The 140,167-nt window shown below is 41.5% G+C and overlaps 5 protein-coding genes, 1 long non-coding RNA gene and 1 pseudogene across 9 annotated transcripts; 4 read left to right on the top strand and 3 right to left on the bottom strand.

The window, feature by feature from the left end:
* Window positions 1-9,598: 9,598 nt before the first annotated feature.
* LOC106005090 lies at window positions 9,599-13,110 on the top strand. The gene is made up of 4 exons (XR_001178245.2): window positions 9,599-9,912; window positions 10,270-11,356; window positions 11,990-12,122; window positions 12,571-13,110. It is a non-coding gene; the product is annotated as an uncharacterized LOC106005090 (long non-coding RNA).
* Window positions 13,111-24,223: 11,113 nt separating this feature from the next.
* WNT8A (Wnt family member 8A) lies at window positions 24,224-29,539 on the top strand. The gene is made up of 6 exons (XM_045075461.1): window positions 24,224-24,330; window positions 24,431-24,464; window positions 24,692-24,830; window positions 25,991-26,116; window positions 26,817-26,959; window positions 28,081-29,539. The coding sequence occupies exons 1-6, from the start codon at window positions 24,263-24,265 to the stop codon at window positions 28,624-28,626; spliced, it is 1,056 nt and encodes a 351-aa protein (XP_044931396.1). The 5' UTR covers window positions 24,224-24,262; the 3' UTR covers window positions 28,627-29,539.
* Window positions 29,540-46,142: 16,603 nt separating this feature from the next.
* LOC123390819 lies at window positions 46,143-49,349 on the top strand (annotated as a pseudogene).
* NME5 (NME/NM23 family member 5) lies at window positions 48,633-73,216 on the bottom strand. Of its 2 annotated transcripts, none has more exons than XM_004744878.3 (6): window positions 72,892-73,216; window positions 71,674-71,848; window positions 63,729-63,934; window positions 62,953-63,053; window positions 54,660-54,778; window positions 48,633-50,168 (listed from the first exon to the last, which is right to left on the bottom strand). In XM_004744878.3, exons 2-6 carry the CDS (start codon window positions 71,800-71,802, stop codon window positions 50,088-50,090), a joined length of 636 nt encoding a protein of 211 aa, XP_004744935.1. In that variant the 5' UTR covers window positions 71,803-71,848; window positions 72,892-73,216; the 3' UTR covers window positions 48,633-50,087. The 2 variants fall into 2 exon arrangements, with proteins under 2 accessions (XP_004744935.1, XP_004744934.1); XM_004744877.3 differs by lacking the exon at window positions 72,892-73,216 and adding an exon at window positions 72,797-72,887 and having other exon boundaries at window positions 48,634-50,168.
* A 516-nt stretch (window positions 73,217-73,732) lies between these two features.
* Window positions 73,733-108,655, bottom strand: BRD8 (bromodomain containing 8). Of its 2 annotated transcripts, XM_045075459.1 has the most exons (28): window positions 108,327-108,654; window positions 107,280-107,376; window positions 98,214-98,283; window positions 96,901-96,950; window positions 96,569-96,691; window positions 96,367-96,447; window positions 95,748-95,812; window positions 94,915-95,051; window positions 94,166-94,384; window positions 93,629-93,773; window positions 92,528-92,737; window positions 91,828-92,108; window positions 91,027-91,479; window positions 90,404-90,497; window positions 90,156-90,202; window positions 89,179-89,393; window positions 88,875-88,967; window positions 88,621-88,689; window positions 88,050-88,227; window positions 86,959-87,063; window positions 86,439-86,483; window positions 82,004-82,282; window positions 80,743-81,006; window positions 79,990-80,141; window positions 76,789-76,878; window positions 76,623-76,691; window positions 74,861-75,038; window positions 73,733-74,116 (listed from the first exon to the last, which is right to left on the bottom strand). In XM_045075459.1, exons 1-28 carry the CDS (start codon window positions 108,343-108,345, stop codon window positions 74,066-74,068), a joined length of 3,879 nt encoding a protein of 1,292 aa, XP_044931394.1. In that variant the 5' UTR covers window positions 108,346-108,654; the 3' UTR covers window positions 73,733-74,065. The 2 variants fall into 2 exon arrangements, with proteins under 2 accessions (XP_044931394.1, XP_012907914.2); XM_013052460.2 differs by lacking the exon at window positions 94,166-94,384 and having other exon boundaries at window positions 108,327-108,655.
* Window positions 108,656-108,767: 112 nt separating this feature from the next.
* Window positions 108,768-118,960, top strand: KIF20A (kinesin family member 20A). Of its 2 annotated transcripts, XM_004744887.3 has the most exons (19): window positions 108,768-108,914; window positions 109,371-109,556; window positions 110,682-110,771; window positions 110,875-110,994; window positions 111,606-111,744; window positions 112,051-112,238; window positions 112,324-112,450; window positions 112,633-112,827; window positions 112,933-113,044; window positions 113,154-113,222; window positions 113,671-113,814; window positions 113,962-114,127; window positions 114,234-114,398; window positions 114,527-114,666; window positions 115,986-116,088; window positions 116,594-116,789; window positions 117,046-117,137; window positions 117,377-117,514; window positions 118,410-118,960. In XM_004744887.3, the coding sequence occupies exons 2-19, from the start codon at window positions 109,392-109,394 to the stop codon at window positions 118,722-118,724; spliced, it is 2,664 nt and encodes an 887-aa protein (XP_004744944.1). In that variant the 5' UTR covers window positions 108,768-108,914; window positions 109,371-109,391; the 3' UTR covers window positions 118,725-118,960. The 2 variants fall into 2 exon arrangements, with proteins under 2 accessions (XP_004744944.1, XP_044931395.1); XM_045075460.1 differs by lacking the exon at window positions 109,371-109,556 and having other exon boundaries at window positions 108,774-108,914.
* Window positions 118,961-119,752: 792 nt separating this feature from the next.
* Window positions 119,753-139,774, bottom strand: CDC23 (cell division cycle 23). The gene is made up of 16 exons (XM_045075458.1): window positions 139,572-139,774; window positions 139,417-139,489; window positions 136,728-136,865; window positions 135,014-135,056; window positions 134,133-134,238; window positions 133,881-134,013; window positions 132,156-132,333; window positions 131,972-132,069; window positions 131,742-131,823; window positions 122,622-122,775; window positions 122,382-122,501; window positions 121,758-121,833; window positions 121,364-121,425; window positions 121,154-121,232; window positions 120,957-121,076; window positions 119,753-120,760 (listed from the first exon to the last, which is right to left on the bottom strand). The coding sequence occupies exons 1-16, from the start codon at window positions 139,730-139,732 to the stop codon at window positions 120,590-120,592; spliced, it is 1,794 nt and encodes a 597-aa protein (XP_044931393.1). The 5' UTR covers window positions 139,733-139,774; the 3' UTR covers window positions 119,753-120,589.
* Window positions 139,775-140,167: the final 393 nt, after the last annotated feature.

Here is a 140,167-nt window from a genome sequence, read left to right as displayed (position 1 = left end):
TAGAGCATATAAATGGGATCCCCAGGACGCCTGGGTGGCTCAGTTGGTTGAGCTGCTGCCTTCGGCTCAGGTCATGATCCCGGTGTCCTGGGATCGAGTCCCACATCAGGCTCCTTGCTCAGCAGGGAGCCTGCTTCTCCCTCTGCCTCTGCCTGCCATTCTGTCTGCCTGTGCTCGCTCTCTCCCCCCCTCTCTCTCTCTGATAAATAAATAAAATCTTTAAATAAATAAGTAAATAAATAAATGGGACCCCCCCCCAAGAACAGGGCTGCACTAGCCTGCAAGTGACCTCTATGGGAACTAGAAAAGGGACTGCCCTTTGGGCAGATGAATTAGAAAACGATAGCCCAGAGGACCTATAGCCTGGCCACAGGTGGAGCCTTTGTACCCAAGGAAAAGGCTCCATAGTCCAAGAGATGTCCCTCCCCTTGGCTAGGACCTTTGTGGAGTGCCCAACTTACACCATGGTGTTGGCAGTCCCACCAAGGGACTACAGGGTATCTATAATTTTTTTTAAGATTTTATTTATTTATTTGACAGAGAGAGACACAGCAAGAGAGGGAATACAAGCAGAAGGAATGGGAGAGGGAGAAGCAGGCTCCCCGCTGAGCAGGGAACCCGATGTGGAGCTTGATCCCAGGATTGGGATCATGACCCAAGCCAAAGGCAGAGGCTTAACAACTGAGCCGCCCAGGTGCCCCTAAAATATTCTTGAAAAAGCTAGGTAGAGGGTACATGGGGTTTGTTTTTCATCATAATTATCCTTCTAACCATATATATATATTTTTTTAATATATATAATATACTCTTCTATTGGTTCTAATCATAGTTTGGGGGGGTGTATTTTTTTCTTTTTTCTTTTTTTTTTAATTAACATATAATGTATTATTAGCCCCAGGGGTACAGGTCTGTGAATCGCCAGGTTTACCCAATTCACAGCACTCACCATAGCACAGACCTTCCCCAATGGTCATAACCCAACCACCCTCTCCCTACCCCCCTACCCCTAGCAACCCTCAGTTTGTTTTGTGAGATTAAGAGTCTCCCTCCCTGGGGCACCTGGGTGGCTCAGTGGATTAAAACCTCTGCCTTCAGCTCAGTTTATGATCCCAGGGTCCTGGGGTCCAGCCCTACATAGGGCTGTCTGCTCAGCAGGGAGCCTGCTCCCCACCCCCCACCCCGCTCTGCCTGCCTCTCTACCTACCTGTGATCTCTGTCAAATAAATAAATAAAATCGTAAATAAATAAATAAATAAATAAATGTGAAGCCATAGAGAAATTAGTGGGCACCTATAATCCAAGGACACTCCCTGAAGAGAAATTTCATTATTAGAGATCTAGTATGTCTGATAAAATCTAACATGCTGACCTGAGAGGAAGCAAGCAGACAGTTGAACTAAGAAGGTTCTATTCCAGCCTAGGACTCTTGGATTCTGAGATAATACGACTCTAGGATCACCTTGACTCTTTCAAAGAAGCCCAGAACCTTCACTTCGCTTTGCCTCACCTCGCCTTGCTCCTCTCCTCTCCCTTTCCCTTTCCTTTTCCCTTTCCCTTTCCTTTCCTTTCGTTCTTAACAGAGCACCTTGGAAAGCACAGCAGGCTTACTAAAACACCTCTCCTTTATTCCCATGCAGTCCTACTATTTTCAGAAGGGATCACTTGGGTTTACTGGTCCATTTGTCCAAGCCTCAAACCATGGAGAGGAAGCTTTGCTACTTAAATACAAGCTTTTTCCACACTTCCAGACCTAAAAAGGGCACGGCTTTACTCAGCTGTTATGTTGGATCTAGACAAATACTAAACTCACATGGTGGCTGAGAAATTTCTAATTTCACACTGCCACCCTTTTTTTTGTTTGTTTTTCTGGGCACATGGGTGGCTCAGTTAAGCATCTGCCTTTGGATCAGGTCATGATCTCAGGGACCAAACCCTGCCTCAGGCTCCCTGCTCTGCTGGAATTTATTCCTCCCTCTTTATGTGCCCCCCCCCCAACATACACTCTGGTGCTCTCTTGACTGTACTCTTTCAAATAAATAAAATCTTTAAAAATAAAAAATAAAAATTGGGGCACCTGGGTGGCTCAGTGGGTTAAGCCTCTGCCTTACACTCAAGTCATGATCTCAGTGTCCTGGGATGGAGCCCCATATCGGGTTCTCTGCTCATCAGGGAGCCTGCTTCCCCCCCTCTCTCTGCCTGTCTTTCTGCCTAACTGTGATCTCTCTCTCTGTCAAATAAATAAATAAAATCTTAAATAAATAAATAAATAAGTAACAAGCATAAGTGAAATTGTTTTTTTCAAATGTAAAATAATACATAATTACTGGGAAAACTCAAAATAAATTAGAAGAATCAAGAATAAAAAGTAAAATTCTCTCTTTACCCTCTAATCTTACTCCCCTCCCCACAAGTGAATTTTATGAAGTATCCTCCCAGACCTCTTTCCATACATTTATATAACACACACACTCACACAATTGCTTTTCTTTTTTTTTTTAATATTTTATTTATTTATTTGACAGAGAGAGATCACAAGTAGACAGGCAGGCAGAGAGAGAGGGAAGCAGGCTCCCCGCTGAGCAGAGAGCCCGATGCGGAACTCGATCCCAGGATCCTGAGATCATGACCTGAGCCGAAGGCAGCGGCTTAACCCACTGAGCCACCCAGGCACCCCCACAATTGTTTTCTTGACAAAAATGGGACCATACTATAATATTCTATAGTATTTTTATTATATATATATTTATTTATTTATCTATATTATTTATTATAATATTCTATAGCTTTTTACACACACTACTCCATAGAAATGTGTTCACTTTAGTAAAATTAAGTTGTTTCCAGTTTTCTTCATTAAAAACAATAGTGGAAAAAATTCTTTTACCAAAAAAAAAAAAAAAGTAGAATACAAGACCTACATAAGCCACACAATAAAATTCTTTTACAAAGGAAAAACAAAAGCAATGGTATAAATGTATATTCATGTATATATTTGTGTATAACAGATTCCTAGTAACAAAATTGTTGATTTGAAGAGTAACACATTCAAATTTGGTAGATACTACCAACTTCCTTCAGAAGATTTCTAGGAGATGCCTATTTGCTTAAACTTTCCCCAACAATGGATATTATGTGTATTTTTATTTTTTGCCAATTTGGTGAGCAAATACAGTGGTGCACATTATTTAAATTGCATTTCCCTAATTACAAGTAGAGTTAAAAATATGCTTCCTTGCCTGTTGTATTTCTTTTTTTTTTTTTTTTTTTTTTTTAAAGATTTTATTTATTTATTTGACAGAGAGAGATCACAAGTAGGCAGAGAGGCAGGCAGAGAGAGAGGAAGGGAAGCAGGCTCCCCGCTGAGCAGAAAGCCCGATGTGGGACTCGATCCCAAGACCCTGAGATCATGACCCGAGCCGAAGGCAGCGGCTTAACCCACTGAGCCACCCAGGCGACCCGCCTGTTGTATTTCTTATTCAGTGAATTATCCATCCAGCCCCATGGCCTATTTTTCTGCTTGCGACTTTCTCATTTTGATCACAAACATAGCTAATAAATTACAACCACTTGGCTGTGTGCCAGAGTGGTTAAATTGCATTAAATCTTGAAAATAAAGTTTGTCTTAAAACCACCCATGTTGCAGATGGGAAGTACGAGAAACATACAGAGATGCAATTCATAGCCTGGTCTTTTTTACTTTTGAGGCTGCCCCTGCTCTATTAAGTCACTTTATTAAGAAACCTCATTTTAGGGGCACCTGACTGGTTCATTCAGTAGAGTATGCAACTCTTGATCTCAGCAGTCTCACAAGAGTTCGAGCCCCACATTGGGTGGGGAGACTACTTTTAAAAAAAAAAGGGGGGGGTGCCTATGTGGCACAGTGGGTTAAGCCTCTGCCTTTGGCTCAGGTCATGATCTCAGGGTCCTGGGATCTCAGGGTCCTGGGTCAAGTCCCACATTGGGCTCTCTGCTCAGCAGGGAGCCTGCTTCCCCCCTCCCTCTCTCTGCCTGCCTCTCTGCCTACCTGTGATCTCTGTCAAATAAATAAATAAAATCTTTCAAAAAAAGAAGAAGGAAAGAAAGAAGGAAAGGCAGACCGGCCTCATTTTACCCAAATGTGGAAACCCAAAGGGAAATGACTCACCCAAACACAGCCTCATAACCAGATGCCCATCTCAATGTAGACCATCGGTGGGCTTTTCACCATCCTGGTCTTCCCAGAAAACAATGTTGAAAAATTCCAAAGGCAGTTTAGGCAAACATTTCAGATTTGCCTGACTATTATCTGTGTTCTTAGAAATAAAGAACCAGGACAAAGTACAAGGGTCAAAAATAAACAGAAACACCAAGAAACAGAGACCTTGGCCCATAACACCCATATCCCAGTCAAAGAAGAGGACTGATGGCCGTTACTTCCCAACACCTAATTGCCAAACTACAAGTTTTTTTTTATTTTTTTTTATTTTTTAAGACTTTATTTATTAAAGAGAGAGTGAGAGAGAGAGGCGGGAGGGCCAGAGGGAAAGAGAGAGATTCCCAAGCAGATACCATGCTGAGCACAGAGCCTGGTATGGGGCTTGATCCCTCGACCCTGGGATCATGACCTGAGCCAAAACCAAGAGTCCAATGCTCAACGAACAGTGCCACCCAGGCAGCCCTTCAGCTTCAGAGTTTTAAAAAAAAATTTGGAGGTGCCTAGGTGGTGCAGTGAGTTAAGTGTTCAACTCTTTGACTCAGGTCCTGATCTCAGGGTTGTGAGATGGAGTCCTGCATTGGAGGACTCTGCTCAGTGCAGAGTCTGCTCAAGTTTCTATCTCCCTCTTCCCCTACCCCTATCCATACACACACACACTCTCTCTCTCTCTCTCTCTCTCAATCTGTCCCTGTCTAAAATAAATAAATCTTTTTGAAAAAAACACAAGAAGTCTGAAACTGAATGAACTATTAATCACAGCAAATAGTTTGAGGTTCTGTTCTTTATAAAATCAAGATGTTTGTTTTATAGTTCTTTATTTAATAACCCAAAATTCCAAGGATTCCACCTTTTTTTTCCTCAAAAGTGATTAATCCAATGAGAAGTATACGAGGGACATCTGGATGGCTCAGTCTATTAAGAGTCTGCTTTTGATCTTGGCTCAGATCTTGATCTTAGGGTTGTTCATATATAGATAGATAGATAGATAGATATAGATATATATGAAATGTGATTTTCTGATATCATTGTTCATATTGATCATAATCTTTTTTTTTTAAGATTTCCTTTATTTATTTGATAGAGAGAGAGCCCAAGTAAGCAGAGAGGCAGGCAGAGGAAGAGGGAGAAGCAGGCTCCCCACTGAGCAGAGAACGAGGCAGAGCTCGATCCCAGGACCCTGGGAACATGACCTGAGCTGAAGGCAGATGCTTAATTGACTAAGCCACCAAGGCATCCCTGATCATAATCTTTTATAGAAAAGAAAGATGGGGTAAATTATTTCTAAGAAATTGCTAAACTCCCTTCCAAAAGCCTTAATTAAATGACTATAGAATGAGTTAATTACATTTTGAAGCTGAGTTCATGGAGGTGCATTAAAGTATTTTTTCTCCCTTCATATAATTAAAACTTTCCAATGATAAAAAGTTTAAAAAATAACGTCCTACATGCCAGACACTGGATTGGAGGTCCAGCGACAAATAGAACAGAGTTTCTACACTTTAGAGGAGCAATAATCCCTCTTGTTATCACGTTACCGTGTTACAAAGTTACAAAGCACTTTCAAATGTATTTTGAACGCCTATTATGACCCCAAATTCAACTTGGAAGCTACTTACTTTTTATTTTTCCCAGTCTTTGTTTTCTGGGATAAATCAAGATCTCTAATAGCATGGATTGTGGTTTCAGGTTGGAGTAGTGGTCTAGACCAGATGGGGAGAAGATCTTTCTTTCATCTATGAGTGGGACCCTGGTAGGAATTCATTTCAAGACACTTCAGACAGTATTATCAGAATCTTAAATGGCATCTCCACCCTTTATCTTTTTCTTTTTAAGATTTTATTTATTTATTTGACAGAGAGAGATCGCAAGTTGGCAGAGAGGCAGGTAGAGAGAAGGAGAACCAGGCTCCCTGCTGAGCAGAGAGCCCACATGATGCGGGGGAGCTCATCCCAACCAAAAGCAGAGGCTTAACCCACTGAGCCACCCAGTGCCCCACCCTTTTTCTTTCTTTAAAAATATCTCCACCCCTTTAAATACCTATAGTGAACCTTTCACTCACAAAATCCTTCTTTAAATTCAAGGTAATTCTCCTATTTCAAGACAGTTAAACTGGGTCACAAAAAAGAGCCACTTTCCCAGGATTAAATAGCAAAATGGAGTAAAATTTCATCACCTTCAAATCCTAGAGTCTCATTCCATGAAGCCCAATCATGAGGGGCAGAGCACTGATGCTTAGAACTAAATTATGTTTCAAATCAGATCACCTGCTCCACAGAACTGCCAGATTAACCCATCAACCTTTGGAATGCTGTCACGCTCAGGTCTCAGAGTCCACGAGAATATGTTCTGCTGCAATTCTCTTTTAGAAGTTTCTACCTACTGGGACACCTGGCCTACTCAAGTCAATAGAGCGTGTGACTCTTGATCTCTGAGTTGTAAGTCTGAGCCCCACTTTGGGTACAGAAATTACATAAAAATAAAATCTTTTGGAGGTGCCTGGGTGACTCGGTTAAGCATCTGACTCTTGATTTCGGCTCAGGTCATGATCTCAGGATTGTGGGGTTGAGCCTCATGTTGGGCTCCATGCTCAATAAGAAGTCTGCTGGAGGTTCTCCCCTCTCCCTTCCCCTGCTCTCCCTCTGTCTTCTCTCTCTCAGGTTAAAAAAAGAAAAAAATCTTACTGCATAAACAACAAAATCACTGTTTAACCGGATGGAATTGCTCTGGCTAAATAGGCCCTTATACTCACCTCCTTAGAGTTTAGCATCAGCCTCATTTCCCTCATGTTCTCATTGTTAAGAATCTTAGTCACTGACACAAAGATGGCAATAAAGGTCCAGACTACAAGACACCCCTAGAGCCCCAGGTAGAAGAGCTGGCTCAAGTCGAGGACATCTAATGCTCAAGAAGGGGAACCAGATTTTCTCCAGTGGCTTAAGCAACGTCTGTTTATCAGCAACTCCCTTCACCAGCCATGCTATGGAAGACTGAAGACTGAGTAGAGCCTTGAGAGTGGCCAGAGGGGGAAAAAACCTCTTAGTATCTCTAAAACAAGCCCACTTCACTTCCCAGCCTCTGGGAGAATAACACCAGGTAAGGAAGGGCAACCAATGAACCAGGGGCTGAAAGTATTACCCCATCAGGGTTAGCCCCCATTGGCTAAAAGGGGGCTAGGCTTTTCAGAGTAAATTAACCCTTGTCAGAAACAGATCCCAGAAGAGGACACATCTGCTCCCCTATTGCTCCTTATTTTCAAATTAAGGAGTGAGGTGGATGGAGATCAATAAATCTTTCCCTAATACTTTTCTTAAACATATATAGTTATACAGTGGTTATGAGAAGGTTCAGATCTCTTCTCCCCAAAATTTATTTTTCAGTAACTTTTGGACAGAAAAGGAGTTACCGGACACAGACTGATAATGGAAAATTGGAGAGGAGGAGACAGAGAGACTGAATTATCAGTCTTGTTCTAAACCTGCAGTGGACTGGTCAGAGAGACAAAGACCAAAAAGAATAACAAAATTCAAAATGCCTTGGGGCAGACTGATAAGAAACTGACCTTGTTTTTTGCAATTTTTTTTTTTTTAAGTAAAATCTACCAATGTGGGGTGGGAACTCACAACCCTGACATCAGGATTTGCATGGTCTCCAACTGAGCCAGCCAGATGCCCTGCAAGTCACTTTAAGCTACTTTTTAAAGTTATCTCTGTAGCTGCAGCCTCTATTTTTAGTGAAAACTGCCAAAATATGTCCTCTTTTTTAGAAAAGCAAGTATCAGCAGACAAACATTCTGTTAGACTTAAATCCATAAGGAATAAAGCTCTCAGTAAAACTGTCTTTCTGCTGTCAAAACCCAATTATTTGATAGAACCAAGAACAAAAGATTGTTTTATGCTCCAAAATGTTTGCATTTAGTGATTAAAGTCAAGGGAAAGGAAGGCACAACCCCTAAGACAGACTTGTTTCCATCAGGTAGAAGTTCATCCTCACCTAAGAGCTGATTGGCAAACAAGGCATGAAAACCACTCTAATTTCAAATATTGAGAGCTCAATATTTGAGAAGGGAGCCCTGTTTCCACACTGCAGGCAGAGGCTGCTTGGGAATAAAATTATACCTTTTATTCTACCCTGATTTAAAGTTAAAACTGACAATGCAGAGGGCTGGACTCTTGCATGTTGTTGTTTTCCTAAGGCCTTAAAAACAGCTGTTTTCTAGGGAAAGAGGCTAAACCAATGACTGGCTCACTTTGGTATAGTGTAACTCCCCACAAGACTCCTTCCACTCTGTGGCCAGTCCTATTTTGAACGCAGCCCAGACTGCACCTAAAAGCACCAAATGTCTCAGAATCTGTGTGGCAAACTCTTCAAAATGGAATTCTACAGAAGAGCAATTTTACCACATTGAAACAGGACTAAAGACCAAAATCCTCTGGAGAGAATGGATCGTATTTGGGGATGTTCTTGGGAAATACACTGGGCTAGTTATAGGATGTGAGGAAGAGACGAAGGGACCCTGAAAAAATTAAAAGTGGTGCATATAAATTTTACCTTTTACCTGTGACACAGTCACTCATTCAGGTGGCCTTTATGCAGCACCTCTATGTGCCTGGTACTATTATTATAAAGATGTGCCAAGTTCCACTTGATTCATGGTGGCTCCCACCACTATAAGAAATACGTTCTAAGAGATAGCTCTCTGTTCCCTCTTGCAAGCTTCCTTAATAATTTTTACCATTTGGAGAGCCTGCATAGCTCAGTCTGACTTCAGCTCAGGTCATGATCTCAGGGTCCTGGGGTTGAGCCCCAGGGTGGGCTCCCTGCTCAGTCTGAGTCTTCCTCTCCCACTGCCCCTCTCCCACACTTGTGTGAGCATGCTCTCTCTCTCAAATAAATAAAATCGTTAAAAAAATTTTTTTTTGAGCAATTCTTTGAACACCTACCATGTGCCAGGTACTTTCCATCTATCAGAAGTTCCCAAACTTTCTCTATTCACAGGAAAACTTAAGTTTGCCACCATTCCCCTGGGCCATTTATTAAATAATTAGATCCAAACAGATTAAGATGTGTTAATATACTAACACCATAGTAGTTGTTTGTGGGGAGGAAAGTGGTGCATATAAATTCAAAGAAAATATTTTTATTCTATTCTTAAATAACCACAAGTACTTGCTAATGGGATGTGTGCCACCACTATTGCACACTTCAACTTCTTAAACATATTGGAGACCACCACCCACCTCTTGTGTTCCACGTTGACTTTCTTTCTTTTTTTAAAAAAGATTTATTTATTTGACAGAGATAGAGAGTACAAGTAGGCAGAGGGGAAAGTCGAGGCAGGTGGAGAAGCAGGCTTCCCGCTGAGCAGGGACCACCCCCACCAACTACGTGGGGCTCAAGCCCAGGACCCCAGGATCATGACCTGAGCTGAGGGCAGACATCAAAGTGACTGAGCCATCCAGGCACTCCTCCCCACATTGATTTTCATGTGGTGCTTGCCTTTTATCACACTGAAAGTCCCGCTTCGTGACGATACAAGAACATAAGCCATCAAGTTGCAATGTTGCAACTATGAACTACCTCTGCATCTTTGTGTTTCCCTCAGAAACTTGAACAATTCCATGGTGGTCCTGCATGACTTCACTGCAGAACCTTAGAGTGCCTCAACATGCAGTTCAAGCAGCACTGTTTCACTTCCAACTTCAAAACAGATCTACCATGTAGGTACCACTATAAACTTACAGATCTGGGAACTGAGGCTGAGGACAGTTAAATAATTTACAAAGTTCACATCACTTCTAAGTGGTGGTGCTGGGATCTAAACCGAGTCAGCAGGACTCAGCACCCACATGCTCTTCCTGTTAGCTGTGTTACCTCTCACCAGCTTTGTAGGATATCAGAATCACAGGCTCTCGGGTCTGTGATTGATCAGGGATGTCAGGGATGATGTAGTCCCAATACTCAGAAAACTAATGCCCGAAAAGTGAAATGATCTGAACAAGGCGCACACTGCTTAAACACAGAGCCGGAGCCCAGGCTTCCAGGCTCCTAATCTAGAGCTCTCACCCTTCCAACAGCCTACCTCCCCCTTATCGTGAGTTCAAGAAGAATCCGCCCTGTAAGAACCCAGATGGAGGCTCATGTGGTCCTCAGAGGCAAAGAAGAACTGCCCTCCAAAGATCAGAGGCTGCTGTTGGGACACAGATGGTAACTTTACTTTCCTCCCTCTAGTATCTTCCATTTGGAACTAACCCTCAAGCTAACCACTGTTCTCACTACTCTTCTCAGCCATCTTTCACCCCCAGGGAAAGCCCCGCCTCCTGAGTCCCCTCTTCTCCTGACCTTCATCCAGCAGTTCAAGGCAGGAACTCTGAAATGCCTAGGAGAATGATGGTTCTTCTTCTCATTGGTGGTCTTTGCAATTCTGTTGCAACAAGGAAACATTTGTGCAAAAAATGTAACTGCAGTTTTAGAATCACTAAAACAAGCAAACAGCAAACAAGTTAGGTCACGCAAAGGCCTATCTGAAATTTCCGAAGGAATTTTCGGGTTACAAGTTTTTCTTGAGAACAATAGCTCCCAGAAAACATCTTCCTGGGCTCCAGGCTCCCACTGACCATTCATAAAAATCAGCTGCAGGTAAGAAAGGGCCCATAAAATAGCATATCTTCCCGTCCTACTGTCCACGTCACAGCTATAGAAGAAACGGGAAAAATAGAAAATCTCTTCCTTTTTTCTCAGCAGTAATATATTTTCTGAACAGGAGGATCTGGATTCAATTTTTTGTCTGTGCAAACATAAAACTATTTCCTGGCTGAGTATGAATCCTTTCCTGCTTTTGCACACTCGTCTGGAAGACATCCCACACCCTTCTTCTATAGAAGCCCAGAGCTGAAAGGGCATGTACAGGATGGCAGGGTCAGGCTGATGATGGTGATACTCAACTAACTCTGGACACATCGGGATGCCAGGCGCCCCCACCTCTGGGATCTTTATGTAGGATCTGGAGTTGGGGAACCATGCTGTGCTACACAGCCCAGATCCCCCTTCAGGAATGCAGGACTTATCTCCCCAGCTTCTGGGAATGCTGCCATGACCCTCGGCTGCCAGTCCTCTTTGGAGAATGCTTTGGCTGAAGAAAACCTCCAGGACAGCCTGTACTGGGTAAGTGACAACATGGGAGCATAAAAGGCCCAGCTCCCTCACCTCAGTTGGCAACGCTCTGAAGGCTCATCCCACTCTAGGGCTCCCTGTGGAAGACCAGCTGAGGTCATCCCTGGGCTTACAGTACAACCCACTTCCTCCTCTGTCCAGCCTTCTTCCACAAGTGCCGACCCCAAGAGCACACTCTCATAAACACACTGCTGCTACTCTCCATCTCAGAGTTTGCTTCCCAGACAACCCAACTTGAAAATACAACTTCCCTTGTTTTGGGTCTTTTTGCATTCATCATGTTGGACAATCAGTTGGCCCCATATTATTAGCTAATGTTTACCTTTACTGGGAATATGAAGGCATCGTGCCCATCTTATAAACTCACAAACTCAAGCTTTAGAAGCACAGAAACTGGTACACCGAAATCACACAGGTAGTAAGTAGTAGAAATGGGATTTGAAACCAGGTCTGCCTCAGTGCAAAATCAGTGCAGAGTTCATTTCTGGAGTGGCTGTGAGAGTTTGGGCTATGTACACAGGGTCCCATGCTTTCTGAGGAAGGAAAGAGGAGCAGGCCTCAGAATGAATGGAAACACAGAAGTCGAAGACACAGCATGAACACTGTTATCCTATCTTCTTTCAGAACAAGACATTTTGTTCCTGTGGGAGAACATGACTCTGCCTGCTACGATGGGTATTGTGCCATCAGAGATGAAGGCATCGATTCAGATGGAAACTGAGTTTCCACGTGAGAAGTTCCTATAAATATTGGACAGGTAAAAAAGAAACATAAAGTGGGGAAACAGAGGTTCCATCTAGTGCCTTTCTCTTCTGACAAAGATTTGGTATTTAATTTTATTGCCAGTCAAGTTCATGTGACATTGGAAAGATTCTTTCTGGACCTCAATTATGCGTTTGTAAAAATTAAAAGGTGAAGTGGCGCCTGGGTGGCTCAGTGGGTTAAGTGTCTGCCTTCAGCTCAGGTCATGATCTCAAGGTCCTGGAATTTAGTTCCACATCGGGCTCACTGATCAGTGGGGTGTTTGCTTCTCCCTCTCCCCCTGCTTGTGCACTCTCTCTCTCTCTTAAATAAATATATAGAATCTTTTTAAAAATGTATAAAATTAAAGAAAAATTAAAGGTTGAAAATAGATAAATCCCATGGGGTTTAAAAACCTCAAGAATAACCACATATTACCTTGAACATCTATTCCCAAATCTTAGACCTTCATTCAACAAATATTGACTGAATGCCTGCTATGAGCTGGCAACGTTCTAAGCACTGGAGATATGTAAATGAACAAGATAAATGAAAATCCCCATGCCGAAGAGCAAGCAGAGGTCTGAGCACTTCACACATGACAGCTTTGGGGTCCCTGGTTGGCTCGGTTGGTGGAGCATGAGACTCTTAATCTCAAGGTCATGAGTTCAAGCCCACGTTGGGTATGGAGCCAACAACAACAACAAAATTAATCTTCATGATGCCTCTATGAGGTAAGCACTGTTATCATCATCCCCATTTTACAGATAAAACAGAAGTACAGAAACATGAAGCGATACTTATCAGTTAGAGAGATGAGATGTGTAGCAGATTGTGAAATAATCTGACAACTGAGAATAATCTTCATTTCATTTTGTAGGTGACACCTAATAATTATAATACACTGTTGGCTGATACTGACTCATGTCACTCACAGAAGAGGGTTTTTTGGGGGGGCATCTGGGTGGTTCAGTGGGTTAAGCCTCTGCCTCTGGCTCAGGTCATGATCTCAGGGTTCTGGCCAAGTACCACTTGGGCCTTCTGCTCAGCGGGGAGGGAGCCTGCTTCCCCTTCTCTCTCTGCCTGACTCTCTGCCTACTTGTGATCTCTCTCTCTCTCTCTGTCAAATAAATAAAATAAAATCTAAAAAGAAGAAGAAAGAGGAAGATGAAGAAGAGGAGAAAGAAGGAAGAAGAAGGAAGAAGAAGAAGAAGAAAAAGAAGAAGGTCTTTTATTTAAGAACTTCCTGGTCCTGAGGTGCCTGGGTGGCTGAGTGGGTTAACCCTCTGCCTTTGGCTCATGTCATGATCCCAGGGTCCTGGAATTGAGCCCTGCATCAGGCTCTCTGCTTAGCAGGGAGCCTGCTTCCTCCTCTGTCTCTGCCTGCCTCTCTGCCTATTTGTTCTCTCTCTCTCTCTGTCAAATAAATAAATAAACCTTTAAAAAAAAAAAAAAAAAAAGAACTTCCTGGTCCTCTAATCCTTGAGTGCGCCCTCTGGTGGTGACATTGGTTTTGCCCAACCTCAGGGCAAGCTCCAGAGAAAGTGGGTATCAGAGCAACCTGGGCAAATTTCCAGACTGATTGTTCTATTAGTCGTGGAAGGGCTCTTTGCTATCACCTTGTCCAGGTATCATACTTTACCAAATGAAGGGAAAACTCGAGCTCAAGGGAAGGGAGGTAATGGCAGTTGGAGAGAGCGAGCCCAGGCCTCCTAATGGGATGATCAACTGTCTCAGTTTTCCCAGAATGTGGAACTTTAGGTGTCAAACTTGGGCAAGTTCCTGGAAAAACAGTATGAGCTGGTCGCTCTGCCTCCTGGTTCTGCTTGTCCAGTGCTTTTTATAAATATCTGCAGGAAGCGGCATCATTCTCTGCTGATCCAAGCTCAAGAAAAAATTTTCTCTGTTTCCTTTGACTTCCCTTTCAAGATTTACACAGAATTTTTGAGACTGTATGCTCCTACCTATTGCCCATTTCTCTTCAATTCCTTTCCCTTCATTTCTCTAGGAAGGTTAAGTCTGCAGGGCAAGCAAGGTGATGGTCATTTAGAAGTTAGGAGGGAATGATTTCATCTCTAGGAAACCAAGAAGTCCTACATCTGCTTCTCAACCATCAAAATGATGTCCTGAGGTAGGGAAAAAATGATGTCCAGAGAGTGAAGCAGTACCTGTCATATCACGTGGAAGATAAGAGCTGGCCTCTGAGTAGGTAGACAGCTCCTGAAAAGGTCTTATTTCAGAGCCAGGGATGATTATGGACTGCCCTCTCTCCAACAACTACCCCTTCTTCCTACTGACTCAAGCCAATAATTCCCCTATCAGAGTTTAATTCATGCCATTTAAGCCAAACAAAGCCCTTATTCTTATTAAATGCAAAATTCTCTTGCAAAGGTTAATGAATCACCTATCAATGTCTCCAAAGACTTTCTCGGAAATTCCAACCACTTCCCTGTCTTTCCAGTGCACCCATCCTAGTCTATGTGTGCACACTAGGCTCACACACTCATGCAAACTCTTTACCAGTCTGCATTTCCTCTGCCTACACTCTCTTCCATGTCCCCCACAGGCTAAGGAGATCCTTCCACCCAGCTCCCATTATAGGGTCACAGGAGAGCAGTGTCTCATAGTATGAAGTCTAAACTCCTCTGCTTGCTTATGAAGACCTATCTGACTTGCTAATGGGTATGCTCTGAAGTACAAGGCCTTGGTCTCTTGGTTCACAGATATATTCCCAGAACCTAACCTTGTGCATAGTACACAGGGGTGCTCAAAAAATGTACATGTAAGGGCACCTGGGTGGCTCAGTTGGTTAAGCGATTGCCTTCTGCTCAGGTCATGATCTCAGGGTCCTGGGATCAAGCCCTGCATTGGGCTCTCTGCTCAGCAGGGGGCCTGCTTCTATCTCACTCTCTGCCTGCTTCTCTGACTACTTGGGATCTCTGTCTGTCAAATAAATAAATAAACTCTTTTTTAAAAAAATAAAATAAAAGTACCTTTTAAAATAAATAAATAAATAAATAAGAAAGTTTATCAAAACAAAAACACATATGTTTACAGACTGAAAGAATCCATGAGTACTAAACACAAGAGATGAAAAAGTTGTAAACTAAAACCACATAATTGTGGGATTTCAGTACTCTGAGGATAAAGAAAAGCTTCTACAAGCTTCCAAGGGTGGTAGTGGGAAGAAGCACAAGTAACCTACAGAAGACTAGCATTCAAAATGGCCTAAGTTTCTTAATAGCAATACTGGAAACCAGAAGATACTGGAACAATGGCCTCAACATTCTGTGGGAAAATTATTTCCAACCTTTAACTCTATACCCTACCAAAACATTAAGCTAAGAAAAAATTTTAAATATCAACAAGGTGAGAGTAGAACAAAGATTTTCAGACATGTAGGTCTTTAAAAATGTGCTTCCCATGCATCCATTTTCAGGTAGCCACTGAAATATGTTACCCACCAAAATGAGGGGAGCAAACAGAGATAAAAAGACATAATATTTAAGAAATAGGATGTACAACAAAATGGAGAAGTAAAGTGAACCCTTATCCTGATGGTGAAAAAGATGCTACAATGATAGCTGTATCATTTTATTTGTATGCAGATATATCATTCTCTGTGTGCAGAGAAGTAGCTTGGCCAGACTAGAGTGAATCTGAGAGCTAAATGTCTTGAGAGGTATTTTAGATGAGTGGCACAGTTAGGGTTTGAAGTGGTAATAACTACATAGAAAAGAAGCAAACAACAAAAGAAAAGAAAATTATTCATCCCAGGAAAAACAGAGACTTATAGGGAAAGTAAAGTAAAGTTGGCTTGTCTCATGACTCCCCTTTAAATAGTTACAGGGGCACCTGGGTGTCTCAATGGGTTAAACCTCTGCCTTTGACTCAGGCCCCGATCTCAGGATCCTGGGATCAAGCCCCACATCAGGCTCTCTGCTCAGTGGGAGCCTGCTTCCCCCTCCCTCTCTGCCTACTTGTGATCACTCTCTGTCAAATAAATAAATAAAATCTTTAAAAGTAAATAAATAATAAATAGTATTTATATGAACATAGTATAAACACTGAACCCTGTCCTAAGTAAAATTATAATTTAACCATCTTGGGAGATAAGAGGATGAGAGAGATGGATTTGGATTTGGTAGGTGAGGAGAGAAAAGAGAGGTGAATTCTCATCCTCCATGGTGGGAAGTAAACAGATAATACCTAAAATTGAAAACTTAATACATAGGATTCAAATGGGCTTTTCTTTTCTTTTATTTTTTTTTAAAGAAATACAGAAGTAGGGGCACCTGGCTGGCTCAGTCTGTGGAATGTGTGACTCTTGATCTTGGGGTTGGGAGTTCAAGCGCTACAGTGGATGTAGGGAAAACTTCAAAACAAAATATTAGGGCTGCCGGGGTGGCTCAGTGGGTTAAAGCCTCTGTTTTCAGCTTGAGCTGTGATCCCAGGGTCCTGGGATCGTGCCCCGCATTGGGCTCTCTGCTCAACAGAGACCCTGCTTGCCTTCCTCTCTGCCTACTTGTGATCTCTGTCTGCCAAATAAATAAATAAATAATCTTTTTTAAAAAATCTTAAAAAATAAATAAAATAAAATCCTTTTAAAAAGAAATATGGAAGCACTAGTAATAGCATCAAATAAAAAAACTACTGAAAGTTGTTGCTTCTTGAGAGGAAAAAGGCTGTATAGTTGAAGAAGGCTGCAGCTTTTCTAAACAAATCCTATCCAATGTTTAACTTTTAGGAGCATGTTTTTGATTTAATATAAAAATTAAGAAAAAACAAGGTAGATTGTTTTGTAGTGTCACAGAAAGGGGTCTCTGAGGCAGAAATTTAAAAGCCAAGTTGAGGAAAAAACAAAACAAACAAACAAAATAAAACCACGTTGAAGAATAACAACACAGTTCTGGGGCACCCGAGTGGCTTATTTGTTAAGCATCTGCCTTCAGCTCAGGTCATGATCCCAGGGTCCTGAGATTTGAATCCTGCATCAGGCTCCCTGCTTGGTGGGAAGCCTGCTTCTTCCTCTCCCACTTCCCCTGCTTGTGTTCCCTCTCTTGCTGTCTCTCTCTCTCTCTCTGTCAAATAAGTAAATAAAATCTAAAAACAACAACAAAAACAAAACCACAGTTTTATTTTTTTTAATTACATATGTATAAGGACACCTGATTGGCTCAGTTGGTAGAGCATGTGACTCTTGGTCTCAGGTTTGTGAGATCAAGCCCCACGCTGGGCATGGAGCCTACTTAAAAAAATTGAATTAAATTAAATTAAAATAACATGTATAGGGGTGCCTGGGTGGCTCAGTCAGTTAAGCTTCTGCTTTTGGCTCAGATCATGAACCCAGGTCCCTGGGCTCAAGCCCCACGCTGGGCTCCCTGCTCAACAGGGATTTTGTCTCTCTCTCTGCCCCTCACCTGGCTCATGCTCTCTCTCGCTTAAATAAATAAATAAAATATTTAAATATATATATGTATATATGTGTGTGTGTGTGTGTCTGTGTGTGTCTGTGCATATATATATATATATATTTGAAATGAAGTCTACTGACTCTTAAAAAAAAAAAAGAGGGGCTCATGGATGGCTCAGTGGGTTAAGCCTCTGCCTTTGGCTCAGGTCACGATCTCAGGGTCCTGGAATCGAGTTCCACATCTGACTCTCTCTGCTCAGCGGGGATCCTGCCTCCCCCTCTCTCTCTGCCTGCCTCTTTGCCTACTTGTGATCTCTGTCAAATAAATGAATAAAATATTAAAAAAAAAAAAAAGAAGAAGAAGAAGTTTTATATGCCCCCCCCCCCATTGCCAATCAATGGGCTGCTGGCTGGCTACCCATTAGGCAGGTGCTCATACAGGCTGGAATTGCAATTAGTGAAGCTTCCATCAGTCAACAAGGAGCCTGTTGTACCATCTACCGCCACCAGATGGCAGCTCTCTCTCAGAAGTCCCATTTCTATGGATTTTTTATCCCCCTCTTTACTCTTATTTCCAGCTTCAACAGAGTACTTTATCTCATTGTATTGTTATAAATTTACATTACTCTTTCAGACCAGACTGAGAGCATGTCCAGGATAAATACATCAACTAAGGATAATTCATATTAGACTCGTAAGCGTTGAGTACTGGCCTGAAACAGTAGATAAATATTTTTAGAATGGATAAATGGAGAGATGGATGAATATTTCTCTGAAAACTAATAAATCCCACAATCATCTCCATACTTTCTTCCCCAGCGATCAATCGAGAAACATTAATTGGGAATTTCTGTGTCCTATCCAGGGTCTAGAGATGGGAGTTTAGAACAGTGAGAGAATAGAAAACAGAATGCAGGGGTTTTAACCCTCTGAAATCTCTCCTCGGAGGAGCCCCTCCAACTCCAAACCTTCCTAGGCTAGGAGTGAAGACGTAGCTTCTGCTATCTGGGCACTTCAATCCAGTGGGAGAAAGATGCCGCTTTCCTGGGAGAGGTCCCCCTGTGGCTGGGATTGAGAGGGCCTACCCCTAAGGAGCTTCCAGAATAATGAAGCATCTTCAAACATGAAACAAATCTAGTTATGGCTTGCAGATTCATCCCCTGTAATGTACGCCAGCCCTGCCACCCACGTGTTTAACAGACAACCAACTGTTCCCATTTTCCACACAGGAGGGCCTCTTTTTTTCTTCCACCTGCCCCTCTGGATCTGAAAGGGAGATCTTAAAGTATTCTCCTCTTCCTTCCTTGGACATATTGCTGAGGAGTTTTTGCAAGCCACTGAAGCTAAACTGGTGGACTAAAGGGATGACCAGGACCTCAAGCATCCATGGCATTTGGACAGGGAGTCAAGGGTCCCCAGGGGGCAGGAAAAGACCAGTTTCCAAGGTGAAAGGGTGGAGACCAGAGATTGAAAAAAACACTGAGATTTGCTCAGTGTGACATTTTAGAAGAATATGCATGGGGCTCATTCTCCCCACCTACCCCCACCCCTACCCCCCACCCTCCACCCTCCCCCATGCCCCCTTAGCTAATTAGCAGAGAAGTGCAAAAAGTCAGAAATCCTATCTCTTTCTCTTCTGGAATTTTCAGCTACCTCTACCTTCTCTCCACCCTCTCACTCCACTGCCCCCACCCCAACCTGCCCTACAGTCTAAAGAAGTGCTAGTAGGGTCAGAGCCTGGGCCGAAGCCTGGGAAAAGATATATAGGGGAACCAGGGATTGGGGAGTTTAGTGAGAGTGCACATGCGGAAAGAAATATTGGCGTAAGATGCACACTATCATCATTGTAGGGTGACCAACCACCTGCTTTGCCCAGCACTGTCCTGGTTCAAGCACTGGAAGCCCCACTTCATGGGAAAACCCTTGATCCAGAGCAAACCTGGATGGCAGGATCCAAGTTTTCTTGGCCTCAACTTGATGTGTGACCCTGAGTACGTCCCTTGTTTCTGGGCCTCATGTATGTTATAAAACAGGACCCTCTAGCTCAAACACTCTTGGTTCCATGAATGGCCTCTAGATTTTCTGAAGCCGGGCACAAGGGTGACTCCGGTTTATTCCTCATTGATCATAGTCCTCAGCTTCCCCTAGGACTCTTGAAACCTCAACATCCCTGAACAATAAAGGTAGAAGGGATCTCCAGGATTATCTGATCCTACCTCCTTTCTAGCTCTGTGAATACCTGTCCAGAGGTACGTGCATTTATTCATTGTATTCCACTTTCTGCCCTACATTATAGTTAAATACACACCTTAGCCTCTAATTACTAGATACCAAGCCCCTTGAGGGCAGGTAGCAAGACTATGGCTCAGCAAGGGTTAAAGCCTTGCCTATAACTGGAATTGATGAACAGTGGGGTTCAATTCCACATAGAAATCTTTTGCACTGTATCTCCCAGGAGCCTGCAGGGAGGGTACAGGGCTCCAACCGTATGCTGGGGGCAGTACATCCCAGCTCAAAAAGCTGATAGGCAAATTTTCAGGAATCTTGCACACCAGTTGTTAAACAAGTCATTACTAAAAATTAAATTACATAGGGTCTCCTGGCTGGCTCATTTGATAAAGCATGTGACTCTTGATCTTAGCGTCATGAGTGAAGCCCCAGGTTGGGGGTAGAGATTACTTAAAAATAAAATCTTTTAAAAAATTAAATTATATAACCAATTAAATTATATTAGAAACAAAGGTAACAAGTACTCAAAATTCATCTTTTCCTAATTGTTTTCTGACATTTTATTATCTATACTCTGTAGGTTATTTACATCTATTACATCCATATGATAGAATAGTATATAATGATGTGGTACTGTTCATTTCTTCCCAAGTCTACATTGGTAGTTTGAACACCATGGCAATCAGCAAACACTCCCAATCATGGCTCCTGTCACTCTAGAGCTGATTGTTAAACACCTATTTGCTAGCACACTCCCTGTTCAAAGACACCATTGCCTTGTGATACACTTTACCTTCCTTTCATTGTCTGCTCTGGTCTTCAGATCCAGATTTCCCTCCCTGGAAAAGAAAAACCAAGAGTTGGACCACACCCTTAATAACTAAAGAGATAAAGGTGCATCGCTAGCTTAGTGTGTAGAGCACACAACTCTTAATCTCAAAGCTGTGAGCTCAAGCTCCATGTTGAGGGTGGCACCTTTTTAAAAAAAGGAGGAGAGCATCTGAGTGGCTCAGTCAGTTAAGCATTTGACTCTTGATTTCCACTCAGGTCATGATCTCAGGGTTGTGAGATCAAGGTCTTCATATCCAGCTTCATATCTAGCTCTTCACTGCGTGTGGAGCCTGCTTAAGATTCTCCCTCTGTGTTTGCCTCTCCCCTCTTCTCTGAAAAAAAAAAAAATTAATGAGATAATGGAGCTGGGATTAAGGAAATGAAGGTACAGTGACTGAAAATGATTTGTAGACTCCAACGTGAACTGCCTATCTCTGTTCATCTCTCCTTTCGGGGGACCCTCTGTCCACATGAAGGACTTTAATCAGTCGAGCGCAGGGGTCTTATGTAGACATAGCCCCAAAGCACTCTGAAGCAAGCACTGGTGGTCTTCTGGGTACCTATCTTCCAGGTCTATCCTGACAGGCAACTAAAGGATTCAAAGATTTAAAAGATTCCATTCAAACAGCTGATGAAAACAAGACTTCCCCACTTCAGTCTATAATTACCTCAGGGATTAGTAAATTCTATAAACCCTGAAAGTAGGATTACAGCATGTAGAAAACTGGGAAAGTCTCTAGAGGTCATTCAGTGTTCAAAATTGCCCCCATTCCTTCATTTTACAGATGAAAAAACTGAGTCCATGCGGTAGTAACTAGCTTACCCAAGGTCACACAACAAATTAGTGGCCAAAGCCCAGACCTCCTAATACCCGGGAGTAAAGTCCATTCTTCAACATCCTAAATTCTTTTTTTTTTTTTTTTTTTAATTTACTTGACAGAGAGAGATCACAAGTAGGCAGAGAGGCAGGCAGAGAGTGAGGGAGTAGCAGGCTCCCCACTGGGAAGAGAGTCCAGTGCAGGGCTCGATGCCAGGACCCTGGGATCATGACCTGAGCTGAAGGCAGCGGCTTAACCCACTGAGCCACCCAGGTGCCCCATCTTTTTAAAAGATTCTATCTACTTATCCGACACAGAGAAAGAGAGCACAAGCAGGGGGAGCAGCAGAAGGGAGAAGAGGGCTCTCTGCTGAACAGGGAGCCTGATGTAGGGCTCCATCCCAGGACCCTGACCTGAGCTGAACACAGCTGTTTAACCAACTAAGCCACCCAGGCACCCCATCCTAAATTGTTTTTACAGAAATTATGAGAACTTTATAGAATCTGAGCAGAAGCATATACAAAGTTTGCACATAAAAAGCCTACTACCTTTCCCTCCGCTTCCTAGGGAAAAAAAAAGAATATTTTTGTAGAGTACCAACTTAAATGACAGGTGCAATGGGGGACATAGGATAGTAAGACCCAGTTGCTCATACACAGGAAGTGAATGTGGGGTCATTCCTAAAACTCTTTCAAGGGGCACAAGGAGATTACCTCAGAGCTAATGCTAACTCTGTTCTGACCAAACAGTAAGTGGCATGGAAATCAACCCTGCTGTCTTAAGAAGGAAAAGTTAAACATTAAATTCTTGACTGGGGAAAATAGGAAACAAACTTAGTGGGCTTTTCCTAAGTGACTCAAGTCTCAGATACTTCTTTTCCCCAACGAGAGAAGCTCATAAGCAAACAAGGGAAGATAGCTTCTCAGGGGGCTGAGAGGCAGAGCTGTAGTCCATTAAAGACATTTTGCATTTGTGACATTCGCACCAATCCTCTTAGAAAAATGAAACAAAAAATATACACAAAGTAGGAGCCCCCTGGGACACCAAAGGCAGATGCCTTTGGCTCAGATCATGACCCCGGGGGCCTGGCATCGAGTCCCACATCAGGCTCCCTGCTCATCGAGGACACTGCCTCTCCCTCTGCCTGCTGCTCCCTCTACTTGAGCTCTCTTTGACAAAAATAAATACATAAAATTTTAAAAACAAAAACACAAGCAACAACAACAACAAAATAGCAGTCCAATGTCGTATTATTAGATCCAGCATATCTAAAATTACTTCATCAAGGTGCCTGGGTGGCTTAGTTGATTAAATGTCCAACTCTTGATTTTGGCTCAGGTCTTGATCTCAGGATTGTGAGTTCAAGACCTGTGTCGAGCTCCATGCTGGGTGTGGAGCCCACTTAAATAAATAAATCTCATTTTTAAAATTAATAAAATAAATACATAAAATTTCTACATCAAGTTGTTATAAATATTTCTAAACACTTGCCCTTCTGTACTTAGGTAACAGTTAACAGCTTATAGACTGACGCCAATCCTAGTCCAAGCTTGAGTGCACTGCTCTAATAAGTAAAAAAGCCTGAGGACTCCTTGGTCCCTGGAACTCCTTCAGTGGGGGATGTCTGAGCTCCCTTTCTCACCCAAATCAGGCCCTGGGAAGCTGGGATGTGATCTGGACATCCATAGTCACAGACTAATGAGTCAGGATGGTGAACCCCTGTTTGTACTTTCCTCTGAGTCTCTCTGGGCTGCCTTCCCCTGCCCAGGAAAAGAGGACGATCTCCACCCCTTCACTGCAGTCCCAAGAATCTTACCTGAATGGTGTCTCGGGTCCCTACTATGGATCGCAATTTCTTTTATTCATCTGTTTGTTCATCCAGGCATCTTTGCAAGCACTTAAGTGAACCTAAAACAAGATTCCTGGGGTACCTGTCTGGCTCAGTTGGTAGAACATGAGACTCTTGATCTCGGGATCACAAGTTTGAGCCCTAAGCTGAGTGCAGAGATTACTTTAAAAATAATAATAATAACAAAAAAAAGGAAAATAAAGATTCCTGCCTAAGGAGCTGATGTCCTGGCAACAAAACAGGATCAGAAAGGCATTAGCTTTTTCAAATACAGCCCTGGGTGACCCAAAGGTTGATTCTCACATATGAAATGAAGACCGACTATGAATGAAGGAAATTTACCAGAACTTACTTTGCTAGAACATGGTAGAAGGGCCTATTACAGAGAGGTCCTCTGAAGTGTTTCTGTCCCACAGTCCCATGATTCCATAACTTTACAGTCACCAAGGAAGAAGGTGGGTAAGATGTATTCACTTATTTTGGTAAAATGAGTAGGAGAGTGCCCCAAATAGGGTTCCCCTATAATTACTAACACCTTGGGGAAGAAGGCAGGACAGAGAGTGAGGGTCTCAGTGACAGATGAGGACACTGTAGCTCTGAGGAATTGTTGACCTACCCTCAGTGTTGGGAACCTCATCTGCTCCAGGCTACAAGATTCTGAGAAATGAGCCATGGAGCTGGAAGAGACAAGTCTGATTTATAGAGGAAAGAAACCTCAAGGGTAGCAAAAGGCTTCAGCCCCTCTGTCAGCCTGGGAGGGAAGAAGGGCTGGTGGGGCGGGGTGAGGCGGGGCTTTCCTTGGAGGCTTTGGGCTGAGTCCTTCCTTCCTGGTCCCCCATTGGGTCAGGGCCTCCTGCAGCCCTGCCAGTAAGGGACAAATGAGAAGAGCTGTTGATTTTTCCCCCTTGGCCATTCAGAATTTCCCCCACATAAATACTGAGAAGGATCCTGCCCTCTTCTCACTTCTCTGGAGTTGGCCCTGGGCTGGACCTGGTCCTCTGGGAGTGAGCAAGGCCATGGAAGACCTGTTTATGCTCAGGGTAGCTGTGGGCATATGCTATGCCACCTTCAGTGCCTCTGCCTGGTAAGTCCTTCCCCTGTGCCACCTTCCCCACTCCCCACTGAGGAAACCCCCATTATCTCATCCCCATTCACCACTGCCTCACTTTTTCTCTTTTTGATAGGTCAGTGAACAATTTCCTGATAACAGGTCCCAAGGTAGGATGGTCTCTGGCTCCTGTTTTTACCCATCCAGGTTCCTAAGGGAACTCTTTTGGGGAAAGAAAAGAGGGGAGGGGAGACAGGGCCAGAAGTCCCCCACCCAGAGGAACCCATAATTGTTCCTTCCTGGAGAGCTAACCCATTTGAGTCCTGCCTATTCCCCCAAACCCCAGAAGAACTGAGCAGAGCCAGGGCTGACCTTCATAGCCCTTTCCCTTTGCCAGGCCTACCTGACCTACACGACCAGCGTGGCCCTGGGTGCCCAGAGTGGCATTGAGGAGTGTAAGTTCCAATTTGCTTGGGAACGCTGGAACTGCCCAGAAAATGCTCTCCAGCTCTCCACGCACAACAGGCTGAGAAGTGGTAAGTTTGTGGACCTGCACAAAGGGGTGTATGTGCATGGAGGTGAGCTTACAGTATGTGTATGTGTTGTATGTATGACATCTCTATGCACAGTGAAATGAAAAACTTATCAGTGGTCTGCTCATCTGCCACTTCCTTACTGTGAAACCCTGAGTGAGTTACATCCTCTCTCAACCCCAGTTTTGTCATGGGGTCAATAAAGCCAGCTATGTTTAGTACACCAGGTGTACTGTAAGAGTCGAATGAGGTGAAAACAACACTATTTCCATACAAATGTAATTATTTCTCTATTTTTTAAATGTAGGCCTATATTTGTGTATTTGTATACACCTACCTTGCACTGAGTTGCATGAAATAAAAACAAGGGCTTTGTGTTTGCAGCCCCTAAGGAGTTTCCCATCTGCCCAGCTGTCATAAAATCCCAACAACAGAGAAGTTGAAAGATCACACTGAGCTGGGTCATGTGGGGTGTGTGTGTGTGTGTGTGTGTGTGTGTGTGTGTGCACCTTGCAGCTCTTTATAATTGTATGTAGTAGTTCACATAAAGGCCATTTATATACAAACAATAGAGAGGTTCCTGAGAAGAGGTAGGGGGAAGAGAGTAAAGATGTGGATAAAGAGAAGTGTCTTCCTATGGGGTATGCAGACAGAATGGGGAGTGTGTAGAAATGAAATGAGATGATGTTTTTTAAAGAGTTTGGTAAGACACAAGTTCAGTAAATGGTAGTCATGATCATTATGATTATTACATAGTTCCTGATTCATGTCAGAAGGAAGAAAAGGCCCTTCTCTCTTTCCTAAGCCAGTTCCACGGCCCTAAGACCCCATTGCCCAAAGGCACAGAAGCAGTAGCTAATGAACAGAAGGCCAGGCAGGATTTCATGAAAGCAGGGTCTTGGTCCCAATACAAATAGTGAAGAGAGTGCCCTTGGTCCCATCACTATCTGTGTGGATTTTACCATCCCCATCCCCATGGGGATAGTCATGTCTGCCTGAAAGACATAAGGATATTAGAAAGACATACACTGTTCTCTCAAAGAGAAGAACCTCCTCTTAAACCCAAAGGGGCAGGGACCAAGGGAGAGAAACAATTACTTTTCCACAGCCTCTCCTTTGGGTCATCAGGGTCCAAGTTTCCAGTCACCTCTTTCTCTCCAAAGCCACCAGGGAGACTTCTTTCATTCATGCCATCAGCTCTGCAGGAGTCATGTACACCATCACCAAGAACTGTAGCATGGGCGATTTTGAAAACTGTGGCTGCGATGAGTCGAAAAATGGAAAAACGGGTAAGTTGTACTCTCTGATGTGGGTGAAGACGTGAGGAAGGCAGAGCTACATGCAGGCTAAGATCTTCCAGGAAAAGGCTAAGGGACACACAGGTCCCTCAAAGCCCTAGATGCTGGCAGCAACTTCTTGGTGGGAGCTCCTGGACCTATACACTTCCAAGAGATGAGCTGGGTCCATGAATCTAGGATCACCAAGTAACACTGAGCTCTAAAGCCAACAAGACCTCTAGGAATGAGAAGACCAGAGAGCTTAAAGCTAACCCAGTTACCTCGTAAAGCTAACTGAGTATCCAGAGCTACTCAGTTATTTGCAGACCATCTAGAAGACTCGGATTTGTCATCAAAGAGGGAAGAGATGGCTCTACAAGACTACTGTAGGGTAATGATGCAGAATTCCAGAATGTTTGAGCTACAATGAACTTCTAAGATCACCTAGGCCCGGCTCAGTATGCCTACACTAATGAGCCTGTAGAGACTAATTGCTTGGAGATGGAAAGTATCTGAACGGTAGGCAGTTGTCTTTGTGAAAAGGACCTCACCCATCCACTCTGAGCACCTCTACTTCCTGGTCTCACCTGCAGCTTTAGACGCTTCTAGAGCTCTTGGGGGATGGTTTAGCTATGTTAGCCAAAGTAACCTTGACTCCTCCTGAAACTTAGCAGGGAAATATGTGTAGAACTTAATCTTTCCTTACATGCAGGAGGTCATGGCTGGATCTGGGGAGGCTGCAGCGACAATGTGGAATTTGGGGAAAGGATCTCCAAACTCTTTGTGGACAGCTTGGAAAAGGGAAAGGACGCTAGAGCCCTGATGAATCTTCACAACAACAGGGCAGGCAGACTGGTAGGTATAGGAGTCCGTGAGTGAACTATCAGGGTCAGTACTGGCAAGGACCTCACATCTGAACACTTAAAACTTACAGCTTACCAAGAGCTGTCTCATACCCATGTGTCATCCTTAAACCACCTATCAGGACTGGGATGGCTATCCCCTTCTCTGGATGACAAAGGCAGTTCAGGCTGAGCCAAGTGGCTTGGCCAAGGCAACAGAACTAAAAAGCATCAGAACCAGGCCATAAATTCAGATCTTCTACTTTAATCTTATCACTCATCTTTGTGGTTTAGCCCCTTCCACAGGCAAGTTTCTGAGAACCCAGAACAATACAGTACACCAAAGCCTTGCTCTCATGACTTAAAATTTTAACCATTTCAATTGTGTGTTCTAGGAAATTAATGGGGAGGTGGTTATCATCCAACCTGTATCCTAAGATCTGTCTGGACTTCAAGGGATTGGGACTGATCAAGGCTTCTCTGGAGGGTCTATTCTGCCCCAAGACTTCTGGAGTAATCTGAACTCAAATCTGGAAGCAAGTTAGATTTAAAGCTTAGAGCATACATAAAAATTTCCCTTTGAACCTATACCTGCATGACCTGGACCAGAGCAAGGGAAGAGGTTTTCAAGGCAATTACACACATGAGTAATTGCTTTAGGGATAGGGGTTCAGACTGCATGAGCTTCCTTCCCTCTGGGAGAGGACAAATCCAAACCCTCACCAGCCCCTACCTTGAAGACAATAATAGTGCCAAAGATCATATTTTCTTAATTTCCACAGTACCCTTGATCATTCTTATTCCAGTGAGAGAGAGAAACAAGCTACACAAGTGATGGAGTTGTGCCTAGAGCTTGGGTTTCCTGATTCCTGTAACTTCCTCAACATTTGCCCAATTTTCCCAAAGAATACTCAAGGGCACTTTAAAATTACCCTAACCAATGCCTTTACACCCTCCAAATACTCCAACTGAGAAGATCTGAAGTGGGGCCCAGAAATAGTGTTTTTCACAGACCTCCCTGGGAATTCTGATGCTCCTCCAAAGTTAAGCAGCACAGCTCTAAAATATCCCATTTAATTGCTAGCCTTCCATCTTCCTTACCCAGAGTCCTCCTCTCTCTCTTTCTCTCTGAAGGCAGTGCGAGCCATCATGAAAAGGACCTGCAAATGTCATGGCATCTCCGGGAGCTGCAGCATCCAGACCTGCTGGCTGCAGCTGGCTGACTTCCGGGAGATGGGGGACTACCTGAAGGCCAAGTATGACCGGGCCCTGAAAATTGAGATGGATAAGCGCCAGCTGAGGGCTGGCAACAGCGCTGAGGGCCGCTGGGCACCTGCTGAGGCCTTCCTTCCCAGTGCAGAGGCAGAGCTGATCTTTCTAGAGGAGTCGCCAGATTACTGCACCCGCAATTCCAGCCTGGGCATCTCTGGCACAGAAGGTCGGGAGTGTCTGCAGAACAGCCGCAACGCATCCCGGTGGGAGCAGCGCAGCTGTGGACGCTTATGTACCGAGTGCGGCCTGCAGGTGGAAGAGAGAAGAACTGAGGCCATCAGCAGCTGTAACTGCAAATTCCAGTGGTGCTGTACAGTCAGGTGTGACCAGTGCAGGCGTGTGGTGAATAGGTACTACTGCTCCAGCTCCCCGGGCCACGCGTGGTCTGGACGCAAGGCCAGCGCCTGACAGCACCCACACAGATTCCCTCGCTCGGTAGCATGTTGCTTTCTCAGAGAGAGTGAATTCGAGAACAACTGGAAAATCACAGAGTTGGTCTGTAGCGCCCTTCATACCTGCAATTCCAGGGAAATGGAGGTCCAGGTATAACCTGCCCCCAGAGCATTCTGGGCAGAGTTGAGTTTGGAGCCTGGCCTTCTAATGTGGGCAGACCCCATCTCCTCTCTCCTGCAAGTTATTTCCTGGTCTTTGCACCTGTCCTTCTGCAGCTTGCTAGAGGGGAGTTTGGTTTGGGGGGATCTTATCCAGAGGGACCCTCAAAGTACTTGTCAAGTTTCAGAGGGAATGGAAGCAAAAAACTTGAGTTCTGTCTGGACTTCTGAAGGAGCAACCTGATGCTAGCTAGCTGCAGAAAGACCAGCTACATGTTCCACTTACATGTACCACTTATACCCCTACGTAAGTGGGGCAGAGACCATAGACATCCCTAGTGGGAGGTTTTTTGGAGTATTGGATTTTTCGTCTGAGTATGCACTTTTTAAAAGTTCTTGGGGTGCCTGACTGGTTCAGTTGGTAGAGCATGTGACTCTTATTCTTGGGGTTGTGAGTTTAAGCCCCACATTGGGCACAGAGCTTACTTTAAAAAAAAAAAACAATCTCCCCACAAAACTCTGGGGAAACCAGGACCCAACATAAGCTGAGGATTTTCCCAGATCAGAAACCGCCTTCGTAACCATGGAAAAAGAATGGTCATAGTAAGTGGGCAGATGATCCCAGTGTATCTAGACTTATCTAGATAAGTCCCTCCACCACCTTGCCCAAAGACTGGATTTTTTTCCCCAAAGAGCTGTCAAATGACTCTGTTTTGTTATTTTCCCAGATTGGGAACTCAACTTCATTTTGCAATAAATGCTAGGATATATATCCATCCATCTGAGACCTTTTATTTCTCTCTTTGGAAACCTTAGTTTAAGAAAGGGAATGGGAGGGACGCCCAAGTAGCTCAGTGGGTTAAGCCGCTGCCTTAGGCTCAGGTCATGATCCTAGGGTCATGGGATCGAGTCCTACATAGGACTGTTTCTCTCTCTGCCTCCACCTGCCACTCTGCCTGCTTGTGCATGCTCTCTCTGAAAAATAAATAAATAAAATCTAAAAAAAAAAAAAAAAAAAAAAAGAATGGGAAACCCTGCTTGTATATTCCAAATATGCACAAGGCTAAGGGGAAAACTGGAAGTATCCAACCCCCTTGGATATGTGTTTGAGAGATAATATAATTGAGAACCAAGAACTGGGCCAATAGGAAAACTATCCATACTCCCAGATTTAAAAGGTGGTATTTTAATGCAACCTAAGAAACTTGAGGGACAAGGAAGCCCTTTGAACTTGAATCATATTCAAAGTGTGTTTGCTCTCTTAACTTGGGCTTCCTGGGGTGTCTGTATGCCTCAGGGAGGACCTGGGCAAGAGACTAGGAAAGTTGTGGATTCTACCTTCCTCATTTGCAATTCTACATCTTCCACTGGCAATCTTGGGCGGGGAGCCCCTAGGGGCTCAACAACTGGTCTCCTAAATTTCGAGCATCCCAGCCTTGGGAATCTCCCCTCTGGGCAAAAGCCAAGCACCCCTGCAGGGATGAGGTATTTCAGATATGTTGAATAAACAAGTAAAATGACTGGTCACCAAGAGTGTGGAAACACCCTCAAGCCTAACATTTTAAATTAGAAAACAATTTAAAGGGGCACCTGGGTGGCTCAGTCGTTAAGCCTCTGCCTTTGGTTCAGGTCAAGATCCCAGGGTCCTGGGATCTGGGATCCAGCCCCGTGTAGTGCTCCCTGCTCTACAAGAGATCTGCTTCTCCCTCTCCCACTTCCCCTGCTTGTGTTCCCTCTCTCATTGTCTCTCTGTCAAATAAATAAATAAAATCTTTAAAAAAAATTTTTTTTAATTTAAATGTTCAACAGTACAGCAAACTAGTTAAATCATGGCCCCACAATGGAATATCAACCATTAAAATAATATTCTGGAGAAACACTTAGCAACATGAAAAACATACATGATCTATTAAGTGAAAAAAGTTAATTACAAAACAGTATGTTCAGTATAACCCAATTTTGTTTTTTAAAACAGGAAAATACTGGGGACCTAGCTGGGTCAGTTAAGTCATGCCATTCTTGATCTCAAGGTCATGAGCTCAAGCCCCACAGTGAGCATAGAGCTTACTTAAGAAAATATGAAAACATTTGCTATCATGTAATACCAAATAGAGTAATTAGTTTTCCTTTTTGTGTTTTTCTGCATTTTTACATTTCTCTACAATAAACAAATATTTTTCTTATCAAAAAGAATGAGTTACTGGGGTACCTGGCTGGCTCAGTCAGTAGAGCATGTAACTCTTGATCTCAGGGTTGTGAGTTTGAGCCCCTTTAAAAACAAATAAATAGGGGAGCCTAGATAGCTCAGTAATTAAGTGTCTGCCTTGGGCTCAGGTCATGTCCTGGGATCAAGCCCTGCGTCACAGCGTGATCCCTGCTCAGTGGGAAGTTTCCTTCTCCCTGTGCCTCTGACCCCGCTCCCCTCCCTCTCTCAAATGGATAAATAAAATATTTTAAAAAAATAAATATTAAAGGGGCGCCTTGGTGGCTCAGTGGGTTAAAGCCTCTGCCTTCACCTCAGGTCATGATCTCAGGGTCCTGGGATCAAGCCCCGCATTAGGCTCTCTGCTCAGCAGAGAACCTGCTTCCTCCTCTCTCTGCCTGCCTCTCTGCCTACTTGTGATTTGTCTCTGTCAAAGAAATAAATAAAATCTAATAAATAAATAACAAACAAATAGATAAATAAATGCTAAAAAAATACTTGTCATTAAATACTTTTAGAAAAAATAGTTATTTTTTTAAGTGCCAACAGGAAATAACCCCTCTTTTTTTTTTAGTGAAAAGAAAAGTGAAATATTCACTAAGGAAGATGGCATCCCAAGAGAAAATATAAGCAATTACCTTGAAAGCTCCCTGAGGTCTCTGTTCTTTCTGGTGCATTTACAACTCCCACAGATGCCAGAGAAAAGGAGAAATTCATTAAAGTGCAGCCTATGTCAAGGAAATAGAAGATTTATTCTACCTCTCTCCTAAGGAAGCTTACAGAAAGACACCACAGTTAGTGACAAAGGAAGTGTCTGTGTGCCATGGTAGTGGAAAGGGGGACGAGGCACTACCTAAGCACAAGAATTATGGTGAAGAAATAGGCAACATAAAGAAAAGATTATTAACCTGGGGCTCAAAGAGAAACAAAAATTGTAATTCTGTGGCCTTGAGGTCAATCCTCCAGTTCACAAAGATGCCAAAGTGCCCATCAAGAAACCTGAAGTTGTGACACTGTGCTAGGGAAATGAACAAAGTAGATTTTCTCCCTTCATTCCTCACCGAATCTCCAACCAAAGGACCCAGGTACTTGACGCTTGGACATTCCCACTGCAACAGCCCCCAGACCTTGCCGACATTCCCAAATAATCCTAGGGGGGATTTTCAGACACAAAACTATCTCTTGACTATCCTGTACAAACATGATGATTCAAGAAGAGAATGACTTATGTCTTCTGTGGGTTTATATCTGAGGCTTTCAACGAATGAAGCCCAGAGCGATTGGGAATTCCATGGAAAGAATTCCTACTTCCCCAAAAAGCTCGTAGTCCCACTCCTTCCAGCTCTCTTCCATCCTCATTCATCTTATCCTCATGGCAATCAATCACATCAACCAATCTGCCTACATAGACCCTGAGCCAGAAGCTAAAGGAATTCAGATTTCTCTACATCCATCACCTTCCTGTCAGGGATTCATTCCAACGCATTGCAGTGTTATTCAGATTCACTAGTTACAACCCTACCCTCCTTCCCTTTTGGCTCATCCTTAACAAACTGGCTATCATTGAGGTGACAGAACAGTAAAACTCCTATATTCAATAGGTTCAGGGCCCAAGAATGGCAATATTGGCCCACAATCTATGGTGGATCCTGAAAACCTGTTGAAAAAAAGAATCAGCTCAATGAGGGAAACCGGTCCATGAGCCTATCCCTGTATTTCAAATGCAGGCACGCTTCACATGGCCTGGAGAGTAGAAGCCTGTGTTTCCTCAGGCTTTTATTTTTATTTTATTTTATTTTAAATTATTTATTTGAGAAAGTGAGAGCATGAGTGGAGGGGCAGAGGAAAAAGCAGACTCCCCGCTGAGCAGAGAGCCCAATGCGGGGCTAAAACCCAGAACCCAGATTGTGACCCGAGCCGAACGAAGGTAGAGGCTTAAACCACTGAGCCCCCCCGTGCCCCTCTCAGTCTGTTTTAAAAGGAGAACATGCTTCTGCTTGCCAGACCCCTCCAAAGCTTCTTCTCCTCTCCTCCCACCTCCTTTTCCTCCCTCACCTCCTCCTGCTCTTCCTCCTCCTCCTTCCCATCTGACCTTTGTCATGCGGAGAATTAGGGACTCCCAAGAAAACTGTGAGGTCTGTTGCTAGAGCTCCTATGGGCCCTTGCCAGTCTCCTCAGGGTTTGCCAGTGGGCAGTTGTAACAGCAAGGGTGAAAGGGAAGTAATGAAGCACCTACTAAGGGTCAAGTGTTAAGGTATATTATATGCTTCAATCCTGGGAACAAGCCAATTAAAGCGTTACAATTATTCCCCTCTTATTACTGAGAAAACTGGCTCAGATAAGTTAAGCACCCAACCTAAAATTAAACACAAGGAGGTCGATTTTAATTCTGGGCCCCTATCACCCAAATCTATACTCTTTCCCGACATCACTCCGGCTCTGGGAGCCCCGGGAATCTCGGGTGACATTCCTAACTGTCAGGACAGCTTTGCAGAATGACTACCATTCATATGCAGTGAAAGGTGTCCTCTTCCTCTCTCTTGCGCATGCAGGAGCGTTAAATTCTCAGCCCATCTCTAGAATGGAGAAACCTAACTTTTGACTTGCAAAGGCCTTCCTTAGAATGATAAAGCAAGATAGCCTGACTCCTGCAGACCTGGGACGACAGAATCCTGGTTGGCTAGGTGGTACTCAAAGAAAAAGGCTAACAACTATGGTCTATATTAGAGGTCAAAGTTTCAAAGGAATGTAAAGAAGGAGTGTTTATTTTAGAGGGTAGAGGAAGGAAAAACAGGATCCAGAGAAAGACAAATCTCTCGCCCCAGATCACAAACTACTTATAATCATTGATCAGAAAAGCCAGAGAGAGATTCAGGGCCTAGATACAGATGTTTGGGTTGGGGGAAATGAAATGAAAGCAAGAACCAGAGCAAAAGCTTCAGGAGAAGTTAAAGACCTTTGAGTAGGACTACAGCTCTAAACCAGCTAATCCCCACTACATTCCCTAACAAAAGGGAGGAAAGCTGGTTTTAGAGGAACAAAGTGTCTTGCCCAGTGTCACCAAAGGAGATGACTGAAGAGATAACACTAGGTTCCAAGGCCCTGAACACTGTCCATGGCTCATGCTCTGTCCACCTGCCAGACTGCTCTTGTCATCAGAAAAGTGATGTTGGATGACAAATGCAAGTATTACGGAAATTAGGCCAGGGCTCCAGGAAGCCTCAGACTGCACTTAGTCAGTGAGGGGGTAGGGAGACTAGGGTAAGGGAACTAGGCCTGTGGGTAAGGGAAAAGGCCTGCTGGTACACCAGGAGCCCAGATTCATTCCTACATTCCTCCCAGATCCTCAGGTTCCTGAACTGACCCATGTTGAGGTACTGAGGTCCCTTGTCGTTTCTTCACCAGGACTTCCTGCAGTCCATAAGAGATGACTTGATTCAGCCACATGCTTCTTAACAGAACAGCTCCTAATCAAAAGCCTATTGAAGAGTAGAACATCGAACACTCTGCTTGAAAGACCATCAAGAGGGGCGTGTGGGTGACTCAGTCAGTTAAGCATCTGCCTTGGGTTCAGGTCATGATTCTGGAATGGAGCCCTGAGACACTAGGCTCCCTGCTTCTCCTTCTCCCTCTACCCCTCTATCCCCACTCCTGCATTCTCTCTCTCTCTCTCCCCCTCTTTTTGTTCTCTCTCTCAAATAAACTCCAGAAAGAAAGAAAGAGAGAAAAGAAAAGAAAAAAGTAAAGAAAAGAAGGACCATCAAGGGAGGGGCATCTGGTGGTTCAGTTGGTTAAACATCTGTCTCTGGCTCAGGTCATGATCCCCGGGTCTTGGAATCAAGTCCCCATTGGGCTCCCTGCTCCAAGCAGTCTGCTCTCCCTCTGCATGCAAACTGCCCCACCACCACCCTGGCTCATGCGCTCTCTCTCTCTCTTTCAAATAAACAAATAAAATCTTGGGGTGCCTGGGTGGCTCAGTCAGTTAAGCATCTGCCTTCAGCTCAGGTCATGATTTCAGGGTCCTTGCTTGGTGGGGAGCCTGCTTCTCCCTCTGCCTGCCTCTCCCCCTTCTTGTCCCCTCTCTTTCTAACAAATAAATAAAATCTTTAAAGAAAAGAAAAGATCAAAAGAAAGACCAAGAGAGAGGGGGAAGTCAGTCCTTCCTTCTTGTGATAAACTACTTATCAGGACATTTGCTGCATGTCTAACCTGAATCAGCACTGCTATATTTTAAGCCTACTAAAACTTCCAGGACCTCTCATTATGGATTCAGGCCTTCAAACTCTCCTTTTCTCCAAGCTAAATAACCCTAATTACTCCAGTTTCTCACTGGTTTTCTCTCACACTCTTTTTTATTATTCTCTGCTGCCACAGAGCTTTGATTGCCTCATCAGGTCCTACTTGCCATTTATTTCTTCATGGCCTGAGTTCATTTCTAACCCCCGTCATTTCAGCGAAGTAGTCTTGATTCCCACCTCCATCAGCTGGGACCACAATTGTCAAAGCTGGAAATGGTGCAAGGGCAAGAACACGAAACTGACAACCAGGACACACTTGCTTCTCTGCTCTCACCATTGGAGGCCTTTTTTTCTTTTCTTTTTTTTAAAGATTTTATTTATTTGTCAGAGAGAAAGAGTATGTGCACAAGCAGGGGGAGCAGCAGAGGAAGAGGGAGAAGCAGACTCCTTGCTCAGCAGAGAGCCCAACATGGGACTTGATCCCAGGACCCTGGGATCATGACCTGAGCCCAAGGCAGACACTTAACCAACTGAGCCACCAAGGCACCCCACCACTGGAGATCTACTCCAAAATTCCAGTTCTGTTTCTCTGCTGATGACTGCTAAATCCCCATCTCTGTGCAAATTCAAGGCACCACAGGTCTAATGCTTCACCAACCATTTCTACTGGGATGACAACATTGATTTTCTCTTATGACTTCTGTTTCCATGGAGAAATTTCAGGCCATGGAAAAACTGTGAGTGACTGAAACTTGTCCTGAATCTTCCTTGACTCCTCCCTCTGCTCAACTTTTCATATTTAGTCATCTTCCTTTAGGTTTGGCCTCCAAATCTATACCCTCCTCTTCATTACTTTTGCCTCCAGTTTTGACTAACACTGTTATATCTTGTACCTAAATTTTCTACTAAACTTTGCACTCAACAATTGATATTTTGGCTCTTGACTCTCCATTTAACACATTGTTATAATATTTATCTTATATACCACATTCAGTTCATCATTTGATTTAAAAACAAACAAACAGAGGCACCTGGGTGGCTCAGTGGGTTAAAGCCTCTGCCTTCGGCTCAGGTCATGATCCCAGGGACCTGGGATCAAGCCCTGCATCAGGCTCTCTGTTCAGCAGGGAGCCTGCTTCCCCACTCTTTCTCTGCCTGCCTCTCTGCCTACTTGTGCTCTCTCTCTGTCAAATAAATAAATAAAATCTTTTAAAAATAAATAAATAAAAGTAAAAACAAACTAACAAAGAAGGGTACCTGGCTGGCTCAGTTGGTAGAGCATGTTACTCTTGATGTCTGGGTAGGAGTCTGAATCCCACATTGAGGAGGAATACTCTAAAGTATACTTAAAATGAGTATACTTAAAATTTTTAAATCCTCAAAGACAAAACAAAACAAAAGAAAAATCCCTTGCAATGTCCTAGAAAATAAAATCTCAATTTTTTGGCCTGACATTTCAAGTCTCCTAAACTGGACACTATCCTACAGTAACATTTAAACATTTTTTCTATAAATATATTCTCATAAAAATTCAAACAATTTAGAAGTCAATAGACCAAAACATGAATAATCAGCTTTATTCCCTTCTTCCTCCAGCCCACTGTCCTTCCCACAAGTAACTGCTCCTAACTCACTTTTCCAGTTTCATCCTTTGTTTCCTCAGCCCCAGCTAGACCACATGATGATAGTTCCTCACATATAGTATTCCCATGCAACTTCTATGTCCCAGTGAAGGCCATCTTCCTCCCTGAAATACTTTTGCCCTAACTACTGACTATCCAACTCCAAACATTCTGTTCTTAAGGTTTATTACCTGCTCCTTGAAATTGCCTGCCTTTTATTGGATAGGATCTAAATATCACTGCCTATGATATCTAGTCATTATGGATTTTCTCTGTTTCAACGATAGAGCTGACAAGTCTCCACTTGGAGGTAGAACCATGTTACCTCTCCCTGCCTCCATAAACCTCTCACAACACTCTGCATAGGGTAGGTAATTAGTGCTCTTCTGACATTAAACAGTTCATGGAATCTTAGCGATGGAGAAGACCTTAGTCATCTCCTATAATCCTCTCACCTTACGGAAGAGGGAAGTTATTTGCCCAAGGTTATTTGTCTAGACGTAAAGGTCAAGCTGAAGATAGACCTCAGGTCTCCTAATTCTGAGTTCAAGCAACTCCTTGGTCTTTTGCTCTGGAAAGGATCCATACTATTATCAGGAGCAACCAGCTGGATAATAACTCAGATAGGGGCGCCTGGGTGGCTCAGTGGGTTAAAGCCTCTGCCTTCAGCTCAGGTCATGATCCCAGGGTCCTGGGATCGAGCCCCACATCAGGCTTTCTGCTCAGCGGGGAGCCTGCTTCCTCCTCTCCCTCTCTCTCTCTCTCTCTCTCTCTGCCTGCCTCTCTGTCTACTTGTGATCTCTGTCTGTCTAATAAATAAATAAAGTCTTTTAAAAAAAATAATAACTCAGATAGGTAATGATGGGGGAGGGCTTGGATGTGCCATGTGAAATTAAAAAAAATACACACACACACGTTTTGTTTTAAGTAGGCTCCATGCCCAGCGTGGAGTGCAATGTGGGCCTTGAACTCACGACCCTGAGATTAAGACCTGAGCTGAGATCAGAGTCAGATGCTCACCTAATTGAGCCACCCAGGCACCAACCCAAATTTTTCAGATAAAAAGAAGGAAGGAGAGTTGGTTAAGTGTCTGCTTTTGGCTCAGGTTGTAATCCCAGAGTCCTGGGATTGAGCCCAGCCACACGTTGGGCTCCCTTATCTACTCAATGGGGAGTCTGCTTCTCCCTCTCTTTCCCTCTCCCCAACTCATACTCCCTCTCTTTATCCCTCTCAGTCTCTCTCTCAAATAAATGAATAAAATCTTAAAAAAAAAAAAGGGGGGGAAAGAGAAGAGCATATGAGGTTTCCCAAACATATCATTACCACTTATGCCCAGCTATAAGGAAAAGGTCATCCATTCCTCTTCTCACTATTCTTCATTCATTCTCTAGTAGTTACCTTAACTTGGCTTCATCTGAATAAACATGTTGTAGAGCACAGGGGCTCCTGGCTGGCTCAGTCAGAAGAGCACAAGTCTCTTGATCTCAGGGTCATGAGTTTGAGCTCCATGTTAGGTGTAGAGATTAATTAAAAATAAATAAACTTTGGGGCACCTGGGTGGCTCAGTGGGTTAAAGCCTCTGCCTTCAGCTCAGGTCATGGTCCCAGGGTCCTGGGATCAAGCCCCGCATCAGGCTCTCTGCTCAGCGGGGAGCTTGCTTCCTCCTCTCTCTCTGCCTGCCTCTCTGCCTACTTGTGATCTTTGTCTGTCAAATAAATAAATAAAAATCTTTTAAAAAATAAAAATAAAAAAATAAAATTAAATAAATAAATAGACTTTATTTTTTAAGACTTTATTTATTTATTTATTTGACACAGAGAGAGAGTGTGTGCGTGCACAAACAGGGGGAGCAGCAGAGGAAGAGGGAGAAGCAGGCTCCCTGTTCAACACCACATCTCTCCCACTGATGTCCACAAGTGGCCAGTGAGAAACCTGAGCAACTGAATCTCTTTTGGAATCTGGGAATTGCTGCCAGACTTGCTGGCAGGTAGAGAGATAGATGAGCTGAATTTTGTGGGTGGCCTCTTTCAATCTCTTCATTCAATGAATGTCTTCTGTGGGTCAGGCACATAAACATGAGGGGACACAGTCCTTCCCAATCGGGAAGGAAAGCACACTTGTGCCCATAAATGTGTTATGATAATCTTTCTAGAGGAGGTGTGTACAGGGGCACTGAATACAGGGAAAGACAACAAAAGATGTCTGCCTCATCCAGAGCAGAAGCAAAGCTCATTCAAGTAGGAAGGAGAAGAGCTGAACATTACAAGGGAGCTCTGAAGCCAGAATAGCTTTTCCCCCACTTCTCCTTGGTTGTTTGTTTCTATTTTCAAGCAAATCTGGTGCTTCCTAGCTAGAATAAAGGTAAAATCTTGACAGGTTGGTGGGGGTTAAAAAACAAAGCTTTGGTTCTCTGACCATTGACAATAGAGAACAGTCCTTTCCGAGGAGCCTTAATCAGGTGTGGGGTGGGGGTGGGAGTTAGAGGAAAAAGTGGAAGTGAGAGTGGTTTATTGCTGTTCACAATAAAAGCAATAAAATACTTTGCCCTGAGCTGCATAAGGGTTATAATTGGTATGATAAGCTATCATTTAACATGAGGAGGAAATTGAAGTTTCATTTCCTTGCTTTTGTGGCACCCTTTGAATTGAATTGATGACACCATTCAGTCAATCAGCATGAGGCCTGCCTTACCAATTTTGTTTTGCAAAACAAAGCCAGTCACGGTCAAACTCAGTTGGTCAATTCCATAGATTAACAGGAGAGGCCCCAGGAAAGCAAGACAGCTGGGATAGCTCTGGCTGGGAAATGATGGGTTAATCCTAGGCCAGCTTGGCAGGAAACTTCGTAAGATCTTTCAGGGCCCTGGTGCCCTCCCACTCCTCACCCCTCCAAAAGCTTCCCACACTCACCAGTGTCCTGGGGTTGACTCTGAATAATCTCCAGAGTTTGAAGGACAGGGGGTGGGCTGAGGGTATGGATGCAATTCCCCACTGTGTCATGATCCTCCTCTTCAGTTCTGATTTCTCTAGACGCAGGAAGGGTAGTACGGTATGACAGAAGAAGTCTGACCTATAGGAGTTATATGATCTATATGAGCGCAAACGGGGAAGAATGAAATTTTCTTGAAAAATGGACAATACAAAATTTCCGCCAAGTTCTGGGCTTTCATAGGCGTACCAACACAACCCACAACCTAAAGAACACAGTGAAGATAAAAATATTGTTAAAACTATACTGAAGAGCGAGATGTTTTTGTTGCCTCTATGGCTAAAACGTTAGAAAGAAATTGTTGATTTTCCTAGAGGATGACCCAAACCCATCCTGATTCCTCTCCATGCTCAGAAGTTGTTAAAAACTGAGGACACTTTAGAATAGATCACAATCTGGAGCTTTTCAAAGTTCCCATTTAGCTGAGATAATTCCATTTTTGTCTCGTACTGAATTCTGATGTTTCTGGTGAACAAACAGTTCTGCCAGTAACACAAAGAACTATCAAAAAGCCAGGAGAATCTGAACATGAGGGGAAGTTACCTGAATAACATGGGGGTTCATGTTCCCAGGGAGATTAAGGGAATGTTTGATTTTAGTTCCCTGGTCATCTTATATTTTTCTAAAAGGATTTATTCTTGCCATCTCTGTGACTGTCAACACAATTTAATTTTAATTTTCAAGTAATCAAGGGAGGCAATTTGATATTATGGGAAAAGCACTGCTGATTTTTTCACAGATTTTACTATAACGCCATGCAAATCACTTTCTGCGCTTCAAATTCCTTACTATAAAAAGAAGGGGATTCGATTCAAATGCATTAGATATGCACAAAACTTTTTTGAAATTCTAAAATTCTATTCTGAGCCCCTACATTTCTCTCTCCTGACAGTTCTGCCTTCATATGATGTCCCATGCCAATTGCCATACAGAATAAATTAGAACTAGTTTTCGTTTCTAGAAACTTAGAGCTTGTGAAACAGCAATGGTAAGATGTTCTTCAGATACATACCCTATGATTAGATTCCAGTAATTTGAATTTTGTGCTGAAGGAAGCTTATTTGTATATTATATTTTAAAAGAGGTTACTGTTAAATTAACACCATAAAAAGGGCTGCAGGTGGAAGTTGTTAACAGCTTCTGATAACAATCTTTTCAAGTTCTTCTTCCGAAGGGGCTCCTTGCATAATATATGGCACTCTGGATGTGAGCCAGGAACCTGGATCATCAGCCTTAGCTAGATTTGTGACCTTGGGCATGTCTCTTAGCTACCCCAGACCTCATTTGCATCAGCTATAAATGAAGGGGTTGTATTAGGTAAGAATGAGTAGTGGTTAAATGTAAATAAAGACATTAATGCCTTTGGTAATACAGAAAATGCAAAGGGGTTTAGAGACACTTTTTAAGTAATAAAGGAAAAAAACCTTGTGATTGTAGGCCCCCAAAAGTAACAGCATCAATGTAGTACAGTTCCAAGATCCATTCACTTTTATTCACATAAATCCATTAAATGGATGAACTTGCTCTGCATACAACATTTAGCTGGCCCTATGAGAAAAACAAGGTTTTCCATGTTTGTGAAAAAGCACCAGGAAGTAATGGAAAGGCTTTAGGGCCAAATATAATTGAGTTCAAATCACTGGCTCTAAAAATTCCTAGATATGGCCTCTAGATCAAATCATTCTAACCTCAAGATTATTGTGAGAATTAAATAAGATAATAGATGGGGGTGCTTAGCATAGTGCTTGGCACATCATAGGTCACAATAGATAGTTCTTTCATCAATGATGGGAACATAAGTGCTCCTGGTGGACTCAGTTGGTAGAGCATGTGATCCTTGATCTGGGGGTTGTGAGTTTGAGCTCAACTTTGGGAGTAGAGATTGTTTTTTTTTTAATTTTTTTTTAAATTTTATTTATTTATTTGACAGACAGAAATTACAAGTAGGCAGAGAGGCAGGCAGAGAGAGAGAGGAAGGGAAACAGGCTCCCTGCTGAGCGGAGAGCCCAATGACAACGACGATGTGGGATGTGGGGCTCCATCCCAGGACCCTGGGATCATGACCTGAGCTGAAGGCAGAGGCTCAACCCATTGAGCCACCCAGGCGCCCCTAAAATTTTTTAATTTAAAAAAAATACCTGAGGTAAGTAATAATCGCCAATACTGACTGAGTGCTCACTCTGTGCCTCCAAGGTACTGTTGGGCACTTTTACATATCACATTTAATCCTTTCAACAGTGCTGTCAGGTCAGTACGATCATTTCCCAGTTTACAGATGAGGAAACAGACTCAGAGGTTAAGCAACATCTCCCATGGTCACAGAACTCGGAAGTTAAGAAGTTATGATACAAAACTGCTTTGTTGTTTCCAAAAGCCAAGCCCTAAACCATTTCACCATATTATCCACTACATTATGTCAAAGGAGTATATTATTAAGTGCCAGGAAAGTCAGAAATTAAGCATGAGTATTTCACAGGCACAAGAAACAAGCACGTTTTAGAGCAAAATTATAGAACCTGCCTCCTACGCTAGGAATTGTGTAACCAAGAAAGAGTAGGAGAGTCATCCAGTATTTGCGAGGTGGGGGAGCAGGAGTAAAGGAAGGGACTGACTGCAGCAAATGTAGAGAATTAGGAATGAACCAGTTAAGTCAATAGACCACACTAAAGAGAGCAATGTCCATAAAGGCAGGCTCAGGAGTAAGGTGGGAAAGATAAGCACTGGCCAGAGTGTGGGAGCCCTGAATACCAGACCAACAAATAAGAAATATTCTTTTTCAACCATATTAGGTATACACAAGATACTCAATAAATATTTGTTGATTGTCACAAAATCGAGAGAATGAATTTCAAACCTAATTCCCCAATGGAAGTAGGAAACCCATTTTCAGTATGGACAGTGTCTATTCAGCCTGAGTCCCCTGGCCAGCTAGAACAGTAAGAAAGCACATGAGCACACTATTTTAAATCCCTTCAGTCTGTATTGTTCTTCAAAATTTCAAACTCTTTGAATTTTACTGAGATATGATCAACATACCTGAATCTTCATAGCAGCTTGAGATCAAGAATACCAAACTCACTGATAAAAATAAAGGGAAAATGATGATGAGAGCAAGAAAAAAGACAAAGACTTTGAAAATAATGGAGCTGTGAGAGGAAGAAGAGCCTAAGAAGATGCAAGGGCACAGAATCCAGTGAAAAGGCCAGCCAGATGGCTTTGGAAAGCCCAGGGCCAAGCCCTCAGAGTCAGGTAGCTCCTGAAGAGTGGAGAGGAGAGGGCAGGTAGGGACGCCCAGACCTACAGGAAGCTACACAAAACGTCTGGCTTTCTATATACAACAGTGGCTTCAGGTTGGGACCTATCATAATAGCAATAGAAAGAGGGATGTAACAATGTGATTTTACCAATGATAATATGATATTTTTACTTAGACTATATTGTATTTCTCAGCACAGAGAAAACAATGGTTTCAAATATTACATTTTCTTACATCCCTGAGGGGCATGAAGGACATTCATAATGGTTTGCCAATTGTGTATTGAACTTGCATCTCTGAAAGGTACAAAGAAGTTAAACTACCTAGAACTTGGGGGTTCTGTTAGACATAGGATTTTATTTTAATTGAACTTCGAATGGAAAGACTGAAACTTTAAAGCCTGAAAATTTTCAACTGGGATGTTTAGTCTATAGCTGGTCATCTGATGGTTAGAAGTTTGGCATGACTAATTCTTCACAGTCCATTTGCTAAATGACACATTATAAAAGCAAGCACCACTGAAAAGGCTGTGCTTGTTTCCAAAGCTTCAGCTTCATTGCAGACTGGCTCTTTTATATTGGTCCTCCTCTAACCATTTTATGGTGCAAGAGGCTCTAACCACATATATACGTTAAAGACTCCTTGAAATGTTCTCACATTGGCAAGGACCAAAAACACTAGATAAAGTCCAGAGAGGTCATCATTCAGGCCTCAACACCACCTAGAAGGCCACCTAGAAGGATCAGGATTTTATAATCCTAATAGAAGATATTAACCCCTGAGATGTTTATACTTGTAAAATAGTTTAACCCTCTCTATCCCCCAATTACAAAACTTGTCCTGAAAAGTAACCAGATCCTCATAGAACAGTTGAGAATGTGAGGAAGTTCCGCATGGCTGCTTCATAATAAAAAGCTGAACACGGAGAGAGTAATAGGAGAGACTAAAAATAGAAAGTTTAAAGAAGGATCTAGAAATTGTAGTTGATTGACACATTGTTGTTAATCTGTGTCTTTCAAGGGCCTTGTCTGTTTCATCTAGTTTGTTGAATTTATTGGCATAAAATTACTCATAATATTCCCCTATTGCCCTTTTTAAAATTTTTTTTTTTTTTTTTAATTTGAGAGAGAGAGAGCATGAGAGAGCACAAGCGGGGAGAGAAACAAAAGAGAGGGAGAAGCAGACTCCCCATTGAGCAGGGAGCCTGACATGGGACTTGATCCCAGGACCCAGAGATCATGACCTGAGTCTAAATCAGACACTTAAGCAACTGAGGCATCTGGGTGCCCTGCCCTTTTAATATCTATAAGGTCTGTAGTGATCTGATGATATTGGGCCCAATAAACAGAATTGGTTTAAGAAACAAAAAGGGTGAAAAAAAAATTGAGGCTGATTTGACAGACCATACTGAAGCCATAATTCTTCCAAGGAACATTCCACCACCTCAGCTAAGAAATGCAGATGAGACAAGGGGTGGGGGGAGGAAGTTTTTTATGGTTCTAGTGATGGGGCTGTTGGTCAGATTAGCTGCCCATTTGTCTGCAAGCTGCTTTCTCCTCCCATTCCCTGCTCCTTGCCACCACAGTACAGCTGCTGGCCAGGAAGCCTGAGGAAGAGGCTCCCTCTGGAGCTGATGGCAGTGGCACTTTGGAAAGTGCTGGCAGGGGGTGCGCTATAAAAAACAATTTGGTTTGGGAACAAAAGGCATCAATCAAAGCAGTGTCATCAACCCTTGATTTGGATGGGAGAGAATTTTGGGGTCACCTTGGAAGCAGGAAAGGAATAGACAGTATCATTTTATTTAGTCATCTTAATCCAATGGACTCAAGAGTCTAATTTTTTTTAATTTATTTATTTGACAGACAGATCACAAGTAGGCAGAGAGGCAGGCAGAGAGAGATGAGGAAGCAGGCTCCCTGCTGAGCAGAGAGACTGATGCGGGCTCAATCACAGGGCCCTGAGATCATGACCCAAGCCCAAGGCAGAGGCTTTAACCCACTGAGCCACCCAGGTGCTCCTCAAGGGTCTAATTTAATAGGAAAGCTAAGCATGACTGCTACACAGAGATCTTTTCCTTTAGTCATGTCCTTTGGTGAGGTGGGCGAAAGCTATCTCACTTGCACTTTCTATCTGAAATTGCCAGAAATCCCTGGATTCTACCTTTAGAAGTAAACTCTGTTAAAGGCTCTCTTAAGACCAAGAGTTTGTTTTTTGTTTTTTGTTTTTCTTTTAAATTTTATTTATTCATTTGAGAGAAAGAGCAGGAGCAGGAGGAGTGAGAGGCGGAGGGAGAGGGAGAAGCCGGTTCCCCGCTGAGCAAGGAACCCCAACGTGGGGCTCAATCCCAGAACCCCAAGATCATGACCTGAGCCCAAGGCAGCCACTTAACTGGCTGAGCCAGCCAGGTGCTCCAGTTTCTGAGATTTAATTACCTTTTGGAAAGCAAGTAGGGAATCTAAAAGGAAAGGCATAAAGTTAGGATAGGGACTGTTGTTAGTGAGGGGACTAACAAAAATAATCCAGGAAAAGCATCTGAAGTCAGAGAAGGAGCAAACAAAGAATTGAGCCATCTCTGAATCAAAAGTCAAAACTTAATGTAAATAGTTCTTAGGAAGAGTTAACTGCATAAAAGAAGTAGCAGTATTTTTGAGCTGGGTAAATTCTTGTCCAAAGTATCTGTGACACTTTCAGATCATGCTCATATGTGGCACCCTTCTGCCAGGACCAACACACGACTGCCCTGGACTTTCTCCTTCAAGCAATATTTTGCGCTTCAGAATCCCCCAAACAAAGCTGAGGTAGGTACGCCCAGGTGAGACATTATGTACCATGTTTCCTGGCTAAGTGTAAGAGCAGTAACAGGCATGGGGAGCTTCTAGATGCCATCCCAGATCTACATGTGTACAGAAGTAAAGAAATAGCTGAACTGTTTAGTTCCAAGTCATTACAGAATTGCATGCTTGCTTGTTTTTTTCTTTGGTCTCTTTGAGTCCTGGAGAAAGGAAATAAATTAAGTGATCTATCTTGTTTAATAAGGATACCATACTATCATTCAGTGTGAAAGACATGCATGAAATCACTGGTACTTAACAAGGACAAATGTGTGCATAATAGTACTTTGGTACTACCTCTTTTAGTACATCAGAAAATGGTCTTCTCCCCTCTCCAGTTACCCAGGAAGTAAACAAGAAGGCAGTCTTCCTGTTTTCCTTTGCAGTTGTGACCCATGAAATAATTACCTCAAATGTGTCTAAAATTAAAGAATGTAATAGCTAACTATAAATCTTTCCATGTGCATGTATTTTTGTCCATTCCATCTCCAAAATGTATCTCAAATGAGTCTGTTTTCTCTTTCCCCCTCCATTTTTTAAAAGACTTTATTTATTTGAGAGAGAGTGTGTGTGTGCATCCACAAGCACGAGTGGAGGGAGGGGTAGACGGATAGGGAGAATGAGAGAAACAGATTCTGCACTGAGGGTGGAGCCCACCATGGGGCTCTATCTCCAGACCCTGAGATCATGACCTGAGTGGAAATCAAAGAGACTGATGCTAACCAACTGAGCCACCAAGGCGCCACCCCCTCCCCACCCCATTTTTAAAAAACAAATGGTAGTTTTGGAAACTGGAGCTGATTTCCGGTGTGGAATTTTTCTGCCATATACAATGCTGCCTCTTTTTTAGGCAAGAGTATACCTCTTGGGGAGGAAATGACCACCTGAACTTCTCACACCTAAATCTCATTGTAAAAACGATTTGCCTTTTCCTATGTGCTCTTGCCCACTGCTCAAAATATAACAATCTACAACTTATCTTTGTTACTAAGATTTTGGTTTGTCTTCCCAATACTGATGCCAAAGCTGTTTTGAAATATAGCAAGCATATCAGTCTCAGGAGGAATACGTCCAGAAATTGGATGGCCTGGGTGGCTCAGTTGGTTAAGCGCCCTTTTTCTTTCTTTTTTTTTTTTTTTAGATTTATTTATTTCAGAAAGAAAGAGAGAGAGAAAGGGAGAACAACAGGGGCAGAAGGAGAAGGAGAGAAATCCTCAAGCAGACTTGATCCCAAGCCCCTCAAAGCGTGACCTGAGATGAAATCCAGAGTTGGATGCTTGAGTGGATCTTTTTAAACCTTAGAAAAAATTGCAAAAGCAGTTGAACATGAACACTGCAGAAAAATTTTAAATACAGCTAAGTAAAAATTTATTTTTTAAAAGATTTTTGAGAGAGAGCAAGTGCTAGCAAGAGGGCACAAGCAGTGGGGAGCAGCAGAGGGAGAAGCAGACTGCCCATTGAGCAGGGAGCCTGAAAATGTGGGGCTTAATCTCAGGACCCTAGGATCATGACCTGAGCTGAAGGCAGATGCTTAACCAACTGAACCACCCAGGTGCCCTGCTAAACAAAAATTAAAACAAAAGAGCAGGGGTGCCTGGGTGGTTCAGGGTCAGATCATGATCCCAGGGTTCTGTGATTGAGCCCCGCATGGGGCTCTCTGCTCAGCGGGTAGCCTGTTTCTCCTCCCCTCTCTCTGCCTACCTGTGATCTCTGTCAAATAAATAAATAAAATCTTAAAAAAAAAAAAAAGAGCATATTCCCACCTTCCAGAGATTATATAATAATTATGTAACAGATGGGTATCCTTCCATATCATACCCTACATATATACATATATGTATTTTTTTCATCAAGGAGATCATGCTGTGCATATTGCTTCATAACGTGTTTTTTCCAGTTAACAATCTTTACTTCCCAAGACAATACATTTTCATCTCATCTAATACTCAATCTGGATTAAAATTTTCCCAGTTGTCTCAGAAAGGTCCTTTGCAGCTTTTCCGTCTAAACCAGGGTCAAGGGGCGCCTGGGTGGCTCAGTCATTAAGCGTCTGCCTTCAGCTCAGGTCATGATCCCAGGGCCCTGGGATCAAGCCCCGTATCAGGCTCCCTGCTTGGCGGGAAGCCTGCTTTCCCTCTCCTAGGCCCCCTGCATGTGTTCCCTCCCTTGCTGTGTCTCCCTCTGTCAAACAAATAAATAAAGTCTTTAAAAAAATAAAGTAAAATAAACCAGGGTCCAATCGAGAAACTAGTATTGGTTCTGATTATGTATCTTAAGTCTCTTTAAGTCTAAAGTGGTCCCTTTTTTTCAAGACACCAATATGTTAAGAAGATGGATCTCTCCTGCAGATCATACCATCTTCTAAATTTTTCTAGTTGCTTCTTAAACTTATATATACTTAAACTTTTTAAACTAAACTGTCTGAACTGTGTATTATAAATGCATCTAGATATATAATATATGCTTAGGAAAACATCAAAACTAAAATTCTGTGTCTTCGGGCGCCTGGGTGGCTCAGTGGGTTAAGCTGCTGCCTTCGGCTCAGGTCATGATCTCAGGGTCCTGGGATCGAGTCCCGCATCGGGCTCTCTGCTCAGCCGGGATCCTGCTTCCTCCTCTCTCTCTCTGCCTGCCTCTCTGCCTACTTGTAATCTCTCTCTGTCAAATAAATAAATAAAATCTTAAAAAAAAAAATAAAATAAAATTCTGTGTCTTGGAGTGCTTGGCTGGCTCATTTGGTAGAACATGTGACTTGGGGTCGTGAGTTCAAGCCCCATGTAGGACCTACAAAAAAAAAAAAAATTCCATGTCTTACTTTGCTAACTTAAAAAAAATAATACAGCAACATCTTTTATCAGTCTTCTATTACTTAATATTACATCACTGTTAAAGTTATACCCTAAGCTGACAACAGCTGTTACAGTATTCTGAGCTCCAAAGAGACAGGACTAGGGCAGGTGGGAGCCAGAAGTGCACTGGGTAACTCTGGGTCACACTGAAAAAAATAACTATACACAGGCAAAGAAGATCCTAAGAGAGCAAGAAGCAAAATGCCATTATAGGCACTCTTTGTGCAAACTTTCCAGGAGGACCACAAGAAGCAACCAGATGCTTTAGTCACCTTCTCAGAGTTCTACCAAAAGAGCTCAGAGAGGTAAAAGACCATGTCTACAGAAGAGAAAGGTAATTTTGAAGACATGGCAAATGCAGACAAGGAAACCTACATTCCTCCTAAAGGGGAAATAAAAACAAAGTCCAAGAATCCTGATGTACCGCAGAGGCTACCTTGAGTCTTTTTCTTGTTGATTATTGCCCCCAGATCCAAGGAGAACATCCTGGCTTATGCACTGGTGATGTACTGGGAGAGACATGGAGTAACACTGCTGTAGATGACAAGAAGCCTTAGGAAAAGAAGGCTGCTAAGCCAAGGAAAAACAGGTAAAATAGATAAATTGCTGAAATACCAAAATACGAAAATAAGTCTATGTGGCAAGAAAAAAAAAGTCCTCAAAGCTGAAAACAAGAAAAAGAGGATGAGAAGTTGGAGAAGTAGAGGAGGATGATAAAGATGAAGATGATGATGATAAAGTGGGTTCTAATTTTTTTCTCATCTCTAAAATATTTAACCTCCCTATACACAACTCACTCCTTTTGAAGAAAAAAAACTGAAATGGAACTGTGTGAGACTTGTTTTTCAACTGTAGTGTCTTTTTCTATATAGTAAACACACCATCAAATGTGTCTTCAGCTACCCTGTCCTAGTGGCATTTCAGTGGCCACTACCTTTGCCTGTGTGTCAAGAGGCCCAGGAATTGAAAGCAGGTTTTTCTTGGCACATAGTCTTTTCATCTTCAGTTGTTTCTAATGTGTCTTATATAAATTAACCGTTCTCCTAACTGGATGCCCATTTATGATCACAAAAAAAACATACATTTGTTTCATTAACATTTTAAATACTTCTAAATAAAATCAATTTTCTTATTAGAGAACAAAAATTATACCCTAAAGCTATATTTTACCTTAGGTAATGCTATCTTATGCATAAAACACGGTCATTTGTTTAAAATATTTCTAAAAACAACTCATTTCGCACATAGTTACTTAAACCCCTTAGGAAGGTTTGTTTTAAAGTAGAAGCATGTCTTTCACAGTAAGATAGTGATTTGTTCTTTGAGGAACTTCAAGGTTCTTCTGCAGACAGATTGTGACACAGCTTGGGCTTGTTGGGATTATTTTTCAGTAGCCAATCAGCTAGCCAATTCTATGGAAAACAGAAAAAAAACTTGTAATAAACATTTAAATACATATACTATAGATTATAAATATATATTATGAATGATATAAATATACACTGTATATACAAACTCACACTATAAGTAGTATAAATATATATCAATTTAAAATTCAGTTTACAGGGGCGCCTGGGTGGCTCAGTGGGTTAAAGCCTCTGCCTTCGGCTCAGGTCATGATCCCAGGGTCCTGGAATCCAGCCCAGCATAGGGCTCTCTGCTCAGCAGGGAGCCTGCTTCCTCCTCTCTCTCTCTCTCTCTCTCTCTCTCTGCCTGCCTCTCTTCCTACTTGTAATCTCCATCTGTCAAATAAATAAATAAACTGTAAAAAACAAAAAACTGAAACACTAAGTTTTACATTATGCAAGATTGTCAAGTATAGATCCAAATTGGAAAAGAAGTCAAACTATCTCCTTTTACAGTTGACATGATCCTATTTTAAAGAAAATCCCAAGGAAAGCTATTATAACTAATGAATTCAGCAAAGTTGTAGGTTAAAAGATTAACATAAAATTCTTTGTGTTTCTAAACCATAAGAGACTCTTAATCTCACAAAACAAACTGAGGGTTGGGAGAGGGTAGGGAGAGAGTGGTTGGGTTATGGACACTGGGGAAGGTAAGTGCTATGGTGAGTGCTGTGAAGTGTGTAAACCTGGCGATTCACAGACCTGTACCCCTGGGGCTAATAATACATGTTAAAAAAAAATAAAAATTTTTAAAAAATCTTTTGTGTTTCTATATATCAGCAATAAACAACCCAAAAGGAAAATAAGAAATCATTTCCATCCCAGTAGCATTAAAAAAAAATTTAGGAGTACATTTAACTAACTTGCATACTGAAAACTATAAAATGTTGCTGAAAGAAATTTAAAGTCCCGAGTAAATGTAAAGATAACCGGTGTTCATGGATACAAAGACTTAATACTATTTTTTTTCTTTTTTTAAAGGTTTTATTTTTTAAGTAATCTCTACACCCAACATGGGGGTCAAACCCACAAAGCTGAGATCAAACATCCCATGCTCCACCGACCAAGTCAGCTAGGTACCCTGGAAGACTTAATACTGTTAACATGTCATTACTACCTAAAGTGAGCTACAGATTCAATCTAATCCTTACAAAATTCCCAAAAATGTTTCTGCAAAAATGTTAAAGTCAGTCCTCAAACTTAATGGAATATCAAGAGGCTCTGAATATACAAAACAATCATGAAAACGAAAAATAAATTTGGAGAATTTTCTGACTTTCTTCTTCCTTTTTTTTTTTAAAGTTTTTCATTTATTTACATAATCTCTATGTCCAAGGTGGGGCTCACACTTATGACCTCAAGATCAAGAGTCGCATGCTCTTCTGATTGAGCCAGCCAGGCACCCCACCTTTTTTTTTTTTAAGTAAACTCTACACTCAATGTGGGGCTTGAAGTTGTGACCTGGAGCTCAAGAGTCACATGTTCCACTGACTGAGACATCCAGGAGTGCCCTCTCAGCTACTTTTAATCAGAGTATAAATGGTATAACCACTACAAAATTCGGCAATACTTACCAAATTTAAATTTCTTTAAAAGATTTTTATTTATTTATTTGACAGAGAGAAACCACAAGTAGGCAGAGCAGCAGGCAGAGAGAGAGGAGGAAGCAGGCTCCCTGCTGAGCAGAGCACCCAATGTGGGGCTCGATCTCAGAACCCTGAGATCATGACCCAAGCAGAAGGCAGAGGCTTAACCCACTGAGCCACCCAGGCACCCCCTTACCCAAATTTAAAACGCACACATCAAACACATCAAAACATTCTTTTAAAAAAAATTATTTTTTTACTAGTATTTCCATTTGTAGGAATTTATTCATAGATATATTGTATACAGACATATGAATGAAGATATTCACTGTTGGCAGTTCATAGTAATAAAAGCATAGAAACAACATAAACTACCATCTATATGTGACTAATTAATAAACTGTAAAACATCAATTCAAGAGAATGCCATGAGCTGTTCTTTTAAAACAGGGCAATTTTGGTTGTGGTGTTATTTAATAATTCATAATATATATTGTGTAAATAAGGTAAAAAGAATTAAATGGTATATTTAGTAGCTAGCATTTGTAAATGTACATGTTTTTAAGTAAAAATATATATGCTTATATATGTACAGATTTTCTCTGCTGAAAGGATATACAGAGACTGCTAAGAGTGAATGACTCCAGGAAGTATAACTGAATGACTGAGGAACAGAAATAAGAATGAGAGTTATTTTCATGATATATCTTCTTGTAACTTTTGAATTTCATACCATATTTAAATATTGCTTACTAAAAAAACTGTTCTAAATATTACCTACTCAAAAAAATTAATTAGAAAAGAAAGTTAAGGGCAACATGTTTTTAAAAGATTTTATTTATTTATTTGTCAGAGAGATAGAGAGAACATAAGCAGAGGGAGCGGCAGGCAGAGGGAGAAGCAGGCTCCCCACCAAGCAAGGAGCGCAATGTGGGACTCGACCCCAGGGCCCTGGGATCATGACCTGAGCCAAAGGCAGATGCCCAACTGACTGAGCCACCCAGGGGTCCCAATGGCAACGTTTTTTTAGATTTTCATGTTTTGAATTATAATTCTACCTTTTAATTTTTTTTATTTTTTATTTTATTAAGTAGGCTCCATGCCCAAGCTGAGACTTCAACTCACAACCCTGAGATTAAGTCATGTGCTCTAATAGTAAGCCAGTCAGGCACCCCTGTACTTTTTGATCTCTTTCCAAATGATATAATCTCTGTGTGAAAAGCCTTATACTCAAAGATGTTTCTGTTACACTATTTATGATAGCAAACAACTCAAATAGCAAAAGAAGTATGATAAGGGTAATAAAAGAAATCACTTAGCTATTAAAATAATCTCTATAAAATATATATTTAGATATAGTAATATTTATGGGATATATGTTTATATATAGTAATAGAAATAAAAAAATAAAACCTGAGTCAAGAAAAAACAGGACTGGAAAAGACAAAATAATAGCAGTTAATATTTGAGCACATATGCAACAGACACTCTAAGAATTTTACATGCATTCATATCTCTTGGTGTGTGTGTGTGTGTTTTTTTTTTTTTAAAGATTTTATTTATTTATTTGACAGAGAGAGATTACAAGTAGGCAGAGAGAGAGAGGAGGAAGCAGGCTCCCTGCTGAGCAGAGAGCCCGATGTGGGACTCAATCCCAGGACCCTGAGATCATGACCTGAGCCGAAGGCAGCGGCTTAACCCACTGAGCCACCCAGGCGCCCGTGTGTGTGTTTTTTTAAGTAGGCTCCAGAGGTGTTTGAACTCACAACCCTGAGATGAAGAGCAGAGTTATTATCAAGAGTCAGATGCCTAAACAACTAAGCCACCCAAGTGCCCTTACATAAATTTATACATTTAATCCTAACAATACTCCTACTACATAGGCAGGTACTAATCTATTTGCATTTTACTGATGAGAAAAACTCAGAGGTTAGATGTCTGGAGTCAGAGTTGAATCTAGGCAAGATGACTTCAAAGACCATGTTTAGAAATGGAACCAGGGGTATCTTTTTATCATCTTTATATATTTATTTTAAAAGATTTTATTTATTTATTTGAGTGAGAGAGAGCATGAGCGAGGAGGTCAGAGGGAGAAGCAGACTCCCCATGGAGCGGGGAACCTGATGCGGGACTCGGGGTCCCGGGACTCCAGGATCATGACCTGAGCTGAAGGCAGTCGTCCAACCAACTGAGCCACCCAGGCGCCCCTATCATCTTTATATTTTTCGGTAATATCAGGTTTCCTACTAAGTAAACTATGTTATTGTCACAATGAAAAGGAGTTATTAAAGAAATAATCAGCTAGGGGCACCTAGCTGACTCAAGTCAGTAGAGTGTGTGACTCTTTGTCTCAGGGATCATGAGTTCAAGCGCCACATTGGCCGTAGAGATTACATAATATAAAAAATAATAATAATAACCTTATCTTTTGTTTTTGGTAAAAGTGACAAAGTTAGTATGAGAGATTAAATCTTTTGTCTTCCAAAGGGGATTCCCTTTCAGAATGGTAACACAGGCTGGAGATACTATTTTGTCAGGGCTGATATTAAAATAACCTTCCCTGAGGTGACTGGCTGGCTCAGTGGGAAAAATATGCCACTCTCAATCTTGGGGGTTGTGAGTTCAAGCCCCATGGTGGGTATATAGGTTACTTAAAAAAATGAATGAAACAAACTTCCTTGATTATCTCTGAGTCTTCAAATGAGTGGGAGTACCGATAAGGAAGAAACAAGGAAGACATTTGGCCCTAGATACCATCCTAGTTCTTCCCACCCAACTATTCTTCCACCTGACTGAGCAATATTGAAGTATCTAGGGATGTAAACAAATACGTCTTCTGTGAAAAAAATACAATGTTTTAAATATGAAAACTATAGACAATTTCTTTATTGTGAATAAAAAGATTTCTTACAAAAGGATCTGCTGGTTTCTCCTTACAAAGTGCTGTGAGTCCTTCAAGCAGAGTTGGTGTTACATATAAATTTAAATAATCCTTAGCAGCTTGTCCAACTGGAATGGGTTCAATAATCACTGCAAATACAAATATATTCCCATTAAAACTAACACAAATGATGAAATATAATCATTACAAAGAAAGAAATTTTAGTGGCATGATACTTATAAAGGTTTGTGTTTTGTTTTTTTAACAAAAGGGAAACAGAACTAGATACATAGCATACACAGTGTGTTCAAAAACACACAAGCACACACAGAGAAATAATAAGACCACATAAGACTGGCAAAAAAATACATATCAAAATGCTAAGGTTGGGGCGCCTGGGTGGCTCAGTGGGTTAAGCCTCTGCCTTCAGCTCAGGTTATGATCTCAGGGTCCTGGAATCCAGCCCCACATCGGGCTCTCTTCTTTTTTTTATTTTTTTTTAAAAGATTTTATTTATTTATTTGACAGAGAGAGATCACAAGTAGGCAGAGAGGCAGTTAGAGAAAGAGGAGGAAGGAGCAAAGAGCCCGATGCAGGACTCCATCCCAGGACCCTGAGAGCGTGACCTGAGCCAAAGGCAGCGGCTTAACCCACTGAGCCACCCAGGTGCCCCTGGGCTCTCTTCTTGACAGGGAGCCTGCTTCCCCACCCCTCTACGCCTGCCTTTCTCTCTGCCTACTTGTGATCTCTGTCTTTCAAATAAATAAATAAAATCTTTTTAAAAAAGCAAAAAAATTAAAAAACCCAAAAAACTCCGCTAAGGTTGATCGTGTATAGGATTCTGATTATGTTTTCTACTACATCCTTGTCTGCATTTGCATTTCCATATTTTTTACAGTAAATATTACAATGGACAATGTCATGAAAAAGAAAAATATGAATGAAGAATTTGAGAGGCAGAGCATACCCTCCCCATAAGAGATGCTTAATCTCAGGAAACAAACTGAGGATTGCTGGGGGTGGGGGAAGGAGGATAGGGGTAGCTGGGTTACGGACATTGGGGAGAACATGTGCTATGGTGAGCACTGTGAATTTGTAAGACCAATGATTCACAGACTTGTACCCCTGAAACAAAGAATACATTATATGTTAATCTAATAAATAAATAAATAAATCTATCTACTTTTAGTGGATCGCTGATCCTTGCCACTTACAAACAAACAAATAAATAAATATATATATATATATATATATATATATATATGAAGAACATGTAAAATCTAGGCAATTAATTCAACAAATTAATTCTTCCCGACATAATGGCAGGCACTTTACAAAGTGGCATAGATACAACAGTGAATAACACATAGTTCTCGCTCCCTTATAAACTACTGAATATACACATAAAAACTGTTTTTGTGTGCCACATTCCTGCTCTTATTTTTCAGGTTTTTAAATAAATTTTTTAAGATCGAGGAAAATTTTAGTCTTATTCAAATTTTAGTCTTATTCAAATACTAATGTGTGTCAACCAGACTTGCAGTACAACAAAGAATTTATTTTATACCAGGAAGAATGTATTTTATAAGTCTTAGTAAGTCTTTTGAGGTTGACCTCATTCAATGGGCAACTTTTTTTTTCCTTTAAATAGCTTTATTAATAGATGAGTTTTCCAGGGCAAAGGGACTGCTCTTTGGAAGAAAGACGCACTTCTATGGAAGGCAGGGAAATAGACCACTTGCTCATGGGACAAGAGGCCCAAGTGGGATAGAAGGGAGGACGACAAAAGGAGTGAGCAGGACCTAGCTGACAGACTATTTTCATTTTTATATGTCATCAATGGGCAACTTTTGATAAAGATGAGAATGTGAAGCTGCTGGTCTCATGTCTTCAGATATAAATCATCACTGGCCCAAGGAAACAGAGGTGGGAAGACAGATTTCTGTGTGATTAGTATATGGGCTCAGTCCCAATGAGACAACTAACAATGAGAGAGTCCTTCATCAGGATGCCAGAAAAAGTTAGATGTCTTAAAGGACTTGAGTAAGTTTCCCTTCCTATTAGTTTCATTACAGCACTCTTTTTTGTACTGATCACTGTAATAATTTTGTTTTATTTTGGTTACACAAATATTTGTCATCTGTCTCTTCTACTCTGTAAGTTCCTTGAAAGTTAAGACCACACTGACCATGTTTACTGTACCCTGGACCCAGGCTCTTTGTAATATTTAAAAATGAAAATTGAGAGGTGTCTGGCTAGCTCAGTAGATTAAGCGTCTGCCTTCAGCTCAGGTCATGATCCCAGGGTTCTGGAACTAAGCCCCCTGTCAAGCAGTGTTGGGTTTTCCACTTATCAGGGAATCTGCTTCTCTCCCTCCCTCTGCCCCTCCCCTCGCTTGTGCTCTCTCCCTCTCTCAAATAAATACAATCTTTAAAAAAATAAAAATGAGGGGCACCTGGGTGGCTCAGTGGGTTAAAGCCTCTGCCTTCAGCTCAGGTCATGATCCCAGGGTCCTGGGATTAAGCCCCACATAGGGCTCTCTGCTCGACAGTGAGCCTGCTTCCTCCTCTCTCTCTCTGCCTGCCTCTCTGCCTACTTGTGATCTCTGTCTGTCAAATAAATAAAATCTTTAAAAAAAAATCAAAATAAAGGGGTGCCTGGGTGGCTCAGTGGGTTAAAGCCTCTGCCTTCAGCTCAGGTCATGTTCCCAGGGTCCTGGGATCAAGTCCCATATCAGCCTCTCTGCTCAGCAGGGAGCCTGCTTCCTCCTCTCTCTCTCTGCCTGCCTCTCCATCTACTTGTGATCTCTGTCAAATAAATAAATAACATATTTTTTAAAAATAATAAAAATAAAAATGAAAATTGATTATTGCCATTCCCATCCTTAAAAAGTCATTGGTTCCTCATTGCATTTACAGTCCCACAGGAATCTATACCATGCAATTTCTTTTTTTTTTTTTTTAAAGATTTTATTTATTTGACAGAGAGAAATCACAAGTAGGCAGAGAGGCAGGCAGAGAGAGAGAGGAGGAAGCAGGCTCCCTGCTGAACAGAGAGCCCGATGCAGGGCTCGATCCCAGGACCCTAGGATCATGACCTGAGCCGAAGGCAGAGGCTTTAACCCACTGAGCCACCCAGGCGCCCAGGTAAGTCATTTTTATCATGCCCCTATACCATGCAATTTCTACTTACATCTCCAACCTCATATTTATCTTCCCCTGATCTTTGTTTATACAACGTGTCACATTCTCTCTTGCTCATGACTTGAGACATGCTGTTCAATATGCTAGAATGTTCTTCCCTGGATCTCATGTCACTTTGTCAGTTGGGCCTTTCTTATCATAGTTTCTTATAATACCCTAAAATTGCTTTGAATAGCACTTACCATATAGTAACTAATTATACAGTCATTGTAACTGTGCAATTATTTGGGTAATTATTGTTTAATGGCTATCTTCTGAACATTAGATGTAAACTCCAAGGGAGAAGGGACCTCATCTATTTTTTGTAATTTTACTAAGAAAATTTATTGAGGCCTATTCACATATAATAAAATTTACCCACTGAAGTATACAATAAATTTTTAGTGTATGTGTGTGTATGTGCAATCCAGTTTTAGAACACTTTACTACCCCAAAATGTTCCCTTGTGCCTATTTGCAATTTCCCATTCTCACCCCAGCCCTTGGCAAGCACTGAGCTTCTATTTCTAAAAATTTGCCTTTCCTGGATATTTCATATAAACAGATCATGTATGTTGTCTTTTGTGCCTGGACTCTTTCAGCATTGTTTTGAGTTTCGTCCATGCTGTAGAGCATGTATCAGTAGTTTTTTTTTTAATTGCTGAATAGTATTCTATAGTATGGCTATCCAAGATTTTGTTTAACCATTAATAGATAGTTGAGTTTCCAGTTTTTGGCTATACTAAATAATGCTGCTATAAACATTCACATGTGTCTTTATGTAGATTTATGTTGTCATTTCTCTTGGATGGGTAAATTCTAAGAGGAGCGGAAATGCAACAGAGTTACATGGTAAGCATATGTTTAACATTCTAAAAAACCACAAGGGACGCCTGGGTGGCTCAGTTGGTTAAGCAGCTGCCTTCAGCTCAGGTCATGATCCCAGCATCCTGGGATCAAGTCCCACATTGGGCTCCTTGCTCGGCAGGGAGCCTGCTTCTCCCTCTGCCTCTGCCTGCCATTCTGTCTGCCTGTGCTCACTCTCTCCCCCTCTCTCTCTCTGATAAATAAATAAAATCTTTTAAAAAAAAAATAAAAAACCACGAACTGTTTTCCAAAGTGGCTTTATCATTTTACAATAATGTGTGAGGATCCCAGTATCTCTTTATCCTTGCCATTGATTATAATTCATTGTAGTGGGTATGCAGTGGTATTTCACTGTGATTTTAATTTGCATTTCCCCAGTGATTATGTTTTAACACTTTCTCATGTGCTCATTAGCCATTTGTGTATCTTTTATGAAATGCTTATTCAAATCTTTTGCCTGCTTTTTAATTATTTGCCTTTTTAAAATTGAATTAATTATAAGAGTTCTTTATAAATCCTATAAAAGTCCTTTATTTTATATGATTTGCAAATATTTCCTACCAGTCTGTGGCTAATCTTTTCAATACTTTTAATGATGGCTTTTGAAATATAAAAACTTTTTATTTTGATGTAGTCTAACTTACAAATATTATCTTTTTTTTTTTTAAAGATTTATTTATTTGACAGAGAGAGATCACAAGTAGGCAGAGAGAGAGAGAGAGAGGGAAGCAGGCTCCCTGCTGAGCAGAGAGCCCGATGCGGGACTCTATCCCAGAACCCTGAGATCATGACCTGAGCCGAAGGCAGCAGCTTAATCCACTGAGCCACCCAGGCGCCCCCAATATTATCTTTTATTCATCTCGCTTTTGATATCATATGCATACCCTTTGTCCAACTCAAGATCATAAAGATTTTCCATGTTTTCTTCTAGCTATTTTTAGCTCTCATGTTTAGGTCTATGATCCATTGTTGCTACGTTTTGTAAGGGGGTGTGAAACAAGGATCTATGTTCTTTCTCTCTTTTTACATGTGGACATTCAGTTGTCCTAGCACCATTTGTTGACAAGACCACCCTCTCTCCATCAAATTGTCTAGGCACTTTTGTTGAAAGTCAACTGACTATAAATGTAAGGATTTATTTCTAGATTCTCAATTGTGTTTCATTGATCTATATGTCTAGTACTATACTGTCTTAATTACTGTGGTCTCATAGTAAATTTTGAAATAAGATTAGTGGAAGTTCTACAACCTATTTCTTCATTTTAAAAATTGTTTTACCTTGCCTAAATCTATTTCAATTTCAGATAAATTTTAGAATCAGCTTGCCAACTTCTACATAAAAGAATGTATGGATTTTGATAGGAAGTGCATTAAATTAATTGATCAATTCGGAGAGAACCACCATCCTGACAATACTGACTGTTCTGATCCATCAACATGGGACTGGGACAACTATTTATTTTATTTTATTTTTTATTTCATTTATTTATTTGAGAGAGCAACAGTGAAAGAGAGCATGAGCGAGGAGAAGGTGAGAAGAGAAGCAGACTCCCCATGGAGCTGGGAGCCCGATGCGGGACTCCATCCCAGGACTCCGGGATCATGACCTGAGCTGAAGGCAGTCACTTAACCGACTGAGACACCCAGGCACCCCTGGGACAACTATTTATTTTAGATAGCCTTTCAGTTCTCTCAGTAATGTTTTATGCCTTTCAGTGTATAAGAATTGTACTTCTTTTGTTAAAATATTCATCTTTGTATTTCTGGCACATAGTAGGCAATTCAATAAATTTGTTGAAGGAATAAAATATAGCAAAGCTTTGAATTAGCCATCTCTTTTGAAAGGGAGAGGTAAGGGTGCTACATTTTTCAAGGGTTAGGAACTCTAAATATCTTTGTGACTTTTTTGAGTGAAACATCCTATAGGGTTTTACACTTAGTTCTTGACTGACCTCTAAGCAAGAGAGAGCTCATATCCTAAACTGTGAGAATTTACTCAAAAATCTTTATATTATCATAGTAGAAGATCTGCAGTGTGGTAGGTAATTAATCATTTATATTTATCCCACAACTTCTGCTTCTCAAATGTCTAATTATGTCTCTTAAACTCATGTCTAGAAGACAAATCAATAGGTAAAAGCAAAGGTAATCTAAGAGAATAGCTTAGGTATATAACCCTATGAGTAAGAAAAGCTTCTAAAACAAAACAAAACAAACGAACAAAAACTAGAGAAAATAAAACAGTAATAGCAGTTAATAGTGGAGCACATATGCGCCAAACACTCTAAGAATTTTACATGCATTTATATATTCACCCTAACAATATCCCTAGCTAGACAGGCACTACTAATATTTGTATTTTACTGATGAGAAGAGAAAAAAACAGAAAGAAGTTAGATGTCTGGAGTCAGAGGAAAAATATAATTCACTAAGAGGACTAAATCTAAAGTACTATCACATTAAAAACACATTTCATGTTTGAGATGTACTTTAAAATAATATGGAAGCATTAGAAATAGAAGCAGAGGTTATAGATGATATAATAGGACTGATCACAATTATTTAAGTTGGGTGATAGGTTCATCAGGAGTACATTATACTATTCTATCTACTTTCGATTACATTTGAAATTTCCACAATAAACAATTCTAAAGAAAATCTAGTGGAAGGGATAGGTGATAGAAATAAGATCAATAATGGGGCGCCTGGGTGGCTCAATGGGTTAAAGCCTCTGCCTTTGGCTCAGGTCATGATCCCAGGGTCCTGGGATCAGCCCTGCATCGGGCTCTCTGCTCAGCGGGGAGCCTGCTTCCTCTTCTCTCTGACTGCCTCTCTGCCTACTTGTAATCTCTGTCTGTCAAATAAATAAATAAAATTAAAAAAAAAGAAATTAGATCAGTACAAATAAAATATTTAAGTAGGTAAATCCTTTTGTGTACAAATAGCTATAAAACAGTTTTTGTGGGGTACCTGGCTAACTAGGTGGGTGGAGCATGCAACTCTTGATCTTAGGTTCATGACTTCAAGCCCCACGCTGGGTACAAAGATTACTTAAAAATTTAAAAATGAAAATTAAAAAAAAAAACCTTTAAATCAGTTTTTTAAAAAACAAAACAAAACTCAGTTTTTATTTAAGAATCAGGACTTTTGGGGCACCTGAGTGGGTTAAAGCCTCTGCCTTCAGCTGGGGTCATGATCCCAGGGTCCTGGGATCGAGCCCTGTGTCAGGCTCTCTAGAGGCTCGGCAGGCAGTCTGCTTCCCCCACACCTCTCTCTGCCTGCCTCTCTTCCTGCTTGTGATCTGTCTGTCAAATAAATAAATAAAATCTTAAAAAAAAAAATAAAGAATCAGGACTTTTAGGGGTGCCTCGGTGGCTCAGTCTGTTAATCATCTGCCTTCAGCTCAGGTCATGATCTGGCAGGCTTCCCACTCAGCGGGGAGACTGCTTCTCCCTCCTTCTCCGCTCTTGCTCTCTCTGTCCTCCCCTCTCTTCCTCCAGGCTCATGCTCTCTCTCTCAATAAATAAAATCTTAAAAAAAAAAAAAAATCAGGACTTTTAAATCTCCAAGACAGATTTCAGTTTTCTTTGAATAAGTCATCAGTAGAAAATACTGAAGAATAGGCCTAAATGACTCAAAAGAAAAATAACAGGCCAAAAAAAAAAAATTCAAAGCTTCCCAATGCTTTGCATCTTTTTCTTTACATCAGAAATCACCAAATTTTCTTCTGGATCTAAAAATATTGATAACAAACTAGAAACCTCAATGCTATTCCTTACTATGCCCAGTTCTAAAAGGTTTATGACTTCCATAACAGGATGGAAACAAAAAACCAGTCTGAGACCTACGAATTTCATAACTGCGTAAGCATTCATTAGGCAAACAGTAAAGTATTAGAAAAAGTGGGAAATCTATCACAATTTCCAAGGGAGAGTCTTTTTTTCATGGGTAACAAACTTTACTGGTGCATTAGGGAGCACCTAAGGAATTGCAACAAAGGAGAAGAGAAACCCTAAACATGGCTAGTCTAAGAGAAAAGAAAGAAAAAAGTAAACTCCTCTCAACAGATGCCCTACAGGACACAAGTTAGTTCTAAGGAAAATAATGAATTTTCCATTCTTGGCCTCAAGTTTGTAAGTAACTGTAACTTCAAAATATGACAAAATATACTGGAGAAAAACCCTGTTATCTTCCTTCCCAGGTGCATCACCCAAATAAAAGAAAAAGCAAACAATAGTGAGAAGCACTTGACTAAATTACTCATCAGCAACTCACCTTCAGGAAACATGAATCGAATTTCTCTTTCTGCTGCAGCAAAATCATTGCTCCCATGAAGTGCATTCCTTAGGTCATCTGTGCCATAAATTGCCCTTAGGCTAAAAGTAAGTTAGAGATGATGACCATTCAGTGTGATATCCTTTCCTTACTCTTTACATATGCATTCTACTTAGGAATTTTACAAAAGCATTGCCACTTCTCACATGTGGAGGTTTTAATCTATTTTGAATTTTAGCTTAAATCTACCTAGATGAGGGTCAAATATATTTAAATCTGCAATAGGATACACCGGGAAATAGGAGTTCTCTGGGTGAAGAAGAGGTGTTGTTTTGTGAGAAGTGAAAAGGCAAAGTATATTAAAAAATGCAAGAATTCAATGTCCTTGCATTTCCAAACTTTAATGATAATGCTAAAAATCTGTTTCTCTGGCCTTCTATAAACAATATTATTTTAAAAAGCCATGCCAATATTCTTATGAAAAATCCTACTTAGGTGGCAGTTTAATTCAAGGAGGAGAAGAATTAGTCAAATCAACATTCCCTGAGACCTTTTGGGATATTTGCTATTAAGATGGACACTTAAATAGCTAAAACGTAAAACTGACCCCACCCCATCCCAACCAAAAAATACAAAAAAGTTGTCTTAGGAAAATTTCAACTGTAAAGATATTCTTATTACAATGAAATCACTTTGGGTTTTGTTGTTGTTGTTGTAGTTGTTGTTTTCTTCTCATTTTTATACTTGGATTCCACTTTTCCCCCTAGGAAAGTTACCTGTCTGGGTGAGTCTCTTTAGCTACTAAGGTATTACTTGGTCCCAAAAGTTCTTTCCAGTAAGAGATGGCTTTATGTCTAGCTAATATCATGACAACAAGTGGTCCAGAACTCATGTAAGCTGTTAAATTGGGGAAAAACATCTTCCCATACTGTTCCACATAAAAGTTACTACAGTGCTCAGGGCTGAGATGCAGTTTTCTTCTCTATAAGAGAAACAAAGTCAACAAAAGTATTTCAAATGACAGTTCAGTAATAAGTCATTAAATAATTAATAACTTGAAATTAATACAAATTTGATCTCAATAAAATTGAGATTTTTTTATTATGAAGAAATGGAAAGATAAAGTTAAATGTAGATTATAAATAAACTTCTCAAAGGTATTTAACCAACTGTCATGCACTGTTGATGTGAATATAGACTCATGCAGCCACTGTGGAAACCAGTATAGAGTTTCATCAAAAAACTAAAAATAGAAATACCAAATGATCCAGTAATTCCACTACTGGGTATCTACCCAAAGAAACAAAAGCACTAATTCAAAAAGATATATGCACCCCTACATTTATGGTACCATTATTAACAATAGCTGAGGGGTGCCTGGGTGGCTCAGTCATTGAGCATCTGCTTTCAGCTCAGGGCATGATCCTCAGGTCCTGGGATCGAGCCCCATGTTGGGTTCCCTGCTCAGTGGGAACTGAGCCTGCTTCTCCCTCTTCCAATCCCTCTGCTTGTGTTCCCTTTCTCACTGTCTCTCTCTTCTGTCAAATAAATAAATAAAACTTGAATTTAAAAAAAAAAAAACAGTAGCTGAGACATGGAAGCAACCCAAGGATCAATCTACAGATAAGTGGATAAAGATGTGGTATATATATACACAATGGAATATTACCCAGCCATAGAAAGGAATGAGATTTTGCCATTTGTGACAGTATGGACAGACCTAGGGGGCATTACAGCAAATGAAATAAGTCAGACAGAGAAAGACAATAACCATGATTTCACTGATATGTGGAATCTAACAAAACGAATGAACAAACTCTTAAACACAGAAAACAGTTGGCAGAGGTAATGTTAGGAGGAGGCAGGGGTAAAAAGATGAAGGGAATTAAGAGGTAGGAACTTCTACTTACAAAATGAGTAGTAAGTCAGAGAGATTAAAAGTACAGCATAGAGAAAAGAGTTAATAATATTGCAATAATGTCGTGGTGCCTGAATGGCTCAGAGGGTTAAAGCCTCTGCTTTCACCTCAGGTCATGATCTCAGGGTCCTGGGATCAGGCCCCGCATCAGGCTCTCTGCTCAACAGGGAGCCTGCTTCCCCTCTCTCTGCCTGCTTCTCTACTTGTGATCTCTCTCTCTGTGTCAGATAAATAAACAAAATCTTTGAAAAAATAAAATAAAATAAAGATAAAAATTTCATCTGTTATAATGTAAGCCCTTATCACATGCCCCTTAACAAGGAAAGGAAGCCACCTGCTACAGATATGCTGTCTAATGGAGAATAATTATAAAACTTAAGAGCTCCTTTTACACTAAAATTGATGAGGGGTACCTGGGTGGCTCAGTCCCTTAAGTGTTTGACTTCATTTCTAATCATGATCTCAGAGTCCTGGCATCAAGTTCCCCCCACTCTGGCAGGGGTGGGGGTGAGGGTTGACGTTCAGCAGAAAGTCTGCTTCCCCCCACCCTGCTCATTCGGTCTCCCTTTCTCTCTCAAATAAATAAAATCTTTAAAAAATTTTGATAATGAATCAGTAATTCCATTGTTTTCTTTAAAATTAGGAGAGGGAGCGAGAGCATGCGCACAAGCAAGGGGAGGGCAGGCAGAGGAAGAAGCAGGCTCCCCACTGAGCAAGGAGCTTGAGCTCGACCTTGATGTGGGACTCCACCCTAGGACCCTGGATCATGACCTGAGCTGAAGGCAGAAGCTTAACCCACTGAGCCATCCAGGCATCCCTAAAAATAAAATCTTTTAAAAAATTAGATCAAGTAGGGGCACCTGGGTGGCTAAATGGGTTAGGCCGCTGCCTTCGGCTGGGGTCCTGGAATCGAGCCCCGTATCAGGCTCCCTGCTCAGTGCTGGGACTGCTTCTCTCTCTGCTTCTGCCTGCCTCTCTGCCTGCTTGTGATCTCTGTCTCTCTCTATGTCAAATAAATAAATAAAATCTTTAAAAAAATTAGATCAAGTAAAATTTTTTTGGAATTCAGGTGAATATTTTCACAAAGCTAAGCTGTATCAGAAAGGCAACCATTAGTTTGTAACAAAGGAAATACTGCCACCTATTGAAAGGATGCGTCATTTTTCAGGTTTTCTCTAGAAGCAACAAGAAAGCCTAAGAAATAGACTTCCAACTACAAAAAGCCCATTTTAAAAGTATATGATACAAAGAATATTGTACAATTCCACTTACATGAGATATCTGGAATAGTTAAAGTCAGAGAGACAGAAAAAGCAGAATAGTGGTTCCCAGAGACTGGGAAGAGGGGTAAACAGTTAGTGAGTACTAAAAACAGAGTTTCAGTTCCAGATGATGAAAACGTTCTAGAGATGGATGGTGGTGATGGCTGCACAATAAAGGGAATGTATTTAATACTGCTCAGCTATACCCTTAAAAATGGTAAAATTTATGTTGTGTATATTTTTATCACAATTAAAACAAAAAAGAAGCATGCAACATACCAAAACTTTCTTTGGTACGAAATTTACTGCTGACTTGGGAAAGTGTTAAGCATTAGTATTTTTTTTTTTAAGATTTTATTTATTTATTTGACAGACAGAGATCACAAGTAGGCAGAGAGGCAGGCAGAGAGAGAGGAGGAAGCAGGCTCCCTGCTGAGCAGAGAGCCTGATGCGGGGCTCGATCCCAGAACTCTGGGATCATGACCTGAGCCAAAGGCAGAGGCTTTAACCCACTGAGCTACCCAGGTGCCCCTAAACATTAGGATTTATGCTAATTAACATTCAAGGACCAGCTACTGCAAAACAGTGCTTGTATCTGTTCTTATAATGAAATTCATATAATCAAGAAAAAGAAATTTGAGAAGTTACAAAACCATCTCATTCAATATAATCCTATTTTTCTATTATTTAAAATTAAGATGTGTCAGTATTTGTGATTCTTAGGCATATTTAACATGAACTACTTAAGGTTTTCACTAATTATTTTAAAAAGATGGACTTCTAAAAAAATTTAAATAGAATAGCTTCGTCTTATTTGTATACTTCATTTAATTGTTTTTTCCCCCAAATGTAATGGGTTGTATACTTACAGGGATAAAATATTCAAAGCACTATAAAAAAGTATATACTATGGGGGCACCTAGGTGGCTCAGTGGGTTGGGCCTCTGTCTTCGGCTCAGGTTGTGATCTCAGGGTCCTGGGATCGAGCCCCGAATGGGGCGCTCTACTCAGCGGGGAGTCTGCTTCCCCTCTATCTCTCTGCCTACTTGTGATCTCTGTCAAATAAATAAATAAAATCTTTTTTTTAAGTATATACTGAACAATTACATTCCTATCCCTGTCCTAATCCACCCTGATTTTCCTTGCTCTCCAATAGGCAACCATTTTTTAATTTCCCAGTGTTTCATTTGCAAATACTGGCAAACATGACTATGAATATGTTGTTTTTCTCTATCATAAAAGATTGCTGTACACAGTTCTGTCACCTTTTTTTTTTTCCATAACAGGACATGGAGAGGTTCCTCTTTTTTCATTTTACAATTAGTTGCAGAGTATTCAATTTTATGGCTTCATCAGTTTATTTAACTAATTCTTTTCTTAAGGTTTTTTAAAAAGATATTTAAGTATTTATTTTTGTGAGAGAGAGAGACCACAAGCAGGGGGAGAGGCAGACAGAGGGAGAAACAGGCTTCTTACTCGGCAAGGAGTCAGATGTGAGACTTGATCCCAGGACCTCACCATCATGACCCAAGCTGAAACTTAACTGACTGAGCCACCCAGGTATCCCAAGATTTTTTTTCTCAAGTAATCTTTGCACCCAAGGTGGGACTTGAACTTACAACCCCAAGATCAAGAGATACATGCTCAACCAACTGAGCCACTCAGGAGTCCTTATTCAAACCATCTCTGAATGCTAGGTTGTTTTCAATCTTTTGCTCAAAAATGAATAATGCTCTGGGTGACAGACATTAAGAAGGGCATGTGATATAATGAACACTGGGTATTACATAAAAGTGATGAATCACTGACCTCTACCTCCTCTGAAACCAATAATACATTCTATGTTAATTAATTGAATTTAAATTTTTAAAAGTGGAAAAAAATGCTGCAAAAAATAATCTGTATATATGACACTTCATAATACATGGGTCACAGGAGGAATTCCATCATTAGAATTGCTGAGTTAGGGGCACCTGGGTGGTTCAGTGGGTTAAAGCTTCTGCCTTTGGCTCAGGTCATGATCCGAGTCCTGTGATGGAGCCTGCATCGGGGCTCTCTGCTCAGCAGGGAGCCTGCTTCCCCCACCCTCCTCTCTGCCTACTTGTGATCTCTACCTGATAAAATCTTAAAAAAAAATTGCTGAGTCAAAGGGTAGATGCATTTATAATACTGTTTGATAACTGCAAGATTCCCTTCCATAGGGGTTTACCTTTATGATTTTGCTAGATAGTATTTTAGTGTTTGGGTTTTTTTTTAAGATTTTATGTTTAAGCAATCTCTACAACAAATGTGGGGCTTGAATTCACAACCCTAAGATCAGGAGTTGCATGCTCCACCAACTGAGCCAGCCAGGCACACCTTAGTGTTGTTTCATTTTCTTTAAATTTTTCTTTTTCTTTCTTTTTTTTTTTTTTTAAAGATAGATGTATGTATGTATGTATTTCTATGACAGAGACAGAGAGAAAGAGAGGGGTTATATGACAGAAACAGACAGAGAGAGAGGGAACACAAGCAGGCCTCCCCCTCAGCTGGGAAGGAGTCCAATGGGGGATAGGGGGAGGTAATCCCAGGACCCTGGGATCATGACCCCAGCCAAAGACAGATGCCCTACCAACTGTGCCACCCAAGCAACCCTGTTCTACCCATTTTCAATGGATTTTTAAAATCTTTTTCTAGGAACTCTTTATATATTTAAAGGAGATTAGCCCTTTGTGTTATGAATTGAGAATCTTTCTTTCCATGTTTGTCATGTGCTTTCACATTTTAACTTTATGATATTTACTTGGCTATGCTAAGTTTTTTATGTTTACAGACTTGTCAACCTTTTCTTTTATGGCTCCGAGATAAGTCACAGTAAAAAACAGCTGTCCCACTCCAAGAATAAAAGAAATTCATGCACCTTTTCTTCTAGAATTTATATCATTTTTTCCTTTTTTTAAGTATTAAAGATTTTATTTATTTATTTGTCAGAGCAAGAGAGAGTGTGTGAGCACACAAGCAGGCACAGTGGCAGGCAGAGGCAGAGAGAGAAGCAGGCTCCCTGCTGAGCAAGAAGCCCAATGCAGGCCTTGATCCCAGGACCCTGGGATCATGACCTGAGCAGAAGGCAGAGGCTTAACCAACTGAGCCACCCAGGTGCCCCTAGAATTTATATCATTTAATTTAAAAATATTTAAATCTTAGATCTGTTTGGAGTTTACCCTGATTAAGGGTAAAAATCCTAGCAATATTAATTAAAGGGGCACCTGGGTGGCTCAGTTGGTTAGGCACCTGCCTTCAGCTCATGAGGCTCAGGTCCTGGGGCTCTAGCCTCGAATTGGGTTCTCTGCTCAGCAGGAAGCCTGCTTCTCCCTCTCGCACTTCCCTGCTGTGTTCCCTCTCTCGCTTTCTCCCTCTGTCAAATAAATAAATATAATATTTTTAAAATCTTATAATCTTTTTAAAAACTTATTAAAATGTTCTTTATCTGAGTCTTTTAAATATTTCATTATACATTCCTGCACTACTTCCTTAAACTTTCTTGTTATCATTCTTACTCTGAGCCTTTACCTATCCTTCTAAGTTCAGCTGAAATCCCTTATTTTTCCTGAAGACAACGTTTTTTTTTTTTATTATTTATTTTTGAGAGAGAGAGAGAGGAAGAGAGGGAGAGAGAAAATGTGAGCAGGAGGAAGGGGCAGAGGGAGAGGGAGAAGCAGACTCCCTGCTGAGCAGGGAGCCCAATTCTGAACTTGATCCCAGGACCCTGAGACCATGACACTTAACCAACTGACCCACCCAGGCACCCCCGTTTTCTTTTTAAAAGCACTGACAAAATAGACAATATGACACTATACAAATATGAGAATGAAAAACCCTGTAATTTCAAATAGGGATGATACAAAAAGTATTTATAATATTTCATTATATTTGATAATCTTTAACAAGGCTCTTTTTACATACATTTTCAAACCTCTACCAACTGCAGAATAAGGCTTTAAAACATTAAATGTTTTTAGTAATTGAAAAATAATACCAACAGTCTAAAGTCCATCAGTTGAGGAACAAGTAAATAAATTGTCATTCATTCAGAGGGGAATATTACACAGAACCGAAGAAGAATGAGAGCAATTCAGCCATACATACTAACATGGAATGCTATCAGAGCAACTCTGTAAAGAAGTCAAGGGAAGAGGACTGTCCTATTTCATGGGGGAGGAAATGTTTGTAAATGCTTAGAAAAATCCTGCAAAGGGGCGCCTGGGTGGCTCAGAGGGTTAAAGACTCTGCCTTCCACCTGGGTCATGATCCTAGGGTCCTGGGATCAAGCGCTGCATCAGGTTCTCTGCTCAGGAGGGAGCCTGCTTCCCCCACCCCCTGCCCCCTGCCTGCCTCTCTGCCTACTTGTGATCTCTGTCTGTCAAGTAAATAAATAAAATCTTAAAAAAAAAAAAAATCCTGTAAGAACAGAAAGCATTAAGAAGATGCCTTTCCTTGGAGACTGAGACTTGAGTGTTAGAGCAGAGGGGGAAAAGGAATTTTAATTCTCATTTTATATCCTTTTGAAGTATGAAAAAAATTAAAACTAACACATATAACTTTTACACTTTAAAATTAAAATAAGGGGGCGCCTGGGTGGCTCAGTGGGTTAAGCCACTGCCTTCGGCTCAGGTCATGATCTCAGGGTCCTGGGATCGAGTCCCGCGTCGGGCTCTCTGCTCAGCAGGGGCCCTGCTTCCCTTCCTTCTCTCTCTGCCTGCCTCTCTGCCTACTGTGATCTCTCTCTGTCAAATAAATAAATAAAATCTTAAAAAAAAATAAAAAAATAAAATTAAATTAAAATAAGGGATGCCTGGATGGTTCAGTGGGTTAAGCAGCTGCCCTTGGCTCAGGTCATGATCCTGGGGTCCTGGGATAGAGTCCCACATCTGGCTCCCTATTCTGCAGGAAGCCTGCTTCCTGAGCCTGCTTCCTGTCTGCTGCTCACCCTGCTTGTTCTCACCCTGACACATAAATAAAATCTTAAAAAATAAATACATAAAGTTAAAATAAACCTAAGTTTAGTACTCAGTACTAAGACACTAAATAGGTTAACATATTTAAGCATTTAAAAAAAATTTTTTTAAATATTTTATTTATTTATTTGACAGACAGAAATCACAAGTAGGCAGAGACGCAGGCAGAGAGAGGAGGAAGCAGGCTCCCCAGTGAACAGAGAGCCCGATGTGGGGCTAGATCTCAGGACCCTGGGATCATGACCTGAGCTGAAGGCAGAGGCTTAAAACCACTGAGCCACCCAGGTGCCCCTAAAAAAAATTTTTTTTAAAGAGATTTATTTGACAGAGACAGAGAGAGAGAGAGAACACAAGCAGAGGGAGTGGGAAAGGGAGAAACAGGGTCCCTGCTTAGCAGGGAGCCCCAATGCAGCCAGATCCCAAGACTTGGTATCACTACCTGAGCCTAAGGCAGATGCCCAACCACTAAACTACCCAAGCGCCCCCATTTTTTTTTCTTCATGAGCAAAGAGAGAAAAAGAAACATGATCATCATGCCCTGAGTTACCTGAACAATGGTGAATCCAGATCTGAAAATGATATCTTGTATCTCCTCCTCTTTGTCCACAATATCCGGTTTGATAATAGCCAGAGTTTTTTCTACATATATCTGAGGTGGGGGCATTGACATCTCCATTCTGTCTTTTCAGGGTACAATTTAGTAGATTCTCCACAGGTATCAACTGCAACGACATGCATCGTCCCACCCCAAATTTAATGTAACCATGATTAAAAACAATATTACTAGGCGCTTGGGGTGCCTGAGTGGCTCAGTGGGTTAAAGCCTCTGCCTTCAGCTCAGGTCGTGATCCCAGAGTCCTGGGATGGAGCTCTGCGTCGGGCTCTCTGCTCAGTGGGGAGCCTGGTTTCCCCTTTCTCTCTCTGCCTGCCTCTCTGCCTACTTGTGATCTCCGTCAAATGAATAAATAAAATATTTTAAAAATATATATTACTAGGCGCTTGATGTTATTAACTTATAGTTACAAACTGCTGAATCTTTTTCTATGAGCAGTGTCTCAATAATATCACTTCTGAGTGCCTGGCTGGCTCAGTCCAAGGAGCACGTAACTCTTGACCTCTGGGTCTCCTGGGTTTGAGCCCCAGGTTAGGGGTTAGGTTTTAGGTTCATAAATGAACTTTAAGAACAACATAATTTCTACTTATGTCTTTTTTTTTTTTTTAAGATTTTATTTGATAGGCAGAGATCACAAGCAGGCAGAGAGAGAGGAGGAAGCAGGTTTCCTGTGGAACAGAGAGCCCGATGTGGGGGCTTGATCCCTATGTCTTTTTTTTTTTTTTTTTCTTAAGATATTTATTTGCCGGAGAGACACACAGTGAGACACGAAACACAAGCATGGGTGTGGGAAAAGGAGAAGCGGACTCTCCCCTGAGCCCAGAGCCTGGGATTGTGACCTGAACCCAAGGCAGATGCTTAAGGACTGAGCCACCCAGGCGCCCCTCTACTCTACCTCTAATTCGTGCCCTTGGTTTTCCTAAGCACTCTCACTGAGGTCCAGAGGCCAAGGGGTAGTCTGAAGGTCTTGAAGACCGGGTGAGCCTCTCTGCAGCAACTCTCCACCCAGGGCAGGTAAGCCGCCTCCGGTCCCCACCCCTCCTGGAAGTCCACACACAGGATCAGGCCTGGTTAGAAAGCAGGAACCCCAGGTCCCAGGGCCTTTCCAGGCTCACTCGCAGTCCCGAGTACAGCCCTCACTTGCGCACTCACCCCCAAGCCAACTGCTGCCCGGCAACCGCCGCTTGTTGCTAGGAGACCAAAAGCACAGTTCAGGGACGGCGGCTGCAGAGGGCCAATCCCAGCACAGTGCGTAACAGACTCTGGGTGGTTCTTTTTAATCAAGGGAAGGAGCAAGCCTACACCTGTCTTTATTCCCCCTGCCAATCTTCGAGCACTAGACATTTTCCAACATTTTCATCTTATTTTACCCTCCTAGCCATTTAAAGGACGCTTAAATTATATCTTTATAAATAATGAGACAAATTGTAGACACTTTCCCTTCATCCCCATCCCCCACCATCCCGTTTCAGATAGCATATATAAGAAACCACATCAAGGGGCGCCTGGGTGGCTCAGTGGGTTAAAGCCTCTGCCTTTGGCTCAGGTCATGATTCCAGGGTCCTGGGATCGAGCCCCACATCGGGCTCTCTGCTCAGCGGGGAGCCTGCTTCTCCCTCTCTCTCTGTCTGCTTCTCTGCCTACTTGTGATCTCTGTCTGTCAAAGAAATAAAATCTTTAAAAAAAAGAAACCCACGTCAAATACCTTACGGTCATTACACAAGATGTTGTCCCCTTTATTCCCAGATTCTGTAATCATTAAAAAAGCAATCTTCAGGGGGGCGCCTGGGTGGCTCAGTGGGTTAAGCCGCTGCCTTCGGCTCAGGTCATGATCTCAGGGTCCTGGGATCGAGTCCCGAGTCCCGCATCGGGCTCTCTGCTCAGCAGGGAGCCTGCTTCCTCCTCTCTCTCTCTCTGCCTGCCTCTCTGCCTACTTGTGATCTCTCTCTGTCAAATAAATAAATAAAATCTTTGAAAAAAAAAAAAAGCAATCTTCAACTTGTGAAATAACATTTATTTATAGAGCAGTTATAAGAGGCTTAATTTAGTTACATCTAAATCAAGCCTTTGGAACAAAGAAGTGAGGAACATTTATGGCATAACCCCAGATTTCAGCTTTCCCCGTTTTATATTATGTCCACAGACACCTTTGTCTTCTTGGTTGTGAGTTAACACATTTTTCTTACTAGAAAAGCAACAGAAAACTGGTAAACAAGTACTGGGATCTTCTCTGAGTCTCAGTAAAAGGTCCCAAATCCAGAAAAGGTCAGGACAGCAGCTCCTGGTTATCCAGACGTTTTCCATCATCCACATAGCTGGCTGGTTCTCATTCCAAACTATTTAAGTCTCTTCTTTTGTCTAACCAAATACTCAGCACCTACAGAGTCAAGGCAGATAGCAAGCTATAAATCTTAAAAACTACGAAGATTTGAACGCAATTTTCTTTTTCTGCAATGAGGTTTGACTATGCTTTTTTTCCTTTTAAATATGCTCCTTCCTAGAAAAGAAACTCCCAAATGTCTTCTGCCTACCATGTCTTACCCCTGTAGATGGGACAGTGTGAACATACATTAATATCAACAGGTATAGCTTGGGTCTGCATGTTAAACCCTCTGACTTGAGGCCTTGGAAACAGGAGCTCCAGTTACTTATCTATCCCCATCTCTCTTGAGATTCTTCCACTGCTGCCTATCTTCCTATACTAGTTTACTTCACTATCTATGAAAGCTGGTCCTACAGAGGCTTAGAGTTTTCCAAAGCAGTAGGTACAATGTCAATACCTCAGGGCCTTTAACCATGTCTAAACATAAACTCTGAGGGCGTCTGGGTGACTCAGTGGGTTAAGCCTCTGCCTTCAGCTCAGGTCATGATCTCAAGGTCCTGGGATTGAGCCCTGCATTGGGTTCTCTGCTCAGCCGGGACCCTGCTTCCCCCTCTCTCTGCCTGCCTCTCTGCCTACTTGTGATCTCTGTCAAATAAATAAAATCTTTAAAAAAACAAAACAAAACATAAACTCTGAGAACACAAGGTCACCTTAATATCGCTCTTATTCTCACAGACTTTCTGAAATCAGATCCCAGAGGTTGTACTCCTTTTTCTTACAGCTCGCTACATACAGTACCTGAATCTGCTCTAAGACTTCTCGCTGCATCTCCACAGCCATATGGTACACATGATGATCAGAGTCATTGTACATCACAGCATTCTGGAACATCAGCATCAGGTCCCGCTGGAACTGAGCCATGGTACGAATACGTCCCTTAGACAGATTCCTTTTCAGGCTAGTTAGGTCCATGGGTCTTCAGATGTCCAAAAGAAACCAAAGGAAATCAAACCTTTATGTGGGACCTAACATGCTCTCTTAGAGAACCAGCTCTTAATTCCCACCAAATAATAAAATAGCAACAGCAGCTAACATTTGGTTTTTTACAATAGGCCAAGTGCTTACCTTGCCAAGTACAAGGTACTTTGTATATTAATTCACTTGACCCTCTCAGTAAACTTATAAAAGCTAGGTACCTTTATTATCACCAACTGGCAGTGGGGAATCAATGCTAAAGAGGTTAAGTACTTGCTCAAAGTCACACAGCTTGAATTCCAATTTAGAAGCAGCCTGACTCCAGAGGCCACAAGCTCTGGAGGCCAGAGGCCACTATACTCTACCCCTGTAGGAGGGGCACTGGCCCCACATACCAAAGTTGTAAGGAGACCCATGATTAGTCTGTCACAGAGGAGTTACTGACTATTCAATGTGTAGTCCTATACAAGTTGTTTAATCTGCTGCTCTTACTATATACTCAAAAGCTAAGAATTTTTTTCTTCTTTTTTAGAAAAGAGTGTGAATCAAGTGAATGTTTAGATAAATAACTAATGAGACACAGAGAGTCCGTATATAAGGGAAGACATAACAGTGTAGAAAGAGGACTGAACTAGGAGGTTAAGAATCTAGGGTTTAGTTCTAGCTCTGCTCTTCACTGTTGATCACCCCAAGTCATGAGCACCTCTGAGCCTTACTTTCCTCATGTATAGAATGAATCTTTCATTGTCCAAAGGTGCTTTCCTGATCTTTTATACTCTATTAAAACACTGGTTTATGACAGCATTTTTAATGAATTATGCTATAAAAATCCAAAATAGTGCTTTCAATGTTTATAATAGCCATTTGTATTACCATCTTTGCCTTAGCATACTTATAACGGCTTGATGAATATTATAGTGTTCTTTTTAAAGCTTTGGTCCAAAAGATATTACCAAAAGCTATCAAAGGCTATGGGAGATTACAATGAATGGATGTTACTTAAAAATCAATACTAAGGGGCGCCTGGGTGGCTCAGTGGGTTAAGCCTCTGTCTTCGGCTCAGGTCATGATCTCAAGGTCCTGGGATTGAGCCCCGCATCGGGCTCTCTGTTTAGTGGGGAGCCTGCTTCCCCCTCTCTCTCTGCCTGTGTCTCTGTGCACTTGTGATCTCTCTCTCTGTCAAATAAATAAATAAAATATTTTTAAAAAATCAATACTAAAAAAAAAAGCCTATTATTATCCTTTTGTTCCCTGCATTCTTTCTCAAATGAAGACCAAGCTTACCATTACTTTACAAACTTGTTCATATATAAAATATATCTTGAGTTTGTAAGTAATCTAAATGAAATAAAGAAATGATCAGGGCACCTAGCTGACTCAATTGGTGGAGCATGTGACTCTTGATCTTGGGGTTGTGAGTTTGAGCCTTATGTTGGGTGAGGAGATTACTTAAAAATAAAATCAAAAGAAAGGAAGGAAGGAAGGAAGGAAGAAAGGAAGAAAGAAAGATGGGTGAATCAGAAATAAAGTTTGGAAAAGACAGATATAGAAGCAACCAACTGTTCTTGACCCCTTTTCCACTGACCTTTTCACCACGTCCTTGTATCCTGGGGCCTGCCTTTCTGACACAGGCTTCAGAAAAGGACTGCTGAACCTGTTAAGGAACAAACTCTGAGAGAATGAAGAAACTCTGGAAAGTCATTCAAATGAGAAGAGGGACTGTGAAGGCCAAGAGTGGCTTAGAGACCTACCTGTGACTGGCAATCATCTTCCAGACTGGCAGGAGAGTCTTCTTAAATAACAAGTGATCCTGAACAGGGTCACTCTGGCCTATATCACACCTATACGATAAAACAGGACAGAAAGGAAACAGTAACTTCACATATGGTATTCTGTTTCTCCCAGGTAGGTAAAGAGATTTCCTCATTATATAGTGCTCCTACTTAATATGGGAAGGAACTAACACCAGAAATTAAAACATATTTAATCCTTCCATAAGAGAACCCAAACACTACAAATATTCTCTTATCAGTCACTATTACCTAATGAAATAGTTATTTTCTACTATCAATCTACAGTTGCTTCTGTCTTTTGGACTCTTGCTGATTTGCTCTTCAGCACTTGTGACTCTAAAAAATGGTGTATGAAAGTAGTCTTTGTTCACTGATGCTCCCCAAGTGTGGGGTACATAGTAAGTGCTCACGTATTTCATAGTATTAAGTATTTTGGAAATGAATCTGGTCCTATGTTTATGCAGAAACATGCTACAGTAATAAGTATTTTTCCTACATTTCCTGAGAAGGAAATACTTGGTTATACATCTTAGGGAATTCCCTTATGTTTCATCTGAATTCTATACAATTTACATATTTCTCCTTTTCACTAACAAAATACCTAAAAAAAAATTCATTTTTCCTCATGGTCCTTCCTTCTCTGGGCTAAATGGTCTAGTTATTTTTTCTTCTAGGTGCTACTGTCCAATGTTTTATTTCATCTTATAATCTTCCCAGTTGACAAGTTTTCTCTTTATTCCAAAGTTTAACATTATGTTATACTTCCTACTTAATATATTGCATTAATCTCTCAAAATGGGTTCTTCTTACACCTAAAGTTTCATACCCTCTTTGTGTTTTATATACCATATGGTGTGTGTCCATTCAAGCACAACTCACATCTCATTTTATCTTTCTCCAAGTTGAACAATTCCAAACAACTATGCAGTTTCAGGATATGGTATCTCATCTGCATCTAAATTATATACACAAAAATCAACTGTCCTTATATCCAGAACCCTATCAGAACAAGGCATTTAAAGACCAAAACAAACCTCTTCCTTTGTTTCTGGTCAGTTGACCAGAATGAGGAACAGTTCCTTGGTACCAGGGCATTTTTGTTCATATATCCACACAAACGGTATTAAGTTTCCATTATATGAAAAATACTGCCTTAAAGTTTCCATTATATGAAAGGTATATGAAAGTTTCCATTATATGAAAGGTACTGCCTTATAACTTTCCATTATATGATCATAATTTATCACCTTTGCAATATTTTAAGAAATAATCCCTAGCTTACCTTTATTTCCACCTATTTGGAAATGCATGCCAGGCAACAAGGAAAACATGGGAACGGAAAGCACCTGCAGGCTTAGAGTGGTGCTCCACAGGTTCTACTTCTATTTTTTCCTGAGAGTTAGTACCAACTAAGGGGAACCAAGAAAAGAGGAGCCTGGAGAACGTCTATCTTTCAAAGTAGTTTTAAGCTTGCCTGATTATAACACAAAATCTCAGCTTTCTATTTCCCTTAAGTCATTTGGCCAAGGAGACTCAATTTCTATTATCTGTTGCTTTCTAATAAATATTCCATGTTTATCCTAAATCCTAAAATAAGAACATGGATTTTGCCATTCAAGGTACTAAAATGTCATGAGATAAAATGTCCCAGATTAGAGATTTCCTGTTTTCTGGAAAGTCATCATATATGCCCTCTGTTCATACTTACACAGGGCATTACAGAAAAGCAAAGGAAGCAATTCTTCAACAACGTAGGTATTAAGCTATGTTCTACTTGCATAACAGAATTTTGAAATCTGCTACTTAAAAAAACAATACGTCATGCTATCTTCTCTCAGTATATAGTTACAAGACCAGGCCCAGAAAAGGAACTATTTACTACCATAACAAAAACTTTTTTTTTTTTTTTCTGATTTAAAGAGAAATTCCTGGGCACCTGGGTGGCTCAGTGGGTTAAGCCTCTGCCTTCGGCTCAGGTCATGATCTCAGGGTCCTGGGATTAAGTCCCACATCAGGCTCTCTGCTTGGCAGGGAGCCTGCTTCCTCTTCTCTCTCTGCCTGCCTCTCTGCCACTTGTGATCTCTATCTGTCAAATAAATGAATAAAATCTTAAAAAAAAAAATTCCCTTTACTAAAAAAAAAAAAAAAATTAAGTTTCCACAGTGTACTCTTTAGCTTCATAATTATTTATAAGAAGACAATTATACAAACAATTTCCTAGGATCTGTGAAAAAGAAACAAAGGAGGGGCGCCTGGGTGGCTCAGTGGGTTAAGCCGCTGCCTTCGGCTCAGGTCATGGTCTCAGGGTCCTGGGATCGAGCCCCACATCGGGCTCTCTGCTCGGTGGGAAGTCTGCTTTCCACTCTCTCTCTGCCTACTTGTGATCTTTCTCTCTCTGTCAAATAAATAAATAAAATCTTTAAAAAAAAAAAAAAGGGAAACAAAGGAGATCAATACTTCAAAATAATTTTTAATTACAAGTTACAAGGAGTTGTTTAAGTATTTTTGAAAGAAGTACAGTTTCAGTATTAGACTTGAGGGACAATCTGAATGGCAATGTTTCCTGAATAAATACAGTAATTAAAGAGAAAGTTTATTGAGGCACCTGGGTGGCACAGTCGGTTAAGCATCCAACTCTTGGTTTTGGCTCTGGTCATGATCTCAGGATTGTGAGACCAGGCCCCACATCAGGCTCTGTGCTGAGCGCAGTCTGATAAGGTTTCTCTCTTCCTCTCCCTTTGACCCTCCCTGCCTCACACATACGCATGCTCTCTCTCGAATAAATAAATAAAATCTTTTTAAAAAAATAGAGAAAGGTTATTTATGAATGAGATTCTCAATGTCAATGAAACTTTTTTTTTTAAAGTAGGCTCTTTGCCTAACATGGGGCTTATACTTACAACCCCAAGATCAAGAGTCACACACTCTACTGACTGAGCCAGCCAGACGCCTGAAACAGATTTGTTTCATAAGAGGAAAACATAGACTTCTATTTATACAATAAAGTTATATTTAGTTCTATTCCTAGTGTTCTCCAAATTTTAATTTCTTTTTATTAATTTACAAAAGTAATCCATGTTCATGGTAATGAATTCAAGTAGGCATAAACAGAAGTAAAAGTGTGAATCTTAACAATCTTGGATAAAAATCCATACTTACAACTTTGAAGAGGTAGCACGGCTGAAAAGGATATCCACCAGAGGAGTCTCCTGAATGCTGAAGCCATCATCACACTCACCTGAAGAGGGCTGGTCTTCCACCCCTGACACATACCCTTCACCCTGGTCCTCCTCTTTGGATTCTTCCTGAACCTCCCCGGGGAATGCCAAGAAACAAAGAAATCTTCAGAAAGAGATTTACTATCTGCAAGGTAATTTTACTTGCATGGGGTAAATGAAGGCTGACTTTAAGGTAGAAAGGGTCAATTACATAAAGCTATACAAGAGATTGGAGAAAGATAACTTAACCAGACCTTAGTCAATGAATTCTTGTTAACAATTTGGCCAGAGAACTATGATTCTGTATCCAAGAAAAAATAAAAGACCAATAAACTAATTTCTAGATGGATGTTGTATCCTTTTAAAACTGTCAGTATGACTTGTGGCCCTGGAGTTGCTAGCCTAATATTCAACATAATGACATTCTAAAGTGTATCGATTGCTCACTGTGAGCCAGGCACTAAGCGAAGTGTTTTACATGAAATGTCTCACTTCAACTTCACAGCAAATCTAAGGTAGAGAGAGCACCACTATTCCATTTACAGTGAAAAAACATTTATAGTTAAGGGCACTGAAACCTGGATTTGCCCCCAGGAACCCAAACTTTCTGGGGTTAGCCTGCATGCAGTAACTATGTGTTCTGCCTCCCTGGGTAGAGGACCAATCAGCCAGCTGGTTTAAGTTACTCACTCACCTCTTCACTCTCCGTGGTTAGTGGCTGAATTACACAAATATCTGAGGGTGCTGAAGCCACCTCTGGCCTTCCATTTTCTCCCAGAGACTTCTCAAATACCAAGGGGTCTACTCTTGCTGAAGACTGTTCAGGCTCTCTGCATGACTCTTCTTTCTCAATAGCTTCCATTTCCCTTCCCCTTTGTTGTCTGGTACCAGATGAAAGACAGCAACCTTCACTTGATTCTTTGCTGCTAATGCACAATGGCTCCATTAAATAAGCTACCTGCAATCATAGTATGCATAAGAACACCACTGGAAACCATTATTTATATATCAATAACATTACATGATTATATTACCACTATGACTCAGTTTGAGATGCAAACAGATTAATTCATTCATTCCATCAATTAAAATGTATAAAAAAGGGGTTCCTGGGTAGCTCAGTGGATCGGGCGTCTGCCTTCAGCTCAGGTCATGATCCCAGGGTTTTAAGATTGAGCCCCACATTAGGCTCCCTGTTTAGTGGAGTCTGCTTCTCCCTCTCTGACACACCCCCGACTTGTGCTCTCTCTCAAATAAATAAATAAAATCTTAAAAAAAAATAAATAAATAAGATGTATAAAATAACTCAGATACCCAGATACTGAACTAGTTGCTAGGAACCTAATAGTAAACAAGATAGATATATTTCTTGCCTCTTCAAAGAGCTTGTGCTCTAATTTTTCATGTCAAGTGTCAACTCTGATCAACTGGGAGTGGTAGTCCAGAAAACTTGAAAATTTTTCCTCCACAGACTTTGCAGAAAGAAGTAGCAACACATAATATGGATTTATCTTAACCTAGGTTCTCCTGAATGTGTGAAGTTGCCACATAAATATAAACTATCCAATTCGGTTTATCTCTGGCCTTCAGCCCTAAACCAGGGTAATAAGGGCACTGTAAAATACTGCCTTGAAGTCATAATGTTATAACCTTCCAAGAGCTCGGGTGTCACCTCCCATGACTCTGAAAAATGAATTGCAACAGATATTCATAGGGCAGTCCACTTCCTATGACCTTGGGCTCCTTATGACTGGGATCTTAGAACATTCGGTCAAAAAGTACATATTGTGTATTAGCATGAAGTCCTAGAGACATAACAATTAACTTAGTTCCTGCCACTTTGGAGCTTGCATTTTAGTAAACAATATTAAGAGTGGTAGAAATGTCTATCTGGGCAAGCATTCTCTTAGGAAGCTGAGACTCTCCCAACTTTGGAAATAACGGTTCCCCATTACCTCAGACAGAAAGTGGAGGAGATTCTGACGGCTGACTTCCTCTGCCTCTTCCTGAGATTCCTCACTGCCTCCGTCCCCCATAAGCAGCTCACTAGGTTCTCTCCCTGGGCTGCTTTCCTCTAGTTCCTCATCCCCTGGCTCCTCAGTTTCTCTCCAGCTGCCCACATCGAGATCCAGACTGGAATCCCATGAGCTGAAGAGGGACCTGCAGTCGTTGCTCAGCTCAGAGTCATTGGGACAGTCTTGCTCCGAATCGAACCAAACCCACTCACGCCCCATCTGTAAATACACAGAAGAATGCATTAAATTCACTCATACCGCTGTTTCTAAGGCATTTTCATCTCCAATCTTCAGTACAAAGTTGAGGGATCAGAAACTTCTTTCTACTCACCATTACAAAGAATAAAAGCTAACTGAAAGGAGAGACATCAGGAGATGAAATGTTTGTCATTAGGAATAAAATGAAAAAACCTCATGTCAAACAGTGTAACAGAGGTATGACCCAGTAATTTTTTCTTGAGTTTCCTCATACTCCAGAAGAAAGGAATAGGAACATAGCTGGTTGAACAAAATTCTTCTATCCCCAATCACCCCTAATCTCAACTGGAAGACAATACATTTGAGGGATAAGAGATATTTTGCTAAGTGTATAGACATTTTTAATCAACCACTGAATCCTCAAAACATACTTTAAAATCATCTGTGGCATTCTTCCAGTCATAGTCAACTCACTTCTCAGAATGAGTACAGTATCAAGTTTTAAAAGTATATTCCGCTCCTCTCATTACACTACACTATCCTGGTTTTCTTACCCCTTTCTCTTCTCCATTTTTAAGTAGGCTCCACACACAGCATGCAGCTCAGTGTGGGACTCAAACTCATGACCCTGAGATCAAGACCTGAGCTGACATCAAGAATCAGACTCAACTGACTGAGCCACCCCGGCACCCCACCCTCCTCTCTCACCACTTGCAAGAAATCCTTCTTTTATGTTCTTGTCTGGCCTTTGCTTCCTTATTAATACTTAAAATAATGTCTGCATTTTGAGGTTTCAACTTTGATATCTACTCAAATAGCTCCTGTATCTCCACCTTTACTTCTTATGTGCATTCTGGTCTCGTTTTTCCATGTACACAAAGGTGCCATACCATCTGCTTTAACGTTTCTAACTAAAATCACTTCTCTTCCTGAATATCTACAAAATCACTTTCTTTCCTAAACTCCCTTTTCCCTCGTATCAACACTATTTTCCTAATCCTCTTTACTTCTCTTATATTCAGTCAACAAGCCCACTTATCAATTTCCATCCATGATAACTTTTCTCAATGCCCATCCTCTGTTCTAAATAAGTGCCAAAACCTCCTGGTCAGTTTCTTGAGCTTTAATCCAATGTGTTGTAAAGCACATCTGTCACCTTCTCTACCAACCCAAAGTCTGTATCCTTTAATGGATCTCCTCTACAATCTTCTCTCATTTTTAGGGCTTCATGGCTTGTACTACATGCAAGTTTATAGACTGCTTTGGGAATATACTCCCCCCCCTTTTTTTAAAGTAGGCTCCATACCTAGCGTGGTGCCCAATGAGGGACTTGAACCTGAGATCAAGGCCTAAGCTGATATCAAGTCAGATGCTTAACCGACTGAGCTATGTAGGCACCTCTGTATTACAATTACTGATCTTCTTAGATTGACTGACTTCCCTTCTGTCACCCCACAAGACTATGTCTTCTACATCCTTAGCATCCTAACAAGCTTCAGTTTAAGCCAGAAAGATCAGTAACTTCTATTATCTTTCTTAAACACATCTTTTTCAAGAAAACTCAATGTACTAGACAATACCCTATTAATGTCCATTTCTGTATAATATAAGGCTCCTAACTGGTTTACCTCATGGAGTTAATTTTTACTTAGTAACAAAAATTGGAATAAACTCAGATGATTTCCCCTTAAACTGATTTTAGCCTTCAAATAGCAATGAGTTATAAAATACACAAGAACCCTACATATAGAATCAGGAAGGAAATAGTATCATACTGTTCTAGAAATACCACCTGCTAAGATAGTACACTAAGTAGGACCAATGTCTGAGATAAAGGTCAGTGCTACCTCTGTCTGTGATCTAATATTCATTAAAAGCAATACCATAAACAGAACTCTGAAAACCTTAAGTTTTCCCAAAACATTCAAGAAAAGCTGAATAAGATTATCCTCAATACACAATGCAACACTTTATAACATTAATTATAAATTCAATCTTGATTACTTACCTTCTCTAGGCTGTTGAATAGTTCATATTATAATACCACTTCCCCCCCAATCATCTCATTTCCACAGATGATATAACAACTATCATGCAGAAAAAAATCTCAAGCCTCTCACACACACACATACACATAGAACACACCAAAGGCTAGTTTTCTTTTCTTTCACTTTATTGTATACACACACACTTCACAGGTGTTTTGTTTTAAAAAGTCTGTACACTTCACCAGACAGTACAAACTAGCTACAATCTGCTAGCTACACATTAGGACATTAACATAGCCCATGATTTTTGCCCTACAACAGGCAATTGTACTACTACTCCAACTCTCTGAGAGAGTTTCCCCAGCTCATGTCACATGGCCCAGGTGCCTCCTCTTCTGTAACTTCCACTTCTGGAACTGGGCCGACAAGCCCAAGCTCTATCTTGTTTACTTCTACTTCAGGTTCAGCTCAATGAGGATACTCTGAAGCTTCACTTTTTCATCTTCATATCTGCTTCAATGGCACAGCGGCGCCCCCTGGTGCCCCCATCCTAGATGACAGGCAGACAAAGAAAGGGAGCATGAGTGAGTTGATCAGGAGGTTAAGAAAAAAGTTGCAACAATGCTGGGGATGTGGTATCTTGGGGAAGAAGGAAGAGAAATCAGCAGAAAAATCCAGGAAATGAGAGGTACAGATATGTCTTCCCACAGAGTGGGCTAAAAAACTCCTGGCAGTAGTTTGTGAGAAGAAAAGCAGGACAGACTATTTTGCTCCTGCCCATCACACAGGTCACTGGGGTTTCACCTGGGGTCCCAAAGAATGACTATCAGTCATCCCACCCAGGCCCCAAGTTGTGTTCAAAGAACAGGTAGAGTAAAAGAAAGGTGGGAGGGTCAGAAAGGGGAGTGGATAGTGAGATTCTTGGCTAACATACCTGTCCAGCTGTTGGTCCCTATAAGAAAGGCCTTTCCTGCAGACTGACCCTGGCACTAGTTCCCTAGCACCTCCTGACAGTTGTTTTCCATGAGATCAGGACAATCAGAAGGCTTCTTTCCATTTGCTGCTCTCTCCCTGCAGCCCAGCTCCTTCCTCTTGTGCAATACTTTGCTGTCTTCAATAGATAAATCATCCTATTAACCAGCTTTGCAACAGCCAGCCAACTGCTTGGGGATCCAGAGTCACTGTTGCAGGCCAGTAAGAAAGAAGGGAGATTACAGTGTTCCGTCCGTGGTACAGGCTGATGCCTGTAGGCAAGATGAATTAGTGAACACTTTTGCTGGGCTAGGCCATATTTTTACATTTCTAACATGCAAGGACTCAAAACTTTTCAGACCTCACGAACATAAGCTGCCTTTGAGGCGACATTAACAATAAAAATACCACCTTGCATTTGTTTAACACTTTAATTTTTTTCAAAGCCAGTTCCATACCTTGATCTCATTTTATCCTCACAACATCCCTGTGAGGTAGGCTGGACAGGTATCTCATTATATTAGCGCCATCATACAGATGAGGAAAACAAGGTTACAAGAGATAATCCAGTGAGTTTAAGATCATGTGGTTTTCGAGCTGATGCTCTTCCATTACATCATGCCTTAGGGCCCCATAATGAACAGAGTCAGAGGGTCATTCAATCCACAGAGGAAAACAGTAAGTCTTTAGGACTAGCTTTACTAAGTATATTGCTAATTCTACCAGCCACTACTGTATGCAGTACTCATCGTTACTGATATCCTTAAATTTACTGAGTATTTGTGTATCAGGCATCAGTCTTGCAACTCAACATTAGGGGAAGAGGAAAAATAATTATGTGCTGAGTATCTGTTGGTATGAGGAACACTTATAAAAAGCCAGCTAGCAGCTGCTGCTCTGAGCAATCTTATTTGCAAGAAAAGAATTGGCAAAAGGTGGAGTCAAAAATGAGGAGCAGGTGTATCCTAGATCCTTACCAAGAATACCTCATTTCAGTCCAATGAACTCATAAATAGTCCCTACCCAGCCCACACACACACACATGCAGAAAGACAGGAATGCAGAAAATGAGACAGATTCTTATTCAATGACCTGAATAAAGAGAAGTTCAAGACATTGCCACAGTCTGCATGTTGGATTTCCCTCTGCCACCCACCCCCAGCAGGAGCTGAGAATCTCTGTGGCAACACCACCCCTTGCAGCCATTCAATACTTACAAAGAGAGAGAGAAGGAAGGCAGGAGAGCCCATGGGGACACTGTCCTGTTAGAGGACAAACAAACACTGATCAGGTTCCACAGAAACTCTCAGCCGCAAGCACCCCAAACCTCAGGACAGAGACACAAGCACCACACACACGAAGACAAAATTTAAAAACTCAAGAACAAGAGGAAAGAGATCCAAAAGCAGTCTAGCCATTATGCTTTCTGGAGCAGGAAATGATGGTCCCCAATTGCTGCAAAAGTCATTTCCCCCACCTTGTAAGCACTCACCCAGAGAAATTAATAATCCACTCATTCAGCTCAAAATTTCTCAAGTGACTGACTGGACCTTTCAGTCACAGCCAAGTGTTTTCGACGCTTGGATGAGTACATCCAAAGATTTATATGTCTATACACCACTGGAATATATAAGCCCAGCAGTCACCAAGTACCAAGTAGTAATCTACTGCTCCTTGGATGCTTCAGACTTCTAGCTCTGGAACACTGGAATACAGGCTTTTTCTTGGTCTCCTCACCTTCTCTGAAGAATCTTGTTTTCGGGTAGAATCTCTCCCTCGAAGACTTTTAGCACTGATCCCAGATTCAGATGTCTGCATAATCAACTGTGTGGCAAGGAATTGCTACAGGGAAAGAAAGACAGTTGGCCCCTGAGACCTGATCCAGTAGGAAGAATTAAGACACCTTTGGCTTTGTAAATGGGACTTCACTTAATATCTGTTTGCAAACAGCATTCAAATACTTCTCAACTAATTGAAAGTTTAGCGTATTAGGGTTTCATTCTAGTGAAAGGATCTAAATACCAAATATCTCTTTTTTGGCTTTTTGGATAGAATACAGAATAAATCTCTCTTAAGAATGAGAAAGAGAAAAAAACCAAATGAACCAAAGGCTATTAGGTAATTTAATTTAGCAGACTAAGCAGATACAGACAACATCCCTTGAAGTTCAATATCCCAAAGGGTGCCAGACAGTGCAACTGTAAGAAGTAGATTATCTGTGATAAAAGGGAAGAAGAAACTATTTGTTGAAGGTCAACTATGTATATACTTAATGTAATTTAAAAATATGCATTCACAGTGCACCTGGGTAGCTCAGTGGGTTAAGCCTCTGCCTTCAGCTCAGGTCATGATCCCAGGGTACTGGGATCCAGCCCTGCATCTGGCTCTCAGCTCAGCAGGGAGCCTGCTTCCCCCTCATCTCTCTCTGCCTGACCCTCTGCCCACTTGAGATCTCTGTCAAATAAATAAATACATACATATATATGTATGTATATATATATATATATATATATATATATATATATATATATATATATATACACACTCTTATGCAATCACCATTCTATAAAAAAAATTATTCCCCCCAAATATTTAAAAACTTCTGGAAACTGAAGTATTTACCCAAGAAAGGAAGAATATTCTCATAACTCTTTTACCAATTCAACCTGCGAAAACCAACATGAATCCATCAAGAACAAAATGTTCCTGTGTCCCTGAAGACTATTCCAATTAAATGTCACCAGCATCCTTTCCCAACATCAGTATGAATCCTTCCCCTGAGTATTTTCATTTCATCCTTGTTAAAACACTAAAGATCCTCAAAGTACCTGAATCTGCTCTAAGACATCTCGCTGCATTTCTACTGCCATATGATACACATCATGGTCCGAGCTATTATACATTACAGCATTCTGAAACATCAGCATAATATCACGCTGAAATTCAGCTGTGCTGCGGATCAGTCCATTTTCAATGTTTTTCTTAATAGTTGACAAATCCATAGGCCTAAAAACAAAACAACAGCAGCAACAGTTAAGTGGAGGGGAAGAGGACTCAAATGGATCCAAATATATTATTATCACACAGATCTTCTCATATATACTCTTAGTCTTAGCTGTCAAGACTGAAATGCCAACCCCTCATCCCACAACATGCACTTAATCCAAAAACCAAAGTCAATCTTTATAATAAGTATTGGCTAGGAAAGGTAATAAAGAGGGTTAATTCTTGTAGACTATCTTTGATGATCCAGCCACTGAAATGATCAACTTACCACTTGGTCACCTTTACTCACATCAAAAATGCTTGATTTAAACATATTGTCTATAGTAAAAATCCACTAAGACTGAACAACTTACAATTCAGGCAAGTCAGTGTGCTGAAAGGATAATGGCTTACCTCTGTACAATGCTATGGTAGCCAGGTGCTATATCATCTGTAACAGGCTGCAGGAAGACATTGGCATATCTGTCCAGAAAGAATAAGGTGCAATTACTGACTTACTCTTCAGAAGCACAAGTGAGGGAATCTGATTTAAGTAGGTGAAGACTGTAAAAGTCAAAGCCACCAATCCCATATAAATCCACCCAGACTTCTTTCTAGTCACTGAGGAGGAACAGGAGAAAAACTCCTAGGTGACTGGTAAAACTCACCTATGATTAGCTGCAGCTCTCCATACAAGCATGATAGCTTTCTTCCAGATTTTCTGTGCCTGAATAGCTTCCTGATCTTCACTACAGACAGAGCTGAAATAAAGAAACAAAGGGGTCCTACTAGGCATTAAGTCCAAAAAAAAAAAAAAAATTAAAATAAAAAAATAAAAATAAATAAAATTCCTAATCATTTCTTGCCAACTATTAGCTCCAGGCCAGGAGGAAAGAGAACAAGATAAAGTAAAAGCAAAGGAAAAGATCCTCTCCTACTATCTTGACCTCAAAGAAGAATCCAGATACTCACAACTGTGAAGATGCAGGGCTGCTGGGAATGGAGTCTGCCAGTGTATGGGACTGCAACGTAGCATTGTGAATGCTAAAGCCATCATCACTCTCGCTCACAGGGGGTTCATTATCCATTTCTGACAAATAGCCTTCTCCTTGATCTTCTTCCTTAGCCTCCTCTAGGCTGGCCGCTTCACTGACTCCATCTTCCTCCTCATCCTCACCTGGGGCATCCTTAGACACAGTGTGCTCCGGTCAACAAAAGCAAGCAAAGCTATCCAGCAAAGCATCTTTAAACATGATCTTTTGGGTTAGATCAGTTCTAGAAAACGGCCTCACACTGTTTCCTGTCTGAGCCCTCTATCACTTATACTACCATCTACGTACACTCACTGATCAAGTAATACAGAACCTGGACAAAGAATAAGACCCAGGATCTTTTTAAAAGGAAGAAAAAAAAAAGCTACTTACTTAAGACTAAGCTAAGAGGCGTTCCTTCTTTCCCCTTGCTCTTGAGAGGAATTCTGACCCTGGATACAAAGTTATCAAAAATAGTTTTTATTTTGTGTCTCCTCTGATGGAGCAAGCTCACATCGCATTACTTTAAATCTGTTTGTTACTACCACTTTAGTAATTCTAAAAAGAAAATTCTGGATAATTTTCTATGGACAGTGTAACTAATAATCTGATTTCTTACATGTTCTCCCTGACTCTGGCATCCCTATTTACTCCAAATCACTCTGGAAGTATCAAAGCTTCATTATGCATTATGTGCAAAAGAAAGCTCTGTGTGATGTTCACAAACTCTTTGGGAAGCACATGTGGCCACAGTACTGCCAGTATGCCCAACTATCCACTGCAACTTTTCCCCATGCAACTCCTTAACCAGTCTCATCTCAGAGAGTAAGATGTATGTTTACTGTATTTCATTAAAAAGGTAGTGCTATCGGGAAATCTAGTCACACAGCAAGAGGAATAAAGAAAAGTCTGAAATACCTTTATCTGGCTTCCAAAAATAGTCCCTGATTCTTCTTTCAATGAGTCTGCAGAGGAGAGAAAGACTACCTGAAGTTTTTTCCACCTTAGCCTTCCCCTTCCTATGGACAATAATCCCCTGCAGCTCTCCTTTCCATGCTGACCTATTCTACCTCCTCTACTTGCCCACAACCCACAATCCCTCAGAAGCCAAAGCAAAGGATTTCAAGTTAGTTACAGAGTACAGAATTCCTGGCCTTACTATTTACCTGACATTTCAAACTTGTGCTGAGTCTCTGCCTCTAAAGAATCTTCGATGGGATTGGAGCCATGTGATGGAGACAACATGCTTTCAGGAGATGCCTGAAGACCAAAAAGAATAAATACTCTAATTACTGATAGATCACTTCAGCTGACACAAGTTTATTTTTCAATGATGAAACTACAGAAGAAATTCTAAGTCCTACTCATGTAACAGGAATCTAATGGTTACCTTACAAGGAACAGGATAAGCATATGTAGCAATAATCATACCTGTGGGCTACGGACACATCAACCATGTGAAAATTCAGGAACTCAAGAGGAAAGCCTGAACAGTCACTTCTTTTTTTTTTTTTTTTTTTTTTTTTTTTTATTTTTTTTAAAGATTTTATTTATTATTTATTTGACAGAGAGAGAAATCATAAGTAGGCGGAGAGTCAGGCAGAGAGAGAGAGAGAAGCAGGCTCCCGCTGAGCAAAGAGCCCGATGCGGGGCTCGATCCCAGGACACTGAGATCATGACCTGAGCCGAAGGCAGCGGCTTAATCCACTGAGCCACCCAGGCGCCCCTGAACAGTCACTTCTTACCTAAGGTATAACCCTCCATCCTCCCAGCCCCTGATTTTAAATACCTCTGTCTTCACAGTTGTAAGTGGAGTCTCATCGCCTTTTCCACTGGGAACATCAGCTTCAACAATCTCTCCAGTGGCAATACTTCTGGGTTCCTCATCTAAGTCCTGACTCCTGAGTTCTGGTGGCTCCATACTTGTGGCTGGAACAACTCCAGCTACTATTTCTGGACCTGAGATGCCTTGTTCTGATTCTGCAGGTTCCATTTTAATCTCAACACTGGGCTCCCTGATGTCTACCAGTTCGTGGATTCCTTTGTTTTCCGTTTCCTCAAAGTCCAGCCTTTCCTGCTTTACTGTCATCTCTGGTGCAGGCAGAGATACTGGCTTGTCCTGCTCCTGCTGGATAGGGTGCTCCCAGGGGCCAGGCAGGGACTGGGGATCATCATTCTCTTCACAGAACGACAGCGCCGCTTCTACTGCTGCCACATCCAGCACTTCAGGATGATCATCCACCTGTCCCATAATACACACACTGTTGAATTCACAGAAATAAGCCCAAGTCCCTCAATTCTGTTAGCATCAAATGAGATGGCCTCAATCTGTAGCTTCTCTCTCCATCTTCTCCATATAGTAGAAGTAACCAATGGATAGGTTCCTATCCTGAACAAACAGGTAACATTGGGATAGCTGGGCAGATGACTCATGTGAGCACCAAAGGGCTTTAGGACTAAGGAGATAGAGACGGGCAGAAACAGAACTGTTTGTTTATTTAATTCTTACTATAAGAAGTAAGGAGAGGCTGAAGAGGGAAGCCTATGTAGGACTTATGAGAGATTCTTTTGGGCTTTGCGAAATACTTACCTTGTCCTCAATGATGGCAATAATGTCTCCAACAGTCTCAAAGTCCAGCTCTTCACCTGTGTAGGACACAGCAATATCCATCTTCTCAGCCAGATCTAAATCTTCCTTCCCATCTATACTGGGAGCCTTTGATCCCCCAGGGGCCTCTGCTACCCCTGATCGGAAACACTCTTCTTTGATAGAATTGATGATCATGGAGATTTCACTGCTATCCATGGAAACAGTCACAGTATGTGGGTCCCCCACAGCCTCCATGGGGACACAAGTGTCAGGCTGACTCACTGAATAATAGGAAGAGAAAAACATTTCAGAACCTTATTTGATACCAAGTGACCACCTTGAGACCAACCAAGGCTACAGACAGATGTCAAGCACCCATACACTTAAGCTCAGAAAAAGTAATCTTAGATCGACATCTTTGTATGTTTTCTTGACCCCAGTTTTATCTAGAAAGTAGGGTGAGAACATGTTCTTAAGCCCACTCATATTTATACACTTAGCCCTTTCCCCCAACACGTAAGTGCCCACCCACATCTTCTCAAATTCTTGTTTTTCTAAGGATAAAGATGGTATGTGTCCATGGAGAACAGAACAGAAGCACTGAATTGGAGTTGATGCTCTTGGGTCTGCTCTCTCTAACTGAAGCTCAAGAAGGAATTCTGGACCTAGTGGCTGCTCAGGGCGCAGGTCAAGGACGCACCTGGAGCTACACTCTCAGGAGTGGAGACATCCGGAGCAGAGGATGGTGCTGGCAGCGCAGGCATCATGACAATGGTAGCCTGAGACACAGACTCTACAGGGGGTGGCACAAGTTTAACTGGAGGTTCACTGGCAACAGTAGTGAAGGAAGTGAGAGGAGTGGTGAACTGTGTAGGACCAGCTTCTAAAAGCCGGGAAAGAGTGGGAGCACCTAACAAAGAGGTACATAAAACGAGGTAAGAGGAAAGCACATGAACAAGAAGCAATAGCCACTTTAAGACTCAACCAAGAAAATTTTTAGTCTCAAAGAATGAAAAGAAACTTCTCTGTTGAATAAGATTATCTATACCCTTACTTTTCCCAGCCTTACTAATAAAGATCTTCTTCCAAGTTAGGAACGACCCAAAGCACTAGAACACACAGTTTGTCAAAAATAGGTGGTAACTTTTTTCCCAGAAGAAAATTAAACAGTAACAACAAAACCATGAAAAATTGGTATAAATAAAACTGTCACTTCTGCAATTAAGCATGCCATAAATCACCCAAATCCAATACCATTCAAATATCCCTATCTAAGGTTTGATATTTTGTCAAGTTTTTTTCTTGCTTTACTTTATCTATCTCTATCTCACTTAATTCTCATGACATCCTTATGAAGTACACACACTGCAATTAATAAAAGAGGAAACTGAGCTTCATGAGTTAAATCATCTACCCAAGGCCACAAAATCAGTATGCGGCAGGCTTGACACTAAATCCAGTTCTCTGGCTTCAAATCTCAATCCCCTGTCCTATAACCTCAGGTATCTCTAGCACTTTTCCATAATTTCACAAGCCCCAGGGAAGCAGTTTTACTACTAACTTCACTCTTCTCTTTGATATCTATGCTGTGGTCATCCAAAGCTATCAGTACTTTGAAAATAAGAATGGATTTATAATATGGGGCACTACGTGGTTTAACAGGTGAAGGAGCACCAAAAAAAGTTGGGTTTTACATCTACAACTGACGGTTGCTTACTACTAAAGGCTAGAAACCAAAGACAGTCAACACTAAGATCAACATCTGCGAAGTAAAGAGGGCAAGAGAAAGTTATTGACTTACCTGAGGCAGCAGGGGAGGCCGCAACAGTGTTGGGTGTTTGCTGCATTTCCCCACCATGTATCATGGGAAGAACCCCGCCTACCTCCAGGAGGACACCTGTACTGTTCAAGTGGCCAGAAGCCACAGCCATTTCACTCTCATTGACCTACCAGGGAAGAATAGAGGTGAAGGCTACACTCAAGCTTTCCTTTACTACCACTTCCCAAAAAACACTCCAGCAGTTGACCAAACTTCATAAAGTTAATATCCAAAGAGAATAATTTCAGACCCAAGGGAAGCTCTAATTTTTAAAAGTTATTTGACGAGAGTTCTCTGGAGAAGAGAACTGAAATAATTGTGGTTTCAGATAACTCAGGACCCAAGGATACTATCAACTTATTGGTTTTTTCTGGTTTTGTTTTTTAAATTAACATTTAATTAGGAGATCTCTTTCTCTTTTGAACTTTTTTTTTTCCATGTCACATTTTAGGTCCCAGGCACTCCCTTCCAAAGTACTAAATCACCACAGCTCTCAAACACCCACAGAAGTCTCCATACCAGTCTGGGGCTAGTAGGCAGGAGGCTGCCCTTCTTCAAGAGCTCTGACAGCAGAGGGGAGGGGGGTGGAGTTGCTTTCTGTCCAAGCATCTTTTTCTGGGGTGAATCATCTGTTACTGGGGTCATGGGGGCTTCTAAGGGTGCAGAGCCTGGAGGAAGGGTGTCAGGAATCCCAGGAAACGAGGTGACTGGGGTACTCGGCAAAGTCCCAGGGGTTACCTAAGAGACAACAGAGAACCTTTATCTGACTTCTCAAACTCTGGAAGGTTCCCTACTAATCTGGATGGGTTAGTGTGTCTATTTCATTATTAGTCCTGAGTGAAACTGCCCAGAAACCCTCTACCCCTCCTGCTCTCAGCCACTCCACTCTTCCCCACAGTTTTTTCTCTTCTACCCACTCAAACCCACAATGACCCAAACATTCCACCCAACCTGTCTTTTACAATCTGCTTAACCACTACCAATATTCTATTTACAAGAAAACTTACTTCCACAGAAATTTTATAAGACTAGTTTACTTATAAATAATTCTTAACATCGTATTTTACCTATCTCCCAAAAGGTCACAAGGCTCAATGTTTTTAGGTCCATCCTTATCTTAGAGCACAGAACATGGTACTTTAAGTCTTTCACATTCAGACCAAGAGAAGAAAATGACTCTAGGCCAAAAGTCGTTTCCTCATCACTCAGTTCTCTGCTGGCTTATTGCCCCTTTGCTGATCAATTCCTGCAGATGAAAATATACTCACTCCAGAGGTGGCCTCTTCCATAGTGGTTGCAGTCAAGTCTCCAAGTGGATAATCACCTCCTGGGGAGGCAGAATCTATAGGAGAGCGGACCATCACAGTGGGTAATCTCCGAGGGGGTGTTTTTACTGCTTGACGAGCTAGAACATAAAAGCCAACAATTACTTAGTCTTTAAGATTAAATACATGAAAGCAGACACTACTCTGCTCTATTATAATAAAGGACAAATGGGGATGTTGCATAATTAAAGCTGCATTATGAGTCTGGATTAGAAATCTTTAACACTTCTGGGAGACAGGTAACTTTTTAGATTCATTTTTCCAAAGCTTAATTCTCACACTAAGCAAACTCACTAAACTATCTCAAAGGTCCTGAGATAGCAAAGTGGTTCAAACATCCCTCAATAACCTCTTTGACAAGTTATTAGGTTTCTGCTTTTACAAGTTATTAGGTTTCTGCTTTTACAAGTCTCTCACTGGCTGAAAGCATGTATTCCTAGACTTACAAATGCTTAAGTTCTTATCCAAAGAGTGGGCTATTCCTAATCTTACAGGACTCTGAATTCTAAAAACTTAATAATGTTCAACATTTATTTTAAGCCTTTGTGTCCTAAAATGACCCAAAGTCTAGTGATAACTGAGCAGAAATCATTTTCCAAGAGTTTCTTCCTGAATAAAAAGGGATGTTTTTACTCTGGTAAAAGAGAAGAGAATACAGAAAAGTATACAAGTAAATAAGCATCAGTGGATTCTATCTTACAATGTAGTCTTCAGCTGTTACCACCATGCAGTATCCTATAGTTAATGGTTAAACAGAGTCACAAGGTTCGGTTTACCCTGATATGCAGCATCTGTAGCCTTCCTCTTTACTTCCGCCTCCTCTTCCTCCAATTTCTTCTTCCTAAAGAGAGAAGTAAGAGTAAGATCCTAGCCAGCTCTAGTTCCTCTGTAGGTCACAGTACCCTACCCTCACAAGGAAATTCTCTGCCAGGCTAGCACTTTCTGAAGGAAAGGCCTAAACAAGAATCCTTAGTAGCATAACAGGGTATGTTTCTTTACAAATTTTTTTAAGATTTTACTTTTAGGTAATCTCTACACCCAATGTGGGGCTCAAACCCACACCCTCAAGATCAAGAGTCACACGCTCTCACTGGCCAGCCAGGCACCCATAAAATGGGAAAATTTTTAGTGTACTCCCTAACTACCAGCTCTTCATAGGCAAACAAATCACTTTTCAAGTTAAAACTAAGTTATGGCCTCATGTTGAAATATTCCATCACATTACCTTCTACAACTCACTACCCCCTCCCAGCTACTAGGCCACTCTGCAGCTTCTCCCTTCCAGAATCAATCAAATCAAGGGGTGGCAGATGGAGTAGATAAGTCAAATTACTTGAGGTGAAAACAGGATAAAACGAGAGAGATGTGTACAAAAGGAAGAACAATATAACCCACATCACAATGTCATTGCAAAGCTCATCCAGTCTGCTGTCCATGTGCCCAGCTTGAATTAGTTCTGCATCTCTTTTCAGCCGTCTAGAAAGAGAAGTAAGTTAACTGAGATTTTCAGTCTACTATTTAAAAAATTCTGACCGGTATAAGAACTCAGCACCTTTAGTCTCTCCCAACCACTTCATATTTTCTCTCTGATAAGTACCTATATTTTTCTTGGGTTTCCTTTATCACTTTCTTTAGCTCCTCAACTCGTTCAGCAGTCAATTTCCGAACAATGACATCTTCAACGGTTTCAACCACTTCTCCTTTTTCACCCCGTTTCCGTCTGTAGAAAATTTAAAAACAAGTATTTTAATAGAAGAACATCTATTCCCACTCCCAACTGCTTTCTTTGAGTCTCTCCACCATTTAACCATAGATAACTTCTGCTCTATTTTTTAATCACCCAGTAATGTTAATAGATATAAAGCAGACTTCCACAGTGGACACTTTCCACTAAAGAGACGTAGCTTGAATGTCTGGCTTTGTACTCACTTTGGGGTCTCAGTGGTCTCTAGAAGCTCTGAGTACTGGGAAGCACAATGCTATGGAAAAAAGTAAAAATATGATGAGCAAGCCTAGAAAGAAGCAACTTTCAAAGTTTTACCAGATCAGACTAAGACTTAGAGAGTTCTCTATTAAGATATGAGTGGCTTCTGGGGTGCCTGGGTGGCTCAGTGGGTTAAAGCCTCTGCCTTCAGCTCAGGTCATGATCCCAGGGTCCTGGGATTGAGCCCCGCATCGGACTCTCTGCCCAGCAGGGAGCCTGCTTCCCTTCCTCTCTCTCTCTGCCTGCCTCTCTGCCTACTTGTGATCTCTGTCTGTCAAATAAATAAATAATACCTTAAAAAAAAAAAGGATATGAGTGGTTTCTAGGAGGGCAAATTACTCTGCAGTCACATCAGTCAAAAATACACAATACTGGGTGGTGCTTGGGTGGTTCAGTTGGTTAAAGATCTGCCTTCAGCCCAGGTTATGATCCCAGAGTCCTGGGACAGGGTCTGGACTTCCTGCTCAGCAAAGAGTCTGCTTCTCCCTCTATCCCTCCACCCTGACTGCAAACTCACTCTCTCATTCTCTCTCTCAAATAAATAAAATTGTAAAAAATAATCCTAAATACCAGGACACAGAAAAGGGAGTCTTCTGACCTAGAATTCATATATTTGGGGAAAAACAACCCAACAGCCAATATTGATAGTTAGTATCTACTGAGTAATTACCATATGCAAAGCACTGTGCTAAATGCTTTATAGGTATTACCTCAACTAAAACTTTACAACAATCCTAAAGCAACTTTTGTCTATTTTACAAATGAGAAAACTGAAAATCATGGTCCAAAGACTCTAACTGAAGTCATATTAAACCCAGATCTTCTAACTCCCAAGCTTAGCCTTGTACATATTATGTTACACAGATAAGAAAGTTTGTAATATGAACACACATGAAAAAACTGGCAAACAGTGGGAAAAATGAAAAGGTATTCTCAACTATGCTATCTCTTCATGGCATTAAAGCCTTACAATTAAAGGGCAGGGCCCAGAAGGAAACTCACTTCACATCTCTTAAGACTGCTCTAGGAGCACCTGGGTGACTCAGTGGGTTAAGCCTCTGCCTTTGGCTCAGGTCATGATCCCAGTGTCCTGGGATCAAGCCTGGAATCGGGCTCTCTGCTCAGCAGGGAGCCTGCTTCCCCCCTCTCTCTGCCTGCCTCTCTGCCTACTTGTGATCTCTCTCTGTGTCAAATAAATAAATAAAATCTTTAAAAAAAAAAAAGACTGCTCTAAAAGAGCACTTGTTTGGGAACTTACTTTTTGAGAGAACCAGTCTGGAGGGCGGCCAGGTTCTGCAAATGGCTTGATTGCTCTGCTAACTGACACCCTACACAAAATGAGAAAACCATTATTACACATGAAACGGGGAAAAAAGGGTGGTGGGGGGGAGGTATGCTAAGAGTTCAAGGTTTGGAGTACAAAATTTAGAACGATAAACTGCCACTAGGAAGTATTCTAAAATATGTGACTATGGAAAATGACACAACCACTTAAAATTTATTTGGCGGGGGGCGGGGGGGGGGGCCCTGGGTGGCTCAGTTGGTTAAAACGCCTGCCTTTAGCGTATCCTGGGATCAAGTCCCGCATCACACACCCCTTGCTTAGTGGGGAGCCTGCTTCTTCTCCCACCCCTCCCCGGCTTGTGTGCTTTCCCTCTCGCAAATTAAAAAAACAAATTTCATTTAGAGGGAAAGTATCATTGCCCAACAGTTTTCCTAGGTGATATATTTCCTGAGTGAAGTGAGTGTACATTATCATTTCTGTGCATTTGGGCAAGTATTTTTATGTTGATTTTGGTCCTTTTGAAAGAGATGTGTCTTTTGAAAAACAATTTGTAATGTATCCAGACTAAAAAGTTATCTTTTGATCCACTAACACAACTCCTAGGAATATATTATTAAAATAATAAACTAACAAAGAAGCACATACCAAGAAGAAAGCACCATATAGACTTGATCAAACAACAAACAGTTAAGTTTTTCCTAAATGCCTGCAGGGGATATTTAACTTATGGCATTTCACCTCTATAAAATATTAAATAGGCCATAAAAATAATTACGAAATATATGTGGTAAAATGAAAATATATACCACATAATATATTTTTTTAAAGATTTTATTTATTTATTTAACAGAGAGAAATCACAAGTAGTCGGAGAGGCAGGCAGAGAGAGAGAAAGGGAAGCAGGCTCCCTGCTGAGCAGAGAGCCCGATGCGGGACTCGATCCCAGGACCCTGAGATCATGACCTGAGCCCAAGGCAGCAGCTTAACCCACTGAGCCACCCAGGCGTCCCTATACCACATAATATTAACTGAAAAAAAAAAAAAAAAAAAGACACAACTTTCTACTATGATGCAATCATACAACCTTTTAAAAATTTGTAAAAATAAAAACAGGACTAGAACAGGATCAAGGAAGAGTGTAGGGCTTTAACTGTATCTATGTTTATTTCTTTAAAAAGATCCAAAGAAGGACAACTGGGTGGCTCAGTTGGTAGTGCATCCAACTCAATTTCATCTCAGGTCATGGTCTGAGGGATCTGAGATTAAGCCCTCTGCTAAGCTCAGAACCTGTTTGAGATTCTCCTCTCTCTGCTCATACATGCGCTCTCTCTAATAAATAAAATTTTAAAGTCTTGAAAAGATCCAAAGAAAACATGACAAAATATTAAGATTTGTTCAATCTAGTCTGGGTACAGGGATTCTCTATTTTATTCTCACACTTCTCTTGGTTGAAAGACTACATAACTTTATTTTTTAAATGTATTTTTAAAGACTCTACTGATTTATTTGAGAGAGAGAGAGAGCGCGCACACATGAGCTAGGGGAAGGAGTAGAGGGAGAGGGAGAAGCAGGCTCCTTGCTGAGCAGGGAGCCCGATGTGGGGCTCTATTCCAGGATTCCGAGACCATGACCTGAGCCAAAGGCAGGTGCTTAACCAACTGAGCCACCCACGTGCCCCGAAAAACTAGGTTAACTTTAAAAAGAAAAAAGTTTTTAATATCTGTGTTGAGATAATGGTATCACACAGCTCTTTTCCTTTTTTTTAAAGATTTTATTTATTTATTCATCAGAGAGAGACAGAGCACAAGCAGGCAGAGAGGTAGGCAGAGGCAGAGAGAAGCAGGCTCCCCACTAAGCAGCCCGATTCGGGACTCAATCCCACAACCCTGGGATCATGACGAAGCCGAAGGCAGCAGCTTAACCAACTGAGCCACCCAGGCACCCCAACTCTTTTCCTTTAAAAGTTCAACAGTTCTATGGATACTATTAGCAAAAATTAAAGTTTGATCCATAATTTACACCTTAGACCAAGAAAAGCCCCAAATGAATCAATAATTTAAATATTTTTTAAAAATTTTACCATGAAAGTATTAGAAGAAATCAGAGAATTATTTTATAATCTCAAACTAAAGTAGAACTTTCTACATAGGTCAAAAAAAATCTAGAAACTGTTAAAAAAATTAGGGCCACCTGGGTGGCTCAGTCATTAAGCATTTGCCTTCAGCTCAGGTCATGATCCCAGGGTTCTGGAATCAAGTCCCACATAAAGCTCCCTGTTCAGTGGAGAGCCTGCTTCTCCCTCTCCGTCTGCCGCTCCTTCTGCTTGTGCACACACACGAGCACGAGGTGCTCTCTTTCTCTCTCCCACTGTCAAGTAAATATATAAAGTCTTAAAAAATATATAAAAAATTAATAAGCTACATTTTAGAAGTCTTAAGGTAAAAATGGTACCATAAAAAGCCAAATGGCACACTAGTTTAAAAAAAAACTATCTCATAACTCAAACAAATGGCTCATCTCCCTAATATGTAAGGAGTCCTTCCCCAATTACAGAGAAAGACTAATAAACAGAAAAATGGGAAAAAGCAATTTACAAAAAAAGAAATACAAGTGGCTCTTTAACACACGAAGATATTCAACCTCACCCGTCATTAAGATTAATGTAAATGCAAAACATGAGATTTCTCACCTTTTATAATACTGTCAAACATCAAAAATATCTAACAACCAGGACATAGAAAAAGGTGCATTCTGATACATTACCGATGGGAATATAAATCGAAAGAATCTCAGAGTAGACAATTTGAAATATTTATCAAACTCTATGAACACCTACATTCTTTGACCCAGTAATTCTGCTTTCAGTTAATAAATAACTATGCAAGGTTGTATCTGTATTAGCAAATGTCCATCATTACAGTACTGGTTTGTTTTTTTTTTATTTTTTAAAGATTTTATTTATTAGAGAGAAAGAGAGTACAGCGCGAGTTTACAGCAAGGGGAACGGAAGAAGGGAAGGGAAAAGCAGGCTCTCCCAGAGCAGGGGAGCCCGATGCAGGCTGGATCCCAAGATTCTGGGATCATGACCAGAGCCAAAGGCAGATGCTTCACCAACTGAGCCACCCAAGCACCCCTTGAGTACCAGTTTAAAAAAATAAGTAAATAAAAAAGAATACCAGGAACACATGGGTGGCTCAGTTGGCTGAGTGTCTGCCTTTGACTCAGGTTGTGATCCCAGGGTCCTGGGATCAAGTCCCAAAATGGGCTCCTTGCTCAGTAGGGAGCCTGACTCTCCCTTTGCCTGCTGCTTCCCCGTGCTCTCTCACTCTTTCTGACAAACAAAATTTAAAAAATAAAAAAAAAAAATTTTTTTTAAAAGAGTACCAGTCAAATAAATTATAGTTTATCTGTATCAATACCATGTAGCTGCCTTTAAAAAAAGGAATGAGAGCTTCATATATTAAGTTAAATTAAAAAAGAGAAGCAGCAGCAAGAACAGTATGTATAGCGGCGCCTGGGTGGCTCAGTCGGTTAAGCCTCTGCCTTCGGCTCAGGTCACGATCTCAGGGTCCTGGGATCGAGCCCTGCATCAGGCTCTCTGCTCAGCAGGGAGCCTGCTTCCCCCCCCCTCTCTCTGCCTCTCTGCTACTTGTGATCTCTGTCAAATAAATAAATAAAATCTTAAAAAAATAATAGTATGTATAGTATTAAACTATTTCTGTTTATAAAGTAGAGGGAGAAAAAAACACTTATTCATGTATATAAAATTAATATTGGAGAAACACAAGTAAATGAAACTCTAAGAAAATGCTAACACTGGGAGATGAGCTACAGTGACAGAAGACATTGTGTACCATTTTGAACCTTCTGACTTAGTACCTCCTCAGAAAAGAAAAACAATTTAAAATATCAGGGTGCCTGGGTGGCTTAATGAGTTAAGTCCAGCTCAGGTCATGATCCTGAGCCCCGCATCGCATTGGGCTCTCTGCTCAGCAGGGAGCCTGCTTCCCCCCTTCTCTCTGCCTGCCTCTCTGCCTACCTGTGATTCGAATAAATAAGTAAAATCTTAAAAAAAAAAAAAATTCAAGTTTTGGGGCACCTAGGTGGCTCGGTCGATTAATTGCCCAACTCTTGATTTCAGTTCAGGTCATGATCTCAGGTTTGTGAGACTAAACGCCGTGGGGCTCCATGCCCAGCAGAGGAGTCTGCATGTCTCATTCCCTCTTCCTCTGCTCCTCCTCCACTCACTCACTCTCTAAAATTTTTTTTAAAATTTCATTTATTTGACAGAGAGAGACACAGCAAGAGAAGGAACACAAGCAGGGGGAGTGGGAGAGGGAGAAGCAGGCTTCCTGCCAAGCAAGGAGCCCAATGCTGGGCTCAATCACAGGACCCTGGGATCATGACCTAAGCTGAAGGCAGATGCGTAACAACTGAGCCACCCAGGTACCCTTCTAAATATATATTTTTTAAAATAAATAAAACTCCATTTTTACTTAAGTATTCTTATACTATTTTTAATCTAATTTATCAAATTAGTGCGATTTATTTTGTCTTGGGGTTTACCATTTAATTTGGTTCAAGAACAACTACTACCTAGGATATCCAGATTTCACCTTTAAAGTTATTTGAGGGGTGCCTGGGTGGCTCAGATGGTTGAGCAGCCGCTTTCAGCTGAGGTCATAATCCTGGAGTCCTGGGATGGAGGCCCACATCAGGCTCCCTGCTAAGCCTGATTCTCCCTTTTCCCCCTACTCTGCTCATTCCCTCTCTCTCAAATGAATAAATAAAATCTTTTTAAAAAAAGTTATTTGACGGGGTGCCTGGGTGGCTCAGTGGGTTAAGCCGCTGCCTTCGGCTCGGGTCATGATCTCAGGGTCCTGGGATCGAGTCCCGCATCGGGCTCTCTGCTCAGCAGGGAGCCTGCTTCCTCCTCTCTCTCTCTCTCTGCCTGCCTCTCTGCCTACTTGTGATCTCTCTCTGTCAAATAAATAAATCTAAAAAAAAAAAAAAAAAAAAAATAAAAAAAAAAAAAAAAAAGTTATTTGACGGGGTGCCTGGGTGGCTCAGTGGGTTAAGCCTCTGCCTTTGGCTCAAGTCATGATCCCAGGGCCCTGAGATCGAGCCCCACATCAGGCTCTGCTTAGCGGGGAACCTGCTTCCTCCTCTCTCTCTCTGCCTGCCTCTCTGCCTACCTGTGATCTCTATCTGTCAAATAAATAAATAAAATCTTTTAAAAAAAAAAGTTATTTGGGGCGCCTGGGTGGCTCAGTGGATTAAGCCGCTGCCTTCGGCTCAGGTCATGATTTCAGGGTCCTGGGATCGAGTCCCGCATCGGGCTCTCTGCTCAGCAGGGAGCCTGCTTCCCTCTCTCTCTCTGGCTGCCTCTCTGTCTACTTGTGATTTCTCTCTGTCAAATAAATAAATCTTAAAAAAAAAAAAAAAGTTATTTGAAAAATAACGCTGCAGAAATGCTAAATGTGATCAATAATGGAAGCCTTAGCAAACTCATTTGAATAATTAAAGTAGTAGAGATGTACCACATAGACACAAATTTGAAAATTAAGTAATTACAAGACTTAGGACAATTAAAAGGTGTCATTAGGGGTGCCTGGCTTGCTCAACTGATAAAGCATACAACTCCTGATCTGGTTGTCGGGAGTTCAAGCCCCACCGTGGGTGTAGATACTACTTTAAACAGCAAAAAAAAGGTTTTCTTAAATCTTGAGGAAAAACAGAAAATGTTAAAAATAAAAGAGAGGTAGGGGCGCCTGGGTGGCTCAGTGGGTTAAAGCCTCTGCCTTCGCTCAGGTCATGATCTCAGGGTCCTGGGATCAAGCCCTGAATCAGGCTGTCTGCTCAGCGGGGAGCCTGCTTCCCTCCCCTTCTCTCTGCCTGCTTGTGATCTCTCTCTTTCTGTCAAATAAATAAATAAAATCTTTAAAATAAATAAATAAATAATAAAAGAGGGGTGCCTGGGTGGTGCAGTCAGCTTACATTGTGGTTTCAGCTCAGATTTCAGGTGGTTTCAGCCCAGGTTGTGATCTCAGGCCTGGTGAGATGGGAGACCCATGTAGGGATCTACTCAGCACAGAATAGTAGGCTTGAGGCTCTCTCTGCCCCTCCCTGCCCCTCCCCTTCCTAGTAGGGACTTTCTTTCTTCTAAAATAGATCTTGTCAATCAGAGAAGGGCAATTATCATATGACCTCACTCATATGTGGAATTTAAGAAGCAAAACTGGATCCCAGGGGAAGAAGAAAAAAATAAAATTAAGATAAAATCAGATAGGGAGACAAACCATAAGAGACTCTTAATCACAGGAAACAAACTAAGGTTACTGGAGGGAAGAGGGTGGGAGGGATAAGGTAACTAAGTGATGGACACTAAGGAGGGCTACTCATGTAATGAGCACTGGGTATTATATAAGACTGATGAATGGGGGCACCTCAGTGGCTGTCATTAAGCATATGCCTTTGATTCAGATCATGATTCCAGGGTCCTAGGACTGAGCCCCCCATTGGGCTCCCTGTTTAGTGGGAAGCCTGCTTCTCCCTCTGCCTGCCTCTCCCCACTGCTGGTGCTCTCTCAAATAAATAAATAAATAAAATCTTTAAAAAAAAAAAAAAGGACTGATGAATCAATGACCTCTACCTCTGAAACCAATAACAACATTATACATTAATTGAATTCAAATAAAAATTTTAAAAAAAAGAGGAAAAAAAATAAATCTTTTAAAATTAAATATAAAAAAGGGTATACACTAGAAGTAAAAAGTTGGAAACCACAGTTCTACTTTATGGTCCTTAAAAAGAAATACTGAGGGGCACCTGGGTGGCTCAGTGGGTTAAAGCCTCTGCCTTCAGCTCAGGTCATGATCTCAGAGTTCTGGGGTCGAGCCCCGCATCAGGCTCTCTGCTCAGCAGGGAGCCTGCTTCCTGCCTCTCTGCCTACTTGTGATCTCTGTCTATCAAATAAATAAATAAAATCTTAAAAAAAAAAAAAAAGAAAAGAAAAGAAATACTGAGTGCCAAGACAGTATCAATAGGGAAAGAAGAGTGTTGTTAACAAATACTGGATAATGGGACATACCTATGTGCAAGAGACCTCTGCCTTACAACATACACAAAAATTAACTCAAAATGGGGTGACTGGCTGGCTCGGTTGGTAGAGCATGCAATCCTAGATCTCAGGATCGTGAGTTCTAGCCCCAACTTGAGAGTTGAACCTACTTTAAAAAACAAACAAAACTCTGAAAACAGATCACAGACCTAAATGTGTAGAACTAAATCTATAAAGGTTTGACAAGAAAATACAGAAATAGGGACGCCTGGGTGGCTCAGTGGGTTAAAGCCTCTGCCTTCAGCTCAGGTCATGATCTCAGGGCTCTGGGATAGAGCCCCGCATCGGGCTCTCTGCTCAGCACGGAGCCTGCTTCCTCCTCTCTCTCTCTGCCTGCCTCTCTGCCTACTTGTGATCTCTGTCAAATAAATAAATAAAATCTTAAAAAAAAAAAAAACCCACAGAAATAGTTTCTTAGCTATGACACCAAAAGCATAAGCAACACAAGAAAAAATAAATTGGACATATCAAAACGGAAAACTTTGTGTTTTAAGTGATACCAATCAAGAAAGTAAAAGGACAGCACACAAAATATTTGCAAATTATCTGACAAGCAATTTGTGTCCAGAACACACAAAGAATGCTTAAAACTCAGTAACAGTAATAATATAAAGAATCCAGAGGATTGGGGCACCTGGGGGTTGCTCAGTGGGTTAAATGTTTACCTTCCACTCAAGTCATATTCCTGGGGTCCCAGGATCACTGCTCTGCAGGATATCAGCTTCTCCCTCTGCCTCTTCCCCTTCCCCCCATTAAGGCACTCTCTGTCTCTCTCTCAAATAAATAAATAAAATCTTAAAAAAAAAAAAAAAAAAGAATCCAAAGGATGAGAGCATTTTTCTGAAGAGATATAAATGACCAATAAGCATATGAAAATGTGCTCAACATTAGTCATCAAAGAAATGCAAATCAAACCCACAGAGAGATACCATTTCATACCCACTAGCAAGACACACACTAAGTGTTGTCAGGCATACGAAGAGATTGGGGCCTTCATTCATTGCTTGTGGGAATGTAAAAAGAATGAGGTTGTTTTAAAAAATAGTTCAGGGGCACTCGTGTGGCTCAGTCATTAAGCATCTTGCTTCGACTCAGGTCATGATCCAGGATCCTGGGATCCTGTCAGGCTCCTTGCTCAGCAAGAAGCCTGCTTCTCCCTCTCCCCTTGTTTGTGTTCCCTCTCTCACTGTCTCTGCCAAATAAATAAAATCTTAAAATTAAATTAAAATTTAAAAAAAAATAGTTCAGCTGGAGGCACCTGGGTGGCTCAGTTAATTGAGCCCCTGACTCTGGATTTTGGCTCAGGTCTTGACCTTAGGATCCTGGAATCAATCCCTGAGTTGGGCTGCAAGCTCAGGAGGAAGTCTGCTTAAGGAGTCCCTCTATCACAAAAAAAAAAAAAAAAAAAAAAGAAAGAAAGAAAAAAAAAGGAGTCCCTCTAACCGCCTGCTTGTGAGCTCTTTCTAAAATAAATAAATAAATATTTTTTTAAAAATTAAGGAAATAGTTCAGATGGTCCTCAAATTACAGAATTCCATTTGTATGAAATTTCCAGAATAGGCATACTACAGAGAAAGAAAGGAGACTGAGTATCTGCCTGAGGGTGGGAGTAGAGGTGAATGCTGGGGAAGTGGAGATTGTACAGTGACAACTAAGGAAGGGGTAAGAGATTTCTTTTAGAAGTAATAAAAATGTTCTAAAATTAGACTGTGAAAATGGTCACACAACTCTGTGAATATACTAAATTATGTGTATATACTAGGTTAATTTTATTTAATTTGAATTAAATCTCAATAATGCTGTTAAAGAAATACTGCTTAAACGCTAGTATGATTAACCACAGGAATCCACCAGTGTAATAAAAAAAAAAAACCAAAAGTTTCTAAGACCCAAGAATGCAGCTATCTTAGATACCTTACCAGTTTTGATCTCCACTCCTCATGACTGAAGAGGCTAAACAGAGCTTCTCTCGGATGGACCATGGCTCTGTAGGGCCAGTACTCAGCAGCTTGTGTTCTAAAAGGAGAAAAGTCTTAGAGAACAACTACTGAGGCACTAGTTCTAAGGCCCAAAGGAAGGACTAAAAGCCTAATGCAAAACATCCCACCTTGTAGGAACAAAGTGAGTTACTACACACAATCTTGATTTTCACCTCTGTCCTAAAAAATCATCACTATTCATTCCCTGCAAATTGCGCTGAATATCTGTCAAAACATTCTACTTCGTTAAATGACATGGCTACTTTGTTTTATTTTAAAAAGGCAGGGGAAAATGCCAGCGTAAGAATAAGGCAGTTCTCCCGAAAGGCCCAGTTTTAAGACTACTCGATTCCAATTTGAACGCCAGGGCTTCTTTCCCAGGATTCCCAGCAGCCGCTCCCCTCCCCCATCCCGCGCCTCCTGCCCTGCCTCCTTCTTAGCATAAACTTGTTTACTTCTCTCCGTACTTCAACCTCCCTCTAGCTGTCAGGCCTAAAATAAATTCTCAGCTAAGTGTGTGAAACAGGAAAATGGCTCAGATCCACATAACGCTACTTCCCTAGCGGCCGAAAAAGCTAAGAGTTAAAGTACCCCATTTCTCTGGGAGATAGACCACGGGCCTCACAAACGCTGGCCAGAAACGAACGGCTGAGAGCCGGTTGGTTACTCCCTATGGCTCACAGAATCTCTTCGTCTGCACACCCAGGTCTCCTGAGCGCCTTTATCTCGCATTCCGCAGAGTTCCCAAACACACAAGGATTCGCTGAGCTGCTTCTCTCAAATCTCCGCAGCCTCCCTGAGACACAACACCCTGCACTTCTTCTGGGCCTCTAATCGTTAGTCTTCACGATACGACCAAGCGCAGGTCTCTCAAGACCCTGAACTCTTGGGCAATCATTGCTCCTAATCCCCAAACGTGTGACAGAAATCTGGTCCCTAGTCTGTGTTCTAAAAGGCCTTCCACGCAAAAACAGCGGACATACTTACTACCCGTTCCTGTCGCCATCTTGGCCCTGAAGTCTCCAGCCCCCTCAGGGAAGACGGTCTGGCACCGCCGATGCCCGGGAACTCTGGGAAATAGAGTCCGGCAGTTTGTTCGCGATGCCTCCTGGGAAACGTAGTCCCATCCCCAGGAAGAACAAGTCTTAAACCAGGCTTCTTGAGTGCTCCTGGGAAGGAATGTGCTAAAGAGGATGGCGCTGAAGCCTCAGAATATCCTTTAGGTTTCTTAGAAAGAAGCTCCTAGGGTGCAAAGAAAAGTGTTAAGCGCGAAGAACTGTAGGCGGCCCAAGTCCAAACGCCGTCAGTTGGTAACCCGGACCCACATTAGAAAGCAGAGGTCAAGCCAGAGCAAACGGTCTACCGGGCTCAGCCGCCCCCTTTCCTTGCGCTGATTGGCAGCTGCAGGCTTCGCGGTCTGATTGGCCGAACGAACGCAGCGCGTAATTTAAAACATTGTATCAGTAACAAAGGTGCGCCTCGTGGGTGGAGTTGTGCTCTCAGACGACGAAAGTCCAGGTTCGGCGGCAGGGTGTGTTAGCCGGTACCAGAGGAAGAGCGAGTGTCGCGTCTTCGGTGAGTTTAGGGCTGTGCCAGAGCCCAACTGCGGTACCAGTTCTTGCCCTCGAGGGATAGGCTCTTAGAAACCGAAGCTGCCGCCACCCCCTCCCCCTTTTTTTAATACCTCTGTCCTCCCTTGGGGCCTAGAGTGAGGTTGGAGAAGGAGCCTAAGGCAAATATACCTTCTCCTCTACACCGGTGAGCGAGGCACCCTAGTTAGTGTATGGCCTTCTGCTTTTGGAAAAGCGAGGTATCTTCATTCTTTTTGGCGGTCGGAAATGCCTAAGACAGGATTACGTGATTAACTCTTTCTCTTACCCCCTATCCCTCTACTGGATTTGAAGGAATAAGGGAGTAGGAATTAAGGCAGCGAGAGGAAGGTGTCCTGGGGCAAGGAAATTGTTTCTTAAAATTTGCAGCCCCTTCTGTCCCTTAAGGTTCCCCTCCCGACCCACTCTTGTCTCTTTGTAGACCTAAGCTGCCCCTGCTGTCATGTCTCAAGGGATCCTTTCTCCGCCAGCCGGCTTGCTGTCAGATGAGGAGGTTGTAGTCTCCCCCATGTTTGAGTCCACAGCTGCAGATTTAGGGTCTGTGGTACGAAAGGACCTGATATCAGACTGCTCTGTCATCTCCACCTCCCTGGAGGATAAGCAGCAGGTAAAGGAGTTGGACAGTGGCTTGTCAGCAGAAAGTGATAGCCTCAGTCTACCAGTTGTTGTTAACAGAATTAATATGAGGTCAAAGACAGCAATCCCAAGGGTCTGAGAGATCAATTCAAAATTAGGAGCAGGACAAGTCAAAAATGTAAATTTGTGTGTCCATAAGAGCTATTATTTGCATTCCATTAATGAAAGATACTCACCTGCATACTCAGTCCTATGAGGGAAGGCTAATAGTTCTCTTCTTCACCGTGAGGCCTAGATGTGTTAAATAATTTGCCCAATACCATATTGCCATTTAGTATGTTTTTAATATCAACTGTAAATTCCATTTATGGAGTCTTTATGCCAAACTGGGGTTTCTCAGCTGCAGCATTATTAACATTTGGGGCCAAATAATTCTGTTTTATGGGGCTGTCTTGTACCTTAAGATGTCTAGCAGCATACCTGGCCTCTACCCACTAGATGTCACTAGCTCCTTCCCACTGTGACAACCAAGAAACTTCCCCTGACATAGCTAAATGTCCCTTGGCAGGGAAATAGTGCTTGTTGAGCACAACTCTACTAGGATGTCTCCTCTTTTATAGAGAAAATTTCATGAGAGCAGGAGCCTTGGTAATATCCGTGACTGTGGACTACCAGAACATTAGAGTTCCCAGGCCATAGTAGGTAGATCTCTAAACGTCTGTTGAATGATGTGGGTTCTATTATTAACCCAGTTCTATAGATATGGAAACAGAGGCGGGAATCTAAAGAACTTGTTCAAGATGTCATACTTCTAAATGATGGAATTGGAACTCAAATTTAGGTTCGTCTGCCTCCAAGGTGCTTAACTACTATGTTTTGCTGTAATACCACAGTCTAATTTGCCTACCAGTTAACCAGTTCTAATTCAGAAAGTCAGTGTGGTAGGCCATGTTTCCAGGATACTGAAGACAGTGAAGGGTGATAAAACAGTGAAAAAACCCATGTGGGTTGGAATGATTATGGAGCTATAGAGTAGCTTTCTGTACAGACATTTGAGGTGAAATGGAGGTAGTGTTAGCAGATTCTCTGGAAATAAGCTATGTTTGCCCATCTGCTTGGAAGTAATTGCTGATTCCGCCCTGGAATTCTGCCACAGGTTCCATCAGAGGATGGTACAGAGAAGGTGAAAGTATACCTGAGAGTTAGGCCCTTGTTACCTTCAGAGTTGGAACGACGGGAAGATCAGGTGAGTGTCTAAGGCGGGAGGATTTAAGATAGAATGATGCAATACAGTAAAGGTTCCCGGGATTGTTTCCTTCTGTGATTTTTTTCTTTTTACCCCTTCTCAGGATTGTGTCCGTATTGAGAATGTGGAGACCCTTATTCTACAGGCACCCAAGGATTCCTTTGCCCAGAAGAGTAATGAGAGGGGAATTGGACAAGCTGCCCATAGATTTACCTTTTCCCAGGTATGGAGCTACTACTTTATGAACAAGAACCAACATATTAGGGGCAACCTAATTCTCTCTTTAGAGGGGAAGCTTTTCAATTGATCGTGAGATCCATTACATGTCTATAATTTTGGGGACTCGTGTGCAAGTCAGTGCATCACATACTTTATGTGCATTAAGTCCCAGCATTTCCCATTATTATTATCATTCTTGTCCCTATTTTCCTGATAAGGATACTATGACTCAGTGAAGGTTATGTTGTTGAATCGGTAGTGTTAGGCCTTGCATCTAGAATTATCCATCTCCAAAGCCCACACCTGTGATTACTGTGTTGCTCTAAGGCCCACACAATGGCCTTGGAGACCACTGAAGATCAGAGGCAAAGACCAGGGTACGATCCCTCCATTCCTGATAGTACCTGGAAATATTTGTTGATTTGGATGAGAGAGGCACTGGCAGAGAGCGGTTTAATTTTCAGTGTTTGGAGAGCATCTGGCAGCACTGCAGGAAGAGGTTGCTTGAGTAGTCTCCAGAGCCAATCACCCAGGAAGGGACTTATCTGCTGGCTCTGTACAGGAGGCAAGTGAGAGATGAGGAATGGGCTTCTGAGAAATTGGGTCTGTCTCTAGATCTTTGGGCCAGAAGTGGGACAGGCATCCTTCTTCAACCTGACCGTGAAGGAGATGGTAAAGGATGTACTCAAAGGGCAGAACTGGCTTATTTATACATACGGAGTCACCAACTCAGGGAAAACCCACACAATTCAAGGTGAGTGAGTAATAGCCCTCACAGAATTGCTGATTGGCCTGTAATGGTGCTTTTTTGTTTTGTTTTGTTTTTAAGATTTTTTAATTTATTCGTTTGAGAGAGAAAGATAGGGAGAGTGCATGAGCAGGGGGGAGGAGAAGCAGGGAGCTCAACATGGGACTTGATCCCAGGACTCTATGGGATCATGCCCTGAGCTGAAGGTCAGAAGACAGACACTTAACCAACTGAACCATACAGATACCCCTGTAATGATGTTTTTGAATTTGGGAAGAACACTCAGCTATCCATCTTTCACCATGTTTCCAGGTACCATCAAAGATGGAGGGATCCTACCCCGGTCATTAGCTCTCATCTTCAATAGCCTCCAAGGTCAGCTTCATCCAACACCTGATCTGAAGCCTGTATTCTTCAATGAGGTAATCTGGCTAGACAGCAAGCAGATCCGACAGGAGGAAATGAAGAAACTGGCCCTGCTAAGTGGAGGCCTCCAAGAGGTGAAGTGCTAGGTTTACAGAGGTGGGGATAAGAGGACAAATCTGTGGAAAGCTGTGTGCTTATTTTCTCCCTGGGCCCCTCCAGGAGGAGCTGTCCACCTCCTTGAAGAGGAGTGTCTACATTGAAGGTCGAATGGGTACCAGCACCAGCTTTGACAGCGGCATCGCTGGTCTCTCCTCCAGTCACGTGACCAGCAGTAGCCAGTTGGATGGTATGTACCATGACTGGACTTTGTACCAAGTAACAGTAGAAACCCACTCCCTTGCTCCCAGCAGCTGCCAGATGTATAGACCAAAGGTTTCAACCTAAGCTGCTCCTTCTAAGGCCCCCACAGGCCGAAGGGGAGATGGACTACTCTGGAGTTGATGCCGTGTACATGGGCTTCTTCCCCAGAAACAAGTCACCGATGGGCACAGCCAGACACTGCCCCTGTGAGTGTCCCTGCTGATATCCGCTTCTCCATCTGGATCTCCTTCTTTGAGATCTACAATGAACTGCTTTATGACCTGTTAGAACCACCTAGCCAGCAGCGTAAAAGGCAGACTCTGCGGCTATGTGAAGACCAGAATGGCAATCCATATGTGAAAGGTATGGGAAGTTGGGGAGGCTGCCAACAACCCTGAAAAGGGACTTGGGAGAAACCTGGACAAGTTAGGTGCTCCCGTCTTTTGTGCACCTTTCTCTTTGCCTCAGATCTCAACTGGATTCATGTTCAGGATGCTGAGGAGGCCTGGAAACTGCTCAAAGTGGGTCGTAAAAACCAGAGCTTTGCCAGCACCCATCTGAACCAGAACTCTAGCCGCAGGTGATGGGCTGTGGGAGTCAACTTTTCATAAGTTCTAGAAAACAGTAGTCCTCCGCCTAGTCATGGAAGATACACAGTGACTTTTCATTTTTTTCTTGATTTCATGCAGTCACAGCATCTTCTCAATACGGATCCTGCACCTTCAGGGGGAAGGGGATATCATCCCCAAGATTAGCGAGTAAGTTTTTCCTTTAGAAATGTGGGCTGATGGGGCGCCTGTGTTGTTCAGTGGATTAAAGCCTCTGCCTTCAGCTCTGGTCATGATCCCAGAGTCCTGGGATCAAGCCCCACATCGGGTTCTCTGCTCAGCAGGGAGCCTGCTCCCCCCACTCCACCCCACCGCCTGCCTCTCGGCCTACTTGTGATCTCTGTCAAATAAATAAATAAAATCTTTAAAAAAAAAAAAAAAAACAGAAAAGTTTAGAAATGTGCGCTGCTTGGTTATAAATGGTACAGAGGCAGGGGTTAAGGGAAGTCCCCAAGAGTTATTACTTTTATTAGAGTCTTGCTCTGCTTTCTTGGGTACAGACATCCTTGGTGGGTCCTCCCCTCCTGAGAACTATGTGAAGGGCTGGAAAGCTCATAACATGTGGGGTCCTTATGTCAGATCCTGTCCACCATTCAAGGTTGTCACTCTGTGATCTGGCTGGCTCGGAGCGCTGCAAAGATCAGAAAAGTGGTGAGCGACTAAAAGAAGCAGGAAACATTAATACTTCTCTGCACACCTTGGGCCGTTGTATTGCTGCCCTGCGCCAAAACCAGCAGAATCGGTGAGCTTCTGACTGTAAACTGTGGGCTGGGATGGTCTGGAGCACTGCAGCTTGCTAAGAGACCTCCTGGTCATTACTGGAGATGGTGCTGGGATACTCCAAGAGCTGGAATTCTTTTCACAGCTCTGTTCTCTGATCCTTTGCTAGGTCAAAACAGAACCTAGTTCCCTTCCGTGACAGCAAGTTGACTCGAGTATTCCAAGGCTTCTTCACAGGTCGAGGCCGCTCCTGCATGATTGTCAATGTGAATCCCTCTGCATCTACCTATGATGAGACCCTTCATGTGGCCAAGTTCTCAGCCATTGCCAGCCAGGTAAGAAGATGTAGGTTGTGCTCACTTTGGGCTGGTACCTTTATTTAAGGAATCTGCTAGGGACTAGTTATGAATTCACTTGATTTCCCACCCGCTCCATCCCTAGCTCGTGCACGCTCCACCTGTGCAATTGGGATTCCCATCACTACAGTCCTTCATCAAGGAACAGAGTCTACAGGCATCTCCCAGCTTAGAGATGGGAGCTAAGAGAGATCCAGGCCTTGATGATGACACTGAAAATGACACTGACATCTCCATGTATGGCAAGGAGGTAAGAATGCAGGAAAGCTCTGGGGTAGCAGCTTGATGGCTACATATTTTCCATGCTGCCTTTTAGGTGGGCCTTTACCTTTGTGGGGCATGGACATCTGATCACTTGTGAACTATGTGTCCCTCCAGGAGCTCCTACAGGTGGTGGAAGCCATGAAAGCGCTGCTTTGTAAAGAACGGCAGGAAAAGTTGCAGCTGGAGATGCAGCTCCGTGATGAAATTTGCAATGAGATGGTGGAACAGATGCAACAACGGGAACAGTGGTGCAGGTATCAGCTGAGTGACCACTCTTGGTCTGTCAACTACACCAGAGAGAGAGTGGGGAATAGGGACTAGGATAGAGTTGTGCCTTAAGCTCTGTTCTCCAAACTTACTCCTCCGAATCTACACTCCCTGACTTTTTCTTCTCCTTTTAAAAAGAAAAACTTATTATTGGGGCGTGTGGGTGACTCAGTTGGTTAAGCTTGACTCTTGATTTTTGGCTCAGGTCATGATCTCAGGGCCATGAAATGGAGTGTGTCCCCCCCCCCCCCATTGGGCTCTGCACTGGGTGTGCACCCAGCTTTAGGCACTCTCTTTCCCTCTCCCGCTGCCCCTCCCTGCCAACTTGCTCTCACTCTTTTTTTCTTTTTTAAGATTCTTTTTATTTATTTGACAGAGATCACAAGTAGGCAAACAGGCAGGCAGAGAGAGTGGGGGAAGCAGGCTCCCCGCTGAACAGAGAGCCCGATGTAGGGCTCAATCCCAGGACCCCGAGATCATGACCTGAGCCAAAGGCAAAGGCTTTAACCCACTGAGCCACCCAGGCACCCCTTGCTCTCACTCTCTTAAAAGAGGACTTATTATGGAGTATAACTGACACCAGTATTAGTTTCACATGTACAAGCTAAGGATTTGACAATTCCATACATTTTTCAATGTTAACCACAGTAAGTGTAGTCATCATCTATCAGCCATAACATTATTACAGTGTTACTGACTATGCTGTACTTTTCATTTCTGTGACTTATTTATTATACAATTGGAAGTTTTTACCTTTTAATTCCTTTTACTGATTTCAACCATTCCTCCCAACCCCCTACCCCCAGCAACCACCAGTTTAGTTTGTTCTCTGTAGTTAAGACTATTTAAAAAAAAGTCTTTTAGATTCCACGTAAAAGTGAAATCATATGGTATTTTGTCTTTCTCTGACTTATTTCACTTAACATAATTTCTCAGTCCAAAAAAAAATAATTTTAGTCCATCCATGTCATTGCAAAAGGGAAAGATTTCATTTTTTATGGTTGAGTAGCATTCCATCGTTTGTGTTGCATGTGTGTGTCTATGTGTCCCCATCTTCTTGTCCTGCTCCATTTCCGGCCTGGGTCGGTTCACCCCTCCTTAGGCAACCTGGTGGTCTGGTCCCCCGCTCCCAGGAAGTCACCATATTGATGCCGAACTTAGTGCGGACACCAGCATAGTGCACTACAGCCCAGAACTCCTGGGCTCAAGCGATCCTCCTGCCTCAGCCTCCGGAGCAGCTGGGACTACAGGCACACTCCACCACGCCCATACCCCATCTTCTTTATACATTTTTCTCCTCTGACAGTGAACATTTGGACACCCAGAAGGAACTATTAGAGGAAATGTATGAAGAGAAACTAAAGATCCTCAAGGAGTCACTTACAAGTTTTTACCAAGAAGAGCTTCAGGTGAGTTGCTCTGAAAGCAGCCTCAACTGGCCACTGATTCCCATCACTAGCTTGTCTGAGGTAAATAGATTTTATAAACTCTGGTAGGGGAGGAATATGTAACTCAGTTTTTTCCTAGTCTTCTTGTACTGTATAGGTGTCAGTCTATGAATTAAGGGTTGGTTGACCTTGAAATGGTTTAAGTGTTAACAGGCTTTTTTTTTTTTTTTTAATTTTAAGATTTTATTTATTTATTTGAAAGAGAGAGCAAGCATGAGCAGGGTGGGAGGGGCAGAGGGAGGAGAAGCAGACTCCCTGCGGAGTGTGGAGCCAGGACCCAGAAGATCACTACCTGAGCTGAAGTCAGACTGAAGTCAGGTACTTAGTCGGCTAAGCCACCCAGGTACCCTGCTAATGGGCTTTTCAAGCATAACTGTTAGGGAAGGATTTGTTCACCGTTCAGTCATCTGTTCCTGCAGGATTTGCCTGACTCTGGATAGAACTGTGCTCTCTGCTTCCCTCTTAGGACCGGGATGAGAAAATTGAAGAGTTAGAAGCTCTTCTACAGGAAGCCAGACAGCAGCCAATAGCTCAACAGTCAGGGTCTGAACTTTCCCTTCGGCGGTCACAACGGTTGGCAGCTTCTGCCTCCAACCAGCAGCTCCATGAGGTTAAAGCTAAACTGGAACAGTGCAGAGCAGAGCTAAACTCCACCACTGAAGGTAAGGAAGGAGAGAGGACAAAAAGCATAGGAGTGGTTCAGAGAAGAACTGTTCTTGAAACTTGGGCCTTCAGATTCCCAACTCCAAGTTAATTTTCTCAACTCTGAGCTACATCCCCTGACCTTTCACTCTAGGATGCACATGACCTCCCTTTTTATATTTGCTGCAAATATAAAAGCTACTGTTAATTCAGTTAAGAGGTAAGTCCAAGGCTAGAAAGCCTACATGTTAAAGTTTTCTTGTTTCCTTCCCTCAGAACTACAGAAGTATCAGAAAATGTTAGAACCACCACCCTCAGCCAAGCCCTTTACCACTGATGTGGACAAGAAATTAGAGGAGGGCCAAAAGGTAATTTATACCTTTCTCTGTTACCAAGGATCTTACCTAAGGCAGCTTCCAGCCCTCTATCCGTGGTTCATGTGAGGACCAGGGTTATTGTTTTTTGTGCATAGTCCGGCAGAGTGGTTACTTCATTTAGCTGACTAGCCTTCTAATTTTACTTCTCTTCAAGTGACTATTCAATTCCTTCAGCTCATTATCTTGGTTGATCTTGGCCACAATGTGGTTCCTACTCTTATTTTTTTCAGAATATAAGGCTGCTGCGGACAGAGCTTCAGAAACTTGGTGAATCTCTCCAGTCAGCAGAAAGAGCCTGCTGCCACAGCACTGGGGCAGGAAAACTTCGTCAAGCCTTGACCACTTGTGATGACATCTTAATCAAACAGGTCAGGGCACCTTATATATATATCTTCTTCTCTCCCATCAGCCCACTCTAGAACACATGTGAGAAAGAAGAAGGAGAAGCAGAAGAGAAAGACAGAGGTTTGGGGGCTAGTCTTAAAGGAATAAAATTATTTATTAAGTACAAGGTTACTAATCTAAGTAATCTATAGGCATTTTCTGTTATAACAAACCTATGGAAGTAGATCATATTTCATCCAAAATGTGTAGATTTTAAGAGGCATGTGGCTGGCTCAGTCAGTAAAGTTTTATCTTGGGATCATGAGTTCAAGCCCCACATTGGGCATGGATCCTATTTAAAAAAATAAAACTCTGTATTTAAAAAAACAAAAAAGCCAAAATGCATAGATTTTATGAAAGTGTTATTTTACATACCACTAAGACAAAACACTAACAGTTAAGCTATAACAATTGTCATCAGAAAATGCACCCTGATTTCAGAGTGCAAAAAATACTTAGACTAAGCACAGCTTTTTCTTTTTCTTTTTTTCTTTAAGTTTATTTATTTTTGGTAATCTGTGCACCCAGCGTGGGGATCAAACTCATGATCTGAGACCAAGAGTAATATGCTCTACTGACTGAGCCAGCCAGGTGCCCCTAAACACAGCTCTTAATACATAGGCACTACGGCTCTTGGAGGTTAAATAAACTTACTCAAGCTCATGCCACATATTACAAAATGTCCTTCTATTCAGTGCTATTTGTTTGGGTTTTAAAGAAAACACCCCCTACTGAATGATAAGTCTTATTTTAGAGAATTAATCTTTGTAAAAACAGTTGTTAGTAACTAGGTAGTGGGTGGCACCTGTTACCTTGCACTTTAGTTTCTCTAATACACCAGACAAAAATGTTTTATTTAATTTTATTCATCTTCCTTAGGATCAGACCCTGGCTGAGCTCCAGAATAACATGATGCTAGTAAAACTGGACCTTCGGAAGAAGGCAGCATGCATCGCAGAGCAGTATCATACTGTACTAAAACTCCAAGGCCAGGCTTCTACCAAAAAGCGCCTTGGTGCCAACCAGGAAAACCAGCAACCAAACCAACAGCCCCCAGGGAAGAAACCGTTTCTTCGAAATTTACTTCCCAGAACACCCACCTGCCAATCAACAGACTGTAGTCCGTATGCCCGGATCCTGCGCTCACGGCGCTCCCCTTTACTCAAGTCTGGGCCTTTTGGCAAAAAATACTAAGGCTGTGGGGAAGGAGAGAGCAGTCATCGCCCTGAGGCAGGCCACTGCTTGAGAAACAGGTCTCTTAAAAAGCTTTACCAATACCTGGAACTGTATCCAGAATGCAATATATATATACACTATAGTTATTTTCCTCCCTTTTGTAATATAATCAAATATGTAATCTCATGCTTTTTTACTTATATGGTTTCTATGCACACACAAAGTTGTATTAAATAAACATACTGTTCACATTTTTTGTTTGAATTCCAAATTTAACAAATTCATTAAAATGGGACTTTTAGGGGCGCCTGGGTGGCTCAGTGGGTTAAAGCCTCTGCTTTCAGCTCAGGTCACGATCCCAGGGTCCTGGGATCGAGCCCCACATCGGGCTCTCTGCTCTGCGGGGAGCCTGCTTCCTCCTCTCTCTCTGCCTGCCTCTCTGCCTACTTGTGATCTCTGTCTGTCAAATAAATAAATAAAATCTTAAAAAAAAAAAAATGGGACTTTTAAAACAGGGAAAAAATTGAAAATTAAACATCATTTGGGCCCCTTGGAACCTTCAACAGGAATGGCAGTAGAGATATGTAACTAGTGGACAGCTAAACTAAGAAAAGCCTTGTAAGAAATGAATCCAAGGGCCATTAGATACTCTAATGTCCTTAATATAAAGTTGTATTAAATATATATATGTACACCTATATATAAAATATAAAATATAGATACCTTAATATAAAATGAAGTGTCGTTCCTGAAGAGGTCACTGACTAACAAACTTGTTCTGGAAACAACAAAGGAAGGCTGGGTCCTGAGCTCAGAATAATCTACAGCATAAATACAGTTCAAATTTATTACAGAGGACATTATAATCCCAGCATATTACCTCCTATTGGAGGTAATATAATATTGAGCATATTACCTCCTACTGAATACACATGACAGCCCTGAAACCCTCCAAGAATATAGCAAGAATGATTCTCTTTACCTTATCTAAACAAGTGAAGTCGGAAAGAACCATTTTGTTGAAGATAACAGAGGGGGGAGAAAAATAACATCAAAAATATTTATTACAACAGACCATCTTGAAGTGAGTTTATTCTTGTCTATATAGTCACAAAACATTAACACTCTTGAATGTCCATGAAATTATCTATTAATCCTGCCTCCTTGATTTGCTTTAGTAAGAGTATAGCTAACTCCATAGGCTCTTTTGCCATCAATAGTTCCCTAAAAAGTAAGATTCTTTTTGTCTCTTCTTTGATTTAACTCTAGTAGGCTCCTTTCTATTTGAAAGCTTCTAGGGAAAGTCCTTAAAATGATGTTTTAGAAGACTGTCCCCACAAAGCAAGAACAAAGGTACAGCTTCACTCTGTTCAAATCTTACCTCTGACAGCATAGTCATGTTCCTTAAATTCAAGAATGAGGAGATCATGTCTATCAAGTGCCCTGACCTCCCTAGGGTACACATTGCCCCTACTGCCTGCAGAGGGTAGAATGGCACACTTTTCTCCTTTCCATGCCTCTCTAAGGAATCTCTCACTCCCAGCAGCATTGAAATTTTGTTCCTGTAAGCCTTGCTGTGCTAAAGTGCTGTTAAAGGGATGTTTTTTAGAGGGGAAGAGGTCTGGGAAAAAGGCCAAGATCTGAAGCCACTCTCTGAACAGAAGGGAAAGAGAAGTGCTTCTAACTGGCAAAAGACAATTTCTGTTGCCAGGATTCTTCTGTCAGTCTAGACCAAAGGTGATTCTATAAACTGTCCCCAAGGAGCTATTTCCATCTGTATAAACAAAAAAACCAAGGTCCTTGGAAGAACAGACGTGGCCATTCCTTACACGGAGGTAAGGCTTAACATGGGTCTAGTGATGTGCTGGCTTGAAAGCAGCCAACTATGGTGTGACTGAAGACAGGTTGAGTGGAGAAACTCTGCGTGTGGGAGTGTTGTTAGCAGACAGTGAGGCAGGGAGGAAAAAGGGAGCAGGCATCTCAGTAGAAGGAGTCTCGCCTTGGTTCCGAAGTTGTAGGATTTGCCGGAGCAAGGCCTTCCCTTCTTCCCGGGTCTGAAACAAAGTCAGGAAACTGTTTCAAAATATGTCCAAAGCTATTCTCAAAAACAAGTTCTAAAATGCTGATATTGAAGTGTCACGGGTCAAGGTAGCCTTTCCACTTCTCACCCATCTTCCATCCTCGGGTCACAGTAAAGATCCCAAGTCTGAGCCTAAAATCCAAACCCTTTAGTAAAGAACTGCTACTCACATCATTGAATGCACAACACTTTTGGGCACAAGTTGAAGCTTCATCCCACAGCTTGCACTTAAAATAGTACTGGGCCAAGTAGCGGAAAGCAGTGCTTTCCTCCAGGTGCTCCACTATTTCCTAGACAGGGAAAGCAGGAGTGACTGAGGTGGTCAGGATGAGATCAGCAACCTAATTCCGATGCTCATGACACATACCCCACAGGAATAGATATCTTGGATGTATTTGATGTAACACTGGGCAGCTTGTTCTGACTCAGTCAACTGTTCATGAAGCCTACAAAATAAATTGGTCTGTAAGTACAAATTGGATCTCAAAGCAAGCTAGTGATAAAAGTAAAAACACATGATATACCATACCAGAGAAGCCAACAGAAATAACAACAGCATTTCACTCCTTTCACTCACTTTGCTAGTTTCACCAGAGCCATTTTTTCCACATCTCCCACAGCATAAGCTCTCCAATAACACTGTCAAAAAAAAAAAAAAACAACAAAAAACAAAAAAAAACCTGGTCACTTTGACCAATGTCCCATATGCCATGGCCTACCACATAAAGGCCCAAGTCTTATAAGCCACCCAGAAGTGTGGATGGACTTGCAGAATGCAAAGCATTTTTACTAGACTGATAGGCACACTGATAATGTCAGTTCTTCTTTGCTTTTTAGCCTATGAGTCCATAAATACTTAAGACTTTCATATGTAGATAGATGAGCATGAAGGACAATTAAAGCAGAGAGCCCAATCGTTCATCCAAACTGCTAATTTCCGCTCCAATTCTGCAGGACCCAATTACAGGTACCTTTTTGGCTTCCACTAGTTGATTGAGTTTCTCATAACATTCTCCTAAAGCAACCAGCATACGAGAATCATTGGGCCTAAGAAAAAAGAACAGGCAGTCTGAGCAAAGCCTTTAAAAAAAATCTAAAGTCCAGGACACCTGGGTGGCTCTGTTGGTTAAGCGGCTGCCTTCAGCCCAGGTCATGATCCTAGCGTCCTGGGATAGAGTCCCACATCGGGCTCCTTGCTCAGCAGGGAGCCTGCTTCTCTCTCTGTCTCTTCCTGCCACTCTGTCTGCATGTGCTCGCTCCCTCTCTCTCTGACAAATAAATAAATAAAATCTTAAAAAAAAAAAAAAATTAAAGTCCCTCCTTAAGGAAACATCATTACCGACCACTATTTCAAATCTACACAGTGACTGACCTTTAATACAATTCTTCATATAACTGTACTATTTTGTGTTCACAATTAAACTATTAACCCATTAGAATACATTACATAAAAAATGATCAAAAAGCATACAGCACATTTAAACCCAGGTCTCGAAGAGTCAAAACCATTCATTCACTGTGATTCTTCAGTACCTATCAAAAGATAAAGGAAAGTATGAGCTCTTCTCATAAAACACATCATTCACCAGACTTACCGAAGTTGATGGGCCCGTCTATAATAATAAAGGCAATAAAATGGCATCTTAAGGATTTCATAGGTCTGTCCAAGCCCATACCAGGCTCTGTAGTCCCGTTTATTGACCTCAATGGCATGTCTATAAAATGCAAGAGAGACTGGTTAGATGGCAGAATCAAGGTTAGCGACTTATAGGGTCAAGAGAGGCTCCTAACATCACAGTAATCCCCTCTACCTCCCTCCTCAACTAGAAACTCACCTATAAGCCTGAATAGCAGCAGATGTGTTCTTCATCTCCATGTACTCATGTCCCATCAGTGTCCAGGCCCCAAGATACCGAGGATTCAATTTCAGGGCTCTCTGGAAATATAAGGCTGCTTTCTCATGCTGAGAACGCAAACTATAATAATTGCCTGATTGAAAAATAAAAAAATATATATATGAATAACTAGACAGGTAAAAATATAAGTTCACTAAAATAGCATTCCAGAGCAGACATGAAACTATAACCCATTCCCCCAAAGTGTTTGCAGAAAAGCCAATTTATACAAAGGGAACACCATCATTACCTTGGGAAATATACTGCATCTATCACACATTCTGGTTTAAAAAAAAAAAAAAAATTCCCTAACACTTAAAAGTTTTTCTTCAGTTTATTTCATCTGAATATAGCATTTATCCACATTTTCTTTTTTCCTCCATTTTTAATTTTTATTTATTTTTAATTATTATTATTATTTAAAATATTTTATTTATTTATTTGACAGAGATTACAAGTAGGCAGAGAGGCAGCAGAGGCGGGCGGGGGGGGTGGCAGAGGCAGGGGGTAGCAGGCTCCCTGATGAGCAGAGAGGCGAATGTGGGGCTCGATCCCAGGACCCTGAGACCATGATCTTGGCAGAAGGCAGAGGATTAACCCACTGAGCCACCCAGGCGCCCCTTCCTCCATTTTTTAAATTTAAAATTCAATTAGCCAACATATACATCATTTGTTTTTTGGGTTTTTTTTAAAAGATTTTATTTATTTATTTGACAGACAGAGATCACAAGTAGGCAGAGAGGTAGGCAGAGAGAGAGGGGAGGAAGCAGGCTCCCTGCTGAGCAGAGAGCCCGATTCGGGGCTCAATCCCAGGGCCCTGGGATCGTGACCTGAGCCGAAGGCAGAGGCTTAACCCACTGAGCCACCGAGGGGCCCCTACATCATTAGTTTTTGACGTAATGTTCAACGCTTCTTCTTCTTCTTTTTTTTTTTTTTTTTTAAAGATTTGATTTATTTATTTGACACAGAGAGAGACATCGATCACTGGTAAGCAGGCTGGGGGACAGGGGAAGCAGGCTCCCAGCTGAGCAGAGAACCTGATATGGGGCTTGACTCCAGGACCCTGAGATCATGACCTGAGCCAAAGGCAGAGGCTTAACCCACTGACTCACCCAGGCACCCTATGTTCAATGATTCTTAGGTTAGGTATAACACCTAGTGCTCATTACATCACATGCCCTCCTTAATTATCCACATTTTCTTAACAAAGGGTAGAAAGGGACACCTGGATGGCTCAGTCGGTTAGATTAAGTGCCTGCCTTCCACTCAGGTCAGGATCCCAGAGTTCTGGGATCCTGTCCCACATCAGGCTCCTTGCCCAGCGGGGAGCTTGATTCTCCCTCTGCTTGCCACTCCCCCTGCTTGTGTGCTCTCTCTCTCTCTCTCTCTCTGACAAATAAATAAATAAATAAATAAAATCTTTTTTTTTTTTAAGATTTTTATTTATTTATTTGATAGAGAGAGATCACAAGTAGGCAGAGAGGCAGGCAGAGAGAGAGAGGGGGAAGCAGGCTCCCCGCTGAGCGGAGAGCCCGATGTGGGGCTCGATCCCAGGACCCCAAGACCATGACCCGAGCTGAAGACAGAGGCCTAAACCACTGAGCCACCCAGGCGCCCCAATAAATAAAATCTTTAAACAAAAAACAACAATGATAAAAAGTAGGAAATGTCTGTAGTGTGTTTTAGCTTGGTAGTTTTCCAACTATATTCCTAGGTTTCAAAGAGGTCCTCAAAGGATAAAAAGGCAGAGAGCTCTGAGCTCCTCTCTTCCACAAGAATCAAAGCAGGTCTATTAGCATTGGTCCTGAAGAGAACAAGTGAAAGTTTTTGGCATTTTTGAAAGATTTTATTTGCAGAAAGGGTATAGAAGCCATCTGTCTTATGTCATTCGGGAAATGGATAAACAAAATGTATATCTCTAAACAATGGAATACTAGTCAACATTAAAAATTGGGGCGCCTGGGTGGCTCAGTGGGTTGAGCCGCTGCCTTCGGCTCAGGTCATGATCTCAGGGTCCTGGGATCGAGCCCTGCATCCGGCTCTCTGCTCAGCAGGGAGCCCGCTTTCCTTCCTCTCTCTCTCTCTGCCTGCCTCTCTGCCTACTTGTGATCTCTGTCAAATAAATAAACAAAATCTTAAAAAGAAAAAAAATCAGAATTCTCAAATCTCTGTTGTACACCTGAAACTAATATAACATTATACTTAATAATAATTAAAAAAACCCACAAATCCTGTTTCTGTTGTAGCTATGAAACAAAATGTTTCTAACAGTACAAATCAAAAAATAACCTAAATAGTCATTAGCTAGGGAGTAGGAAAAGGGAAGGAATGAAAGCTATATGTATCAACATGGCACATTTCTAGGCCAAAATACTGATTTGGCACCCAGGAAAAGGGATATAGCCCTATATAAGACCTAGGTGCTAAAGCACTGAGGATGACAGAGACATTAAATAAGTCAGAACAAGCCAAGTTTTGAGCAATGACCAAGTAAATGAGATTTGGTTGTTTTGTTTTGTTTTGTTTTATCTTATTTGGAAGAGCCAAAGTATAATGAAGGCTACAACATGCTGGGCAACCTACATTGTTATAAGTGCTTTCTAGGCATTAATTTATCTAATCCTCATGACAATTACCTGAGAGAAGGATCTACTGTTTATGCCTTTATTGAGGAAACTACAGCATAGACAGGTTAAGCCCAAAGTCACTCAGCTAGTTACTAGTAGAACCAAGATTTAAACTGAGTAGCCTGATTCCAGAGTCCAAACTTAACTACACCGTTCTACAGTATATGCTGTTATATATATTTAAGTGCTGCCTCTCAGAGATTGGGACTCCAGAAAAGACACAGAGGGAAACAATCAATTGGTATCATGACCTAAGAGGAAAAGCAAGGACTAAACAAACAGGAGATCCCTGCCACCACTCTATTCGTAAAAGAGTTCATTCTCAGTTTCTTTTCTTCTCTCCATTCTTCTTTCTCCTTTTTAATTCCTCTGAACTGGCTACAATGTGAAAGCTTAAGTATATTTTTAGCCATGAACTAATAATCCTTATTTTTAATTTTTAAGGTCGGTGGACTGAATTCAACAAACATTTATTTACCATGTCAGGCACTGTGCTGGCCATTTACAGATATACTGAGAATAAAACAGTTCATTAAGGAGTTCACCTCAAGGGGCGCCTAGGTGGGCTCAGTTGGCTAAGCATCTGCCCTCACCTCGGGTCATGATCCCTGCGGCCTGGGATCGAGCCCCACTCCCCAACTCAGGCTCCCTGCTCAGTGGGGAGTCCACTTCTCCCTCCCTCCTCCTAAGCCTCCCACCCCCCACCTTGTGCTTTCTCTTACTCTCTCTCTCTCTCTCAAATAAATAAAATCTTTAAAAAAAGAAAAGGTTCACCTCAAATGATTATTAAGAAACTGAAAAACTCCTAAATCATTACTCTTCAGATATATGTCTTCTTTTATTTTAATTGGCTCTAGGTCAAGAGGTGAAAAAAAGGATTGTTCCTTATCTCCCCAACCTCTGTTTTCTTTCTTCACGTACAAGGCACTGCTGCCCATCTGGTTACCCAGTTGTCAAATCCTGTTTCTTCTATTTCCTAAATATTTTCTAAATCTAATAGCCTTTCTCCATCCTTCCTGCCAATACCTCAGCGTAGGCTCTCATCATTATCCCTAGACTAGATTATTTCAAAAATCTCCTGGTCTCCCAGCTGGTCTCCCCGACTCTAGTCTTGCCCTTTTTCTAATTCTTCCAGCACACTGACTACAGTCATCATTTGAAAATGAAAATCTGAGAACTTTCATCACTCTCTGATTAAAAATTCTTCAGAAGACTCCTACCACTTTCAAAATAAGTTCCAAATGTTCAGCAAGGCATCAAAGACTCGTCAAGATCTGGCCCCTTTTTTAACATTTCCACCTCCCACACCATGCTTCCAGACAAGGAGCTCCTTCATGCCCAATGCCCGTTTCATACTTCAGTGCCTCTGCAATGCAATGCCCTTCCCAAGTCAATCCTTTTCCTTCCTTACTGAACTCTTTTACTTCTGCCCAGCCTTCAAGGACCATCTTCTCAAGAAGACTTCCCTAATCATACGCTAAATTAGGTATCTTTTATATGAACTCTCTCAGTATCTTTAGTTTATCTCAATCCTAACACTCAACCTATTACATTATAGTTATTTTCTTATTAGTATTCCTCAATAGGCAATTAGGGTAGGTACTACAATACAAAATACAGTGCCTGGCACTCGGAAGATGCTCAAAAGATGTTTTCTTTCTTTCTTTCTTTCTTTTTTTTTTAAGATTTTATTTATTTGTCAGAGAAAGTGAGCACAGACAGATGGAATGGCAGGCAGAGGCAGAGGGAGAAGCAGGCTCCCTGCCGAGCAAGGAGCCTGATGTGGGACTCAATCCCAGGATGCTGGGATCATGACCTGAGCCGAAGGCAGCTGCTCAACCAACTGAGCCACCCAGGCATCCCCAAAAGATGTTTTCTGAATAAAAGAAAGTTCTACCCTCATAACAGACTTTATCTTTTCTTCATAATGCTGACACTGAAAAGATCACTAACTCCCACTCTCACATTCCAATAGTTCCTGTTACATTTTTATTTTTAAGATTTTATTTATTTGACAGAGAGACACACAGCAAGAGAGGAAACACAGGCAGCAGGAGTGGGAAAGGGAGAAGCAGACTCCCTGCCGCGCAGTGAGCCCAATATGGGGCTTGATCCCATGACTCCAGGAACATGACCTGAGCTAGAGGCAGCAACTTAATGACTGAGCCACCCAGGTACCCCCTATTACATTTTTTTAATGCTTTTTTCTCATACTGAACTACAACTTCCTCAAGAGCTAGAAATAGTGAATTGATGGACTGAAATTCTATTGGTTTAAGAACTTCCTGACCTAGGGGTGCCTGGGTGGCTCAGTGGGTTAAAGCCTCTGCCTTCGGCTCAGGTCATGATCCCAGGGTCCTGGGATCAAGCCCCGTATCGGGCTCTCTGCTCAGCAGGGAGCCTGCTTCCTCCTCTCTCTCTGCCTGTCTCTCTGCCTATTTGTGATCTCTGTCTGTCAAATAAATAAAATCTTTAAAAAAAAAAATTTAAAAAAAGAACTTCTGACCTAGAAAGATACAAATGTATGATCTCAACGCCGTGTGTATGATCTCAATGCCGTGTCATCACACACCCAGCAACAGACATCTCCCTTTTGTTTCTAGGGAACCAAGGCTTTCAATCACAACCAAGCTTACTTTCATCCAAAAGTGGCTACTGATGTGTTGATGTCAACTGATTATCAGGTCATACTAGTGTATGTAGAGTACATAAGGCCATGGTTCTCAACCACAGATAAGTCTAACCCCAAGATTTGACAGTTATCTGCATACATTTTTGGTTGTCACAACTGGGGGAAGAGGTTTGGTAGCATCTACTGGGTAGTCTGCTTCTCCCTTTCCCTCCCCCCACCCCCCCGGCTCGTGCTCTCTCTCAAATAAATAAATAAATAAATGTCTTTTATTTTTATTTTTTTTTTTAAAGATTTTATTTATTTATTTGAGAGAGAGACAGTGAGAGAGAGCATGAACGAGGAGAAGGTCAGAGAGAGAAGCAGACTCCCCATGGAGCTGGGAGTCCGATGCGGGACTCGATCCTGGGACTCCAGGATCATGACCTGAGCCGAAGGCAGTCGTCCAACCAACTGAGCCACCCAGGCGTCCCAATAAATGTCTTTTAAAGAGGGGGAGTTTCTTGATGGTTTCATCCCTTGTAGTCATATTTATTCGAGAAGCCACCTCTATTCAGGTGCAATCGCAAATAAAGACTTTAGCCAAGTATGTAACAGCCTTCCTGGTAAAAGGAGCCTCAAAGCTCACTATGGGACAGTCCCTGACTGTAATGACTTCACATCAGAGTGTCTTAGAAACCAAAAGCCACCAAGGGATGTTGGGAAACTGACCTTTTTCTTTTTTAAGATTTTATTTATTTATCAGAGAGCAAGAGTGCACAATCAGGGACAGCTGCAGGCAGAGCTGGCAGAGGGAGAAGTAGGCTCCCTGCTGAACAAGGATCCCAATGCAGGATTTGATCCCTCAACACTGGGATCATGACCTGAGCCGAAGGCAGATGCTTAACCGATTGAGCCACCCAGGCATCCCATGGGAAACTGACATATTAAACACCAGGCAATGGTTATAGATATGCCAGAAATAATACTTAAAACCTGTCAAACTTTAAACCCAGCTACCCTTATGCATGGATCTGACCATCATAACCTCTATAGAGGATAACTGTTCAGAGGTCATTGATCTTGCTTATTCTAGTCAACCAGATTTAAAAGATTCCCCTAGGGGTGCCTGGGTGGCTCAGTGGTTTAAAGCCTCTGTCTTCAGCTCAGGTCATGGACCTGGGGTCCTGGGAATGGGCCCCGCATTGGGCTCTCTGCTCAGCGGGAAGCCTGCTTCCCCCTCTCTCTCTGCCTGCCTCTCTACCTACTTGTGATCTCTGTCTGTCAAATAAATAAATAAAATCTTAAAAAAAAAAAAAAAAGATTCACCTATCAAAAATGCAGACGACAGTTGGTTTACCAATGGCAGCTGTTTCATGAAAAAGGGGTAAGAAAAGCTAGGTATGCTTATGCGATAGTCAGTCTAACTCAGACTGCTGAGGCCAAAGCCCTAAAGCAAACACGTCTGCCCCAAAGCAGAATTTGTAGTCCCCACCTGTGCTTTGCAATTGGCAAAAGCCTTAAAAATATTTATACTGACTCCAAATATGCCATCCTAGTCCTATATGTCCATGGTGCAATTTAAAGAAAAGGGATTATTATCAAGCCATAAGCCCCCCATCAAATGGGCCTGAAATTCACACAAATTCAAAGGATGACCCTCCAAAACTAAATAGCCCTTAATATCCTGACTGCAATTCAAGGAGGCCCAGTATTAGATGGCCGGCTCCTGGCTGGGACTCAGTGGCTACATGACTCTAACTTGTGGCCACTGCTCCCCCAGGCTGGATAGGCCCAGGTACTCTGGGTTTTGCCTGGATGCATGGACGCATTATTAAAAGCATTACCGGGGCGCCTGGGTGGCTCAGTGGTTGAGCCGCTGCCTTCGGCTCGGGTCATGATCTCAGGGTCCTGGGATCGAGTGCCGCATCGGGCTCTCTGTTCAGTGGGGAGCCTGCTTCCTCCTCTCTCTCTCTCTCTGCCTCTCTGCCTACTTGTGATTTCTCTCTGTCAAATAAATAAATAAAATCTTTTTAAAATAAAAATAAATAAATAAAAGCATTACCAACCCAGCTAACCTTCCAAATATAAAACAATGGTGGATATGTCCTGTGTCTTGTTGGTATGACCACCTATGATCCATCTTTGTTCCCTCTTTAAGACTGGAGGATGTTGTTTGACACAAAGAAGCTCTTAATAAGTACATGGTCAAATCCCTAAATGACACTCAAGATAACATTTCTCCATTAAATACTGAAGTAATACAAATGTGTAAGGCAGCTTTACAAAATAGAATGACATTAGGTGCTTGAACTCTTGCACAAGGCAAAACCTGCACTATCATAAGAACAGAATGCTGTGCATTTATTTCAAATTATCACAAAAATATTTCTGGGTTTTTAACTGACATGAATACTCAAAATGGTGCTTTAAATGTTCTCTTTCCTTTAGCGACTGCTTTAAACTCCTGGATTGGAGGAGAATTATAGTCAACTATTAAGGATCTCTTTACTGGACTTCTTTATAGCCATACTCCTCTTAATGCATTGTCTTTTTCAGTATTTCTCTGCTTGGTGCCAAGACTACACCTACAATGACTTCACATGAACAGATGACCCCATCTACTCAAGGAAGTTCATATATGTTAACTGTGTTGGATTCAGCTGCCTCCCCTTTCATAACTCCCCTATGTGTTCCCCAACTGAACAATGTTGACCTAGGTAGGGGCATCACTACACCCCTACTCAGCAAGAAGAAGTTACAAAAGATGAGATCTTCCACCTTCCAACAACCTTGAAGATTTAAGGGTCAAAACTGTTCAGGGGGGAAATGATGAGAGAGCAGAAGACAATCTGAAGACAAAGCATAAGCTGACAGCCTACAACCTCCCCTAAACCCCCATTCCAGGGTGGGACATGTGTGATTTTCTTCCAGGAATCTCCCAACTATCTTAAAGTTAATACCTTGCTAGAGGGGAAAACAATCTTAACTTGAAAATGACAAGGCCTTCAGTATTTTATAGGTCAGTCCTCTTTAGCATATGAAAGTTCTTTTGAAACCTCCCTTTTCCTTCCCCCAACTCCAAGTATATAATCCCCACTCCTCAAGACCCCAGCACAGCAGTTCTTTCTGCCCACAGATCCTGTACCCCGATCTTTAATAAAACTGCCATTTTGGGGCTCAGTCATTAAGTGTCTGCCTTCAGCTCAAGTCATGATCTCAGGGTCCTGGTATCAGGTCTCGGGGAGCCTGCTTCTCCCTCTTCCACTCCCCCTGCTTGTGTTCCCTCTCTTGCTGTATCTCTCTCTTTCAAATAAATAAATAAAATCTAAAACAAAACAAGACAATACCATTTTGCACATGCACACACATACATCCACACCCACAAAGATGGTTCCTGAAACTATTTTTATATCAACAAACAGTGGCCACAACTTATACAATAGAAAATGACTGCATAAAAATGATGGCACATCTATGTAATCCAAATAGCTATCAAAATAATACAAATCTAGATGTACTAAATAAAATGATTGAAAAGATAAACAGTTAAAAAAGAAAAGAGGAAGTTACAAATCAGTGTTTATAATGATACAGTTTTGCAAGCAAATTATACACACATATGCACCCACACTCTCATTTTTAGTATTCACACAGAAAAATATTCTGGAGTCATGTTTACCAATCTTGGAGGAGGGATTATACCCAGTTTTTACATTCTACAGTCTATGATTTTGTTATCCTTGATGCTTTTATAGCATTATTCTTACATTTATATTACTTATTAGGAAAACAAATCTTAAAAGAAAAAAAGTAGTCTCTTACCAATTACACAGCATGTTTCTACACGATATTTATCTATCTCACAGAGGTTGTGAGCCAGATAACTCAACTCAGATTTCATGCTCTGGAAGAAAAAAGAAAGACAATCTAAGCAAGAGTGAGGAACTCCATGAACTATATTTCTCATGGCTAATGCAACCCAGTGACAATCCAATCCTGGAGATTAAAGCACAAAAGAGCTTGAACAAGAGTAAGCAAAGGAAACAGCTCACCCTGACATAAAGAAGGTTGGAGAATGTGTCCATATTTTCAATCCTATAAGGGTCTTGTTTCCTTAGCTCATTAAAAATAGATAGGGCTTTGTCAATATCTGTAGAAAGAAGATTAAAAAATTTAGAAAACAATACAGTGCTACCTTCAGGATTTGATGGTATTTCATTGTCCTTATTCACTCACCTCTGATATTGTGATAGGCAACTGCAATTTGGGAAACAATATATGAGCTCTTAGAGAAGCCCACATCAATGAGATTCTGATACTTTTGCAGGGCCTCCTCTATCAACTGCAACTCTGTGTATATATGAGCCAGAAAAAACTCTTTCATCCAGGTGTCTGGCAAAGACAGGAACTTCAGCTGCCAGCAGGAGAGAGAGGGACACACTTAATATACTTTGACCTCTCTCCCAAATGAACATCAAGGAACTATCTTTATTGTCTAAAGATATTTATCACCAAAACTATGAGAACACCTAACAATGAACACAGGGCAATTCAATTAAGTGAGCAGGACTCACAAGCACAATAGGAAGGAATGACCTAGTTGAGGAAGACTTCAAATAATAGATAGGATTTCAGGTGAGTCTTAGAGGATGGTTAGAATTTGAAAAGAAGAAAGAGAGAGGAAGAGGAAAAAAAGAACATTCTAAGCAGGGCAACAACATAAACACTGGCAAAACAATCCTGATGAGTGTACGTAAATAGGATGAAGAAACTAACCTAGTTTAAGAGGAAGCTATGTGCTCAAAAGTAGTGAAAAAATAAGACTGAACTGGTAGGGCAGGTACTATGGTGCAATAGCAAGTGGGATGCAACAGGAGACCACTACAATTTGGGGCAAGAGAATGACATAATGACATGGGTGTTTTAAGAGTAAGTTTGAAAAGAGTAAACATGATAGCTTGGGAATGCGAGTGTATAAATGGAAAAGCTAGATAGAAAAGTAGCTATTAATTACTAGTAATTCAAATCTATGTTGAAAACCAAGATAGCGAAGAAAACCAAGAGAAAGAGATGTATATAAGAAGAAAACCATGGCGAGGTCTGGCAAATGACTAGACATAAGAAGAGTAAGAGAAAGAGAACAAATATGACCGACAGCATCAAGACTGGGTATCTTGAAAAGCAGTGATGCTATCAAGAGAGCCTCTCAAGCTGGGAGGAAGAATGAGAATTTGTCAGGCAAGATCAGAAACTTGGTTTTGCATATTTTGAGTTCAGAGATAAAACAAACTTTTAATAAAAGTCTATCAGGCAGTTAGAGATAATGAATAAGAATAAACCAAGATAAGATTTCAGACACAGATTTAGCAACACATACATTGGGGGAAATCAACCAGCCTTTGGCTCTTCAAAGCCAACAAAATGAAGTGTATTATCAATTCCATTAACTACTGAAGAATGGCAAAATAAATTCTATAGACAATGTCCTCTAACAATGACTAATAAAGGGATTGCTATTGATAAAGCAGTTTCCATATACATTATTTCATTAACAAATCTATAAATCTTTATAGAGTCCTAGGACAGCCCAGAAGAGACCTTAAAAATGTTTTCAATATAATGCTTGATGTCAGAGAAACCTTTCCTATAGCATTTCTAGAATAAGGAAACAAAGTATACTAACATTTAGTTTATACAACAAGTTACAGTAGAACTCGAATATGGAAACATGAAATAAAGAGAAGATAATCTAACTACACATAAATACAACAGCAACTACCAGCCAAGAGCCAGACATTAGACTTTCAAATGAAGACTGAAATTCCAACAGTGAAAGAGATTACAGAAGGAGCAAAGACCTAGCTACAAGCAAAGGTTTAGCAAACCTCTCTCCTCTCATCCCATTACAGAATCACATAAGACTTGGAGCAGAAGTTCATTCATATAAATTTCTCAATTTACCATCTCTTTGTCTGTAATCAAGTTACAGAGTTCTAGCCAGGCTCCCCAATGCAAAGGCAAAACATGAGTAGCCTCCACAAACACATCAATGGCCTCTTTCACCAGGTCCAGTTTTCGAAGCACCACACCATATCTAGGAAGGCAAGAAACAATTACAGGAGAAGTTAATGTTTCATAACACCTCCCCTCTAACACCTCCCCTCTACTCAGGAGAAAATGTTATAGAAAAATCCAAATTACTCTGACACTTACAAATAAAGGCCAAATCCATCAAGTTCACGAGCCTGGTGTTTTTTGCTGAGCTCCACTCTCAATTCTCTAAGTGCCTCATTTTTTACTTGTCCTTTCTCCAGCGGACCTAGGGAACAAAATCTCACATCTAAGGAAAGACTGCCAATGCTCATTTCATAGATCTAGACATTCCCTTTGGCATCAACCAAAGTTACAACTGGAACTTACACCAGTTATGTAAGAATGCTGAGAAGTGGCCAACATCTTATACAATCCATTTACTTTGTTCTAGAAATTACAACTGATAAATGGTCTGCAGTCATATGTTGTTAGATCCACAGAGGTTGTTTGTTGTTGTTGTTTTAAGATGTATTTATTTATTTTAGACAGAGAGAGATAGTGTAAGTGGTGGGGGGGGTGAGGGGAGAGAAAGAGAGACAGACAGTCAGACAGACAGAATCTCAAGCAGACTCCCAGCTAAGCATGGATCTTCTAGTGGGGCTCAACCTGAGGACCCTGAGATCATGATTCAAGCCAAAATCAAGAATCAGACACCCAACTGACTGAGCTACCCAGGTGCTCCAGGCCGGCAGAAGGGTTTTAAAAATTCAAAAGTTATCAATGTTTAAAAATCACAAGCCTCAACTAAAAATCAGCGTTTTTAGCTTCAGGTTCCAAAGAATAGTGTAGGGCCAAGGGAAGAAAGTCTTGATAACACTAGGCCCACATTTCCTTAAGGTAGTCCTCAGCCGGAGGTATGTAACAAGCAGGAAGTTGTGCTCCCCAATTTGTAACAGTCCTCCTAGGTCCACTTCACACATTTATAACCTGCCTGGCTCATGTAGGCATTTAAGTGTACAACCCCTGCTTTAGTCCAAAAGATAAGGGAAAGAAATTCATACCTAGGCTATCAACTGTTTCATCATCCTTCTTCTTTTCTCCAGACTGTAAGAGAAAATCAATAGAAAAGTATTATCTCAGTTTATTTTGAAACTCATTCTAAAACTAGCAACCTGACTCCAGATAAAGGGCCCAAGTCTAACCAAATGGCAAATACTACCAGCCACTGCTTTTATTTTTTACTTTTTAGAGAGTTATTTATTTTGGGGGGGGGGGTAGAGGAAGAGTCCTAAGCAGATTCTGAGTACAGAGCCCAACATGGATTCTACAACCATGAGATCAAACCAGAATAGAAACCAAGAATCAGGGGCACCTGGGTGGCTCAGTAGTTTAAGCCGTTGCCTTCGGCTCAGGTCATGATCTCAGGGTCCTGGGATCGGGTCCCGCATCGGGCTCTCTGCTTGGCAGAGAGCCTGCTTCCCTCTCTCTCTCTCTGCCTGTCTCTCCATCTACTTGTGATTTCTCTCTGTCAAATAAATAAATAAAATCTTTAAAAAAAAAAGAAACCAAGAATCAGAGACTCAACTGACTGGGTCACCGTGGCGCCCCACAGTCACTACTTTTAAATAATTCAAGGGCTCCCAAAGGTTAAATCTGAAATAAACTGAGCACCAAACTAATTAGGTAAAGTACTAAATAACAAACAATTAAAAATATATGAATCTTTGATATTAAATAAATAAATAAATGGAGAAGAAGGGGAGGAAAAGCATAGAATGCCAAGTGGCAAGTAATAAATGTAGAGAGAATACTGGTATGGAAAATCATCACTTTGCAACATCACTTTAAAGAATACTTCAGGCAAAGGGCACCTGGGTGGCTCAGTGGCTTAAGCCTCTGCCTTCAGATCGGGTCATGATCTCAAGTCCTGGGATCAAGCCCCACATCAGGCTCTCTGCTCAGCAGGGAGCCTGCTTCCCTCCTTCTCTCTGCCTGCCTCTGTGCCTACTTATGATCTCTTTCTCTGTCAAATAAATAAATAAAATCTTTAAAAAAAAAAAAAGAATACTTCAGGCAAGAATCAACAATGACTATTTAGGTTATTGACATTTTATGGCTATCACAAAAAATAATAAATATCCCTATTCATAATCCTGTGCATATATTGAAGTATTTCTCTTTTTTTTCTTTTCTTTTCTTTTTTTTTTTTAATTGAACTATTTCTATTTGACAAGTTTCTTAAAAGAATTGTCTGGTCACAGTATTTCATATGGACATAATCTGCCAAAATTGATTTCTAAAACCTCTTTATAAACTTTTACTACCAAAATAGGGAGTCTATTGCCTCACACATTTGTCAATAATGAGTATTATCAGGGCACATGGCTGCCTCAGTCAGAAGAGCACACGACTTATGATCTTGGGCTCATGAATTATAAATAAAACTTAAAAAAATATACTGTCAATTTTTAAAAAAGATTTTATTTTTTTAAGTAAGCTCTACACCCAAAGCTCTACACCCATGAGCTCAAACTCATGACCCTGAGAGATCAAAAAGTCACATGCTCCACAGAATAGCCAGCCAGGCACCCAGTACCCTGTGGATACTGTCATTTTTAAACTTTTTTTTTGATACTTTCTTTATTACCGTTAAGTATAAAGTACATTTAACAAGAAGACTACTGCTAAACTATTTTAAAGATTAAAGTTCTCCCCCTTGGTGTTAAATATGGATGTTTCACTGAAGGCAGAATGACATCTTAAAATGGTCCTCACCAGATATCTGGAATACATGTAGAGAAAATAGGCTTTTTTGCTATTGCAGCCATGCAGGAAATGTGCTGCGCGATCATACTCCTTAACATCAAAGTAGGCTTTGGCCAGGGTGTAAGCATCCATATCCTGGGCATCCTCCTAGAAGAGAGACAAGTTTATATAAGTTTAAGTAAGTTTATATAAGACAATAAAAATTAAAATTCAAGAAGCATATTCATTAACAAAAAAAGAAGTATACCCATTAATTTCAAGATGTAAGAAAAAGTATTTTGTTCCTCCCAAAAACCTAGCACACACACATATATATATATATATTTACATATACATATATGAATAAATTATTTTTGTATATTATTTCATTACAAACTAAGGTTATGGAAATTTTTAAAAATTTTTATTTATTTATTTGACAGAGAAAAGACAGACAGAAAACGAGCAGGGGGAGGGGCAGAGGGAGAGCAAGAAGGAGGCTCCCCAATGAGCAGAGAGCCCGATATAGGGCTCTATCCCAAGACCCTGAGATCATGACCTGAGCTGAAGGCAGACACTTAACTGACTGAGCCATCCAGGTGCTCCCTAAGGTTATGGAACTTTTTTTCAAAATAAAAAGTTGGGGGAAAAAATAAAAATTTAAAAAACTAAACCAATACACTCAGAAACGTGTACTATTTCTTTAAATTTAGTGGGAGTTGCATAGACTTTAGTGTTAGGAACCTGGATTCAAATTGCAATTCCTTAAATTACTGGTTTCATGACATTAATAGGGAAGTTACTTAGTTTCTCTGAGAATTCCTTTCTTTTTTATTTTATTTTTTTAATTAAAATATTTTTTTAATTTATTTGACAGAGATGCAGGACTAGATCCCAGGACCCTGGGATCATGACCTGAGCCAAAGGCAGACGCTTAACGACTGAGCCACCCAGGTGCCCCTGAAAATTCCTTCTTTATCAGTAAAATGGAGCAAGTAGTAGAGATTTGAGGAGGAAATAGTAGAAACATCATGGAAAATGTCTAGCATTAATATCTGATATTTGCCTCTTCTAGTCTTTCAAATATGTACAAAAATGTAATATAGTGGGATGCCTGGGTGGCTCAGTTGGTTAACCGTCTGCCTTGGGCTCAGGTCATGATATCAGGGTCCTGGGATGGAGTCCCGCATCAAGCTCCTTGTTCAGCAGGGAGTTTGCTTCTCCCTTACCCTGTCTCTCCACTACAAGTGCTCGCTCTCTCGCTCTGTGATAAATAAATGAATAATGTCTTTAAAAAAATGCAATATACTGTGCAATTACTTGTGTTTTTTTATACTTCAAAAAGTTTTGACATGTTAGTATTGCAAAAGGTAGAGAACACAGACATAATTCTGTATGTAAATAAAAGAGATGATGCATATTTAAGTTAAAAAAGCATACAATCCTCACAAATTCTAGAGGTAAGTTGTTTAAAACTTTAATAACTTCATTCTCCTTATCCCTCTTGCTGCAAATATTATCAAAACAAAACCAAATATTATCAGAACCAAAACATATTCAGTGTTTCCTTCATTGTAACAAGTTCTAAATATATCCATTCAGCTTAGGAGTCTAGTGGCTTTTTTTTTTTTTAAGGTTTTTTTGTTTGTTTGTTTGTTTGTTTGTTTTTGTTTTTGACAGAGAGAGAGATCACAAGTAGGCAGAGAGGCGGGGTGGGGGCGGAGCAGGCTCCCCACCCAACAGAGAGCTGGATTTGGGACTCAATTCCAGGACCCTGGGATCATGACCTGAGCTGAAGGCAGAGGCTTTAACCCACTGAGCCACACAGGCACTCCTCTAGTGTCCTTTTTCATATCCTCTCACCATTTGCTTTTTTCCTTCCCCATCCCCTCTCATCTCCAATACCTTTTGGAGTAGGAAATACTCATGGTTTCTGGGGTTAAGAAGTGGCATCTTCAGGAAAAACGAAATGGATTATGATGAAAATCATTCAGACTACACAGACTATGTAAAAATACCTGCTATATAGATCATATGTGAAATATATTAGTATCTCATTTAATTTTCTCTATATTCCCTTAAAGTAGATACTATTATTATCTGCATTTCACAAATGAAAAAACTATGGCTCATCATATTATGTAAGTTGCCCAAAGTCACATGTGTAGCTGAGATTTGAACTATTTGAATCCAAAGCCAGTTTCACACTGTTGTTAAAACCTTTGAGTCTTCTGGGTAGTCCTGGGTGGCTCAGTGCGTTGAACCTCGGCCTTCAGCTTAGGTCTTGATCCCAGGGTCCTGGGTTCCAGTCCCATATCCGGCTCCTTGCTCTGAGGGAAACCTGCTTCTCCTTCTGCCTACCACTCCCCCTACTTGTGCGCTTTCTCTCGCTCTCACTCTCTGACAAATCTTTAAAAAAAAAAAAAAAAAATTGATCCTCCTCATCGTAAAGAACATTGGGTTGGGCTACAAAACCTTAAAAGGCTTAAGTCTTCTGAGGACTGTTTACTAATTTTCTCCAGCTTAAGTAAAGCACCACCAAATCTTTACAAAGATCAACAAACCCACACTGATAAAATCACTTAGAACATTTAGCTCCTTAAATGCTTGAATTCCCTCCACAAACATTCCTGATAAGCATTATGGTCCCATCCAGCGACAGCGCACTCGGTAACTCTTCGGTTTGATGAGGAGCGCTAGCAGAGATGGAAATCCTTACCTCTGTAATAGGCGGCGGCGGCTGCAGCTCGGCCAGAGGCAAGGCGGGGAGGGAGAAGGCCAACTCCGCGGACCTGGAACACCCAAACTGAATTAGCTCCACGGACCCCAAGGCCAAGGATCCAAGTCCAGCCCCTTTCGACCCCGACATCTCACCATTTGCTACTGTGTAGCAGGCCCCGCTCCCGGGTAAGGCCTGCGATGAGTAGCAGCTGCTTCTTAATTTCTCGCAAATTTGAGAAATCGCTGCTGGGTGACAGGACGGGGATCACCGCAGCAGTCACAGCCACCGGGACTACAGACGGACTAGCAGCCATTTTCCTGGCTCGTCACTCCAGCCAATCACCAGCGACAATACTAGCGGTCCGTCTGCACCAAAAAAGTCTGCCAGATATTGGTAGGCTTCTGCTCCAGAATGTCCAATGAGAGGTGTGACTTCTCTTGACGTCACCAAGAGGCGGGGAAAGAAGAGAGAATCCCATCTCCGATTGATCAAGAGCTACTGGGGCGGGAAAGTTAGAGAAGAAAGAGAAGATGTAGGGGGATTTTTTAAAAAGGCATTGTTTCTGGGCGGTACAAAGACGTACGAGTAAATGGAATAGTGGTTTGGGAAGCTGGGGCTGAGAGTTGGAGCAAGAAAGGGTGCAGAAGGGAAAATGCCCTGCCCCTTAGTGGTGATGCGGTTGGACGAGAGAGAGTGGTCTGTAGGCAGATTCTGTACTATTGGACGGCGAAATGATGTAAGGTCTAGC

Source organism: Mustela putorius, unplaced genomic scaffold (genome assembly GCF_011764305.1).
Source record: "Mustela putorius furo isolate JIRA1106 unplaced genomic scaffold, ASM1176430v1.1 tig00000145_pilon_pilon_pilon, whole genome shotgun sequence".
Lineage (NCBI taxonomy): Eukaryota > Metazoa > Chordata > Mammalia > Carnivora > Mustelidae > Mustela > Mustela putorius.
The sequence above is the reverse complement of the archived record's forward strand: the minus strand, read 5'-3'. Positions and strand labels throughout refer to the sequence as shown.

Coding starts and splice junctions, on each gene's coding strand:
- WNT8A (XM_045075461.1), top strand. CDS start 24,263: ATGGAAGACCTGTTTATGCTCAGGGTAGCTGTGGGCATATGCTATGCC. Junction 24,331..24,430: donor ACCTTCAGTGCCTCTGCCTG/GTAAGTCCTTCC, acceptor TCTTTTTGATAG/GTCAGTGAACAATTTCCTGA. Junction 24,831..25,990: donor GCACAACAGGCTGAGAAGTG/GTAAGTTTGTGG, acceptor TTCTCTCCAAAG/CCACCAGGGAGACTTCTTTC.
- NME5 (XM_004744878.3), bottom strand. CDS start 71,802: ATGGAGATGTCAATGCCCCCACCTCAGATATATGTAGAAAAAACTCTG. Junction 63,935..71,673: donor CTGGATTCACCATTGTTCAG/GTAACTCAGGGC, acceptor TTTCTCTTATAG/AGAAGAAAACTGCATCTCAG. Junction 50,169..54,659: donor AGAAACCAGCAGATCCTTTT/GTAAGAAATCTT, acceptor TGTTTTCCATAG/AATTGGCTAGCTGATTGGCT.
- BRD8 (XM_045075459.1), bottom strand. Junction 89,394..90,155: donor TTTTTGGAAGCCAGATAAAG/GTATTTCAGACT, acceptor ACTGTGTCTAAG/GATGCCCCAGGTGAGGATGA. Junction 86,484..86,958: donor AACAAGATTCTTCAGAGAAG/GTGAGGAGACCA, acceptor GTCCTCTAACAG/GACAGTGTCCCCATGGGCTC.
- KIF20A (XM_004744887.3), top strand. CDS start 109,392: ATGTCTCAAGGGATCCTTTCTCCGCCAGCCGGCTTGCTGTCAGATGAG. Junction 113,815..113,961: donor CGCCAAAACCAGCAGAATCG/GTGAGCTTCTGA, acceptor ATCCTTTGCTAG/GTCAAAACAGAACCTAGTTC. Junction 114,399..114,526: donor TCTCCATGTATGGCAAGGAG/GTAAGAATGCAG, acceptor GTGTCCCTCCAG/GAGCTCCTACAGGTGGTGGA.
- CDC23 (XM_045075458.1), bottom strand. CDS start 139,732: ATGGCTGCTAGTCCGTCTGTAGTCCCGGTGGCTGTGACTGCTGCGGTG. Junction 134,014..134,132: donor GATGGATTTGGCCTTTATTT/GTAAGTGTCAGA, acceptor TTGCCTTCCTAG/ATATGGTGTGGTGCTTCGAA. Junction 132,070..132,155: donor TGCCTATCACAATATCAGAG/GTGAGTGAATAA, acceptor TTCTTTCTACAG/ATATTGACAAAGCCCTATCT.